At 41.9% G+C, this 144,179-nt stretch overlaps 2 protein-coding genes across 6 annotated transcripts; both read right to left on the reverse strand.

Annotated features, from left to right (window-relative positions):
• Positions 1-2,602: 2,602 nt before the first annotated feature.
• Positions 2,603-45,875, reverse strand: ints8 (integrator complex subunit 8). Of its 4 annotated transcripts, none has more exons than XM_061930918.1 (28): positions 45,779-45,875; positions 39,126-39,267; positions 38,884-39,058; positions 38,677-38,817; positions 38,536-38,607; positions 38,410-38,461; positions 35,741-35,923; positions 35,565-35,672; positions 29,793-29,945; positions 29,637-29,737; positions 29,438-29,579; positions 23,634-23,704; positions 23,393-23,568; positions 23,191-23,321; positions 22,980-23,090; positions 20,701-20,905; positions 20,500-20,621; positions 16,590-16,774; positions 16,480-16,513; positions 16,354-16,413; positions 16,217-16,278; positions 16,026-16,144; positions 10,271-10,374; positions 10,019-10,069; positions 6,866-6,939; positions 6,735-6,799; positions 6,617-6,660; positions 2,603-2,797 (listed from the first exon to the last, which is right to left on the reverse strand). In XM_061930918.1, exons 1-28 carry the CDS (start codon positions 45,800-45,802, stop codon positions 2,681-2,683), a joined length of 3,024 nt encoding a protein of 1,007 aa, XP_061786902.1. In that variant the 5' UTR covers positions 45,803-45,875; the 3' UTR covers positions 2,603-2,680. The 4 variants fall into 4 exon arrangements, with proteins under 4 accessions (XP_061786902.1, XP_061786903.1, XP_061786904.1 ...); XM_061930919.1 differs by having other exon boundaries at positions 39,126-39,264; positions 45,779-45,834; XM_061930920.1 differs by having other exon boundaries at positions 39,126-39,264; positions 45,678-45,818.
• A 2,316-nt stretch (positions 45,876-48,191) lies between these two features.
• On the reverse strand, positions 48,192-80,385 carry dpy19l3 (dpy-19 like C-mannosyltransferase 3). 2 transcript variants are annotated; one of them, XM_061931125.1, is made up of 20 exons: positions 79,981-80,383; positions 73,503-73,616; positions 67,867-67,974; positions 67,424-67,548; positions 67,280-67,370; positions 67,093-67,214; positions 62,784-62,929; positions 62,585-62,708; positions 62,388-62,522; positions 62,192-62,323; positions 58,112-58,213; positions 57,970-58,043; positions 57,744-57,902; positions 52,720-52,839; positions 52,526-52,646; positions 52,401-52,457; positions 52,245-52,327; positions 52,044-52,176; positions 49,022-49,180; positions 48,192-48,951 (listed from the first exon to the last, which is right to left on the reverse strand). In XM_061931125.1, exons 1-20 carry the CDS (start codon positions 80,054-80,056, stop codon positions 48,787-48,789), a joined length of 2,346 nt encoding a protein of 781 aa, XP_061787109.1. In that variant the 5' UTR covers positions 80,057-80,383; the 3' UTR covers positions 48,192-48,786. The 2 variants fall into 2 exon arrangements, with proteins under 2 accessions (XP_061787109.1, XP_061787110.1); XM_061931126.1 differs by lacking the exon at positions 73,503-73,616 and having other exon boundaries at positions 79,981-80,385.
• Between the last annotated feature and the right edge of the window lie 63,794 nt (positions 80,386-144,179).

Consider the following 144,179-nt stretch of genomic DNA (forward strand, 5'->3'; position numbering starts at 1 on the left):
GCAGCACCGCGGATGGACACGTGCCCTTTGACCTTAGTAGAAGACTGCTTTTAAAGGATTATGTGACCGAAATGCAAACACATGCTACTTCCAATCATATAAGAAAATTGTACCTGATAAAATTAACCACACTGTCATTGCAATTGATGACGCACGGGGGCACTACTGACTCCCATTGTCAAAGGTTTGTTTGATATAGTTTGAATTTCTTTTTTAAAATGTGTTATTTTCTTCAAACAAGGCATTTACTCTAATTTGAATCTATATATGCGGGCCTGAGAAAAAGTAGACATTTAAATGATCAGTATTGGGAATTGAGTACATAAAAAAGTAGTTTAAAAACGAAAAAAATATGTATTTCACCTTCAAGGCTGCTGATCACATCGTTACGGTTTCTGTACGGTTTCAAAATAAATGCTGTATTCTTAAGCAACGTTTCTTTTGTTTTGTACGTAGTCTTGTGTATGATATTGTCATTAAAATAAAGATTATAAAAAAGAAAACCACGCTAACAGTGACGGCGAGCATGAAAATAACTGCCTATGAGTTCAGTTTGTGAGTAAAATTGGTATTTTTTTGTTCACCACCTGCATTTGGGTCCAGGCCAATAAAATAAACAAAAAATGAGGAATGATGTTCCTTTTTTTAAATTATTTTCCTTCCTTCGTTTTATTTCTTTACACTTCTTCCTTCATTTAGGTTTGTAAGATTTAAAATACAGCCAAAATATAAGTAAAAAAAAAAGTATAACGTCCATTGTGTATTGTACACAAATAAAATAGGTTCAGTGTTAATGTACTCACACAATAAACTACAAATGTTTACACATATAGAAATTACACAACATTCACATATTGTATGTGACTTATCACTATTAGCGTTGTCGCCCTCTAGCGGTCAAATTTAGCACTGCATGTATTAAACAAGGTTTGATCGCTTCTCTAAGACAAAAAAACAACAGGACCACGTATACAAAATACATCACGAAGTCAGCAATTTTAATACAAAACAAACTTAATATATTTATGCACAAATTACAGTTAATTACAAATGTTTGACCATGAAGTTTACACGCTGGGATTTCTACCATTGTTGCTGCTTGTCTGTATCAATGTGTCCGTCGCTTAAAAGGTCCGCCAGGAAACAATGACCAGAACACTTCCTCGTAGCAGAACATCCGTACTTTATTGTCCAGTCGTTTTAAAAAAGTCCGATTTTTGCAATTTATTCGGATATTTTTTTCCCCCAGGGTCTTTTACTCACCCCACTGCCAATTTCACTGTGACACATAAGCCTCGCTGTTGCCCCCTGTGGGGTGGCGGGAGTACTGCATACATGATCAACCCTAGTTTGAATGGAACTGTACCCAAATATGGTTGATGAAACCATTCAAACTAGGGTTGATTATGTATGTAGTACTACCACCACCCCGCAAGGGGGCAACCGCGAGGCTTATGTGTCACAGTGAAATTGGCAATGGGGTGAGTAAAAGATCCTGGGAAAAAAAATATCCGAATAAATTGCAAAAATCGGACTTTTTAAAAAGACTGGACAATAAAGTACGAATGTTCTGCTACGAGGAAGTGCTCTCGTCATTGTTTCTTGGCGGACCTTTTAAGCGACGGACACATTGATACAGACAAGCAGCAACAATGGTAGAAATCCCAGCGTGTAAACTTCATGGTCAAACATTTGTAATTAACTGTAATTTGTGCATAAATATATTTAGTTTGTTTTGTATTGAAATTGCTGACTTTGTGATATATTTTGTATTGTTTGGACGAATGTTCTGCTACGAGGAAGTGCTCTCGTCATTGTTTCCTGGCGGACCTTTTAAGCGACGGACACATTGATACAGACAAGCAGCAACAATGGTAGAAATCCTAGCGTGTAAACTTCATGGTCAAACATTTGTAATTAACTGTAATTTGTGCATAAATATATTTAGTTTGTTTTGTATTGAAATTGCTGACTTTGTGATATATTTTGTATTGTTTGGACGAATGTTCTGCTACGAGGAAGTGCTCTCGTCATTGTTTCCTGGCGGACTTTTTAAGCGACGGACACATTGATACAGACAAGCAGCAACAATGGTAGAAATCCCAGCGTGTAAACTTCATGGTCAAACATTTGTAATTAACTGTAATTTGTGCATACATTTATTTAGTTTGTTTTGTATTGAAATTGCTGACTTTGTGATATATTTTGTATTGTTTGGACGAATGTTCTGCTACGAGGAAGTGCTCTTGTCATTGTTTCCTGGCGGAGTTTTTAAGCGACGGACACATTGATCAGATGAGAGCTTTGGCGGGCCGGAAGTGGCCTCATCACCATGACAACCACAACACTCGCCCAACCAACACAGCCGATAATAACAGCATACAAATAAGAAACTATATAAGCATATACACTAAATGTCACACCTGAACATATCCCAGCTTTCTGTATATATATATATTTTTTATTTTTAAATAATTACCGAACGGCTGCATTACCTTAAATATTTTCCGCTGTACATTAATGAAATTACCTCAAAAAAATAATTACTGTCATTTTTTTTCTTTTTCCCAAACAAACTTCTGTGTGAAAGAAGCCCCATGTGTACAAAAAGTTAATTTATTTCATGTATTTCCTACCACAAAATAAAAATGCACATTCCGGTGTTGTGATCCAGTGCCGCTTAGAAGTAAAGTTTGGCCATGGCCTGTAAGAACCTCTTTTTCCGTTTCTGCGCCGCCAGCTGCAGAACTTCCTCCGGGTTGCTGGTGTTCAACTCCGTCTGGCCGATGGCTTTTATCTGTGGACGCGGGAAAGGCGTTCTTAAAAGGGTACTGCACTTCTTTTCTTTTTTTTGCCCATCATTCACAATCCCTATGTAAGACAAAAACATGTGTTTTTCCTTTTTCTGCATTCTAAGTCGTAAATAAACACTGGCAAAAGTCAGCTAACAATGGAGGTAATAAGAATAGCCATTTTCTGCCCATAGAGTTTTAAAAAAAAATCCAAAAACCTTCAGTAACATTTTATATACACGCCAAGTATATAGATAATGTAGTATGCGTCACATTCAAAATAACATGTAACGATTACCTATTTGCTCATTTTTAAGCAGACAGCGGCGCATTCATTTCACAGACGTATTACAACGCTCGCTTTTCCTTCAACAACAACAACAACAACACTACTAATCACGAGAGGCAACAAAGACTACTTTGGGACCAATGATGATCCTTAAATGTGTATTTTTTTGCTCCCTGGGATGCCGACTGATGGGATGTTTATATCTTCCCGTTTAGATGAAGAATTTATCATAAAAATAAAAAAAAAGGTGGCCAGAAACTAGTGTTTCTCGCAATTTCCGGCTCTAAGTTGGATGTAAAAGTTGACCAATTTCTCTGTTTACGTACACAGCCTTCTACTATCCAGGTGAGAGGCATGATTTATAATCTAGGATTAACTCTCACCAACTCAGAGGCGATGCAGCAGCTCAACGTCTCAAGTGTTTTTCTTTTTTATGCATTCTAAGTCGTAAAATATGGCAAGCAAGGTTCCCTCTAATTGTTCATGTGTGTGAGCAAAGGCAAAAACTCCCTGAGCATTCAGTGGAGCCCATGTGAGCAAGATCAGACGTGCACACTGTGACTACACCAGCAGCACACCTGTCCCAAACCTGACTAAATAACAAGTTCAATCTCCATCCATCCATCCATTTTCTACCGCTTGTCCCTTTCGGGGTCGCGGGGGGTGCTGGAGCCTATCTCAGCTGCATTCGGGCGGAAGGCGGGGTACACCCTGGACAAGTCCCCACCTCATCGCAGGGCCAACACAGATAGACAGACAACATTCTCTTATTATTATAATCAAATGACAGCAGTCATTTCCATTTCTAATATAAGTGTTTAGGCCCACTTACAATGAGAATAACAACAAATATTGTTTGTCATGAACTGTGTACTTGTATTGTTTGTCTGGGTGGAGGTCCTGCTTTGGAAATAATTTGTACCCCTTTCAGACATTGCATTTAGTTCCCATTAAAACATTCACATGTTGCAGGGGATCATGTGTACATTCCTGCAACTAAAAATATATTTTTATTAGTATGTATTTAATATATTAACAGCATTTCATGATTAATATTTATAATTTAAGATTCCTAATAAATGACACTAGAATAAGCACACATTTGATTGGTAAATCATAGTGTAACCACCTGGAATGACATTTTATGTGTGGTGTTGGAGTTGTCCGACTTTTTGTGTGGCTGTAAACGCATCACTGGCTAAGTGCCATATGTGCATGTGTTGGCGCAAGTGAGAAAGAGCGAGCGGCTGCTGTTGATATAACAAAGTTGCTTTTGGTTTGGTTTGTACTGCAGAAAATGACCACTTTTGCTAGATATAATTTTTTTTACTAATGTTTTGGTCATGTGTTTATGGCCGACAATAAAGAGTTTTGCTCAGTAAAGTGATGGATGGAATTCATGTCCTCAAAGCGTCTCGACAGACGTTACAATATTTGAACAATGATGACCAAAACGGTTTTCTCTGTCGTGTCCGTGTCGTGTCGAAAATTGTTATGCGCTTATTTTTTTTATTTGATTTTGTGCGTGGCATAGATTTGTTGTGCGCAGAGGACGCTTGAGCAGTGTGCAATTGCACAGGCGCGCACCTTAGAGGGAACATTGATGGCAAGTACGAGGTGGCTAACAATGCAGATTAGGGATGTCCCGATCCAGGTTTTTGCACTTCCGATCCGATACCGATATTGTTTTTGCATTTCCGATCCGATACCGATACTGACCGATACCGATACTGACCGATACTGGCCTATCCGAGCATGTATTAAAGTTTAAAGTTATTTAGCCTACTTAGTTGTCAGAATCATGTTGAAAAGGGTTTAGTACCGGTACTCTTGATAACAACTAGCCAGCTGAATTAGGGGAGTTTGAATAATACACAATGGTTGGTAACAAGAAACTGACCTGTTTATTCAAGGATAAACACAAAATAGACAAAATTATACATGACAAACAGAAATGGCATCATTGAACTAGGGCTGGGCGATATGGCCTTTTTTTAATATTGCGATATTTTAAGGCCATATTGCGATACACAATATATATCTCGATATTTTGCCTTAGCCTTGAATGAACACTTGATGCATATAATCACAGCAGTATGCTGATTCTATGTGTTTTGATTGATTGATTGAGACTTTTATTATTAGGTTGCACAGTGAAGTACATATTCCGTACAATTGACCACTAAATGGTAACACCCCAATAAGTTTTTCAACTTGTTTAAGTCGGGGTCCACTTAAATTGATTCATGATACAGATATATACTATCAGATATATACTATCATCATAATACAGTCATCACACAAGATAATCACATTGAATTATTTACATTATTTATAATCCAGGGTGTGGAGGGGGGCGCCGGATGTAAGTGTCAGAGTTTGATATGAGAATAAATCTAAAGTTAAAATATAGGGTAAAATGCACCCATTTGCAGGAAATGTAGTCTTGATTTTCAACATTTTCTTTCAAGGCTTGCATGTCTACATTACAACATTCTTCTTCATACTGCATTAATATATGCTACTTTTAAATTGTCATGCAGAGAAGGAAATCACAACTAAAAAAATCACACGTTTTTTCATACGGTGTTGATGTGGAAATTTTTGCCTCAGCATTTTGATGGTGTGGACGTTTGGCACCGAATAGAGATAAGCGTCTCGACAGATGTCACAATATTTGAACAATGATGACGAAAACTGTTTTCTCTGTCGTGTCCGTGTGTCGAAAATTGTTATGCGCTTATTTTTTTATTAGATTTTGTGCGTGGCATAGATTTGCTATGCGCAGAGGACGTTTAAACAGTGCGCAATTGCACAGGCGCGCACCTTAGAGGGAGCGTTGCTCGCACGGCTGCGCTTGCATCACAGCTAACGTTAGCCATGCTGCTACCTCTCTGCTCGGGGAGGACGTATACGTATGTGACGTATGAGGTGACAGTATGTGACGTATGACGTGACAGTATGTGACGTGTGTAAGAAGGTGCACTTGCTGTCTGTGAGAGGGAGACACAGGAAAGAGTGAGAAGAGCCTGTCGTGTAATGCCAGCAGCTAAAAGCAACTGCGTGAGAATTCACAGACCTGTGGATGTGTTGAAGGTGTTCTGGAAAATGCGGAACGGAAATTACGGAGCAGCAGAAAAGTGGAATGTATTATTTAAATAAGTGCGTTGGAAAACACGGACCGGAGTTTTTTTTTAAACTGGATCTGGATCGGCATTTTCCCATGCCTTGCCGATACGCAATTTTTGGCAAATATCGGCAGCCGATCCGATCCAAATATCGGATCGGGACATCCCTAATGCAGATAAAGGAAATACACTAAAACCCTCTAAAAATGTTTTTTTTAAAAACCCGTCAACAATACTTTATTTACGTCCCTTGACCGGAAGTAAAACCTGTGTCTTACACAAGGATTGAGTGTAGTTCCCCTTTAAAGAACCTTGCAGCACAAAATGAGGCACAGCTGCATAATGCCTTTAGAAAGAAGATGATGCTCAGTGCACCAAATATTACAGTCAAATGAGTCGCGACTCACCGCTATTTGTCGCTTTTCCGCTTCGCCGCGCTTATGGTGAATATCTGCAGGCGATCGCATTAAGGTGATTACAAGAAAGTGTCGGCGAGCTGTCTGTTGGAGCGAGGGGGAAGGATACGCGTGAGGTACTCCAGGATGGTGACGTCCCAGATGTAGTCATAGAAGGAGTCCATGGCGTCGTGGCTGCGTTGAAGTCACACACACGTTAATAAAGGGAACGGTTTATCTGGCGTAGTCTGGCGGACGCACCTGTTCTGCTCCTGTAGCGCCTTGAACGCCGTCATGTAGTCGACTTCTCTCAGGAACTGGCAAAGAACGGCGACCTATCAGGAGAAAGAATACTGGCGTTAATGGGGAACTGCATTTTCCCTATCATTCACAGTCCTCACGTAAGACAAGAACACATTTTAATATTGGTATGCATTCTAATTTGTATTAGCAGTCATTATGTCTATTTTGCCCATTAAGCCCTCTGAAAAACATCCCAAAACCATCAACAATTAGAGATACTTGGTCAACGGCCATACAGGTCACACTGAGGGTGGCCATATAAACAACTTTAACACTGTTACAAATATGCGCCACACTGTGAACCCACTCCAAACAAGAATGACAAACACATTTCAGGAGAACATCCGCACCGTAACACAACATAAACACAACAGAACAAATACCCAGAATCCCTTGCAGCACTAACTCTTCCGGGACGCTACAATATACACACCCCGTTACTCCCTACCGCTCACCTCAACCTCCTCATGCTCTCTCAGGAAGAGCATGTCCCAAATTCCAAGCTGCTTAAAAAAAATAATGCACTTTGTGACTTCAATAATAAATATGGCAGTGCCATGTTGGCATTTTTTTCCATAACTTGAGTTGATTTATGTTGGAAAATCTTGTTACATTGTTTAATGCATCCAGCGGGGCATCACAACAAAATTAGGCATAATAATGTGTTAATTCCACCACTGTACATATCGGTATCGGTAATTAAGAGTTGGACAATATCGGAATATCGGCAAAAAAGCCATTATCGGACATCTCTAATTTGTATGCATTCTAATTTGTATTAGCAGTCATGTCTATTTTGCCCATTAAGCCCTCTGAAAAACATCCCAAAACCATCAACAATACCCAATTCACATGTCGTGACCCGAATATAAGCCAAATATTAGCGATTTTCTTATTATAAGCGCTAACGCAGAATAACTACTTTTAACGGCGCTGTGATCACAGAGAGTTAACTAGCTTATGGTGCTGCATTGACACACGGAGACGTTGAGCTGCTGCATCGCCTCTGAGTCGGTGAAAGCTAATCGTAGATTATGAATCATGCCTCTCACCTGCAGATAGTAGAAAGTTGTGTACTTTGACATCCAACTTAGACCCGGAAATGGTGAGGAAAAACACGAAAAGACACTAGTTTCTGCCCACCTTTATGATCAATTCTTCATCTAAACGGGAAGATATAAACATCCCATCAGTCGGCATCCCAGGGAGCAGACATTGTACAGTAAGTGATTGTTTTATTATGTTCGTAGTTTTTATTTCTTGATTCGCAATGCTGCTAATTGCTGCATCTGTTTATCACTCAGCTTCTAAAACGTCCTCCTTATATTCAGGCTAAAAGAAACATACATTTAAGGATCCTTACTGGTGGGGTAGCGGGGGGTGTATATTGTAGCGTCCTGGAAGATTTAGTACTGCAAGGGCTTCTGGGTATTTGTTCTGTTGTGTTACGGTGCGGATGTTCTCCCGAAATGTGTTTGTCATTCTTGTTTGGTGTGGGTTCACAGTGTGGCGCATAATTGTAACAGTGTTAAAGTTGTTTATACGGCCACCCTCAGTGTGACCTGTATGGCTGTTGACCAAGTATGCTTTGCATTCACTTGCGTGTGTGAAAAGCCGTAGATATTATGTGACTGGGCCGGCACGCAAAGGCAGTGCCTTTAAGGTTTATTGGCGCTCTGTACTTCTCCCTACGTCCGTGTACACAGCGGCGTTTTAAAAAGTCATACATTTTACTTTTTGAAACCGATACCGATAATTTCCGATATTAGATTTTAAAGCATTTATCGGCCGATAATATCGGACTGCCGATATTATCAGACATCTCTAATTAGGAGTGTTGTTGTTGTTGAAGGAAAAGTGAACGTTGTGGTGCACCACAATCTGCTTAAAAATGAGCAAAATAGGTAAATGTTACATGTTATTTTGAATGTAACGGATACTACATTACATATATATTTGTATGTAAAAGGTTAATGAAGGTTTCTGGATGTTTGTTTTTTTTTAACTCTAGAGGGGACAGAGCCTTTTCCGTTGCCGCCCCCTAAGCTCTGGAACAGCCTTCCCCTCCACATTAAGTCAGCCCAGAGTCTGGGGGTCTTCAAAACCCTTCTTAAGACCTACCTCTTCTCGCTGGCCTTTGACCTGAGCTGAGTCCGCCCACTCGGCCACCATTTCTAAACCCCCCCCGCCCACCTTCGCTTTAGTTTTATTTTTTAATTTGTCGCACTTTTATTATTATTTTACAAATTTTTACTTTTTATTCTAGCCTTTTCACCGTATTGCTTCTGCACTATCTTGTTCAGCTCATGACTAAAGTATTGGGACACTTAGGACTACAACTTGACATAAGTATTGGGCCACTTGGGACTAAAACTGGACAAAAGTATTGGGACACTTAGGACTACAACTTGACAAAAGTATTGGGCCACTTGGGACTAAAACTTGACAAAAGTATTGGGACACTTGACTACAACTTGACATAAGTATTGGGACACTTCGGATTACCACTGGACAAAAGTATTGGGACACTTAGGACTAAAACTGGACAAAAGTATTGGGACACTTACGACGAATACTGGACAAAAGTATTAGGACACTTCGCACTAAAAGTAGACTAAAGTATTGGGACACTTAGGACTACCACTGGACACAAGTATTGGGACACTTACACTGGACAAAAGTATTGGGACACTTGGGACTAAAACTTGACAAAAGTATTGGGACACTTAGGACTAGCACCTGCCAAATATGCGGGCCCGACCAATGCTGCTTGCAGCTTTAATTGTTTATGTTCTTTGTTTGTTTTTTGTTTTGTTTTTTGCTCTATGCTTTTTTCAACCTGTAAAGCACTTTGGTTCAATTTAAAAGTTGTTGTAAACGTGCGATATAAACAAAGTTGACTTGACTTGACTATGGGCAGAAAAGAGCGATTCCTATTACCTCCATTTTTAGCTGACTTTTGCCAGTGTTTACTTACGAGTTAGCGTGCATAAAAAAGAACCACGTATGTGTTCTTGTCTCACATAAGGATTGTGAATGGTGGGATAAATTCCAATAAAGTGCAGGTCCTCTTAAAGGACCAGAACGGGAGCGACGGCGAGCGCTTCGAACCTGCGTGTGGCAGTTCATCATGGAGCAGCACTTGATCATCCTCTTCAGCACCTGTTCGACACACACACACACACACACACACACACACACACACACACACACACACACACACACACACACACACACACACACACACACACACACACACACACACACACACACACACACACACACACACACACACACACACACACACACGTTGCACAATGAGGACCGGCTAAAAAGCAGGACACGGCAAACCGAACCACCCACCTGGTCCGAGTAGACGTCAGGCGGGACGGCTTTAGTGAAGAAGTCCGAGGCCACAGCGCCGGCCTGAAGGTATAAGTTGAGTGCCGCAGAGTACTGGTTGGTCGCTGCAGGGAAGAAAAACACATTTTGATTTGCAAAAATCACATTATTTTATTTTATAGGTGGTGGGTCACATTAAATGAAGGGCCAGGCCACCTTAAATTAAGCGATGGGCCGAAACCAATTCAGTTACCTGGTCACATCAAATGAAGTGGTTGGTCACCTTAAATGAGGCAGGCATGCCACCTTAAATGAGGCAGGCATGCCACCTTACAGTAAATGAAACGGCGGGCCATTTCAAATTTAGTTGCCTGGTAACATCGAATAAAGCGTCTGGTCACATCAAATGATGCGGGAATGCCACCTTACAGTAAATGAAGCAGCGGGCCATTACAATTAAGTGGCGGGCCATTATAAATGAAGCATCGGGCGCTGGCCAAATCAAATTAAGAGGCTGATCACATCAAAAGAAGCGTGTGGGCCACTATAAATGAGGCGGGCGTGCCACCTTACAGTAAATGAAGCGGCGGGCCATTTCAAATTTAGTTGCCTGGTAACATCGAATTAAGCGTCTGGTCACATCAAATGATGCGGGAATGCCACCTTACAGTAAATGAAGCAGCGGTCCATTACAATTAAGTGGCGGGCCATTATAAATGAAGCATCGGGCGCTGGCCAAATCAAATTAAGAGGCTGATCACATCAAAAGAAGCGTGTGGGCCACTATAAATGAGGCGGGCGTGCCACCTTACAGTAAATGAAGTAGCGGGCCAATACAATTAAGTGGCGGGCCTTAATAAATGAAGCGTTGAGCCACATCATCAAGTGGCTGGCCAATTTAAAAGAAGTGGTGGTTAAATGAGGCGTACGGGCCGGGCCACCTTACAATAAATTAAGCGGTGGGCCACATCAGATTTAGTTGCCTGATCACATCAAATGATGCGGGCAGGCCACTTTAACTGAGAGGGGTGGGCCACTTTACAGTAAATTAAGCAGCGGGTCATTGAAATGAAGTTGCGGGTCACAATAAATGAGGCGTCGAGCCACATCATTTGATGTGGGTGGTCACATAAAATCAAGTGGCTGGCCATTTTTCAAAGAAGTGGTGGGCCATATTAAATGAGGCGGGCGGGCCACCTTACAGTAAATGTAGCGGTGGGCCACATCAGATTTAGTTGCCTGATCACATCAAATGATGCGGGCAGGCCACATTAAATGAGGGGGAGGGCCACTTTACAGTAAATGAAGCAGCGGGTCATTAAAGTGAAGTGGTGGGCCACATCATTTGATGTGAGTGGTCACTACAAATTAAGTGGCTGTCCACTGTAAACGACGTGGCTGGTCACATCAAATGAAGCGGCTGGCCACTTTAAAAGAAGTGGTGGGCCATTTTTAAAGGGTAACTGCCTGTTTTTGGAATTTTGGCTATCATTCACAATCCTTATGTGAGACAAGAACACATACTGTATGTAGTTCTTTTTTTAAAGAATTCTAATTCATAATTAAAGAGTCAGCCAATAATGCAAGTCGATGTAATGCGCCTATAAACGCTCTAAAAGCCTCCATTAAGGTTTTATACACACGTTGCAAGTAGATATGTAATGTATTAAGGGTGTAACGGTACACACAAATTTCGGTTCGGTACGTACCTCGGTTTAGAGGTCACGATTCGGTTCATTTTCGGTACAGTAAGAAAACAACAAAATATACATTTTGGGTTATTTATTCACCAAATTTGCAAAATCTTCCACCAAAAATATTTTTCTTAGTGGAATATTTGATGTGAAGTAATGGGAACCTTGAATAGGTCAATAATTCATAATAACATTGATTTTGATTCAATATTATGTTTTAAGCAATGACAGTTTGAAAGAAAAAAAAACAGCTTTGTTTTATTAGTCAACATTGCAACTTTTTCTAAATTACATTTCACCTTTAAGCTTTTTTATTTCACTTTTGTTATGTTTTTGTTTATTTTAATAGTATTTTTAGAATGTGCCGTGGGCCTTTAAAACATTATCTATGGGTTGCAAATGGCCTCCGGGGCACACTTTTGACACCCCTGCTATAGATAATAAAAAATTAAATCTGATAAATCTATTTATTTATTTAATCTATTTATCCGTAATTTTCGGAGTATAAGTCGCTCCGAAGTATAAGTCGCACCGGCCGAAAATACATAATAAAGAAGGAAAAAAACATATATAAGTCGCATTGGAGTATAAGTCGCATTTTTTGGGGAAATGTATTTGATAAAAGCCAACACCAAGAATAGACATTTGAAAGGCAATTTAAAATAAAGAAAGAATACTGACCAACAGGCTGAATAAGTGTACGTTATATGAGGCATAAATAACAAACTGAGAAGGTGCCTGTTATGTTAACGCAGTGTTTTTCAACCACTGTGTGCCGTGAGATACAGTCTGGTGTGCCGTGGGAGATGATCTAATTTCACATATTTGGCTTAAAAACATTTTTTGCAAACCAGTAATTATAGTCTGCAAATGATGTGTTGTTGTTGAGTGTCTAGAGCTCGGCAGAGTAACCGTGTAATACTCTTCCATATCAGTAGGTGGCAGCCGGTAGCTAATTGCTTTGTAGATGCAAGTAAAAAGGTGTCTTATGCTTAAACCAAAAATAAACAAAAGGTGAGTGCCCTTAAGAAAAGGCATTGAAGCTTAGGGAAGGCTATGCAGAACGAAAGTAAAACTGAACTGGCTACAAAGTAAACAAAAAGAGAATGCTGGACGACAGCAAAGACTTACTGTGGAGCAAAGACGGCGTCCACAATGTACATCCGAACATGACATGACAATCAACAATGTCCCCACAAAGAAGGATGAAAACAACTGAAATAGTCTTCATTGCTAAAACAAAGTAGATGCGGGAAATATAAGACATGAAACTGCTAAAGGAAAATATAAAAAAAAAGAGAAAAAGCCACCAAAATAGGAGCGCAAGACAATAACTAAAACACTACACAGAGGAAAACAGCAAACAAGTCCAAATAAGTCACAGGGTGATGTGACAGGTCGTGACATTACACCTACTTTGAGACAAGAGCTATATTGATGCATGCTTGGTTATGCTTTAAATTCATATCCAACAATTGCGACAACGACTTTTTACTGTCAACTGAGTTTATGATTTCTGCTGGTGGTGTGCCTCCGGATTTTTTCAACGCAAAAAATGTGCCTTGGCTCAAAAAAGGTTTAAAAACACTGTGTTAACGTAACCTATTATGGTAAGAGTCATTCAAATAACTATAACATATAGAACATGCTATACGTTTACCAAACAATCTGTCACTCCTAATCGCTAAATCCCATGAAATCTTATACGTCTAGTCTCTTACGTGAATGAGCTAAATAATATTATTTGATATTTTACGCTAATGTGTTAATAATTTCACACATAAGTCACTCCCGAGTATAAGTCGCAACCCCGGCCAAACTATGAAAAAAACTGCGACTTATAGTCGGAAAAATACGGTAGTTACATGCTTACTCACAATAACAAAGCTGGTCTACTTTCTGATGAGATGACCTATCGTAAATTAAGAAATCGTGTAACTAAAATAAATAGAAGTAATAAAAAGGTATATTATCAGACAAAGATCTATGACTTTAGACATGATGGAAAACAATTGTGGAAAATTTTAAATCAAATAATGGGAAGATCAGCATCATGTAAAACAAATTCGTATATAGAAGTTGATGGAGCTTACCTGACTAAGCCAATGGAAATTGCCACATATTTTAATAATTACTTTACGAACAAGATGGAAAATCTGAGAGTGAATATGACGCCTTCTGATGGCTCCTCCTCATGCACATTAATTGAAAATCATATAATGAAGGGTAAAAACTGCAGGTTCGATTTTGTACCAGTTAGTAGTTCTGATATTGAGAAATTGTTTTTATCACTGCCATCTGATAAACCTGCTGGGACGACATGCTAGATGGCAAATTGTTAAGAATTGCGGCATGCCATGTATCAACTCCGATTTGTCATATATTTAATAAATCATTATGATATGGAGTCTGTCCTGGGGTTTGGAAGGAGGCTAAGGTCATCCCTCTACCCAAGGACAAAAATAAAGATTTTACTGGTAAAAACAGTAGACCAATAAGCATACTTCCTGTTCTTAGTAAATTGATGGAAAAAGTTGTTTTCAAACAAATTCAAGATTACTTTACCTACAACAAACTGATGTCAGTTTCCCAGCATGCTTATAGGCAAGGTCACTCAACATCAAACTGCTCTAGCTCAGCTGACTGATGACTGGCTGTCACAAATGGATGTCAAGAAGATGGTTGGTACTGTCCTGATTGACTTTAGTGCGGCATTCGATGTCATAGATCACAACATAATGATCTCCAAACAGAGAAAATATGGTTTTAATAGTTTGTCACTTTCTTGGATGTTGAGCTATCTATCAGGAAGATCACAGAGAGTGTGTTTTAATGGTAGCCTATCCGAACGCAAGTACAATAACTGCGGCGTGCCTCAAGGAAGCTGCTTAGGTCCTTTACTTTTTATTATTTTTACTAATGATCTTCCCTGTGTTACAACAAACACCAATATGGTTATGTATGCAGATGACACAACTCTATACAGTACTGCCTCTACCTTAAATGACCTACAAAATAACTTAAATCAGGACCTGGAGAGAGTGTCACGCTGGGTAAATGATAGTAAAATTGTTGTGAATATTGACAAAACAAAAAGCATTCTTTTGGGATCCAGGCATATGCTTATTGATGACCCACAGCTTCATATTTTAATGTCAGACATACGTATTGAGCAGGTCAAAAAAGCAAAATTGCTTGGTGTGCTATTAGACAGTCAACTGTCATGGTCCGATCATATCGATGGTATTTCAATGAAAATGGGAAGAGGTTCAGCCATGGTCAGGAAGTGCTCCACTTCTTGACGTCCTCAACAATGGCTCAAGTCATACAGTCCTTGGTTTTCTGTCATCTTCATTACTGTCCTATAATATGGTCCGCTACGACTAAGTCTGACCTGAACAAACTGCAACTTGTTCAGAACAGAGCGGCTAGACTGGTACTTAAATGTTCTTTGCGCACTAATATTTCATTTATGCATTCACGCCTGTCCTCGTTGTCTGTTGAACCAAAGATGCATTGTAGTCTCATTATGTTCTTTAGAACTATCATTTTAGATCAATCACCAGATTACTTTAACAAACAGTTTTTAAAATCAACTAACACACATATTCATGACACTAGGAATGCCAGCAATGGCTACTTGGCACTTCCTGCTCCCAGGACCAATCTCCTCAAACATACAGTCATGTATAGATGTACATCATTCTGGAATCGGTTGCCATCTCACATTAATCTCTCACAAAGTAAATTGTCATAAAACAGCTTTGAAGATACACCTATTGCAGCTGCCCACATGACGTGAATTTTTAACACTGGTTTTAACTAGCTTTTTATCTTATGTTGTATTTTTCCATTGTATAATGTCTGGTAATGCATGTATTCTTTGTATTTTAATTTTGTATGCTCCTATATGGACCCCAGGAAGACTAGCAGTCGCCTTGGCGTCAGCTAATGGGGATCCATTCAATAAACAATAAACAATAAACAAAGCTGCTACTGCTAAAATGTTTTAGTTGAGCTAACATTTAGTTTCCACGTGCCAAAAAGGCGAAGAAAAAAGTGCAGCTGCGTTGCTTCCATACCAAAGTAGATGTCGGCCTGCGTGATGAGCCACGACTGGTTGTTGGGGTTGAGCGTGAGGGCGTAGGTCACCAGCTCTTTAACCGTCACCGCCACGGCCTCCACGTCCACCGCCTGTATGCTGCACACGTACACGCCTTTTTAGCGGGGGGGGGGGAGAAGGGGGAGGAGGAGGAGGTCAGAGCCCACTAACTTGGGGAGAGACGACGGCCAGATGGAGAGATGCTCGGCGGTCACTTCGTTGACGATGTCATCCTGGGAGGGAGGGCGCAGGGAGGGTTAGCAACGTGTCACTTGTGCGAGGAGAGCGGCGGGAAGTGGACGACGTACCCTCACGATGGAGTGCAGCCTCACAAAAAGCGAGATGAGGGTCGTCAGCACCAACGGCTCCTGGGACCAAAACACGATAACGGCGTCACAATGGGTCGCGCGATTGCGCTCGTATGGTGTACTCACTCTGATCTTGGTGACAAATGTCATCAATTTACTCCTGGGTGGACGAGAAGGGATCAGAGTAATTAGAAGGTTCTCCGATACAAGACCGGCTTGCGGAGCGTGAAGAGCACCTGTGCAGGATGCCCATGGAGGACTCCCGGTGCTTGATCAGGCCCACTCGGCCGTCGTTGCTGCGCTTGTGCTGGATGGAGACGCTGCAGATCTGCACCACCACGTCCCAAAGCTCCTTGGCAGTGCGCCGGCTCTCTTTGGGACCGGGGAGCTCTTTGCACGTGGACGCCAGGAGCTGGCCCAGCTGAAGGTTAAAAAAAATGGAATATGATATTCACGGGAAACACTATTACCTTTCATCATACTTGCCAACCCTCCCGGATTTTCCGGGAGACTCCCGAAATTCAGCGCCTCTCCCGAAAACCTCCCGGGACAAATTTTCTCCCGAAAATCTCCCGAAATTCAGGCGGAGCTGGAAGCCACGCCCCCTCCAGCTCCATGCGGACCTGAGTGACGTGTCAACAGCCTGTATTCACGTCCGCTTTCCCACAATATAAACAGCATGCCTGCCCAAACACGTTATAACTGTAGAATGATCGAGGGCGAGTTCTTGGTTTCTTATGTGGGTTTATTGTTAGGCAGTTTCATAAACGTCCTCCCAGCGCGGTAACAACACACAATAACAGCAGTCATCTTTTATTCTAACGTAAAGCAGTTTGTCTGCCGTAAACAGCAATGTTGTTGTAATATATTGAGTTGGAGGCAATAACCAGGCGAGGTGATGAAGCACGTCTCTTTACTGTCAACTTCAGAACAGACTCACACACTTGATGTCAGGTGCGCAACACCACGTAACTCGTTGGCCAACCAAAAAGTAACCCCAGTACGCTATAGCCAACATTCACCAGGAGATGGCAACAGACAAACATAGATCACTCTATTACATTCCTCCCCTTTTATTAATGTAGAAGTTACTCAAAATAAATAAACAACCCAACCAAAAAATGCAGCAGCTCAATTAAAAAACTGTACTTAAGCCACATTCTTTTTTTTTTTTTTTAGTACTGAACTCTTAACCCTCATTTGTAAACAATAACATGCTTATTATACAAACAGTATTTGTACACCTTTAACACAGATTTTAATACTGTTTTCAGAGATTCAGGTTTTTTGGTGGTACTCGAAACCTTTCTGGGTACCGTACCTGCGAAAGGGTGTTCAGCATGGTTAGAAAAATAGTGACAGAGAATAGAACAAGGATGGACAATTCAACCCTTAACTCAACAATGAGTAGATGAGTGTTATGTGTGTGTATATGTGTAAATAAATGAACACTGAAATTCAAGTATTTCTTTTATTTATATATATATTATATATATATATATAATAAAATATATATATATATATATATATATATATATATATATATATATATATATATATATATATATATATATATATATATCTAGAATTCACTGAAAGTCAAGTATTTCTTATATATATATATATATATATATATATATATATATATATCTAGAATTCACTGAAAGTCAAGTATTTCTTATATATATATATATATATATATATATATATATATATATATATATATATATATGAAATACTTGACTTGGTGAATTCTAGCTGTAAATATACTCCTCCCCTCAAGGTTGCCAAGTATGCCTTTCATATTGTTGTTACTCAGCCAGTGTTTGTGGGTCTGATGGACCCGTTGCATTTTGTGGCTTTTAATGCCTCACAATCAAACACTTTTATGTTAAAATACTAAGGGTGTAACGGTACGTGTATTTGTATTGAACCGTTTCGGTACGGGGGTTTCGGTTCGGAGGTGTACCGAACGAGTTTCCACACGGACATATTAATTAAGTAGCGCACCGCACGTTGTGTAAACAATGCACACCGAGGCACAACACACTGCATGCTAGCAGCGACCGGGCTACAACAACATGCAAAAGCCAGAGCTGGAAGACCCTCCTGCCTCGTTGAGATCTCCCGATTGGGAACACTTCGGCTTCGTGGTGCGATACAACAATGGAGGACGGAGGTTGTTCAGCAGCGGCAGGGTATGCTTCTGCCAACACGTCAAACATGCTAACCCATTTGAAGCGTCACCACCCTCAAGTGAACATCGCTTCAACGAAGGTAAAGACGAGCGTGGTGCAAACACCGCGTTCAAGTAGCCTCTCCTCGGCAAGTCAGGCAGGGCTAAAGCAATAACAAATGCCGTTGGTGTTTTTATAGCAGCAGATTTAAGACCATATTGCATTAAAAACTAGTATAATACTATGAAGTAAAAGGAAACTTGACATAGTTATTTAAAAAAAAAAAATTATTTTTGGATTTATTTATTATGTTATTAAAATGTTTACATTTATTTGTATATTTGTTTTTAATTGTAGGAGCTTCAGATAAAATGATGTTCAACTTTCACTTTTGCATCTCATAGCACATGGGAGGAACTTTGATTAAAGTTTGAAAGAGAGGAATTATTAGTTTTTAAAGACAGGAGGATTAACACTTAGTAGATGCACTAATCCAGTGGTTCTTAACCTGGGTTCGATCGAACCCTAGGGGTTCGGCGGAGGTCAAGACACACCCGACTCATCGTGTAAATAAAAACTTCTCCCTATCTCCGTATTACGGATACGGCAACAGCAGAAGTCTGACTGATTTGCAGGTGTGTAATTTGTTGTGAGTTTATGCACTGTGTTGGTTTTGTTGTTTGAACAAGGTGATGTTCATGCACGGTTCATTTTGTGCAGCAGTAAAAAAACATGGTAACACTTTAGTATGGGGAACATATTCACCATTAATTAGTTGCCTATTAACATGCAAATTAGTAACATATCGGCTCTTAACTAGTCATTATTAAGTACTTATTAATGCCTTATTCGGCATGAACTTATTATAACTCTAACCCTAACCGTAACCCTAACCAAATAACTCAAAATTATGTCTTTGTTACTTAGAATATGTTGCCCTAGTGTCCAAAAAACTCTAAATTAAGTCTTTGTTACTTAGAATATGTTCCCCATACTAAAGTGTTACCAAAAACACATAACTTTGTCTTGAATTTAAAAAAAAAAGGAGGGTTCGGTGAATGCGCATATGAAACTGGTGGGATTCGGTGCCTCCAACAAGGTTAAGAACCACTGCACTAATCCATCCATCCATTTTCTACCGCTTGTCCCTTTCGGGGTCGCGCGGGGGGGGGGGTGCTGGAGCCTATCTCAGCTGCATTCGGGCGGAATGCGGGGTACACCCTGGACAAGTCGCCACCTTATCGCAGGGCAAACACAAATAGACAGACAACATTCACACACTAAATGCAGTAATTATAAAAATAATAATCATAATTATGATTAGTCATTAAATGATCATCCTACATGAGTCAGCTCATCTCTAACTTACAAAATGAAGTAAAAGGAAACTTGACATATATAGTCATATTTAGGTAAAGTTAAAGTACCAATGATTGTCACACTAACCAGGTGTGATGAAATTTGTCCTCTGCATTTGACCCATCACCTTGTTCACCCCGTGGGAGGTGAGAGGAGCAGTGAGCAGCAGCGGTGGCCGCGCCCGGGAATAATTTTTGGTGATTTAACCCCCAATTCCAACCCTTGATGCAGAGTGCCAAGCAGGGAGGTTATGGGTACCATTTTTATAGTCTTTGGTATGACTCGGCCGGGGTTTGAACTCACGACCTACCGATCTCAGGGCGGACACTAACCACTAGGCCACATGATTATGAGTGTGATTCTTAAAACGCACATTCTGGCTACTGTGCATTACATGTATTTATTTATTTAAACAGACCTTAAAAAACACTTATTTAGGGGGGTTTTAAGGATATTCTAATGAGTTCCTTAGCACAAGTAAATTTAGTGAGTGTGTGTGGGGTGGTGATCTTAGGTTTAAAGTGGGGGCTCTTCAGGAGTCTAGTAATAAATAAATAATATCAAAGACCAAACTGGGGTCACACAAAGCCACATCTCCATGTGTGGTTACCTTGATGTACGGGTTGTTCATGACGGCAGTGGACGGCACCTGCAGAGTCAGGTAGTCGTTCTCCCTCCAGTTCAACATGAAGGCCACGCACTCCTCCCCGACCACCTGACGCAGAGGAAGATCTGCGCACAGGAACATGGTCACCAGTCTGAAGGCGGCGTGTGTGACGGTGTGGACTAATTTGTCCGTGATAGAACTCGCCATGTATCCTCATCTCCAGGTAGCCCCTCACTCTGCTGACCAGGTCGGGGGGCGGCCGCTCCTTGCTGCCTTCGGCCGCCACCGTCTCGTGGGCGCGTACCTCCAGCAGCAGCATCTCGTTCAGCATCACCTGCCTCAGACGCGGCGAGAACTCGGTCACCAGCTCCAAGCAGGCAGAGAAGAGCTGCCGCGCGTGCAGGAAGTCCTACAACACCCAAAAATAAACAAAAACGTAAACCTAGGGATGCACAACTTTTTTTAAGTTGATTTGGATAATTTCCTGTTGTCATTACAGCTAACTTATTTATATCATTTTTTTTCTTTTAATATAGATTTAACTAGTTTGTGCTTCTTCAGCATGACGCTGGCGTTTTCAGGTGGCTAATAATGTTTGATGTGTTGATGCGCAATGTTTTTTCGCCCTCCTCTCTGAATGTTTGCACAACATTTGAAACAAATAACACGAAAAATGGAAAATAAATGAAAAAAGACCCACACTATCGACGCCATATTTGTTGACAATGAGCTCTGGGGAAGGTTACCACAGACATTACAGCACGGAGAAGAGCAGCGCTTGATTTGCTCACCCTGACCTAACAGCAACAGTACAACACGGGTAATCTCACATCCATCTATCCATCCATCTATTTTCTACCGCTTTTCCCTTTCGGTATCAGAGCATTTTTTTTGTTGGAGTTATGTTTCAATGATATCGTATTTATTAGTACGATTTAGGGTTGTCCCGATACCAATAATTTATTACAGGTACCAATCGATACTTTTCCAAATAGACTACGAAAAATGTCAATATTGGTTTTATTTTGACAGAAAATCTTACACTACATTAAACACTCAGTGAAGGAACAATTTTACAAGGTTAAAATATAAATTAAAAGGCATTGACATGGCATCGACCCTGAAGGGAACGTCTTCCCTGTGCTCCTCGACTACAGTCTGTACCAGACCGAACAGCAGGACAGGTGTAACAACTACATTATTACCTGTCAGTTCTTATAACGCCTCGTGCAAATCTGAATGCTTATTATTTAAATATTTACCTAAATTTGAAGCAAAGGTGGTAATACTAATCGCCACTTTTGGCAAAGCATGTTTTAAAGCGGCTGTTGTGTGTGTGTGTGTGTGTGTGTGTGTGTGTGTGTGTGTGCTCCTTTAAGAATGGCAGTGTGTGGGGTGAGTGACGTGAGTAAGCCAGTGGTCAGGAGAGGTAGCGCTAGGTGGCTATTTTGAAGAAACAAGAATATAAAACATGTTTTCAGTTATTTCACCTTTTTTTGTGAAGTACATAACTCCACGTGTTCATTAATAGTTTTGATGCCTTCAGTGACAATCTATAATGTAAATAGTCATGAAAATAAAGAAAACACATTAAATGAGAAGGTGTGTCCAAACTTTTGGTCTAGAGAGAAATAGATAGATAGATAGATAGATAGATAGATAGATAGATAGATAGATAGATACATATATATATCACCACTTCAAGATGGCGGCCCAATTTCTCGCGTCGGGGGTAACAGCCTTCACTTTACCCGACAATGGGTCTGCTAAGCTCCGCTTTAGGGTAAGAATTGTTAAATTATGATCTCTATCACACACGGACTACATAATTTATTATTTAGACCAACCTGGGCCGTAATTTATTGTACAACTTCGGCGGACACGTTCACAACAAGCTCTACTCCATTTCCGGTGCATCACTGAATAATGTCCCTGTTGCAACAGAAACAATAGTTAGGTCGCTTTATTCTCATTTCTGCAGGACACATTCGCCAGTCGCCACTACTTTTTTAAATTTTATATATATATATATATATATATATATATATATATATATATATATATATATATATACACACACAAGATTCAAGATTGTTTATTGTCATATGCACAATTTAACAGACAGTTTGCCGTACAATGAAAATCTTACTTTGCTAGTAATATATATATATATATATATATATATATATATATATATATATATATATACATATATATATAGCCGTACAATGAAAATCTTACTTTGCTAGTAATATATATATACATATATATATACATATATATAGGCACGCACGCACACGCACACACACACACACACACACACACACACACACACACACACACACACACACACACACACACACACACACACACACACACACACACACACACACACACACGGCTGTCAGCCCCTGGCCAAATTTTATTCAAGCCCAATGCGGTCCCACAGTCAAAAAGTTTTGACACCCGTGGCGTAGTCTAACCTTTATGGATATGCAGTGAAGGCCTTTGGCCATGAAGATGTAGACCAGGTCCTTGGTCAGGTTGTCTTTGATAGCCAGGACCACACTGCGGTAGTCTGCAGGGACTTCCCACTAAAAGGAGCGCAGAGTTTTCAGAAAAACAAGCAGTCATGTTTTTTTTGACGTCGAATGGCGCGTTCGGCTGGGCTTCTTTGATCTCCTAGTTTCAAACCTTGCTGTTGACCCTCCAGAAGCGCCGATCTGCGGCGCCGTGGAGCTCGGTGAGGATCTGCCTGATCCTGCGCGGGTCCAAGGAGAGGATGAGCTGCTGCTCCAGCTGCCCGACACTCACGCTCGCCGACGCTGCCGAGGAGCAACGGTGTCAGTGTGCGTGGACGCGAGAAAGCGCTGCCCGGAAAAACCCCTGCGGTTACCTGGGATGTCGTAGAAGGACGGAAGGGGCTTTGCGCTGAGGTTGACCGTGGCCGACCTCTTCCGCATCTGCTCCACCAGCAACTTCCTCTCCTCCTCCTTCAGCAGCTCCGTGAAGAGTTTGTGAGAGGACACCACGAACACCAGAGACCGATCCTCCAGGCTTTCACAGAGAGTGCTGCCAGACCAGGACGGACTTGTGTTGGACCGCGAAACAGAAAAAAACTAATTCTTCTCACTCACCGCATAAAAGTAGCCATGTTTCTTCTGGATGTTTCTGATGAACGCTCCTTCTCCAATGACCGCGTGCTCACCTGCAGGAAGGATTTGAGGAATGTGCAGTGAATTGGGGCTGCACGAATAATCGACATTGATTGACACCGAGGTTTTAATTAGTGCGATAACCAATGTTCCCTCTAATTGTTCATGTTCATTTTAATGTCAAAAGGGAAAGAACAAATATATTTAGTAAGAAAAGATAAAGCATTTTATTCACGCAAATTATTTCCAGGCTTTCGCGGGCCACATAAAATAATGTGGCGGGCCAGATTTGGCCCCCTTGAGTTTGACACCTGTGCTTTAGACTGTCAATCAACATATTCTTGTCTCAAGGTACCACTCATTAGAACAATGTGAAAAAATGTACTTTCAAAAATATTTGGCTTCATACAAACAGTGCCCCTAACCCAGGGGTCGGCAACCTTTACCGCCCCCCCCAAACCCCCGCACCCCACACCTCCTCCGTGCGTCGGTTGATGTGTGGGGGGTTCGGTGGGGCCGGTTTGGTGGTATCGGTGGTGTATAATGTAGCCCGGAAGAGTTAGGGATGCATGGGATTCTGGGTATTTGTTCTGTTGTGTTTATGTTGTGTTACTGTGCGGATGTTCTGCCGAAACGTGTTTGTCATTCTTGTTTGGTGTGGGTTCACAGTGTGGCGCATATTTGTAACAGTGTTAAAGTTGTTTATACGGTCAACCTCAGTGTGACCTGTATGGCTGTTGACCAAGTATGCCTTGCAGTCAGTCACGTGTGTATGCAGAAGCCGCATACAAAATGTGACTGGGCCAGCACACAAAAACTCCCTGAGCATTGAGTGGAGCACATGTGAGCAACATCACACGTGGCAATACCAGCAGCACACCTGTTTCAAACCAATCTTTTATAATAACACTCAAATGAGGAGTCATTTTCATGAGATTATTTTGTAATATTAGTGATTTGGCCCACTTGTAATGAAAATAAAATAAATCTTGTTTTTCATAAGCTATTGGTTAGTATTGTACAATATGTCTGGGTGGGGGTCCTGCTTTGGAAATCATTTGTACCCCTTTCAGAGATCACATTTACCGTATTTTTCGGAGTATAAGTCGCACCGGAGTATAAGTCGCACCTGCCGAAAATGCATAATAAAAAAGGAAAAAAACATATATAAGTCGCACTGGAGCCCGGCCAAACTATGAAAAAAAACTGCGTCTTACAGTCCGAAAAATACGGTAGATGCCCTTAAACATCCTCATGTTGCACAATGAAATGTAAGCATAGGATGAAGTGTGCATTCCTGTAACTTTCTCTAGTAACATCATTCCATGATTAATATCAATAAATTAACATTAATAATAAATGACAGTAGAATAAGCACACGTATGACTGAGGAGTCATAGTGTAACTTTGTGTGGTGTTTAAGTTGTCCGACTTTTTGTGTGGCCATAAACGCACCAGTGGCTTAGTGGTATGCGTGTTGGTGACAGATGACAAGTTGCTTTTGGCCTGGTTTGTACGGCAGAAAATGACTAGTTTTTCGAGACAGAAGTTTTTTACTCATGTTTTTGGTGTGGTTATGGCCGAATATAAACAGTTTTGCTCAATAAAGTGATCGATATAATTCCTGTCCTCGAAGCATCTCGATAGACGTTACAATAATTGAACGGTGTTCAACTGAACGGTGTTGACGAACACCGTTAGGGCCGCTTGTTGTCACTGTCACTCAGAGTTGCATTGCAAAATTACACACAATGAATGTGTTTATTTTGTTTAGAATTCAGATGGGTTTGATTTGGTGCGTGGCATATATTTGCTGTGCGCAGAGGACGCTTGAGCAGTGCGCAATTGCGCAGGCGCGCACCTTAGAGGGAACGTTGGCGATAACCAAACCGCAAGAAACCAAATTTTTTTTCTTCCACAATCACCGGTGATTTGGGTGACAGACATGTTTCCAATAAGAATTGTTGAGCGGAGAAAGAGGTCTCACTCTGTGCATCGCTCTCAGCACCTGAGCTTACACACACAGGATTTACAGACATAGCGTCCCTCATCGACTCGCCGGTGAGAAGTTCCGCAAAGTAACAAAAATTTACTAATAATAAATAATTTTGATTAAAAAAAACGTCCCAATTCCAACATGTTTTACCTCCCGTGCAAACACTTTCCTCTCGCTTCCCCAGACACACAACACCACTTCCTCATTCTCCGCCAATCACCTGTCAGGCACGGACGGTGTTGTTTGCAACACCCGGAAATACTGTAAAACATTCAATCAATCAATGTTTACTTATATAGCCTGTTGCGTTTGGACCAGTTGTTCCTCCCAGGGAATACAAGTTTCTGGTCGCTCCCAAGCTCTTTACGACACTTAAAGCTGAGTAGAAGAACCACCAGAGACAGAATAGGTATTTTGTAATATATTTGCAAAGCTTTGTAAATATAATGAGACCAGTCCAGCATAGAACATTCAATCGCGCAGCTAAGATGGTCTGCCCTAAAATATGGAAACCTTCTATTCTGTAAAGTCTCTCTCCCTCCCACCCTCGCTGTCTTGTCTTTCCAGCTCAAACACATGCCCATTGTCCTCCGCATCTGGACACAAGAAGAGATAAGGAGAAGGATTATCTCTCCTCCTTACATTCCATATTCAAGGTTAGCACACAGTATTTGCAGACAACCAAAAGACCACAATTGGAAGAAAAACACTGGCTGTTTTGTAATATGATTATGAAAATAAAGAAGTAACACTTAAATACGGATACCGTATATGAAAATATCTGCCTCCGACAAGCCCTAAATCACAAGTGTCTCAAAGGTCTGCACAAGCCACAACGAATCAGGGCAAGGAAAAACTCAACCGAATGGGACAATGAGAAACCCCCGGGCTTTAACATTAGCTGGTCGTTACAGTATGAATTGATATATATAACCTATTATTTGTGCACTATTGACAATTGATGTACCGAAAACTTGACCACTAAAAAAATACTTTGATTACTGTAATTTTAATTTATCCCAGATATACCCGTGGACAGCCATCTAGAACCTTTATTTAACCAGATAAGAAACCCATTGAGATCAAGGGTGACCTGGCCAAGAGGTCAACAGCACATGTCACAGTGCAGTTTCAAAAAAGTAATACGTTGAGACATACATTTTAAAAATACATAAAAGAGAACTGTAAAACAATAAAGATTTACACCTTTTAAAAACCAGGCACTGTGCAAACGTCTCTCGCGGTCTGTCCCTCAGGACAGAACGGAAGGCTCCAAATGGAAGTAGTTCAGTGAGTTTCTGTTTCGTCTGCAATGCATTCCATGCCATAGGGGCAGCAATGCCAAAAGCTCTTTTGCCAAATTCAGTCCGTACATGGGGAACAGTTAAAACATACAAATTGTTAGAGCGTAATGCATAAGAGCTGCTTTTTCTTTGTAACAAAGTACACAAGTATGGAGGCATTAAACCTGAAAGAGCCTTATAAATGATAGTCAGCCAATGTGTGTATCGGCGTGCACTCAATGAAGATAAGTCTGATTTCATATACAGTTGAAAATGGTGGGTGAGACTACGTCACCAATTTCTTTCTGACTTTAAGAGAGAAGCAGTTTTTATTTCTAAAAAAGAAACCAAGCTTTACCCTAAGCTTAGAGAGCAAGTTGTTAAATGAAAGCTCAGATCAAGAGTAAATCCCAAGTACTTGTCTACATCTACAAAACGTTCAAATATTAAGAGGACAGTGGCGGCTTTCAAGGAAGGAAAGTCCAACTGGAGCAGCAGCGCGAAGCAAGTGTAACGTCATGCTCGCTGCAGCTCACCTCTTTCGTCTGGGACATCGAAGTAGAAAAAGATGCTAGATTTGTTGCCGGTTGTTTTTAGTAGAAAACTCATTAAAAGTCTCTCAACTCTTTAAAAAAATGTCAACAAAGTACGTTTTCCAAAAAGCAGCAACAATTAAAAATATGACAAATATATGTTAATACTAATTAATAATAACATATCTGCTTTTAAATGTATGTTTTATTTTTTTCAGCATTTTTAAAGAAAAATATCTTTATGGCAAATTACTTGAGGTCACGCTCATAACCACGCCCCTGACCACACCCCCACAGGTATCTTGGCAGTCTTGGGGAAACACTGCTCTTTATAGTTTTTAATTGGTTATTTCTTCAGGTTAGGGCAGGGGTCGGCAACCCGCGGCTCTTTGATCACTCGGATGCGGCTCAGCTGCATACTTGCCGACCCTCCCGATTTTTCCGGGAGACTTCCGAATTCCAGTGCCCCTCCCGAAAATCTCCCGGGGCAACCTTTCTCCGATTTTCACTCGGACAACAATATTGAGGGCGTGCCGTGATGGCACTGCCTTTAGCGTCCTCTACAACCTGTCGTCGCATCTGCTGTTTCACCATACTATCTGCGTGCTGGCCCAGTCGCATTTTGTATGCGGCTTCTGCATACACACGTGACTGACTGCAAGGCATACTTGGTCAACAGCCATACAGGTCACACTGAGGGTGACCGTATAAACAACTTTAACACTGTTACAAATATGCGCCACACTGTGAACCCACACCAAACAAGAATGACAAACACATTTCGGGAGAACATCCGCACCGGAACACAACATAAACACAACAGAACAAATACCCAGAATCCCATGCATCCCTAACTCTTCCGGGCTACATTATACACCACCGCTACCACCAAACCGGCCCCACCCAACCCCCTACACATCAACCGACGCACGGAGGGGGTGGGGGGTGCGGGGAGTAAAGGTTGCCGATCCCTGGGTTAGGGGCACTGTTTGCATAAAGCCAAATATTTTTGAAAGTACATTTTTGCACATTGTTCTAATGAGTGGTACCTTGAGACAAGAATATGTTGATTGACAGTCTAAAGCACAGGTGTCAAACTCAAGGGGGCCAAATCTGGCCCGCCACATTATTTTATGTGGCCCGCGAAAGCCTGGAAATAATTTGCGTGAATAAAATGCTTAATCTTTTCTTACCAAATATATTTGTTCTTTCCCTTTTGACATTAAAAATGATGTACTGCATGCAGTTGCATATCTTTTCAAATTCAATATTATCAAAATCAAAATATTATATTATCATGTATCCCAAAAATAGTTGTTGTTTGAATAAAGATAAATACTGTACTTAAATATCTGCTTGACTTATGATTTAAAAAATAAAATATCAAATTGTAGACTGTAAAATTGACAATAGATTTTACGGTTAAATTCAGTTTTTTACCATAAAATTAACTTTGGTGCTTTTGGTTTGTTTCCATATACAGTAAGACACTAAAACATTAAAAAACTAACAAAAAAACACATTAAAATAACAACATTTTACAGTAAAAAAACAAACAAACTGGCAGCTCCGTTGCTTGAATTTTACCGGTAAAAAAAGTGGTATTGTTTTTCCATTCCATTCCATTTATTCAATTGTTTTATATGCTGTAAAAAAAAGTATATTTAAAGATTTTTTTTGCAGCTTATGTAAAAAAATATATTGTTAATGTATTGTATATATATACACATTTATAGTCATATATTACTCATTGTTAAAAGCGCCCTCTGAGGGCAACCATAACTGCAATGTGGCCCTCAATGAAAACCAGTTTGACACCCCTAGTCTAAAGTAACATGTCTTCGCTTGTTATTTTCGCAGTTTAATGCATTTTTAATGTACAAAATATAAAAATTGCAAATCGATTCGCACTTCCGGGGGGAAATAATCGCAATTAAGTTTTTTCTCAAAATCGTGCAGTCCGACATGGATTACCTCTAAAATGAAGTCTACCAGGCGTTTACTGGGCTTCAGGAGCAGCTGCTGGAAGCGCAGGCCCAGCACTTCGCCTTCCAGAGCGTCACGCACGGCGTTGCAGACACACAACTTGTGACAAACCTCGTCCAGGCCCGCTTCCCTGCATAAAGACGACCATCAATAATAATAATAATACTAACATGAAGACGTGTCTCACCCTTGCTGGGCCTTGTGCAAGAGCTCCCTGAGTACAGAGCACCTGAAGTGCTTCGGCAAGCTTCGGCCCACGTTGTCCTTGACGAAAGCTTCCACTACCGCCTGCAGATGTGAGAAAAATCTAAAAAGTTCCACAAAAGCACGCTGCGACGCCCACCTGGTAGCTGCGAGCGCTGATCATCATGTTGATCTGGTCGTAGTGAGTTGTCTGCGAGTCGCATGAGTCGCAGTCGCCGGTCAGGGCTTTGCAGGCGTTCCAGTACCCCGCGAGACGCTTCTCATCCAGGTGGACGTGGATTGCGGAGTCCAGCTGAGGGACAAAGGCAGAGGTGCATCTCATCTCATAACAGCCAATATAAGAAGCAAGGTTTCCCATTCACCTTAAGACCCATCGAGTCTCGCTTTAAGAAGACAGAAAGCCCCTTCACTATCATGATTGTAATATTCCGAGCAAGTATAATATTTCAGATTTGGACAACTATCGGACATTTTTGGATGTATGTTTTGTTTTTAGGGTTTTGAATGACCTTGCCCCTCCAATACAAGTTTTAATTAAAGCTGCAAGCAGCGATGGACGGGACCGACTTTGACGGCACATAAAATCCAAACCGGAGCAGTAATTAAAACTCTTTGGTCAACTTTTAAATAAATGATAAATGGGTTGTACTTGTATAGCGCTTTTCTACCTTCAAGGTACTCAAAGCGCTTTGACACTACTTCCACATTTACCCATTCACACACACATTCACACACACTGATGGAGGGAGCTGCCATGCAAGGCGCTAACCAGCACCCATCAGGAGCAAGGGTGAAGTGTCTTGCTCAGGACACAACGGACATGACGAGGTTGGTACTAGGTGGGGATTGAACAAGGAACCCTCGGGTCGCGCACGGCCACTCTTCCACTGCGCCACGCCATCCCTAATCAGAAGGGTTCAATCTCTCTCCTGTGCTAGTTTGATGCCGACACGACAAACGCGCTCAGAGGAGATAATGTTTGAAAAAAGGTGACCGGTTTTTACAAAACTTTTGTTTTGAAGGGGGAATTGCAAACTTACTGTTGATTTTTGCTGGGGGTTGTTAATATATGAAATGTAGGTCTAAGTGAGACCTACATAGAGGTTTTTGTTTCATGTCTCTAAGACATTCCTACTGGAAGTTACAGGCAGTTTTGTCTGAGTTTTCTTCCGAGGAGCAGTTGTGTCTGTGTTTTCTTCCTAGGGGGCGCTAGAGCGCAATTTTGAGTTTTGGGGTTGGGTTTTTTATTAGATTGCAATTTTTGCGAGTCCTAATGTGTGTGTTCAGTTTGGTGAGTTTTGAAGCATGTTAAGGGGGTCAAATTACAACTCAAAGAGGCAAAAGTGACTGTTTTTAGTAAACTTTTGTTTTGAAGGGGGAATTGCTAACTTCCTGTAGATTTTTGCTGAAGGATGTCAATGTATGAAATCTAGGTCTAAATCAGACCTACATATAGGTTTTTGTTTCATGTCTCTACGACATTCCTACCGGAAGTTACAAGCAGTCTTGTCTGTTTTTTCCTAGGGGGCGCTAGAGCGCACTTTTGAGTTTTGGGGTTTGTTTTTTTGATAAGTTCGCAATTTTCGCCAGTCCTGATGTGTGTGTCAAATATGGTGAGTTTTGAAGCATGTTAAGGGGGTCAAATTACAGCTCAAAGAGGCGGTGGAATAATAATAATAAAACCTTACAATAACAATAGGGTCCTCTGTCCCAAAAGGACATTGCGGTCCCTAATAAAGAAAAAACCTGTAATCGAGTCAATACGAGGGCGCTAACCAGGGGAAGTGGCATTCCGTGCATTTCCCACTTAAGCCTTCAGTTAAAATTAAAGTACCAATGATTGTCACACACACACTGATTGTCACACACACACTAGGTGTGGCAAAATTTTTCTCTGCATTTGACACATCCCCCTTGATCACCCCCTGGGAGGTGAGGGGAGCAGTGAGCAGCAGCGGTAGCCGCGCCTGGGAATCATTTTTGGTGATTTAACCCCCAATTCCAACCCTTGATGCTGAGTGCCAAGCAGGGAGGTAATGGCTCCCATTTTTATAGTCTTTGGTATGACTCGATTTGAACTCACAACCCACCGATCTCAGGGCGGACACTCTAACCATAGACTTATGGATGACTCTTACCACAAATCTTGATTCAATTCGATTCCCAGTTCTGGGGTTTGTTTAATGATTTGATCTAAAATAGGCTGACAATATTCTGAAATCCCAAAAAGAGGACACATATGTATATGCGTGCCAAGGCGGGCAGCACGCCAAGGCCGGGACTAGGTGAAAATTTGCCAATGATACTCGAACTTGCTTTATAAAGATGTAAGCACAAGTTAACACTTGCAGGGCATTACTGCCTGCCGCACCTCCGACAGTGCCATGTGGTGCTGGTCATCAGCCGGGAGCCACCTTTCATGGATGTTTCGCTCCTTTAATCCCGGAACATCTCTGGGTGGTGGAGCAGCGACAAGGACGTCTCCCTTCCGCCCCCTGCTGCCAGCTGAAGGATCCATACTGTACCCACATTCTAACCCCGGTGTTATTGCTGTTGTGTACCGGTATATGGAATGAGTCCCAAGGGACTATGCATGGCAGGGACGTCCATCTCCCTGAGTCAAGCGTGGGCCTGACCGCATACCATAACATGGCAGCAGGGAAGCCTCCCTACTGCCCCCTGTCTACGCGCCTTGCTTTCCCCACGCCTTGTCATTTCTTCTGAGCCACAACCAGAAGCTCCCTTGTTCTGCCTCCTCTGTCAGGGCTTTGAGGGCCTTCTTTAGATTGGAGCCTTTGATCCAGAGGGACTTTAGGAGCCGCTGGGTGGACGCTCCAGTGTAGCCTCTACAGCCAACTTCTACTGGATAGGTGAAGGGCCTCCATCCTGCTTGTGCACACTCGCTTGCCAGCTCTGAGTATTTGTCCCTCTTTCTTTCAAAGGCAGCCTCCATTCCCTCTTCCCATGGTACCGTTAATTCTACCATGATGACAGTTTTAGTAGAGGTGGACCACAGGACAATGTCTGGGCGTAACGAGGTTGTTGTGATCTCTTGAGGGAACTTTATGGCGTCACATTAGTGCCAAAAATCCGAGCGCATAAAAACTGTTATCGTGCGCTGATTGTCCACTTCGTGCGCGCGCGACACCCTTTTGCGCGCGCGCGGTGCCTTTCTGCGCGCGCGCGGTGCCTTTCTGCGCGCGCGCCGTCTCGGTCTGTGCACGCTCTGTGTACTCCTGGCATCTCTCCTCGCGCTGTCATGTTTCTTTTTGGCACTTTGGGGGCGGGTATGCTTAGACGGCCCCTCCTTTCTGATTAGCTCTGACCATTTTTCAAATGACCAATCATTCTCCAGCGTAGCAACGTTGTAGCCATCTTACCTCGGACAGCTAGCCTCAATCATTACATTGATGTCAATGGTACATGTACTAATTAAATTACCATAACTTGCTCGATTTTCAACCAATTTACAAACAGTTTTATGGCGTCACATTAGTGCCATACGGTTTGCCTTGTTACAAATCTTATTCCATGTAGATATGACATAGGATACTGTACCTGTTGAAATTACCTCTTTCGCTTTAAAAAAAAAAAAAAGACTTCATTGTGCAACATAGTTGTGTAGGGTCAGTGTTAGTCAGTTCTCTGATTATTTTAAACTGTTTCAGAATACATTTTCAAAAGCTATTTTTAACATTTTAAAAACAAAATTCAAAGATTATTTCATTAATTTTATGGCTGAATCAAAAGAAATTCCATAAATTAGAAAACAAATGTTCAAGAAGAAGTGAAAATATAAAATAATGTTATGGTTGGATGTTATTGCTGGTGGACCAGTTCTGGCTGAAAGATGTGATTATGGTGTTTGTTTGGCCCTAATGTGACGCCATACATTTTGTATTACCCTGTATTGTGTTTATGTGGTATGAAATAACCTTCATCAGCGCGCAACATTTTTTTATCCACTTCTTCCTCCGTAAATCTTGATACATATTGACGATGACCCGCCCTGCTATACTTCTGATTGGCTCTGAGCATTTTTCAGCATTTTTCGCCTGACCAATCAGAAAGAAGGGGCCGTCTAAGCAAACCGGGTGTCTTGTCTGTCTCTCCACTCCCTCGCTCTCTCACTCTCTCTGTCTCCCCTCACGAATGCTGCTGCGTGCGCACACCTTCACAATTTGTTTTGGTTTTAAAGGGGAACATTATCACAATTTCAGAAGGGTTAAAACCATTAAAAATCAGTTCCCAGTGGCTTATTTTATTTTTCAAAGTTTTTTTCAAAATCTTACCCATCACGCAATATCCCTAAAAAACGCTTCAAAGTGCCTGATTTTAACCACTGTTATATACACCCGTCCATTTTCCTGTGACGTCACATAGTGAAGCCAACACAAACAAACATGGCGGATAGAACAGCAAGCTATAGCAACATTAGCTCGGATTCAGACTCGGATTTCAGCGGCTTAAGCGATTCAACAGATTACGCATGTATTGAAACGGATGGTTGTAGCGTGGAGGCAGGTAGCGAAAACGAAATTGAAGAAGAAACTGAAGCTATTGAGCCATATCGGTTTGAACCGTATGCAAGCGAAACCGACGAAAACGACACGACAGCCAGGGACACGGGAGAAAGCGAGGACGAATTTGGCGATCGCCTTCTAACCAACGATTGGTATGTGTTTGTTTGGCATTAAAGGAAACTAACAACTATGAACTAGGTTTACAGCATATGAAATACATTTGGCAACAACATGCACTTTGAGAGTGCAGACAGCCCAATTTTCATCAATTAATATATTCTGTAGACATACCCTCATCCGCGCTCTTTTCCTGAAAGCTGATCTGTCCAGTTTTGGAGTTGATGTCAGCAGGCCAGGGAAGCTAGTGTCGATATTCTTCTCTTGATCATCTTCGGTGGCATAAGGGACGGTGTGAGCCAAGACATCCAGGAGGTTTAGCTCGCTCGTCTGCGGGAACAAACTGCCGCCATTGCTTGCCGTGCTACCGAGGTCCTTTGTCCCTGAATTGCTCACACACTCCGGCAGATTCAATGGGGGTCTGGCGGCAGATTTCTTTGACTTTATCGTTGGAAATGCATCTGCTTTGAGTGTCGCAGGATATCCACACATTCTTGCCATCTCTGTCGTAGCATAGCTTTCGTCGGTAAAGTGTGCGGAACAAACGTCCAATTTCTTGCCACTTTCGCATCTTTGGGCCACTGGTGCAACTTGAATCCGTCCCTGTTCGTGTTGTTACACCCTCCGACTAGGCATGATGTCTCCAAGGTATGGCAAACAGTCGAAAAAACGCAAAATAACAGAGCTGATTTGACTCTGTGTTTGAGAAAATGGCGGATTGCTTCCCGATGTGGCGTCACGTTGTGACGTCATCGCTCCGAGAGCGAATACTAGAAAGGCGTTTAATTCGCCAAAATTCACCCATTTAGAGTTCGGAAATCGGTTAAAAAAATATATGGTCTTTTTTTCTGCAACATCAAGGTATATATTGACGCTTACATAGGTCTGATGATAATGTTCCCCTTTAACCCTGAACGTACATTGAAAATACACGCAACCCTAAATCAAAATGACGGACATTTGAGGCATTTAAGAAACTCCGCCCGGACAGCCCCGCAAAAGAGGACATGTCCGGGGAAAAGAGGACGTATGGTCAGTCTATCTAGAATCAATATGATTCTTGCAATGTTTTATTTTGTACAAAAGTTAATACACTCTTAAAGCAGATTACAAAAGCTCCTCTTGGCTGCGACACAAAGATGGCCTAAAAAACATATTTAAAAAAAAATCTATTCTTGAATATTTTGAATCGATTCAGAATTGTGTGATTTAAATGTGATTTCTTTTTTTCCCAGCGCTCATATCGCGTACTGGTGACAGTGAGTGTGTACCTTCTTCAGGAGCTCTTTAGTCTGCCTGAAGTGATCTCGGGCCTTCTCAAACGCCGGCTGGTCCGTGCAGCCTTGCTGGAAGAAAATGGCCCCCAAGTCGTAGTGAACCTTGAAAAAAAAATATATATATATAAATAAATCAAAAATGAACGCTCAGCTCAACTTGCAGGACAGACCTGGCAGTGTAGCTCGTCGGCGCTGATGCGGAGCCCCGCCGTGGAGGATTCGGTCTCGCCGTTGGCGGCGGCGGCGTCCGCGGCCAGCAAGTCCAAGGTCCTCATGGTGTGCACATAGAAGTCCTTCTTCAGCCGTAGAGCTCCCGCCAGGACACTGATGGAGTCGCTAGCCTGCTCTTTCAACTGGACACAAGAATGGCAGACGTTGTCCAATCAGAACACTGTATTTTTTTTTATATATTGTTGTGGTTATTGACCAGAGACGAGTATCTCAATAACCCGTATGTCCAAAGTACAGCTCGGGGGTCAGTTGCATTCTAAAAATACTTTTACAAAAATAACAAAAGAAAGTGGAATAAAAGAGCAAACAGGTGAAATGTAACGAGAGAAAATTGCAACGTTGACTCGAACAACACCAAGCTGCCATGCAGGCATTTTTTTTCTTTACAGCTTTCATTGCTCCAAAAATAATCAATCAAAATAAAAATATAAATAAATATAAATTATTGACATATTGAAGGCTCCAATTACTTCACATCAAGTTTTACACTTTAAAATATTTTTGGGAGAAAATATTGCATATTTTGCGTAAAAGTTTATTTATTTTTTAATAAATAAGGGCGTAAAATAAACAAAAAATACATTTCAAAATTATTAAAAAATAACAATTGATGGATAGATCTGAAGTTGATCTAGAGCAGTGGTTCTCAAAAAGTTTTCAGCAAGTACCACCCCAGAAAAAAACTTGGCTCTACAAGTTAAAGTTAAAGTACCGGTACCAATGATTGTCACACACACACACACTAGGTGTGGCGAAATTATTCTCTGCATTTGACCCATCACCCTTGATCACCCCCTGGAAGGTGAGGGGAGAAGTGAGCAGCAGCGGTGGCCGCGCCCGGGAATCATTTTTGATGATTTAAACCACCAATTCCAACCCTTGATGCTGAGTGCCAAGCAGGGAGGTAATGGGTCCCATTTTTATAGTCTATGGTATGACGCGGCCGGGGTTTGAACTCACGACCTACCGATCTCAGAGCGGACACTCTAAAGTACCACCCCAGAAAAAAAACTTGGCTCTCCAAGTGCCACCATAACGACCAACGTTAAAATACAGTAGCATGGTAGGGCTAAGTATTCATTAAAAACAAGGCAGAGGTTTTATTTAACAAGCATATTTTATATTTTTGGCCACTGTAACATTACACACAGTTTGAACAGTAGCAGTGTGTTTGAATATAGGAAAATATTCCTTGGCGTACCACTAGATGGAGCCTGCGTACCACAAGTGGTACACATACCACAGTTTGAGAATTATAGATCTAGAGCAGGGGTGTCAAAGTCAAGGCCCGAATGAATGATCTATGGCCCCCGGGATGATATTTGATTAGTATTAGAACCGGCCCGCAGGCCACAGCCGCCGGCTGCTGTTTTGCACGCACCAATACTCCATCAGTGTTGGCACTAGGAATTTTCAAAATGGGGTCCGAGGGACTCCATCAAGTCATAAAAATGGGGTCCAACAGTAAATTTTTGGGGTCCCACTTTTTTGTAAGCGTTATGAAAACAAATGATAAATGTATGCATTATCCTGTTATATCTCACATTCTATAATGTGTTTTGGAAAAAGGGTGTCTTAAACGTTACTTAATTCATTTTAATAAATATGAATGTAATATTTTCAGAATGGGTTTGTTCTATTTTTGACCAAAGTAAGACAAAGAAAACAATCTGAAGTTGTCTTTCTTTTTTATTTTTAATGCCATGATTTTAATTTTCCTCCATGCGGCCCCTGAGCTAAAACAAGTTTGACACCCCTGATCTAGACAGTAAAAACAAGTATTTAAATTTTTTTTTACAAAAAAATATTTTGTCTGACTTGTTTTTAACACTTACGAGTTGAGCCCTTTTTGGTATGCAAGATTTTTTTTTTAAACTGTCATTGCTCAAAACATAATGAATCAAAAATCAATGTTAAATTGTACTTTGAATTCTTTCTTTTTTTGGGCGGAGGGGTGAATATGTTGCATATTTAGCATTTTTGCCATAAAAACACAGGGTTTTGTTTTTTTTAACAAAAAGGGCATACAATATTAAAACAATAACAAAGTAAAAGGTTATGTCAATAGATAGACCTGAAGTTCATCGAGAGATATTAAGTTAAAGTACCAATGATTGTCACACACACACACACACACACACTAGGTGTGGTGAAATTATTCTCTGCATTTGACTCATCACCCTTGATCACCCCCTGGGAGGTGAGGGGAGCAGTGAGCAGCAGCGGTGGTCGCGCCCGGGAATCATTTTTGGTGATTTAACCCCCAATTCCAACCCTTGATGCTGAGTGCCAAGCAGGGAGGTAATGGCTCCCATTTTTTTTATAGTCTTTGGTATGACTCGGCCGGGGTTTGAACTCACAACCTACTGATCTCAGGGCATAAGTGTAGAATTTTTTTTTTATATAACTTATTTTTAACATTGGGACCAAGCTTTAGGGGAGCCCTGAAGTAAAAAAAATAAATAAATACAATAAAAATAAATCTATATATTGTATTTAAAAAATAAAAATTGCCAAAATGGCCCCCACATGCTAGGATTTTTCAGTGGAAAAAGTTTGGACACCCCCTGCCGTAAACAAAGGTTTACTAATTTCGATGTTTGCTTACGACACTGAGGATGTTTTCCGTCATCTCTTTCTCCTGCTGCACCACATTCAACCTGCAGGGAAGCAGAATAATCAACCTTTGTGCCAAGAATGGCTCCAATCGGCTGGTTTATGAGGGACAACTTGCATGTTCATTTGATGCGGCCCCGGTTTGGTTTGCTTCTCGGGGAAGCTGCTCAGCACGATGGTCCTGATGGCCCTTTAGGAAAGCGTGACAGCGGCGTCAGCGTTTCATCCCTGCCTTATTGCGGCTGCCGTCGGGACTCACCAGCGGTTGTAGATGAGGACCGCCATGGCCGTGGTCGGGGGCAGGGTGGACAGGTCCAGGTCCACGTGTTTCACCCCCGGTGGCACTTTGCTCACGCACAGGAGCTCGTTGAGTAGCATGTTCAAGACGGGGATGGTCAAGCTAGTGGGGGTAAGCGCACGTGACTGATCGGGACACCTTTTACGCATGCGGTACGGCCAAACGCACCCTTTTTCCAGCACATCCAGGTCCCACTTCATGTACGCCGCCACCTTCAGGGCCAGCAGCTTCAAGGTGCGGTTCCGCCGGTTGTCCGCCGGAGGCTGCACTTGATTCTGCTCGTTCACGGACGGCTTGGACGCCTGCTCCAGGAACTGGACGATGAGCTGCACGGCGGTCGGGTCTGAGGGCGACACACAGGTCAGAATAATAATAATACATTCCTGAGCATGCTTTGGGCTTGTGCCGACCTGCGTTGCACATCTGCAGGTGTTTCTCCAACAAGGCGGGGTCCAGGAGGAACTCAAACCAGGAAGTCTGAAGAGGCGTGCTGGGCCGGCTGCTCGTCACAGCGGCGACCCGATCCGCCGCCTCCGCACTCATCCTGCCCTGCTGAGCACAAATCAGTCTTTTACTTTATTTGCACAGTAGAACCTCGATTTACCAACCCTTGAACAGGGTTCGAAAATCGAAATGTTTGTATAGCAAAGCAAATTTCTATACTAAAAACATAAATAATGGGGTCAGCCTGGACAAAAGTCCTTATTTTAGTTGAGGTTGATACAGTTTGAACACATTATTTATAGTTCAACACGTGCACACACAGAGAAGTCCCTTTGGTGCCCTCACAAACAATCAGAAATCACAAGAATCCTTAACGCTAAAGGAGAACTGCAGTTTTGGGGGGGGATTTAGCCTATTGTTTGCAATCATTATGAGAGACAATATTACAGATGTGTTTTTTTTTTTGTTTTTTTTTTGGGGTGGGGGTGGTTTAAAGATGATTAAAAAACGGGAGTCACCGTTGTAGCCTTCAAAACCCTTGATCAACTTTTATATACACACATACATAACAGGTGGCGATGGATCTACTTTCTATTTAATAATAAGCCAAAACCAAAACAACAACAAGCTAAACTGTCCTCTGTATGCTCTGCTCTGCCAGCACATGCACACAAAGAGAAGTCGCTTTGGTGCCCTCACAAACAATCAGAAATCCTTAACGCTAAAGGAGAACTGCCGTTTTGGGGGGGAATTTAGCCTATTGTTCAAAATCATTATGAGACAAGAACACAGATGTGTTTTGGGGTGGGGGTTATAGATGATTAAAAAACGGGAGTCACCGTTGTAGCCTTCAAAACCCTTGATCAACTTTTATATACACACATACATAACAGGTGGCGATGGATCTACTTTCTATTTAATAATAAGCCAAAACCAAAACAACAACAAGCTAAACTGTCCGCCGCATGCTCTGCTCTGCCAACACGTGCACACACATAGAAGTCCCTTTGGTGCCCTCACAAACAATCAGAAATCCTTAACGCTAAAGGAGAACTGCAGTTTTGTGGGGAATTTAGCCTATTGTTCACAATCATTATGAGAGACAAGAATACAGACGTGTTTTTTGGGAGAGGGGTGCGGGGGTGGTTTTAAGGATGATTAAAAAACGGGAGTGACCGTTGTAGCCTTCAAAACCTTTTATCAACTTTTATATACACACATACATAACAGGTGGCGATGGATCTACTTTCTGTTTAATAATAAGCCAAAACCAAAACAACAACAAGCTAAACTGTCCGCCGCATGCTCTGCTCTGCCAACACGTGCACACACATAGAAGTCCCTTTGGTGCCCTCACAAACAATCAGAAATCCTTAACGCTAAAGGAGAACTGCAGTTTTAGGGGGGAATTTAGCCTATTGTTCACAATCATCATGAGAGACAAGAATACAGATGTTTTTTTGGAGAGGTGGGGGGTTTAAAAATGATTAAAAAACAGGAGTGACCGTTGTAGCCTTCAAAACCCTCTATCAATTTTTATATACTCACATACATAACAGGTGGCGATGGATCTATTTTCTATTTAATAATAAGCCAAAACAAAAACAACAAGCTAAACTGTCCTCCGTATGCTCTGCTCTGCCAACCCGTGCACACACAGAGACGTCCCTTTGGTGCCCTCACAAACAATCAGAAATCCTTAACGCTAAAGGAGAACTGCAGTTTTGTGGGGAATTTAGCCTATTGTTCACAATCATTATGAGAGACAAGAATACAGACGTGTTTTTTGGGGGGGAGGGGGGCTGGAGGGTTTAAAGATGATTGAAAAACGGGAGTGACCGTTGTAGCCTTCAAAACCCTCCATCAACTTTTATATACACACATACATAACAGGTGGCGATGGATCTACTTTCTATTTAATAATAAGCCAAAACAAAAACAACAACAAGCTAAACTGTCCGCCGCATGCTCTGCTCTGCCAACACGTGCACACACAGAGAAGTCCCTTAGGTGCCCTCACAAACAATCAGAAATCCTTAACGCTAAAGGAGAACTGCCGTTTTAGGGGGGAATTTAGCCTATTGTTCACAATCATCATGAGAGACAAGAATACGGATGTTTTTTTATTTTTTTGGGGGGGTGGGGGGTTTAAAGATGATTAAAAAACAGGAGTGACCGTTGTAGACTTCAAAACCCTTGATCAACTTTTATATACACACATACAAAACAGGTGGCGATGGATCTACTTTCTATTTAATAATAAGCCAAAACCAAAACAACCACAAGCTAAACTGTCCTCTGTATGCTCTGCTCTGCCAGCACGTGCACACACATAGAAGTCCCTTTGGTGCCCTCACAAACAATCAGAAATCCTTAACGCTAAATGAGAACTGCAGTTTTGTGGGGAATTTAGCCTATTGTTCACAATCATCATGAGAGACAAGAATACAGATGTTTTTTTGTTTTTTTGGGGGGGTGGGGGGTTTAAAAATGATTAAAAAACAGGAGTGACCGTTGTAGCCTTCAAAACCCTCTATCAACTTTTATATACACACATACATAACAAGTGGCGATGGATCTATTTTCTATTTAATAATAAGCCAAAACAAAAACAACAACAAGCTAAACTGTCCTCTGTATGCTCTGCCAACCCGTGCACACACAGAGATGTCCCTTTGGTGCCCTCACAAACAATCAGAAATCACAAGAATCTTTAACGCTAAAGGGGAACTGCAGTTTTTTGGGGGAATTTAGCCTGGTGTTCACAATCATTATGAGAGACAAGAACACAGATGTGATTTGGGCGGGGGGTTTAAAGATGATTAAAAAAACGTCCTCCGTATGCTCTGCTCTGCCAACACGTGCACACAAAGAGAAGTCGCTTTGGTGCCCTCACAAACAATCAGAAATCACAAGAATCCTTAACGCCAAAGGAGAACTGCACTTTTTGGGGGGAATTTAGCCTATTGTTCACAATCATGACAGACAAGAACACATGTTTTCGATAATTGATTTTTAGATGCATCGCAATTTGGACATATATGATTATAAAATCGCTTGGTAAACGTCGATAATCGTTTTATTTATTGTAAATAAAATAATGCAGACAGTTCTAAAATGTAGCTGACTACAGGGAGCCACTTCACCGAGAAATCCCACCAGCTCTTTTATTTTAGACACTTATGTTCCCGTTTTATACACATTTCCATTCATTTGATAAATGTGATAAAAAGTTGCCAGTGATAAACGCTTATTTAGAGAAATAAAACAAAAATGTAAAACTGCATCAATATACATAAATTAAAGATGCATCAATAATTGATTTTTAATCGAATCGTAGCTCCTGAATCGTAATAGTGATCGAATCGTGAGGTGCTCAAAGATTCCCACCTGTAACTGAAAGTCTATATATAATGTAGTAACAGACAAGTTCACAACAATATGTAATATGTACAATATTTACAGTATTTTGGTCATTTTAAGCATTGCCAGTGTTCCTACTTCCACAAGTGTTTTCTAATCATGGCAGACTTGGTAACAGACAACAGAGATGACTCATATTTGACAAATGAGGATTCACAACCTTATCTTTTTGAAGCTAAATATACAGAGGATGAACTACTGCCTCTGAAAGCGAGCACAGAGGAAGGTTGAAACGTAGGAGCAGACAGAGTGACCGGACGCTGTAAATGGGGAACTTGAAGCCAAGCTATGCCGACATAAATGGCATGCTTACCCAAAATAAACAGGAAAAAACTTCCCCTGCCAGCTGGACCAAAGAGATAACTAATGAATCACTGTAATATTGATCACGATTCACGCGGCACATCATGCATGTTATTACAACTACAGTACATATGCTGTCAAGCTAGCTGTGTACAAACAAAACATGAAATTTACAGATACTGTAACATGATTGTACATGTTTTTTTCAGTCAGTACAGATTGGTGTCATATCGCATTGTGTTTGGCATTACAAATTCATACGTGATTTGGGTGCTGATGCAAAAACGAACTTGTCCCTTGCCGTAGCTAGCACGCCAATGGGTGAGTTGTTAGAATAATTATGTATATATTATCACACAACTCTTATGCTTGAGGGCCGTTGCTATAGTTATTATCAATTGTGCTGAAGTTGTACTTTTTCTATCTGTGCAAAGACAGTCTCGTATCAGTGTTTGTCTCCAGAATCCGCCTGCCAAGGCCGAACATCGAGTGCCGTGACCCAGACAAAGCAAAGACACGGCGATATCACGAGAGTCAACACATTTGCATTTCATTAATAGTCATATATTGTCGAGATTACCCCTTCCCTCAGCGACAGCTTCAGTGATGTAACCAGGAACCTCCCAAATAAATAGAGGAAGCACATGGGCTGGACTTTAGAGCGTAGTTTGGATCTGTATCTAGAGTACAGCCCAAAAAATCCTCCTCAGTTGAGCAAAATTTAACTCTGTCTCGGCATGATTCCTTGCTTCTTGTCTGTTTAATAGATGTCATCAGTGTTTGAACCTGACAGAGTACGCTAGAAAAAAGTTCCTCAGTATTTGCTCTTACAATAACAATGTCGCTACAGCTTGGTTATTATACAGGTTACGTTAAATAGGCTAAACACAGGTACAGTTGTATTCTTTGCTTGTTGGTATCAAATTGGTACTGAAGTATCTGTACTTATATATATATATATATATATATATATATATATATATATACTATATAGGTACGAGAGTCCCTCTGACCTCAGAGGCCCAGGTGTCTTTCGGAAAGCAAACATAAGAACATGCTTAAAAAGTAGATGTTTTTCTGTCAGGGGGGTTCATCTGTGGAACAGTTTGGATTAGAGATGTCCGATAATAAATGCGTTAAAATGTAATATCGAAAATTATCGGTATGTTTTTTTTTTTTATCGGTATTGTTTTTTTAAATTTATTATATCAATATAAAAAACACAAGATACACTTACAATTAGTGCACCAACCCAAAAAACCTCCCTCACCCAAAAGGGTTGTTTCTTTCTGTTATTAATATTCTGGTTCCTACATTATATATCAATATATATCAATACAGTCAGCAAGGGATACAGTCCGTAAGCACACATGATTGTGCGTGCTGCTGATCCACTAATAGTACTAACCTTTAACAGTTAATTTTACTCATTTTCATTAATTACTAGTTTCTATGTAACTGTTTTTATATTGTTTTACTTTCCTTTTTATTCAAGAAAATGTTTTAAATTAATTTATCTTATTTTATTTTATTAATTTTTTTTTTAAAGTACCTTATCTTCACCATACCTGGTTGTCCAAATTAGGCATAATAATGTGTTAATTCCACGACTGTATATATCGGTTGATATCGGTATCGGTAATTAAAGAGTCTGACAATATCGGAATATCGGATAGCGGCAAAAAGCCATTATCGGACATCCCTAGTTTGGATGATTCCTTAAAATGTTCCAGTTCCATTCACACATTTAAAAAACACTTTAAGACCAATGTCTTGGAAAAATATATCACTCTTGAATCAACACAGTAGTTAAAACTATGATTATTGTTAATTACAAACTAAATGTGGGATATAAATAATAATGGAAGTATAATTCTTTGTATATAGTATATAATTGGTACAAAAGTTTAACAAACACGTGTACAAAAATATTTCACATGTCTTTACTGTGTATATACAGTAATTGAACAGTGTTTATGTTGTGTATTATTTATAATATGTTGCACGAAGGAAATTTAATATTTTTTGGAAGCTCATCTTGTATTTGACATTGTTTATAGGGGTTAGGCGCAATAAGTGTTCAACTTCAGCCTAAACCGGTCTGCAACATTTTCAATTTATGAATGTACAACTGTTTGTTTATTTTGTTGACCACTGACCGAAGAAATAATAAACTAAACAACTTTTGACAACCCTAGTACTGCTTTTCATTAGTAATAGAAGGCAACATCAAGTCCTTTAAAGCGTTGTAAAAATAATAATATCAATAATCGACATAGTTCAGCGATAAACACATAGTTTGAACAATTATTTATAAAAAAAAAGGTGCTGCAAAGCATGCTGGGAAGCTGACATCACTCCTAGTAACGCTATAATATGCTATGTGCTAAGTTATGGAATAAATGACTACGCAAACGTGTGTAATATCTAATAACGTACCTCATTGATAATTAATAATACATTTTTATTTTTAAACAATCTGCCGACTGCAAACGGCCCCGAGCTGCTCTTTGGACACCATTGATTTATAAGGTGAGGGCGTACATTAAAAAAGATGCAATTTATCTCAAAACCAATGTAGAATTTGGCGCAAGTACGGTTGTTTAAGTGTCCTCTGTGGCCCAACTGGGCGGGGCTTTGTTTATGTGGTCAATGGAGGTGCGTGCACAGCATTGCTAAACAGTACACAGCAAACGATATTTTAAAATCAAGCGCACCTCTCTACCTCTGGCGTGTTTTCTTCACACTTTAATTTTCTAGCTAGCTCACAAACTATGGACGAATTGGCTTACCTTAGTGGATAAACAGTGATCTAGCAAAATAAAAGATTGTATAAATATATAAAAATTGACCCTAGGAAGCAGGGAGAGCCACACGGACTCCTGTTTCTCACATAATTCATTCTGCGCTTCGCCATCCTCTTCGCTCACTTCCGGTTGTGGTTCGTCATCAGGAAGTTACAAACTGCGTTGCGTTTGCGCATATTTATACGGTAGCGAAAGTGCACCACGATTTTAAATTTTTTTAGTATTTTATATATACATGTCGTGTATTAAAACAGTTGTTTTATGTGTCTCCATAAAATTTAATTTTTTTTGGACAAGTGAAAACATTCGTAGTTGTGTTGTATGGAGTTCAATTTGTGTCTTTAATATGAAAGCTTTTTTGACACTGAATGTTTTCGCATTTGAATTTTGTAAACATACCTTCATAAATGTGAGCATGATTACCGTTTAACAATTCAGTTAAAATACAGTGTTTTAAAATTCGGTGCAGAAATAGTCATTTAGTGGTCAATTGTATGGAATATGTACTGTACTGTGCAATCTACTAATAAAAGCTTCAATCAATCAATCAATCAATCAATCAAACAAGACCGACTTCCGGTAAATTAAGACGGAAGCAAGTGTTCCTGTCTCGGAACCAGCCAATGAGGTGTTAAGTGTGCAGTCACGTGACACAAATATTATGACAATTATTTCTGCATTTAATTTCTTACTGAAACAAATTTGACTTCAATTGTCAGCATAACTTGATGTCAAAATAATTATTTTCACAAAATCCAAACGCAAAAATTTCAGTGAACAAAAAAAGACAACTTAAAGGCCTACTGAAATGCCCATCCATCCATCCATTTTTTCTACCGCTTATCCCTTTCAGGGTCGCGGGGGGCGCTGGAGCCTATCTCAGCTGTATTCGGGCGGAAGGCGGGGTACACCCTGGACAAGTCGCCCCCTCATCGCAGGGCCAACACAGATAGACGGACAATTGACACACTAGGGCCAATTTAGTGTTGCCAATCAACCTATCCCCAGGTGCATGTTTTTGGAGGTGGGAGCTAGGAAGCCGGAGTACCCGGAAGGAACCCACGCAGTCACGGGGAGAACATGCAAACTCCACACAATTTTCTTATTTAAACGGGGATAGCAGGTCCATTCTATGTGTCATACTTGATCATTTCGCAATATTGCCATATTTTTGCTGAAAGGATTTAATAGAGAACATTGACGATAAAGTTCGCAACTTTTGTTCACCGATAAAAAAGCCTTGCCTGTACCGAAAGTAGAAGACGAGTAGCGTGACGTCACAGGTTGTGGAACTCCTCACATTGTTTACAATCATGGCCACCAGCAGCGAGAGCGATTCGGACCGAGAAAGCGACGATTCCCCCATTAATTTGAGCGAGGATGAAAGATTCGTGGATGAGGAAAGTGAGAGTGAAGGACTAGAGAGCAGTGGGAGCGATTCAGATAGGGAAGATGCTGTGAGAGGCAGGTGGGACCTGATATTCAGCTGGGAATGACTAAAACAGTAAATAAACACAAGACATATATATACTCTATTAGCCACAACACAACCAGGCTTATATTTAATATGCCACAAATTAATCCCGCATAACAAACACCTTCCCCCTCCCATCCATATAACCCGCCAATACAACTCAAACACCTGCACAACACACTCAATCCCACAGCCCAAAGTACCGTTCACCTCCCCAAAGTTCATACAGCACATATATTTCCCCAAAGTCCCCAAAGTTACGTATGTGACATGCACATAGCGGCACGCACGTACGGTCAAGCGATCAAATGTTTGGGAGCCGCAGCTGCATGCGTACTCACGGTACCGCGTCTGCGTATCCAACTCAAAGTCCTCCTGGTAAGAGTCTCTGTTGTCCCAGTTCTCCACAGGCCAATGGTAAAGCTTGACTGTCATCTTTCGGGAATGTAAACAATGAAACACCGGCTATGTTATCCGGCACAACAGTCAGGGGGTGCATTCTACGGCGGGGGTGTGTTATCCAGCACAACACCTGCCGCAATACACCGCTTCCTTCTTTGCTGTCTCCATTGTTCATTGAACAAATTACAAAAGATTCACCAACACAGATGTCCAGAATACTGTGGAATTTTGCGATGAAAACAGACGACCTAATAGCTGGCCACCATGCTGTCCCAAAATGTCCTCTACAATCCGTGACGTCACGCACAGTCGTCATCATACCGAGACGTTTTCAACAGGATATTTCGCGCAAAATTTAAAATTGCACTTTAGTAAGCTAAACTGGCCGTATTGGCATGTGTTGCAATGTTAAGATTTCATCATTGATATATAAACTATCAGACTGCGTGGTCGGTAGTAGTCGGTTTCAGTAGGCCTTTAACCTCCATATGCTGCAAGTCGTAAATATCCAGCTTTTAATAAAAAAAATAAATGATAGCTAGCTTGCTACAACACAACTTAATGTGGGGTCCGTCACAAAGAAACATGTTGTCTCACACACAGACGCAGACAAATATTTGGGCTCAGTGGTCAGAAAGTCAGTTTATAACACAAACAAAACAACACAATTAGAACATAAGGCAAACGGACCGAGAGGCGCTACTTTGAAGGCAAAATGTCAGCAACAGCCTCAAACGGAACCCTGCTTTATTGAGGCACGGCTCAGACAACCAAGGAATTGAATAGTTCAGCTGGCTGAAAAGTCAACAAAAGCGAGTACTAAGCTTGTTGGTGTTGTTGTACTAACTGAAGAGCACATACAGTAGGATGCAAAGGCTTAAACTACGGTAATCAAATATGCTTAGAAGTTATATAGAAAAAAACATGTTAGCGTAAAGATTTAATTCCCCCCCCTCATATTAAGGTTTTTTTTTAATGATAATGGTAATGGCATTATTGACACACCCGCTTTAGGGATAGATGGAAACAATACTTCATTGTCGCCCAACTGGCCACTGCCTTATTGTGACATCATGAACACATGGGTAATTGTAACAGGTACTGCATTTAGAAGTACAGTAAGTCCATGTTTGGGCAGAAATGACATACAGTACAGTGATTATTACAGCATATGCGTGAAGGTCCACACAAAGTCACGGTGAACAGCAAACCCTCCTGTCAGGACTGGAAGGAGATGACCGTGTTGACTTTGTAGACGTGGTAGGAGCGGTTCCAGAAGACGCGCGTGAAGTAGTTGGTGTAGGGCGAGTTGTTCATCTTGATCTCTTGGCAGAAGCGTCTGTGCTTAGAGAAGGCGTACGTCTCCCCTTTGTCGTATATCACCTGCGAGGAGGGACACGCAAAGCACATTTTGAGACGCGAATGGACTCGTGTGTTATAAAAATGGACTCACGTGGCCATTGGCGACGTCCAGCAGGTCTTTGATGCGACAGCCCTTGTTTGAACTGAGCTCGTTACAAATGGACTCCTCCACGATCACGTAGTTTGTCTTGTGCGAGGTCAGGATCTTGTAGACGTCCTCGGCGGATCTCATGGCGTACACCTGGTAGGTCTGCAGGGACACAAAGTCCAGGATGACGCAACCTCTTTATCAACGTGCACTCATAACTTTGTGTGGCCTCAAACTATTTTTTGTGGCCCCATTTTGGTCTTTAATATTACTTATTGTTTTTATAATTGGATCAAACCTAAACCTAACATTTTACACACACTCTGTATATGCTTACACCAGGGGTGTCCAAATGTTTGAAAAATAAAAGCATGCGAGGGCCATTTTGATATTATTAATTTTCAAAACCATTAGTGCTGCCCTGAAGTTCGGTGTATGTTAAAGGTCCCGGAGACCCAAAAGTGTTAAAAACACAGGTTGTGTAGGTGTGTGTGTGTATACACATTTTTTCACAGGTGTGCTTGAAGCTCATCGAGAGAATGCCAAGAGTGTGCAAAGCAGTAATCAAAGCAAAGGGTGGCTATTTTGAAGAAACTAGAATATAAAACATGTTTTCAGTTATTTCACCTTTTTTTGTTAAGTGTGTTCATTCATAGTTTTGATGTGACAGTCTACAATGGACAGTAAAAAGTCATGAAAATAAAGAAAACGCATTGAATGAGAAGGTGTGTCCAAACTTTTGGCCTGTACTGTGTGTGTGTAAATAAATGTGTGTATATATATATATATATATATATATATATATACCGTATTTTTCGGACTATAAGTCGCAGTTTTTTCCATAGTTTGGCCGAGGGTGCGACTTATACTCAGGAGCGACTTATGTGTGAAATGATTCACACATTAGCGTAAAATATCAAATAATATTATTTATCTCATTCACGTAAAAGACTAGACGTATAAGATTTCATGGGATTTAGCGATTAGGAGTGACAGATTGTTTAGTAAATGTATAGCATGTTCTATATGTTATAGTTATTTGAATGACTCTTACCATAATATGTTACGTTAACATACCAGGCACGTTCTCAGTTGGTTATTTATGCCTCATATAACGTACACTTATTCAGCCTGCTGTTCACTATTCTTTATTTATTTTAAATTGCCTTTCAAATGTCTATTCTTGGTGTTGGCTTTTATCAAATAAATTTCCCCCAAAAATGCGACTTATACTCCAGTGCGACTTATATATGTTTTTTTCCTTCTTTATTATGCATTTTCGGCAGGTGCGACTTATACTCCGAAAAATACGGTAAATGTTTGTGTGTGTGTACATACTATATTTATATGATGGATATATAATTAATATAACTGAATATTAAGAGTACCGGTATGTGAAAGTTTGACTCCTAACTTGTTTAGTTCTGTGAGGACCTTCTTAAAGTTTTGTAATCAATCAGAAATATCAAGCAGCTAAAATGCGCCAAACACTTAAAAGTGTGGAGAAAGTGTTTTACATTTTTCCCTTCATGCACTCTAATGGATTTAAATGTGTGTAATTTAGAAACAAATGTATGGTGTTTGGACATTTTCAGTGAGCGTGTTGTGTTATGTGTGATTGTGTGTTGACCTTTATGTTAGTTGCATTTTTTTTGCGCCATTTACTAGGGAAGGTTGTTTGAATTATGTCATATAATTAAATGCTATGCTAAAAGTACAAAATACTTTCAAGGGTCTTTGATCTGATTCACTCAAATTGTCCACAAGATGGCAGTTAATTTGTAACATTCAGAGACCGCCTGGTATTTAAGATTATTTTGAAAGCACTCCGCACTCCGTAGTGGGATGCTTTGTTGAACTCATCACGTCTCGCAGACGCTGGTGGGCCGCATTAGACATTAGACCCGCGGGCCTTAGTTTGGGCACCCCAGACTTAAAAGAAAACTGGTTTTGTTTAGTAAAATTCTACCTAAACATTTACTGAAGTGGATGGACAGGACAGATTTTGGAAAACTACAAAAAAAAAAAAACGTATTTTATACAGATGTCCGATAATGGCTTTTTTGCCAATATCCGATATTCCGATATTGTCCAACTCTTAATTACCAATTCCGATATCAACCGATACCGATATATACAGTCGTGGAATTAACACATTATTATGTCTAATTTTGTTGTGATGCCCCGCTGGATGCATTAAAAAATGTAACAAGGTTTTCCAAAATAAATCAACTCAAGTTATGGAAAAAAATGCCAACATGGCACTGCCATATTTATTATTGAAGTCACAAAGTACATTTTCTTTTTTTAACATGCCTCAAAACAGCAGCTTGGAATTTGGGACATGCTCTCCTTGAGAGAGCCTGAGGAGGTTGAGGTGGGTGGGGTTGGGGGGGGGCCGGGTTGAGGTGGGTAGCGGGTAGCGTGGGTGTATATTGTAGCGTCCTGGAAGAGTTAGTGCTGCAAGGGGTTCTGAGTATTTGTTCTGTTGTGTTTATGTTGTGTTACGGTGCGGATGTTCTCCCAAAATGTGTTTGTCATTCTTGTTTGGTGTGGGTTCACAGTGTGGCGCATATTTGTAACAGTGTTAAAGTTGTTTATACGGCCACCCTCAGTGTGACCTGTATGGCTGTTGACCAAGTATGCTTGCATTCACTTGTGTGTGTGAAAAGCAGTAGGTATTATGCGATTGGGCCGGCACGCAAAGGAAGTGCCTTTAAGGTTTATTGGCGCTCCGTACTTCTCCCTACGTCCGTGTACCATTCATGTACAGCGGCGTTTTAAAAAGTCATACATTTTACTTTTTGAAACCAATACCGATAATTTCCGATATTACATTTTAAAGCATTTATCGGCCGATAACATCGGCAGCCCGACATTATCGGACATCTCTAGTATTTTATTATTATATTATATATATTTTTTATCGATTAAGAATGGTTATGAATAAAAATCGCAAAACATTCAGAAATGTATTTTTTTGACACCCCTAGTGTTTATACAACGGGCCAGGCCCCGCACTCACGTCCTCGCTCCTCCTCAGCAAGTCCATGTCCGAGTGAAGCGGTAAGCTGGTTACGGCCGAACCAGAACCCAGCTTGACCGCTCCCAGCAGCTGAGGGCTGCCTGCAAACACAGCAGCCGCCGGAACTTGAGTCCTGAAGACAAATGGGAGATGTTTGTGGCCGCCATTAAGACTATCATACACACATGTGAGATGACTTGCCTGATCCAGCGGATCATCTCTGCGGTATCTGGATCATAGAACTCCGGCAGGTCGGATAACTCGGCCAGGACGCGGGGGCAGTACTGCAGCACGGAAAAAAGGACGCAGGTGTTAAAAATGTATCGGAAGGGAATGGAAGACGCACCGGAGTCTCACCTCTCTCCACAGACTGAAGCCGATGATGGTCGGAACGGCCGTGCTCAGGATTAACGACTGCAAGCAAGCAGAGCAAAATGCAAACACGGCGCCGCGCTGTCAAGAAAGTGACTGCGCTCGCTCACCAGCACGACAGGGTGGATGGACTTGACCTTAAGCCACCTGAAGACGGTCATCCAGAGGCCAGGAGAGCACACGCCGAACGCAGTGAACATGCAGACGTACGGCGTCCACACGTACTTCATCCTGCGTGAGAAGTGAGGGAACACTTGAAGCAAGGAGGGCGTGGGGGGATATCCGAGGAACATTTATCACTCACCCGTCGAAGAGCATCGTCAGGCCTCCGAAAAGGACCGTGTGGAAAACATGATAGACCACCTCGGGACGCTCTCCGACACGCATGTCTTCCAGCTTTAGGTTGCTTTGCATCGTCTGACCACTGCGTCGAGGAGGAGAAGTCTGTCACACCATCACTTATAAAAATATATTCCTTCCTTCTCTTTCTCCCCCTCCATTTTTCTGCATTCTTTCGTATGTCAAGTTATCATTACGTATATGTATTGTTGCACTTGAACAACTGTATTGTTGATAATAAAGGTAAAGTATTGGTAGTGTTCTTTATCAATAGCGCTATTTCTATTGGTATTTGTATTGATCCATTTGTAGTGTAATAATGCTCATTGTCATTTCTGTATTATTTTTCGCCCGTATTTTCCGCACTATAAGGCGCACCGGATTATTAGCCGCACCTTCTATGAATTACATATTTCATAATTTTGTCCACCAATAAGCCGCCCCGGACTAAAAGCCGCGCCTACGCTGCGCTAAAGTGAATGTCAAAAAAACGCTGCGCTAAAGTGAATGTCAAAAAAACAGTCAGATAGTTCAGTCAAACTTTAATAATATATTGAAAACCAGCGTTCTAACAACTCTGTCCCAAAATGTACAAATGTGCAATCACAAACATAGTAAAATTCAAAATGGTGTAGAGCAATAGCAACATACCGGTAATGTTGCTCGAACGTTAATGTCACAACACACAACACACAAAATAAACATAGCGCTCACTTTCTGAAGTTATTCTTCATTCGTACCGGTAAATCCTTCGAATTCTTCGTCTTCGGTGTCCGAATTGAAAAGTTGCGCTAGCGTGGCTTCCAAAATGGCGGGCTCCGTCTCTTCGAAATCATCGGATTCAGTGTCGCTGTTGTTGTGCAGCAGTTCTGTGAATCCTGCCTTCCGGAAAGCTCGGACCACAGTTGTGACAGAAATATCTGCCCAGGCATTTACAATCCACTGGCAGATGTTGGCGTATGTTGTCCGGCGTTGTCTGCCCGTCTTAGTGAAGGTGTGTTCGCCTTCGGTCATCCATTTTTCCCACGCAGTTCGCAGTCGTGATTTGAATGCCCTGTTGACACCAATATCCAGCGGTTGGAGTTCTTTGGTTAATCCACCCGGAATGACGGCGAGTGTTGTATTTGTGTGCTTCACTTGTTTTTTGACACCATCTGTGATGTGGGCGCGCATAGAGTCATATATCAACATGGACGGAGCAGCGTGAAAAAAGCCACCCGGCCGCTTCGCGTAAACTTCCCTTAACCACTCGCTCATCTTTTCTTCATCCATCCATCCCTTCGAGTTAGCTTTTATGATGACGCCGGCTGGAAAGGTCTCTTTTGGCAAGGTCTTCCTTTTGAATATCACCATGAGTGGAAGTTAGCATGGCAAGCTAGAACCACAGTGAAGGATGACTTCTCATTCCCTGTGGAGCGAATATTCACCGTACGTGCTCCCGTTCCACAGTGCGGTTCAGTTGCTGTGAAATACGGTAGTAATCCGTGTGCGGATGGAGAGATTGCGTCTTTTTATGACCCGGATCGTTTAGTAGGAGCCATTTTGTGGTCTTTACAGATGTAAACAGGAAATGAAACGTACGGTGATATCCGCGCGTTTTTTCTTCTTCTTCCGGGGGCGGGTGAAGCGCTTCCTGTTCTATGGGGGCGGGTGAAGCGCTTCCTGTTCTATGGGGGCGGGTGCTTTCCTTGGCGGTTGCTTGCGTAGAAGAAGAAGCGCTTCCTGTTCTACCGGGAAAAAAGATGGCGGCTGTTTACCGAAGTTGCGAGACCGAAACTTTATGAAAATTAATCGTAATAAAGCGCACCGGGTTATTAGGCGCACTGTCAGCTTTTGAGAAAAATTGTGGTTTTTAGGTGCGCCTTATAGTGCGGAAAATACGGTACTTTTACCATCATATTAGTACATGTCGTATTTGCTGATGTTGCTCTATTGTTGTTGTTGTTGTTGTTTTTGTCTCTCTGTCTAATCCCCCTCTTGTCCCCACAATTTCCCCCTCTGTCTTCTTTTTTTTCTCTTTCTCTCCCCTCCTGCTCCGGCCCGGCTGCACTAAATGATAATATAAATACATTTAATAAAGTCAAATACAAATAAGGCAACAAGAGAAGTATCCTACACTTCTCTTTTGTAAAGTAAATCTGAACAGCCGACATGGGCATCTACATCAACTATATGATTTGCCTGAGAAGCTGGACAGGACATAAAAAAAAAAATAAAAAAAAATATTCCTGCGGGTCACTACGCCGTCTTCGTCCTTTTATGATCCCAGAAAGTTCCCTCAATGAGCCACAACAGTCCCTCGTTTATCACAGCTGACCAAGCTTGTCCGTGATTAACAAACTTTCATGAAGTAAGATTATTATTAATAAAACAAATATTGTCATAGTTCGAGCATAAAAAAAGTCAATGTTATGAACTTTATTAGAGTCCTCTAAACATGAAATAACACCCATATAGTAGGGCTCGGGCAGTTATGGAAAAAATAATAATCATGATTATTTTTGATTGATATTGTAATCACGATTAATAACACAAATTTTTATTTATTTTTTTAAACATGAGTACCACCTAAACCCAACCTTAAAGGCCTACTGAAACCCACTACTACCGACCACGCAGTCTGATAGTTTATATATCAATGATGAAATCTTAACATTGCAACACATGCCAATACGGCCGGGTTAGCTTACTAAAGTGCAATTTTAAATTTTGCACGGAATATCCTGCTGAAAACGTCTCGGTATGATGACGCCTGCGCGTGACGTCACAGATTGTAGAGGACATTTTGGGACAGCATGGTGGCCAGCTGTTAAGTCGTCTGTTTTCATCGCAAAATTCCACAGTATTCTGGACATCTGTGTTGGTGAATCTTTTGCAATTTGTTCAATGAACAATAGAGACAGCAAAGAAGAAAGCTGTAGGTGGGAAGCGGTGTATTGCGGCAGGTGTTGTGCCGGATAACGCACCCCCACTGTAGAATGTACCCCCTGACTGTTGTGCCGGATAACACAGCCGGTGTTTCATTGTTTACATTCCCGAAAGATGACAGTCAAGCTTTACCATTGGCCTGTGGAGAACTGGGACAACAGAGACTTTTACCAGGATAACTTTGAGTTGGATACGCAGACGCGGTACCATGAGTACGCATGCAGCTGCGGCTTCCAAACATTTGATCGCTTGCCCGTACGTGCGTGCCGCTATGTGCATGTCACGTACGTAACTTTGGGGAAATATATGTGCTGTATGAACTTTGGGGAGGTGAACGATACTTTGGGCTGTGGGATTGAGTGTGTTGTGCAGGTGATTGAGTTGTATTGGCGGGTTATATGGACGGGAGGGGGGAGGTGTTTGTTATGCGGGATTAATTTGTGGCATATTAAATATAAGCCTGGTTGTGTTGTGGCTAATAGAGTATATATATGTCTTGTGTTTATTTACTGTATTAGTCAATCCCAGCTGAATATCAGGTCCCACCCGCCTCTCACTGCATCTTCCCTATCTGAATCGCTCCCACTACCCTCTAGTCCTTCACTCTCACTTTCCTCATCCACGAATCTTTCATCCTCACTCAAATTAATGGGGAAATCGTTGCTCTCTCGGTCCGAATCGCTCTCGCTGCTGGTGGCCATGATTGTAAACAATGTGCAGATGTGAGGAGGTCCACAACCTGTGATGTCACGCTACTCGTCTGCTACTTCCGGTACTGGCAAGGCTTTTTTATCAGCGACCAAAAGTTGCGAACTTTATCGTCGATGTTCTCTACTAAATCCTTTCAGCAAAAATATGGCAATATCGCGAAATGATCAAGTATGACACATAGAATGGACCTGCTATCCCCGTTTAAATAAGAAAATCGCATTTCAGTAGGCCTTTAAATATATATATTTTTTAAACGGATATCAATTAGTAACAAAAAAGAAACAACAATGTTGCTGAAGTGATCGCCAAGTGCCGATTGATTTATTAATTGATTTAATTGATTATTTGTTGCGACTATAAAACATCCCGTCCCTTGTGAACACGGGAAATTAAAGAGAGATGGCGAATGCTATAGGAGAGGAACTATTTGATGTGTTACAACTGTCACTTTAATGTAAATTTTGACCTGAAATCAGAGAAGGCTTTTGTGAAGGTGGGCTGATGAGACATATTGTAAATTCTAAACCGCTACTACGCTTTGAACCCTGCGGCTTATAAAACGGTGCAGCTAATTCATGGATTTTTCTTCGCTGACGGCCATAATGCTAATAGTTAAAAAAATAAAAAAAGGAAGCAAAGATACTGCAAATGTTTTTTATTTGTGCTATTGTGCCATCTTTTGGATGAGTTTGCTCACTACAGACGGTGCGGTGCCCTTCTTTTTAGAGCTTTAAACCGGAAGTAAAAGTGCCGTCCCATTCTTCATTGATCACTCCAAGCAAACGTTTGTTCGTTTTACAATATAACAAACTATTTATACATACTAAACCGTCCCATGGGTGAATATCTGTAGGAGTGTTTTCATGCATATTGGTACGTGCTGTCGTAATGTAATGAAGCTAGCGTTGTTAGCATTTACAAGTGTCTGTGTTAAGTATTACTAACTTGCAAAGGCATTCTTTTCGTACAGTTTCAGTTTCGTAAATTCCCCAAAACGTCACCGTGGAGTTAAGTCTGTCTAGCTAAATTTCTAATGAAATTTCGTTCTTATCTGTGCTGTAAAGTTCAAATTTGAATGACAATAAAAAGGAAGTCTCTAAGTCTAAATGAAGAGCCAACTTCCGCAGCTAGTGGGTCCATGACGGTGACCTCTGTTTTGTTTGATCAGCCAATTTACTGCTGCATTTAAGGCCCCGTTTGGAAACAATTCATGTATGTAAATAAACATTTATAAAATCTTTGTGTGTAAAAGTACACATCACGCTATGCAGGAGGGTTCAGAAAGGGAAAAGCAAGACGGCGTAGTGAAGGTTGGTGCCTTAGGAACAGTCAAAAGTGCATTAGACTGACCTGAGTCTTCTATAAATGGTCTCCACTGTGGACAGCAGGCACACGGTCAGGACCAGCAGATAGAAAGGAAGGACAGAGGCCTGCGTGAGGCGCAGGAACAACTCCTGGCCAGGAAATTGCAGGCTTTCTTGGCATAGGAGGAGGTTTGTCACAAAGTCGCTGGCAGAGAAGCACAGCAGAACATCAGAACACGTCACCATCCCCAAAAACACATTCTGTCATTTACGTTGTTGTGTTGAGCCCAAATTTTACTTCCAGGAACTTCAAGATGAATTCACCATCACTTCCAGGTAGCACTTTCTGCAAATAAAAAAAACACAGATTGCAATCAAGTCATTGGAATCCCACAGCCTATCTTGAAGTTCTACCTTGATCAGATAATTGAAGGTGATGCTGGTGGAGAAGACCAGGTGGAAGTGAAGGAAGAGCTTCATTACTCTGGCCAAAAGAGGGCCCTTCTTCATTTTTTGCTGCACAATCACAGGAGAGAAAGCACTTGGAATGCTGTACCTCACATTGACACCGCTCGGGGGCGCAAAACACACCAAGGGAGAACTACAAAGTTATAGGGCAGATTGTTTATACCGGGGGTGTCCAAACTTCTTCCAGTGGGTGTGAGAGAAGAAAACATCTTCACTATGTGTTATAGGTGACAAAAAAACAGTCAATGCTCAAAAATAATTATGAATCAAACTCAACGTGGTTATGAATTATTGACCTATTTAAAGGCCTGCTGAAATGCGATTTTCTTATTTAAACGGTGATAGCAGGTCCATTCTATGTGTCATACTTGATCATTTCGCGATATTGCCATATTTTTGCTGAAAGGATTTAGTAGAGAACATCGACGATAAAGTTCGCAACTTCTGGTCGCTGATAAAAAAGCCTTGCCTGTACCGGAAGTAGCAGACGATATGCGCGTGACGTCACAGGTTGTGGAGCTCCTCACATCTGCACATTGTTTACAATCATGGCCACCAGCAGCGAGAGCGATTCGGACCGAGAAAGCGACGATTTCCCCATTAATTTGAGCGAGGATGAAAGATTCGTGGATGAGGAAAGTGAGAGTGAAGGACTAGAGGGCAGTGGGAGCGATTCAGATAGGGAAGATGCTGTGAGAGGCGGATGGGACCTGATATTCAGCTGGGAATGACTAAAACAGTAAATAAACACAAGACATATATATATACTCTATTAGCCACAACACAACCAGGCTTATATTTAATATGCCACAAATTAATCCCGCATAACAAACACCTCCCCCCTCCCGTCCATATAACCCGCCAATACAACTCAAACACCTGCACAACACACTCAATCCCACAGCCCAAAGTACCGTTCACCTCCCGAAAGTTCATACAGCACATATATTTCCCCAAAGTTACGTACGTGACATGCACATAGCGGCACGCACGTACGGGCAAGCGATCAAATGTTTGGAAGCCGCAGCTGCATGCGTACTCATGGTACCGCGTCTGCGTATCCAACTCAAAGTTATCCTGGTAAAAGTCTCTGTTGTCCCAGTTCTCCACAGGCCAATGGTAAAGCTTGACTGTCATCTTTCGGGAATGTAAACAATGAAACACCGGCTGTGTTATCCGGCACAACAGTCAGGGGGTACATTCTACGGTGGGGGTGCGTTATCCGGCACAACACCTGCCGCAATACACCGCTTCCCACCTACAGCTTTCTTCTTTGCTGTCTCTATTGTTCATTGAACAAATTGCAAAAGATTCACCAACACAGATGTCCAGAATACTGTGGAATTTTGCGATGAAAACAGACGACTTAACAGCTGGCCACCATGCTGTCCCAAAATGTCCTCTACAATCTGTGACGTCACGCGCAGGCGTCATCATACCGAGACGTTTTCAGCAGGATATTCCGTGCAAAATTTAAAATTGCACTTTAGTAAGCTAACCTGGCCGTATTGGCATGTGTTGCAATGTTAAGATTTCATCATTGATATATAAACTATCAGACTGCGTGGTCGGTAGTAGTGGGTTTCAGTAGGCCTTTAAGGCTCCAATCACTTCAATTATTTGACATTTGAATTTTTATGGGGAAAATATTGCATAGTTTGTGTTTTTGCCAAAGATGACAATGGTGTTTCTTTAACAAAAAGGGTATAAAACATACAAAAACAAATAGATGATAAAAACTTAATACCAACGGATAATGAAGTTGATCTAGAAATGTAAGTGTTGAAAGTATAAATTAATATAGGACTTAATATTACACATTTATGAGTAGGACCCTCAAGGGACAAGGGAACTACTATGTGGATTTGTAATAAAACTAATCAATGCTCAAAAAATAATTTAGAATCAAAAGCAATGTTGTTATGAATTATTGACCTATTTAAGGCTCCAATCACTTCACATGAAATATTTGACGTGGACATTTTTTCATGGGAAAATATTGCATAGTTTGTGCCCTTTTTTAACTTTGACAAAAAGGGCATAAAACACAGGTGTCGAATTTAAGGCCCAGGGGCCATATCTTGCGCGCCACATAATTTTATGTAGCCTGCAAAAGATTGGAAATAATATGCGTCAAAAGTATTTTATCTTTAATGACTAAATGTATTTGTTATTTCCCTTTTGACAGGCAGAAAAGACATGTACTACATGCAACTGCTTATCTTCTCAACTGCAATATTATCTAAAAATACAACAATTATTATATAGTATTATCATACATTCTAAAAATAATTCATTAAGAATAAATACCTAAATATCTGCTTAGCTTATCAGTTCAAAACAAGCTATTATTCAAATTGTACACTGTAGAAATGACAAAGGATGTATATTGTTAAGATTTTATCATTGCGATACCCTTATCGATATTCCTTAATGATTGTGGAAATAAATATGTGAAAAAATGCATTTTAACTAAAATTTATATTAACATCTGAGGGCCGGGAAGTCTTTTATCAACACCTGTTTTTTAAGTCTTAAAGAAGTCAACTATGTGTGCAGTGTAAGGTGAAATGCAGTTATGTCATCTTCTTGTAAAGACCACACAGATCCATCACTGTGTTTCTAATCATTACAATTACACTCAGCTGTAAATAATATTTCAACATGGCATGTAGGTGTAGAGCACATTTTTTACATGATATATCATACCAACTATGTCATGCAAATCAATACAATCAATTAACATGTTATGTGGGTGTGCATTTTGTAACATAGGAATTATTTGTGTTTATGATGCACACAGACGTATTTGAGTGATGGACCGGAAGCCATATTGAGTGTTGACAGTTACCAATGTATGTGTGTGTGTATTATATAAATAAAAAGACTCAGTGAGCAAATGTAATGCTGTTGTCAAGAGACAAAACAAACTGAAAAACATTGAAGCCAGATGTGTTTTGATGACACGCAAACACGGCGCAATGAAGTGATGTCATTCAGCAACCAGAGACCTGTCAGTCACAGTGGATGCTATCTTGCTTTAATACAACGTTATGAATTATTATATTACGGTACCTCAATTGTATACTTTTTTGAGTGGATTCATATTGGCCTGTGAATTAATGAGTCGGTAGGAAAGGTTAATAAAACACGGTGGTGACTCCTGCTGAGTAAAGTGCGTTCACTTCAAACTGACACAGCAAGCGTGACTTTGAGCAACTTTTGAGAAGGAAATATTGCTTTTACAAAACTTTTTTATGGTGTTGCTTCCTTATTTGTCATTATTCCAATCTGATTTCAATGTGTAGCAGTGGCAGCTGAACTGTGACAGCGTGTCATAATTACATCGGTCAGCTGGAACAAAAAATACGGATACTCTGTATACATCCCTAGAAATCACAGTAGATTTTACCAAAAAAACAGTAAAAAAAAACAGTTGTTTACCACTTTTGCCATATTTAAAATGTTTCCATTTAATTTACTTTTCTATAAAACCCCCGTAAATTTTACGGTGAAATTCTGGCGACTAAGCTGCCAGTTTCTTTACAGTAAAATCCAAAAGGTTTTTTTTACGATGTATGTAAAAAATATATGTAAATGCATAGACAATTGGGTAATTATATCTTGATCAATCCTTTATAGTCATATTATTTAATGTTACAAGCGGTTTCCTGTGGGCAGCCATTACTGCGATGTGGCCCTCAGTGAAAACGAGTTTGACACCCCTAGCATTAAAGAAAAAAACAAAAAACATAAAAAAACTTTACATGGGTAGATGGATCTGAAAAATTGAAAGTTAAAAAAATTAATATATGACTTACTTTTCAGACTTTTATGGCTGAAACCCTTTTGGGTCCCCGGGCCTATAACATTAGCCACATTTGGGGAATCCCCAAGGGTTAATAAAGAAGTATTATATTTTAAGAATATGCAGAGGGCCAATAAAAAACAATGAAAACACCCGTGGATTATGCTTTTCTGGATAAAAGGCGATAAAGGTGAGCTGATGGGGGCCAGCTACACTACCTGGAGGTACCTCACAAGCACGGAGCCAATCAGGAGGCTGAGCAGAGGCGAGGCGAGCAACGTCGTGTTGTGAAAGCGAAATAAGTAGGCCAGCAGCAAGGAGCTGATGTAGACTTTGTGAATGTCGGACATCTGCCAAAGAAGGGAGAGAAGGTGAATGGTGCACCATGGGAAAAAATTTAAAATGCATGCTCACCTTACGAGGCGGCACTAGGTCGAATGAGTCGAGTAGAAAGAGCGAGACGGCTTGGACGAAGAGCACGTAGTGGCTGTGTTCCCACAGCAGCAGGAAGGAGAAGGTGGTGGCGCTCATGGTCAGATAGCACCACATCTGGAAGGAAGACGTCTGTCAGCCGTCACTTAAGTCCGAAGGTGCATTTCTCAAAGTCCCACCTCAGCGGTTGAGCGGGTGTTGTGGCACAGGAAGCCGGTCAGCGCTGCCACCTGACAGGAGTAGAACGGCAGAGCCCAGTGTTCCCGCAGAGGAACTGCCTGGTCCACTCTGGTGACGTCGGTTCTAAGCGGCACGGACACACGCTCCCGTCACAGTTCATGTATCAAACCTCCACATCTTACCATGAACAGGACTGACCTGCTGATGACATACCAGGCCACCGCCAGCACGCCGGCCACCCAGGTGCCGCTCATTACCCAGCTGCACACGAAGAGCGCCGTGGCGTACACCGCCTGGAGGGCGAACAGCAAGGCCACGTAGAATAAGATGGGTTCCATCGAATCCTGCATGAACAGAGGAACATCCAAGTCTAAGTCAGGGCGTAGCACTCTAAGATAGAAGTGTTATTGTAGCAAAAGTATTTGCAAACATGTATCTCAATCAGTGCGTGTGTAATTCAATGTGTTTCAATCTGAGTATTCAGATCCGTGTACGAAAGGCACCACACAATTAAAACCAATCAGAAACAACATACAGCTTATGCGTGAGAAAGAAAAACGCCAAGACCTGCCCTACGTTGTTTCTGATTAGTTTAAACTGTGTAGCGTCTTCTGTGGTTAGTTAAATGTAGGCACAGTGGATTGATGGCTTGGTCTGGGATTGGTTATTTCGACCTCTCTGTACAGCGATTTGAACTGGTAAAAAGAAATGTCTGTTTGCAACATTACCGCCGCAGAAAACATTATGTTGCTACTAGAGATGTCTGATAATGTCGGACTGCCGATATTATCGGCCGATAAATGCTTTAAAATGTAATATCGGGAATTATCGGTATCAGTTTCAAAAATTTAATTTGATGACTTTTTGAAACGCCGCTGTACGGAGTGGTACACGGACGTAGGGAGAAGTACAGGGCGCCAATAAACCTTAAAGGCACTGCCTTTGCGTGCCGGCCCAATCACATAATATCTACTGCTTTTCACACACGCAAGTGAATGCAAGGCATATTTGGTCAACAGCCATACAGGTCACACTGAGGGTGGCCGTATAAACAACTTTAACACTGTTACAAATATGGGCCACACTGTGAACCCACACCAAACAAGAATGACAAACACATTTCGGTAGAACATCCGCACCGTAACACAACATAAACACAACAGAACAAATACCCAGAACCCCTTGCAGCACTAACTCTTCCGGGACGCTACAATATACACCCCCCGCTACCCCCCTCCCCCAACCCCGCCCACCTCAACCTCCTTATGCTCTCTCAGGGAGAGCATGTCCCAAATTCCAAGCTGCTGTTTTGAGGCATGTTAAAAAACAATAATGCACTTTGTGACTTCAATAATAAATATAGCAGTGCCATGTTGGCATTTTTTTTCCATAACTTGAGTTGATTTCTTTTGGAAAACCTTGTTACATTGTTTAATGCATCCAGCGGGGCATCACAACAAAATTAGGCATAATAATGTGTTAATTCCACGACTGTATATATCGGTATCGGTTGGTATCGGAATCGGTAATTAAGATTTGGACAATATCGGAATACCGGATATCGGCAAAAAAGCCATTATTGGACATCTCTAGTTGCTACTGGTCGGTAAAAATAGTTGTTTGTCTGCAACATTACCACCGCAGAAAACATTGTGTCGCTACTGGTCACAAGTTTTCTAAAATAAAAAAAACCTCAACAACTTAAAGCCTTGTCCAGCCGTTTACTGACTTAAAATATTCATGTTGAAAAAACTTTTACTGCAAATGACTATAGGCTCAAATATCAGTTATCGGCCTCATCGACTACTAACAATTGGTATTGGCCCTGAAAAAAACATATCAGTTGATCTCTATCATGAATTATGTGATCAAGGTTGTCATTAAGAACTTACAGTAACTTACAGTCACGCTATGACCCAGTGACGTTGCACGTGTGCATTGCATGCCCTTCTCATCTACCGTATTTTCCGCACGATAAGGCGCACCTTCAATGAATGGCCTATTTTAAAACTTTGTTCATATATAAGGCGCACCGCATTATAAGGCGCATAGAATAGACGCTACAGTAGAGGCTGGGGTTACGTTATGCATCCATTAGATGGAGCAGCGCTAAAGGGAATGTCAACAAAACAAATAGTGATTGTACTGACACTTCTACTTGCTGCTCTCTGTTCAACAACCCACTGTTCGAGTTTGTCCTCCAACTGTAGCCATCTCGCTTTGTTACCTCGGAAACTCTGTTTAGTCTTCTTTACTTGGCGCAGGTCATCATGTTGCTTCCTCCACTTCCGCACCTTTGATTTGTTAATGTTAAATTCTCTCGCTGCTGCTCTATTCCCGTGTTCTACTGCGTGACTGGTCGCCTTGAGTTTAAACTCTGCGTCGTAAGCGTGTCTCTTAATAGGAGCCATTTTTGAGTCTTTACTAGGGATGTCCGATAATGGCTTTTTGCCGATATCCGATATTGTCCAACTCTTTAATTACCGATACCGATATCAACCGATACCGATATATACAGTCGTGGAATTAACACATTATTATGCCTAATTTGGACTACCAGGTATGGTGAAGATAAGGTCCTTTTTAAAAAAATTAATAAAATAAAATAAGATAAATAAATTAAAAACTTTTTCTTGAATAAAAAAGAAAGTAAAAAAAATATAAAAACAGTTACATAGAAACTAGTAATTAATGAAAATGAGTAAAATTAACTGTTAAAGGTGAGTACTATTAGTGGACCAGCAGCACGCACAATCATGTGTGCTTACGGACTGTATCCCTTGCAGACTGTATTGATATATATTGATATATAATGTAGGAACCAGAATATTAATAACAGAAATAAACAACCTTTTTGTGTGAATGAGTGTGAATGAGTGTAAATGGGGGAGGGAGGTTTTTTGGGTTGGTGCACTAATTGTAAGTGTATCTTGTGTTTTTTATGTTGATTTAATTAAAAAATAAAAAATAAATAATAAAATAAAAACCGATACCGATAATAAAAAAAACGATACCGATAAATTCCGATATTACATTTTAAAGCATTTATCGGCTGATATTATCGGACATCTCTAGTCTTTACATAAAGTTTAGGTCTGCAGCCACCGACTTCATTTTCTCCGTAGAAGAAGAACTTCTTCTTCTACGGTAAGCAGACGGCGACTTCATTTTCCCCCGTAGAAGAAGAACTTCTTCTACGGAATTATTAAAGGTGAGTACTATTAGTGGACCAGCAGCACGCACAATCATGTGTGCTTACGGACTGTATGCCTTGCAGACTGTATTGATATATATTGATATATAATGTAGGAACCAGAAAATAACAACAGAAAGAAACAACCCTTTTGTGTGAATGAATGTGAATGAGTGTAAATGGAGAGGGAGGTTTTTTGGGTTGGTGCACTAATTGTAAGTGTATCTTGTGTTTTTTATGTTGATTTAATTAAAAAATAAAAAATAAATAATAAAATAAAAACCGATACCGATAATAAAAAAACGATACCGATAAATTCCGATATTACATTTTAAAGCATTTATCGGCCAATATTATCGGACATCTCTAGTCTTTACATAAAGTTTAGGTCTGCAGCCACCGACTTCATTTTCCCCCGTAGAAGAAGAAGTTCTTCTTCTACGGTAAGCAGACGGCGACTTCATTTTCCCCCGTAGAAGAAGTTCTTCTTCTACGGAATTATTAAAGGTGAGTACTATTAGTGGACCAGCAGCACGCACAATCATGTGTGCTTACGGACTGTATGCCTTGCAGACTGTATTGATATATATTGATATATAATGTAGGAACCAGAAAATAACAACAGAAAGAAACAACCCTTTTGTGTGAATGAATGTGAATGAGTGTAAATGGGGAAGGAGGTTTTTTGGTTTGGTGCACTAATTGTAAGTGTATCTTGTGTTTTTTATGTTGATTTAATTAAAAAATAAAAAATAAATAATAAAATAAAAACCGATACCGATAATAAAAAAAAACGATACCGATAAATTCCGATATTACATTTTAAAGCATTTATCGGCCAATATTATCGGACATCTCTAGTCTTTACATAAAGTTTAGGTCTGCAGCCACCGACTTCATTTTCCCCCGTAGAAGAAGAAGTTCTTCTTCTACGGTAAGCAGCCGCCGACTTCATTTTCCCCCGTAGAAGAAGTTCTTCTTCTACAGTAAGCAGCCGTAGAAGGGGGAAAATGAAGTCGGCGTAGTTACCGTAGTTGCAAGACCTGTTGTGGCTCAATATTGGTTCATATATAAGGCGCACCGGATAATAAGGCGCACTGTCAGCTTTTGAGGAAATTGGAGGTTTTTAGGTGCGCCTTATAGGGCGGAAAATACGGTAATTTTGCCAGAGGAGAAAAAGTGTGACATGCTTTGACGTGGATCAGTTCCGTGCTTTCTGTATTAAGTGGGCCACGGTCCGATTGACCTCGCACAAGTACGCCCTGAGTCGACAAAGCATCAGTCAACGTTCTGAACAATCTCCATGATACTGACCTGGCTGCCTACAAGTCTGAAAAGGTAGCTTGTGATCATTTCGGGGTACAGAGACAGACGCTCCACAGCGTTGATGGTTTGTCCGGCAAGCGTGCCGTCGTCAGTCATCAGCTCGTAGAAGCCTGTTCCGCACAAAACAACACCATCAGGTCTGTTGACCTCCTCGTTTTGGAAGAAAAAGGATGACCTTTTTCGAAAGACGTTGCCGCCAGCATGTGCTTGTAGTAGTAATAGTAAACGCCGCTGCCTCCTTGGAAGGTAATTTCCCGCTCCAGCTCCTGAGAGACAACACGTGAGGACGTGGCATGGGAAGAGACCGGCTGTCACTCACCTGTCTCGTGGAAAACCAGAACTTCCTCTCGTGGAAGGCTGAGAGGTAGATGGCGTACAGCATGCCGCACGCCACCGCCGCCAGGCATCCAAAGAAGTTCCTCAGTACACGCTGGAATACACTCACTGGAGACAGTAAATAAAAAGTTAAATTAATCAAAAAAAATTTGCAGTTCGGTTTTGGATCTCCGTTGCAATGATTCGCTATGTGGAGTTTACATGGCCTGCCAATGCTCATCTGGCTCAATGAGTATGATTGAAAATGTATAAATCCTATATGAATTATTAGTTTCCATGGCTGTTGTAAGGTTAAGGACAAAGTGTATCTACAGTTAGTATGCATTCACTCCAATCGAAGATATGAGTTTTGATACTTAAGTACTGGCTCATATCATGTTGATGTTGAATATGGAGGTGTTGTAAACGACTGACGTGCAAACGTACTAGCAGAAGTCTTTCGTTTCCTCACAGTTGACACAGGCTTGGTCGAAGCCTCCGTTTTTTTTTCGTCGTCGTCATCTTTCAACTCTTCCTCTTCTTCTCCTTTATCATCTAAATGGATTGGATGGGTGTGAAAGACAGAGAGAGAGGGAGTAAAGAGTTTAACAAGTTTCCCGAATCCCGACTCATTGGATGGATTAGAGAAGGGGTGTCCAAACTGAAAAATCAATGCATGCGGGGGACATTTTTAAATTTTTAATTTTCAGAACCAATACAATAAGTACATTTTTTTAAATTCAATGCTTGAATTGCTCTTTATCTATAAAAAGTTATTTGTGTCGCCTTTTCTGTCAAAACCCTGTTTTTTTTGGCAAAAATACAAAATATGCAGTATTTTTCACAACAAAATGTTCAAAATGGAATAATTGGAGCCTTAAATAGGTCAATAATTCATGGAAAAAATTATTTTAATTATTTTTTGAGCGATAGATTAAAAAAAATCCCACTAAATTTCTTGGGGATCCACAAAGGCTCCACTCATAAAAGTGTTATAATTGTAGTGCACAAAAAATACATTCACATCTGAATCGAGATTGTTGTTCATCTAAATTATAGATCGATTTATACGTTTCAAAAAGCGACAAAAAAAGAAATGAAATAAAACATTTCTCTTTTTTTTTTAAGAATCGATTTTCCGGTAGAAAATGGGTGGATGGGTGGAATTTTTAAATAGACATTTTTAGGCTGTGTCCATGCAACCAGAAGGATCTTTTCTAACCTGTAACATGTTTTGAAACATTTTCATTTAAACTATTACTACAATACTATACTAACTACGATACCAAATAATAATAATAATAATGTACATTTAATATATATATATACATATATATCAGAGGTGTGGACTCGAGTCACATGACTTGGACTCGAGTCAGACTCGAGTCATGAATTTGATGACTTTAGACTCGACTTGACAAAATGTAAAAAGACTTGCAACTCGACTTAGACTTTAACATCAATGACTTGTGACTTCACTTGGACTTGAGCCTTTTGAATTGACATGACTTGACATGACTTGCTACTTTCCCCAAAACCCAAAGATGAAAAAGTTATTCGGGAGCGCTCCGTATTTTTCATTGTGTATACTTGTCTAGCTATCAGCGTTGCGTGTGTCAGCTGGTGTGGTCTCAGTACAACAGCCAATCAAATTAGATCTACTTTGTTTTCATCACACAGCATTCATCCAATCAAATTGCAGGACAACCAACGAAGAAGGCATGTCCAAACCACACGCCAGTGAACAAAAAATGATACCTAAAATAATTTTGTTTGGGTATAAAAATTACGAGGTGGTCAACACAAAACGGTTTGCAGTATGCAACACATGCGGTTCGAAAATTACTGATGGAGAGGCAACAACTTCCAACTTCGTCCGGCATTTGAAGTTGCACAAAGAACGGTAAGTTTTGAATGTAAGATAACGTTTATTGGCTAAGTAACGTGACTTTTATTTGCTGTGTAGTTAAATCAGTGAGGCTGTAAACTCACTGCTAACGTTATAACGTTATTGCAAACACGGGAATCTGTTGCAGTTCACTACCTTATTCATACTTTTTGTTCAGTGATTTTTTTTAAGCAGGGTTACGTTAGTCAATATATCACACGTAACGTTAGACGGCGGTCAGCAGCACCGCGTATTTTAGCCACCTAAAAAAAGACAAAAATAGTAAAATAAAGGTCAGTTAAAATGTATACTATATTATGAATATGTGTACCGTTTTAGCTAGCTTTCTGACATACTGTTGGTTGTTTACCTCAGTGGTCCCCAACCACCGGGCCGCGGCCCGGTACTGGTCCGTGGATCGATTGGTATCGGGCCGTACAAGAAATATTTTTTTCTTTTTTCTTTTTTTAATTAAATCAACATAAAAAACACAAGATACACTCACAAGTAGTGCACCAACCCAAAACAACTCTCTCCCCCCTTTTGTTCTGGGCATTGAACATGAAGACTCTTCCTTCACTGTTCCGAGTGGCCATGAGAGTCTTGGCAGTGCCTGCCTCCAGTGCTCCAGTGGAGCGAGTTTTCAGCCATGGTGGCATCATACTACGCCCCCATCGTGCACAAATGACTGACAGACTCTTGGCTAATTTGGTCTTTTGCAAATGCAATGCAGCATAGGGCCCTGTCATATAAAAAGTACAACTTTTTTGTTATGTTCACGTATATGTCATGTTTTTTCAATGTTAACACTTTTGTACAAATAAGTACATTTGCACTTTATTTTTCAATGTGTTTGTTCTGTAAAGGAATGAGTTAATGTTTAAAATGACTGGTTAATAGTGCTATTATAAAGTGCAATGTCAGCACAATTTTCTTTCCTGCAATTTAAAATGCACTTGTTTTAATAAATAAATACAGCGTTTGAAAAGCATACACAATCTGTGTTAATATATTAGTCTGTGGTTAAAAGGACTTGAAAGGACTCGAAACTCAAAATGCAGGACTTAGGACTTGACTTGAGACTTTCCAGTCTTGACTTTGGACTTGACTCGGGGCTTGCCTGTCTTGACTCGGGACTTGACTCGGACTTGAGGGCAAAGACTTGAGACTTACTTGTGACTTGCAAAACAATGACTTGGTCCCACCTCTGATATATATATATATATATATATATATATATATATATATATATATATATATATATATATATATGTCTTAATAAGGTTATCCAAAAAATAGTGCTCGATACCGTAGTAGAGCGCAATATATGTATGTGTGGGGAAAAGAAGGAAAAATCTCCTGACGATTGAGGGTACCCCCCTCATGAAACAGGCCTGTAGGGATGAAATAGTCTTGTGATTTTTTTTCCCCACACATACATATATATATATATATATATACTGTATATATAATACTATTTTTTCATGTTTCTTTTATGCACTTTTTGTCAAAGAAAACATTTTTATATGGAAAGCACACAAAATATGCAATATTCTGCCCACAAAAATATTTCAAAGTGGTATTTTGGATGTGAAGTAATTGGAGCCTTAATTAGGTCAATAATTCATGACAGCATTGATTTGGATTCATTATGTTTTTGAGCACTGACTACTAGGGATGTGACGGTAAACGGTATAATGATAAACCGTGGTAGAATTCCAGACGGTTAATTATACTAATAATGAAATAATTAAATTTTTAATTACCGAAAAAACGTCATTTATTAATGCATTTTAGGCAACACTGCTTACTTCCTGGAAACTGAAATGTTGCAGCGCCAGCGCATGAGCACTAGTGCCGTTAGGCTCAAGAAAACATGCCGGCAACTACACAGACTTTTTTCTGGAGATGTTCCGTCCGAGTAAACGGAGCCGATTGCTTCGTTTCACTCGCTTCGACTTTCACAGAGTCTTGGCGTGCGTTTAAGAGCGCTCTGCTGTTATTAGATGACGACAGGTGTGAACAATATTGGAGACCATCGCATTTGTCCCACACTAAAAGTATACTTTGGAGGAGAAAAATATTTGATGAACGCAGGCTGTGTTGTCAATGAGGCACAAATATTGTGTATTAGAAGTGGGAGGTATCGCTCCTGTTTATTTTTGTTGACCAAACTGTTGCACTGAACCACATGGTTTTGTTGGACAAGAACAAAGCTTGTTTATTAGACTTCATCTTCATTAGCCAAACTGCTTTGTGTTTTATATGGATATCACATTACTTGTGTTTTTTTTTTTTATTTCAAAGTTATTACTTTAAAAACGATTCATGTGACATAGCATTTTGTTAATGTTTAATGGTGTATAATTAATACCAATACAACAGATTTCTGCTCAAACTCTTAATGTATCTGTCCCGATACAGCATACACATGTACATACATTAGTGCAGTGGTTCTCAAATGGGGGTACGCGTATCCTGGGGGTACTTGAAGGTATGCCAAGGGGTACGTGAGATTTTTTTAAATTGTCTGTCAAAAAGAACTGTGAAAAGAAATGCAACAATGCAATATTCAGTGTTGACAACTAGATTTTTTGTGGACATGTTCCATAAATATTGATGTTAAAGATTTCTTTTTTTGTGAAGAAATGTTTAGAATTAAGTTCATGAATCCAGATGGATCTCTATTACAATCCCCTAAGAGGGCACTTTAAGTTGATGATTACTTCTGTGTAGAAATCTTTATTAGGGCCCGCATGGCCCATTGTAATTTATAATTGAATCACTTGTTTATTTTTCAACAAGTTTTTAGTTATTTTTATATTTTTTTTTCCAAATAGTTCAAGAAAGACCACTACAAATGAGCAATATTTTGCACTGTTATACAATGTAATAAATCAGAAACTGATGACATAGTGCTGTATTTTACTTCTTTATCTCTTTTTTTCAACCAAAAATGCTTTGCTCTGATTAGGGGGTACTTGAATTAAAAAAATGTTCACACGGGGTACATCACTGAAAAAAGGTTGAGAACCACTGCATTAGCGCATGTTAATGTATATAACTTTAAAAAAAATATCGCTCTCTATGAAAATGTAAAAATAGAGATAAAGGAATCGTGTAATGAGAAAAAGCTGCCAGGTTGATTACTATTAATGAACAAAAACACAAATATTTGTCTTTATATATATATGGATAACGTTTAACTATAGCTTTTTTTAATAGATATTACAAATTACATGATGGCATTGCGTTCACACCCAACCCAAACACTTTTACCTAACATAAGTAATAATCAGGATTAATAATCGTGATTTCAATATTGATAAAAAATTATCTTAATTAATATTTTGGCTATAAATAGATCTCATATATGAACAAACAATCTGGCTATAAAGGAAGATAAATGTGTGCTCATCGCTCGTGATGTTACCCAGTCTGGGTAGGTAACATCATAAAAGTCTGCTCTTTTTCCTAATATTAATAAACAACTATGTAAGACTAATAAACACATTCAATCACATTATTCCAATACATTATAAAGCCTTTATCATCGACAAGTAAAACAACATCATTCAACGCACATTCCATGTTACAAAATGATCAGAGCAAACTTTATAGTGTCATTTTGCTGGAGCAGGTGTAAATCCAGCTTGATTGATTCTAGCCAGCCACAGGTTGCGCCTTGCTGTCGACAGCCGCTTGGTTTCTTTTGCCTGCTTTACAATGACCTTAGGAATACCGTAGTACTTTGTGGTTCCTTGTCCTGAATTTGCGCGGTTTCTAGAACCCCACACGACGCACGTCTGACCAATTTTGCACAAAGATAACAACAGATAGGTTTCCAGTTATGTCATCCGATGACGTCCGCTATTTAGTGTGTCAAAACTAAGCAAAGCGTGTATGCAAACACAAAGCCTCACAGTTCGGTTTTGGATCTCTGTTGAATGATTCGCTATGTGGGGTTTAGTTGTCCTGCCAATGCTCGTCTGGCTCAATGAGTATGATTGAAAATGTATAAATAATCAATGAATTATTAGTTTCCATGGCTGTTTTAAGGTTAAGGACAAAGTATATCTACAGTTAGTATGCATTCACTCCAAGTTAAGATAAGACTTTTGATACTTAAGTACTGGCTCATATCACGTTGATGTTGAATATGGAGGTGTTGCAAATGACTGACATGCAAACGTACTAGCAGAAGTCTTTGGTTTCCTCACAGTTGACACAGGCTTGGTCGAATCCTCTGGTTTTTTTTCGTCATCGTCGTCGTCATCTTTCAACTCTTCCTCTTCTTCTCCTTCAACATCTAAATGGATTGGATTGGATGTGAAAGAAAGAGAGAGAGGGAGCGAAGAGTTTAACAACTTTCCGGAATCCCAACTCGTTGGATGGACTAGAGAAGGGGTGTCCAAACTGAAAAATCAATGCATGCGGGGGATAATTTGAAAGGTTTCATTTTCAGAACCAATACAATATATAAATTTTTTTATTCCATGCTTGAATGTCTATCTATCTATAAAGTTATTGTTTTGCCCTTTTTGTCAAAACCCTATTTTGTATGGCAAAAACACAAAATATGCAATATTTTCCACATAAAAATGTTCAAAGTGGAATATTTGATGTGAAATAATTGGAGCCTTAAATAGGTCAATAATTCATGGAAAAATTATTTTAATTCATTACTATTTTTTGAGCAATGGCAGATTAAAAAAAGAATCCCACTAAAATTATTGGGGATCCAAAAAGGCCCCACTCATAAAAGTGTTTAAAAAAAGGTCATCTAATTGGGGAGCACAAGAAAAAAGATTCACATCTGAATCGAGATTGTTGTTCATCCAAATTCTAGATCGATTCATAATTTTCAAAAAGCAACAAAAAAATAAAAATAAATTTAAGAATCAATTTTGCGGTAGAAAATGGGTGGATAAATGGATGGAATTTATAAAAAGACAATTTTAGACTGTGTCCATGCAACCAGAAGGAGCTTTTCTACCCTGTAACATGTTTTGAAACATTTTCATTCAAATGTTTATACGGAGTTTGCATGTTCTCCCCGTGACTGCGTGGGTTCCCTCCGGGTACTCCGGCTTCCTCCCACCTCCAAAGACATGCACCTGGGGATAGGTTGATCGGCAACACTAAATTGGCCCTCTGTGTGAATGTGAGTGTGAATGTTGTCTGTCTATCTGTGTTGGCCCTGCGATGAGGTGGCGACTTGTCCAGGGTGTACCCCGCCTTCCGCCCGATTGTAGCTGAGATAGGCTCCAGCGCCCCCCGCGACCCCGAAGGGAATAAGCGGTAGAAAATGGATGGATGGGATGGATGTTTATACCAAAAATAATAATAATAATAATAAATATATATATATATATATATATATATATATATATATATATACACACACACACACACACACATATACATATACATATATATATTACAATTTTTTCATGTTTGTTTTATGCACTTTTTGTCCAAGAAAACATATTTTTTATATGGAAAGCACACTAAATATGCAATATTCTGCCCCCAAAAATATTTCAAAGTGGAATTTTGGATGTGAAGTAATCGGAACTTTAATTAGTTCAATAATTCATGACAACATTGATTTGGATTCATTGTTAGTTTTTGAGCACTGAATACTAGGGATGTAACGGTAAACGGTATAATGATAAACCATGGTAGAATTCCAGACGGTTAGTAATACGGTTTACATTTTTAATTACCGAAAAAAACTTCATTTATTAATGCATTTTAGGCAACACTGCTTACTTCCTGGAAACGGAAGTGTTGCAGCGCATAAGCAGTAGTGCCGTTTAGCTCAAGAAAACATGCCGGCAACGACACAGACTTATTTCTGGAGATGTTCCCTCCAAGTAAACGGAGCCGATAGCTTCCTTTCACTCCCTTCGACTTCCATGGAGTCTCGGCGTGCGTTTAAGAGCACACTGCTGTTATTAGATGACGACAGGTGTGAACAATATTGGAGACCATCGCATTTGTCCCACACTAAAAGTATACCTTGGAGGAGAAAAATATTTGATGAACGCAGGCTGTGTTGTCAGTGAGGCAGAAAGATTGTGTATTAGAAGTGAGAGGTATCGCTCCTGTTTATTTTTGTTGGCCAAACTGTTGCACTGAACCACATGGTGTTGTTGGAGAAGAACAAAGCTTGTTTATTAGACTTTATCTTCATTAGCCAATCTGCTTTGTGTTTTATATTGATATCAAAAAGTAAACACTATGTTGTGTTACATTACTTGTTTTTTTCATTTCAAAGTTATTACTTTAAAAAACCATTCACGTGACATAGCATTTTGTTAATGTTTAATGGTATATAATTAATACCTATACAACAGATTTCTGCTATAAATATTTATTATTATAATATATTTCTGAGATAAAGGAATCGTGTAATGAGAAAAAGCTGACAGGTTGATACTATTAATGAACAAAAACAAATATTTGTCTTTAAACATATGGAAAACGTTTAACTATAGGTTTTTTAATAGATATTACAAAGTACATGATGACATCGCGTTCACACCCACCCAAACACTATTTTACCTAACATAAGTAATAATCGGGATTAATAATCAGGATTTCAATATTGATAAAAAATCATCTTAATTAATATTTTGGCCATAACCTATGTTAAAACTAGATCTCATATATGAACAAAATGTGCAGTTACGTCTTATGTCCATAAGTTGCCATCTTGCACAACTTTCACATTTATTTGTATTTATTTATAGTATTATTTTGTTTCTGCCATATTACTTTGTTTATAATGCTTGTGTTGCTTTCATGTGCACATTCGATTTTCTACTTAAGGTGCATACATACATTTTGAATGTGTTGTGTTTTTAAAAAAAAGATTTCAGTATAAGTAGTTATTGAAACATTTGAGCACATTTAAAAATACTGCGATAATAATGATAACAGTGATCATTTTGCTAACAATAACCATGGTAAGAAACGTCCATACCTCGACATCCCTACTGACTGCTATAGATAGGTTTCCGATGACGTCATCCGATGACGTCCGCCATCTTGTATGTCAAAACCTAGCGAAGCGTGTATGCAAACACTTTTAACCAAGCACGGCTCGCTATAGATGGGTTTTTGTTAGCGAAGGATTATGGGTAATCTTGCGGCAGCCGGCACCTTGTGTGTCATAACTTTGTTTATCCCCCTGCGGCAGTTTTCTAAATATTTTTCGTACTTTCACGAGCGATGAGCACACATTTTTCTTCCTCTGCAACCAGATTAATTTCCTGTACCCATCCACACACAAAGTAATTGTATGCTTCGAGCGACTTGTAGCCCTTGAGCTTATCCAGAGTATAGGCACTTACATTGTTCACCAAATAGTTGACGATAGGGTAAGACTCCAAATCAGTAGTCCATTCGCCTTTTCCCATCTCATACGGATCTTTATCGCCAATATCCTTCAATTTCTGTAAATACCTGGCTTTGCAAACCCCATCTAACGTCTGTCTGTAAGGAAACTTTCACGTCCTCTTTCAAATTTCCCGAAGTTGACGCCATTGTCGAAGCAAAAGTACGAAATATATTTAGAAAACTGCTGCAGGTGAAGCACGGTGAAACAGGGGTTAGTGCATGTGCTTCACAATACGAGGGACCTTTCGGGATCTTTCTGTGTGGAGTTAACATGTTCTCCCCGTGAATGTGTGGGTTCCCTCCGGGTACTCCGGCTTCCTCCCACTTCCAAAGACATGCACCTGGGGATAGGTTGATTGGCGACACTAAATGGTCCCGAGTGTGTGAATGCGAGTGTGAATGTTGTCTATCTGAGTAGGCCCTACTTTGAGGTGGCGACTTGTCCAGAGTGTATCCCGCCTACCGCCCAAATGCAGCTGAGATAGGCTCCAGCACCCCCCGCTACCCCAAAAGGGACAAGCGGTAGAAAATGGATGGATGCCGTAGGTGAATAAGCTGCCGAAGGCGAATAAACAAGGTTATGACACCCAAATTACCCATTATCCTTTGCTAACGGAATCCAATGTATTAAGAAAAAAATATTATCAGTATTGTTACATTTGACCTGTTTGACATTTTATTTCACTTGTTTTGTTTTTTCTTACTAGTATTTTATAATGTGCAGGGCCGTTAAAAATGAGCTGCAGGCTACAAATGGCCCGCAAGCCACACTTTGGACACCCCTGGACTATCTATAACAGTGTTTTTCAACCTTTTTTGAGCCAAGGCACACCAACAGCAGAAATCATTAAAAAACGAAACTCAGTCGACAGTAAAAAGTCGTCGTCGCAATTGTTGGACATGACTTCAAACCAGGGGTCCCCAAACTTTTTGACTCGTGGGCCGCATTGGGTTAAAAAAATTTGGCCGGGGGCCGGGCTGTATATTATATATATATATATATATATATATATATATATATATATATATATATATATATATATACAAACATTGTCTTTTTAATCCGTTTTGACATTTAACATTGTCACGTTATCGATGGGAAAATTCATTTTTAGACAATATGATTTGCCTGAGCGGCTAGAAGACACCGAGAGTAACAAGCGGTAGAAAATGGATTAGAAAGGAAAGATTAAAAAAAAAATAAAAAAATAAAATAAAATAAAAAAAATAACACTTTTTTTTTTTTAACTTAGGACTTCCCGTGGGCCGGATTTTGGATGCTGGGGGGCCGGATCCGGCCCGTGGGCCGTAGTTTGGGGACCCCTGCTTTAAACCATAACCAAACATGCATCAATATATATCTCTTTTCTCAAAGTAGGTGTACTGTCACCACCTGTCACATCACGCCCTGACCTTTTTGGACTTTTTTGCTGTTTTCCTGTGTGTAGTGTTTTACTTCTTGTCTTGCATTCCTTTAGTGGCTTTTTCCTGTTTTGTTGGTATTTTCCTGTCTTCCTTTGAGCGATATTTCCCGCATCTGCTAATCAAGAATATTTCAGTTAAAGTACCAATGATTGTCACACACACACTAGGTGTGGTGAAATTTGTCCTCTGCATTTGACCCATCCCCTTGATCACCCCCTGGAAGGTGAGGGGAGCAGTGGGCAGCAGCGGTGCCGCGCCCGGGAATCATTTTTGGTGATTTAACCCCCAATTCCAACTCTTGATGCTGAGTGCCAAGCAGGGAGGCAACGGGTCCCATTTTTATAGTCTTTGGTATGACTCGGCCGGGGTTTGAACTCACAACCTACCGATCTCAGGGCGGACACTCTAACCCAGGGGTCACCAACGTGGTGCCCGCGGGAGCCAGATGAGTAGCCTGCTGGCCTGTTCTAAAAATAGCTCAAATAGCAGCACTTACCAGTGAGCTGCCTCTATTTTTTAAATTGTATTTATTTACTAGCAAGCTGGTCTCGCTTTGCTCGACATTTTTAATTCTAAGAGAGACAAAACTCAAATAGAATTTGAAAATCCAAGTAAATATTTTAAAGACTTGGTCTTCACTAACTGACAAAGAAACAGATAACAGATTTGGTGTCCAGTTCAAAGTGTGACATGATTTATTTAAAAATTTGAGAGTTGACTTTTGTATTTTACATGAGTTATTATTTGTACAAACATGGTGCAAAGTAATTCATGATTTGTTAAAAAAAACGTTAGGGTCTAGCTAGTTAAAATGGGATATTGTGATTCCACAAGACTGTCTTAGAAGTGATCATTTGAAAATGTTCAATTCGAAAAGTGTGCACTTAGAGAAAATATAAAAATAAAGTGTTGCATATTGATATTTATCTGTTTCTATATATATTTATTGTGAGAAATCATTAAGATGATCAGTGTTTCCACAAAGATAAATATCATTAATTATTAATAATAACATAGAGTCAAAGGTAAATTGAGCAAATTGGCTATTTCTGGCAATTTATTTAAGTGTGTATCAAACCCCTGCGATGAGGTGACGACTTGTCCAGGGTGTACGCCGCCTTCCGCCCGATTGTAGCTGAGATAGGCTCCAGCGCCCCCCGCGACCCCAAAGGGAATAAGTGGTAGAAAATGGATGGATGGAAACTGGTAGCCCTTCACATTAATCAGTACCCAAGAAGTAGCTCTTGGTTTCAAAAAGGTTGGTGACCCCTGCTCTAACCACTAGGCCACTGAGTAGGCTCGACTGACTTAGTTGTGTTGAGTTTTAATTGTTTTTATCCTTCTTTGTGGGGACATTGTTGATTGTCACGTCATGTTCGGATGTACATTGTGGACGCCGTCTTTGCTCCACAATAAGTCTTTGCTGTCGTCCAGCATTCTGTTTTTGTCTACTTTGCAGCCAGTTCAGTTTGAGTTTCGTTCTGCATAGTCTTCCCTAAGCTTCAATGCCTTTTCTTAGGGGCACTCACCTTTTGTTTATTTTTGGTTTAAGCATTAGACACCTTTTTACCTGCACTCTGCCTCCCGCTGTTTCCGACATCTACAAAGCAATTAGCTACAGGCTGCCACCTACTGATATGGAAGAGTATTACACTGTTACTCTGCCGAGCTCTAGACAGCACATCATTAGCAGACTATAATTACTGGTTTGTAAAAAATATTTTTAACCCAAATAGGTGAAATTAGATCATCTCCCACGGCACACTAGTTGAAAAACACTGATCTATAAGATAACAGAGGCTAACAGTAAACAACTCTTGTTAGCTAAAAGCCATACTTACCGTCGGTTTGTGTGGGCTCGTTCTCCTCTTTGCCCTCCCCAGAAGTGTCGACTTTACGACATCGTAACCCGGCCATGGTGCTTTAAAATAAATCTTAAAACAAAGTAGTGAATGTTATTATCTGACGTTGTTGGAAAGGCAACATGCTAGCTAGCAGGAGGCTAGCTAACGCCGGTCAGTCAACACTTCCCTGTTAGCCGATTTAAGTGCCAAACACTACAACACCCTTCGTATTTTGAGTGAATTCACCATATTTCAACATTTATATTTATCGTGCGCCAACTATGATTGAGACTCTTGTACAGTGGTTGCAGTAATGCAAGCGAGTGGCAACAACCCGGAAGTTGTGCACGCTTGGGAGGAGGAGCTACGCCGTCGCCATAACTTGCTAAATAAAGTCAAAAAATATTTTTTTATTTTTTTTCATTCGACGAATATACAGAACATTCACCATTCTGTACACGTGGTGTTTTTAAAATAACGCCACTAATTTTCTTTCCGATCCGATACGGAGTAAAATTCCTGCTGGTTTGGGCGATGTGTCCCACTGCGCTTGCGCATTACTTACTGATTTTTTTTTTTTTTATTATAATTTTTTTTTAATTGAACAAACATATATCCACAATGTACATAAAAGTCAAGGCACTTGCAACATATTCAACAATTTTACACATCCATCAGGTTGAGCAAATGAGGAAATTAACAAAACATGTCAAGAAAAGAAATAAGAGTATTAAACAATAAGCATTACTTACTTATGTGGGCGGAAGAAAAAGTAGTTCCCACCAATCGCGATTCATTTAGACAAGATCACAATGATTTTGTTACCTTAACTGTGCTCCTATTAATGATATACTTTATCTGAAATCACCAAAATATCAAATGCATCGATATTTTGAGTTGAGAATCGATACTAGAGCATACTTGCCAACCCTCCCGAATTTTCCGGGAGACTCCCGAAATTCAGCGCCTCTCCCGAAAACCTCCCGGGACAAATATTCTCCCGAAAATCTCCCGATTTTCAGCCGGAGCTGGAGGCCACGCCCCCTCCAGCTCAATGCGGACCTGAGTGAGGACAGCCTTTTTTCATGACGGGAGGACAACTGGGTGACAAGAAATAAATCATCCAGACTAGAGATAAATTGTATTATTATGTTTATCTTACCTACAAATAAATATATTTATTAATTAAAAAAAAAAAAAAAACTAAATACATTTTTACTATATTTTGCTAAAAACATCAAAATTAATTGTATTTTTATTTTTATTTTTTCTGACTCCTTATGACATCCAGGCATTAGAATTATACATTAAAATAAACATATTTGAAATCATTAATTTTAAATTATCATAATAATTCATTTAAAATGACCATATATAATTATTAAAATAATTGCTTGTTTATCAACAACTTTAGCATTTTATTCATTACATTTTGAAGCTCTCAGAAGCCAAGTTATGTTATATTCCTTAATATTTATTTATGCAAGTTTGAAGTATCAATTATCTAAACACAGTTTTGTTTGCATATTTTCAGGATGTAGATGTATATATATATATATGCATGAAATACTTGACTTGGTGAATTCCAGCTGTCAATATACTCCTCCCCTCTTAAACACGCCCTCAACCACGCCCTGCCCCACCCCCGACCACGCCCCCACCCCCCACCTCCCGAAATCGGAGGTCTCAAGCTTGGCAAGTATGTACTAGAGCAGGGGTCCTCAAGTACAAATCTTGAAGGTCCACAAATGTTTTTTTTTAAACAGGCTGGGTCCGTTTATTATCGGTCAAGCTTATATAGTAGCAGGAGGTAGGTAGTTTAACATTTTCTTAAAATTAACAAAAATAAAATAAATATCCAATAAAATACATGAAATATTTTCTTTGAAACAAAAATAAATAAGAACTTTAAAAAAATGTGTCCTCTGCATTCGACCCATCCCTTGATCACCCCCTGGGAGGTGAGGGGAGCAGTGGGCAGCAGTGGCGCTGCGCCCGGGAATCATTTTTGGTGATTTAACCCCCAATTCCAAGCCTTGATGCTGAGTGCCAAGCAGGGAAGAATGCTGGTATGAGCTTTTAAACATAACCCGTTAACTGCTGCCAATCAAATGGTGAATAAGATACTCTTTAGGGTTCATATGTTTGTAAATCTGACTGTGATGAAGTCAGTGCCTCACCAGCCATCAACCTCACTGCACGTTACTGCTCTGTTGCTATTTGTTGTTGTGTCATAGATTTAACAAAAATCTTGCTTGATGTTTCATATGACTTTTTCAGCCTCGTGATTTCTTTTTTTTCTTAGCTCTGAATCATGAGGAAATGTCTCTTCAAATTCGCGGTGCTCTTTCAGATAGTGACGTTTCAGATTTTCACTTTTCACCAGAGCAACAGTACTGTTGCATAATAGACACATTGATCTGGTACTTGCAGTAGGTAGGATGAAACATATTGCTCTGTCCATTCTTCCTTGAAACGTCGGTTTTCCCTGTCCACCTTTCTTTTACCAGCCTGAGCCAACTTGGAGCATGCCATTGTGATTTGATTCACATTCAGTGACTGACGAGTGAACAGTTAGCGAAGTAGCGATACGAGACAACTGTGTGCCTGCAGCGAAAGGTTCCATGCACTGTGCACTGCACATGTGTATGACCCAGGTGGTAACAGCCTATCAGCGTGTCGTTGTGATAGAGATGACAACCCATACCCCGGAATTAGCCAATCAGAGTGGCATTCTCTCGCTCTCACTCCGTCTCTCTCTCTGAGAGAGAGAGAGAGAGAGAGAGAGAGAGAGAGAGAGAGAGAGAGAGAGAGAGAGAGAGAGAGAGAGAGACGGAGTGAGTGAGACACAAGAAGTGTAAACGAAACGTGGAGATATTTGATTAAAAACAACGAAGAACGTTGACTTGCGCTAGCGATAACTCACAGATGAATACAATTATTATATTTTTTTATAATAATTATAATTATAATAATTATAATCTGTGGTGGGCTCTCCTATTTCTGGGGCTGAGGTTGCCGAGGTAGTTAAAAAGCTCCTCGGTGGCAAGGCCCCGGGGGGTGGATGAGATCCGCCCGGAGTTCCTTAAGGCTCTGGATGTTGTGGGGCTGTCTTGGTTGACAAGACTCTGCAACATCGCATGGACATCGGGGGCGGTACCTCTGGATTGGCAGACCGGGGTGGTGGTTCCTCTCTTTAAGAAGGGGAACCGGAGGGTGTGTTCCAACTATCGTGGGATCACACTCCTCAGCCTTCCCGGTAAGGTCTATTCAGGTGTACTGGAGAGGAGGCTACGCCGGATAGTTGAACCTCGGATTCAGGAGGAACAGTGTGGTTTTTGTCCTGGTCGTGGAACTGTGGACCAGCTCTATACTCTCGGCAGGGTCCTTGAGGGTGCATGGGAGTTTGCCCAACCAGTCTACATGTGCTTTGTGGACTTGGAGAAGGCATTCGACCGTGTACCCCGGGAAATCCTGTGGGGAGTGCTCAGAGAGTATGGGGTAACGGACTGTCTTATTGTGGCGGTTCGCTCCCTGTATAATCAGTGTCAGAGCTTGGTCCGCATTGCCGGCAGTAAGTCGGACACGTTTCCAGTGAGGGTTGGACTCCGCCAAGGCTGCCCTTTGTCCCCGATTCTGTTCATAACCTTTATGGACAGAATTTCTAGGCGCAGTCAGGGCGTTGAGGGTATCTGGTTTGGTGGCTGCAGGATTAGGTCTCTGCTATTTGCAGATGATGTGGTCCTGATGGCTTCCTCCGGCCAAGATCTTCAGCTCTCACTGGATCGGTTCGCAGCCGAGTGTGAAGCGACTGGGATGGGAATCAGCACCTCCAAGTCCGAGTCCATGGTTCTCTCCCGGAAAAGGGTGGAGTGCCATCTCCGGGTTGGGGAGGAGATCTTGCCCCAAGTGGAGGAGTTCAAGTACCTCGGAGTCTTGTTCACGAGTGGGGGAAGAGTGGATCGTGAGATCGACAGGGGGATCTGTGCGGCGTCATCAGTAATGCGGACGCTGTATCGATCCGTTGTGGTGAAGAAGGAGCTGAGCCGGAAGGCAAAGCTCTCGATTTACCGGTCGATCTACGTTCCCATCCTCACCTATGGTCATGAGCTTTGGGTCATGACCGAAAGGACAAGATCACGGGTACAAGCGGCCGAAATGAGTTTCCTCCGCCGAGTGGCGGGGCTCTCCCTTAGAGATAGGGTGAGAAGCTCTGTCATTCGAGGGGAGCTCAAAGTAAAGCCGCTGCTCCTCCACATCGAGAGGAGCCAGATGAGGTGGTTCGGGTATCTGGTCAGGATGCCACCCGAACGCCTCCCTAGGAAGGTGTTTCGGGCACGTCCGACCGGTAGGAGGCCACGGGGAAGACCCAGGACACGCTGGGAAGACTGTGTCTCCCGGCTGGCTTGGGAACGCGTCGGGATCCCCCGGGAGGAGCTGGACGAAGTGGCTGGGGAGAGGGAAGTCTGGGCTTCCCTGCTTAAGCTGCTGCCCCCGCGACCCGACCTCGGATAAGCGGAAGTTGATGGATGGATGGATGGATAATTATAATAATTAAAAAAAAAAAAAAAAAAAAAAAAAAAAAAAAAAAATTATTTTTTATTTTTTACTATAATTCGTGCTGGTTCCGGACATGGACCGCGGTCCGCCTGTTGAGGATCACTGTACTAGAGCATCAAGATCTGGGCAGGTGTTGTACCGAAATCTGTTACCCATCGGAATTTGTAACTGCAGGGGGCGATGTTCCCATGATGTTTGTTTGATGGTTAAACGGAAAGCCCAAAGAGGAGGAGAAGAAGAACGCTTGCGTAAATGGCGTAAACTATCCTGCTGAAACGTCAGTTGTCAGAATTTCAGCATTAATAATAACAATGGACTCATACATATGAAACCGCTTTTATCAAGACATGATCTTGAGAAATTAATCCACGCTTTTATCTCGACTCGTCTTGATTACTGTAATGCCCTGTATGTTGGCATTAGCCAGGCCTCCCTCGCCCGCCTGCAGCTCGTACAGAACTCTGCTGCTCGTCTGCTAACACAGACCCGCAGACGTGAGCACATCACCCCTATTTTAGCGTCCCTTCACTGGCTCCCTGTGCGTTACCGAATACATTTTAAACTCCTTTTATTTGTTTTTAAATGTCTAAACAACCTCGCGCCAACCTATCTCTCCGACCTCCTTCAGCCTTACTGCCCCACCCGATCCTTAAGATCAGCCGATCAGCTGCTGTTGACGGTCCCTGACACAAGGCTGAAGCTTAGAGGTGACAGAGCTTTCGCCGTTGCTGCTCCCAAGCTCTGGAACGACCTACCCCTGAGTGTTAGACAAGCCTCCTCTCTTCCTGTTTTTAAATCTCTCTTAAAAACATACTTTTATTCCATGGCTTTTAACACTGAGTGATATCCATCCTGCAATGGCGCCCCATAATACACCTGCTGTGATCCTGTTTTTATGTTTTTATGTTTTTATTAATTCTATTTTAATTATTTATTTTTTATCATGTTCTGTTTGTGTTGTGTTGTGTTTGCTCGGTACTCGTTTTATCTTTTAACCTGCTCATTGTACAGCACTTTGGCTACCCCTGTGGTAAATTTTAAATGTGCTTTATAAATAAAGTTGATTTGATTTGATTTGATACTATAATGAAAGTAAATCGTTGATTTCCAGAATATGTGTAATTTATTGATGCTGAAATTCTGACAACTGACGTTTCAGCATTAAGGATAGTTTACGCCATTTACGCAAGCGTTCTTCTTCTCCTCCTCTTTGGGCTTGCTGTTTAACCATCAAACAAACGCCATGGGAACATCGACCCCTGGAGTTATAAATTCCGATGGGTAACATATTTCGGTACAACACCGGCGGTATTTATCAAGCGTCTTAGAGTGCCATTTTACACTTAAGTCCTGAGAATTTGCGAAATTTAGTCCTACTCTCAAACTTAAGAATAAAAGCTATTTATCAACTTTCTTAAGTCTAAGAATCACTCCTACTCTCCACAATATTTAATTGGTATCAGACAAGGACAAGTCACAGGTGTAGAAAATCCTCAGTGCTGAACTCTAGAACTTGGCAGGGAATTCATTTTTGGCACAACTTTGGCTCCTCCCCGACTTGGAGCAAGCCTCGACACACGCCTGGAAGCACATCTCATCACATCAGCAGAATCTGTGAGTTCATTTCTCCATATAAGTCCTGTATAACATAGGAGTGATATTACGCCTATTTGATTAGTAAATGTTCGGGTTTTGTGTGAGAAAACCGAATGAAAAGCAACAGTATATTAGAAGATGTCGTCTTACAACAGTATGCATATTAATATATACACAACTTGATATTTGATGTATTTAGGTTCATCGAGAGAATAGTGCGTCACAGATGTACTGTCTACAATATAAAAAAACAGAAAAAAAGTTTTTTATTCTAAGCCGTCTGTTTCCAGTTACCTGGCGAGCAGGACACCACACTTTCACTTTCATTTCTGAGGAAATCAGACCAGTGACGTGCGGTGAGGTTGATGGCTGGTGAGCAGAGGTGGGTAGTAACGCGCTACATTTACTCCGTTACATCTACTTGAGTAACTTTTGGGATAAATTGTACTTCTAAGAGTAGTTTTAATGCAACATACTTTTACTTTTACTTGAGTATATTTATAGAGAAGAAACGCTACTTTTACTCCGCTACTTTTATCTACATTCAGCTCGCTACTCGCTACTAATTTTTATCGATCTGTTAATGCACGCTTTGTTTGTTTTGGTCTGTCAGACAGACCTTCATAGTGTCTGCGTTTCAACAAATACAGTCACTGGTGACGTTTACTCCGTTCCACCAATCAGATGCTGTCACTGGTGACGTTGGACCAATCAAACAGAGCCAGGCGGTCACATGACCTGACTTAAACAAGTTGAAAAACTTATTGGGGTGTTACCATTTAGTGGTTAATTGTACGGAATATGTACTGTACTGTGCAATCTACTAATAAACATTTCAATCAATCAATCAAAACTGTGAAGGAAAAAAGACAATTTTCCCCGTCAAAACCCTAAAGACTGACTGCACAGTTCCTGTCTTCACAATAAAAGTGCCGCTCCATCGCGCATGCGCTTTCAAAATAAGAGTCTCCGAAAGCCAGCGCAAACAAGCTAGCAAGCTACGGAGTTTGCCGCCAATGTATTTCTTGTAAAGTGTATAAAAACGAATATGGAAGCTGGACAAATTAGATGCCAAAAACCAACCACTTTCATGTGGTATTAGACAGAAAGGAGTAACTTTTTTTCTCCTCCATTTGAAAACGTGGCCGTTATCAGCACTACTGTCTAATTCCAATCAATGCAAGTCATCAGAATCAGGTAATACACCAACTTATATTCTTGTCTTCATGAAAGAAAGGAATCTATATGTGTTAAACATGCATGTATATTCATTAAAACACCTTTAACATGTAAACAAAAACGGCAAAATAAATAAATATAAATTATATACTGTATATATATATATGTGTATATATATATATATATATATAAATATATAAATGTGTGTGTATATACATATATATATATATATATATGTGTGTGTATGTATATTAGGGCTGCAGCTAACGATTATTTTTCTATCGATTAATCTATAGATTATTTTTTCGATTAATCGGTTAATCTATAGATTATTTTTCGATTAATCTATAGATTATTTTTTTCGATTAATCTATAGATTATTTTTCCTTTTACCGATTTTTTTTTAAAATTTAAAATTAAGATGAAAAAAATAAATTTAGGCCAGTTTTTTCAAAAGGCATGGCTTTTATTTACAAAAAAAAAAAGTATGGCCACTCAGTCAACATTGAAAACATGGCAAAACATTCTGTAACACTGTAAACATTTGTGCCAATCTAAATATTCTGGAGCACTGTAAACATTAAGTATTGCTTTTAAAATGTGCAAAATAAACATCCAGTCCAACACAGTACACTATAACCAATTCTACTCATTCCAGTGAGTGACTAACAGTTGTAATGAAGAAAGGTTAGCATGTCTACATGCTCTGGGGTGAGGCTGGTTCTTTTCTTGTTTACAATATTCCCAGCAGCTGAAAATAGGCGCTCAGAAGGGGTCGATGTGGCTGGAACTGAGAAGTAAGACCGAGCCAGCATTGCCAGATTTGGAAACCTTGCCTGATGTTCTTTCCACCATTTTAATGGGTTTTCATCCTTGGAAATGGGCGATTCTCCAAAATAAGACACTAACTCGTTTCTAACCATTTCAGCATCATTACTGTCATTGTTGTCTTCCTCATTGTTGCGGAGTTCATCTGAATCTGAGCCAAGAAGTGTGTCTAGTAAAGATACAGGCCGCCTGTCAGCATCTGGTCTTTCCACTTGCATTGCTGTGCCCTGTTGAGCGTGTGTCTCCTTTTCCCTTCTTTTCTCCTCCAGAACTATTGCATGCAGCTTGTATTGAACTTTTAAACACTCATCTGCAGTCAGGAATTTCAGCTTCCTGAATCGTGGGTCAAGTGCAGCTGCTAATATGCACACATTTGGTCCATCATCTTTGAATGTGGTCTCGGCTTCCCACCTGGATGTTATCTCACGTGCAGCAGTGACCTGGAAACACTTGATTGATGCATTTTCAAAAGCAGTTTGTGTAGCCTTCCGAAGCCCTTTGACCAGCAGAGGGACAGTGGAAACTGTTACATAAGATTCTCCACTCAGGTACACAGTTGCACATTCAAAAGGTTTCAGAACTTGTTCAAGTTCTTCAAGCAAGCTCCACTGGTCAGCCTTAAGATCCAGAAAATGCTTCCCTCTTTGAGTGACCTCCGGATCTGACAGAGTTGCTGTTATTGGCCACCTCTGCTCAAGCAGGCGACTAATCATGTAAAAGGAACTGTTCCATCTCACAGACACATCTTGTATGAGGCTGTGGTCTGGAGAACCCATTTGTTTTTGCTTAACCTTTAGTTTTGTACTGGATAGCTCACTTTTTCTGAAGTGCTCGACCAAACTTCTTGCTGCTCCTAAAGCTCTGCTGATGTGGTTGTCCTTTAGAGCATGGTTAACTACAAGCTGTAGAGTATGGCCAACACATCTGAGGGATGAAACACCATGTCTTTCCTCAAGAACTCTTAAAGCTGCAACAACATTTGCAGCATTGTCATGTACAATGACTTGTACTAGTTTTATGTTTATTTCAAACTTATTGACAACATCCTCAATCCAAGAGGCAATGTTTTCTGCACTGTGCTTTTCATTGAGGGGCATTGTTGTCAAGTTAATTGAGGCAAGCTCCCACTCATCATCAAGTGAATGGTGACACCAAGGTAAGCTTCAGTGGCCATACTTGTCCATGCATCAGTTGTGAGTGTCAGTTTTCCTTTCACATTTTTCAGGATTGCTTTGACTTCATTCATTTTCTTTGTGTATTTTTGCTCCATAAGCTTAGTGAAGTGGGTTCTTGATGGTAGTGTGTAGCCAGAGTGAAACCGTTTGATCATTTTTTGAAACCCTTCCCCTTCTACCATATTTAATGGCCTCATGTCTATGACCATCATTTCCAGGACACCATCAGTCAGGTCAGCGGCCACTTGGGGTGTGCATTCAGTCCCATGCCTCTTTGGAAAAAAATCCTGGACACTGCTTTGTCGTTTGCTGCAACATAAGAGACAACAATTAATTTTCATTTTAAATATACCCAAATACAGCTTACTTTAATACAAAAGGTTAATTAAACTACACACATTATCTTGTTAAATTGGGTTAATAACACAACGATAGTATGATTAAAGTGAAGTTAATTGTTCGTTTGTACATAGTATATGTAACTGTTAATGTTGTAAAAGGTATTTGCACAACTTATTAACGTTAGCGTTAAAGATAGTATATGTAACTGTTAATGTTGTAAAAGGTATTTGCACAACTTATTAACGTTTGCGTTAAAGATAGTATATGTAACTGTTAATGTTGTAAAAGGTATTTGTACAACTTATTAACGTTAGCGTTAAAGAGGAGCGCGTCTTTGTAAACACTGAACAGGCACGCCAAACGCGCCTCTCAGAGCAAAACGGTGCTTTAGTTTATGAATTTACAACGCAGATACAAATAACACATTCATGTTTTTGTGTAATAATGACAACGTATACTCACGCGGATGATTGACTCGTTGATGGTGATGGGAAGAACGCTGTCGGATGTTTTCTTTTTAGATGCTCGTTCATAGCCGTTGTGCTGCTGTGATACGCCATTTCCGCTCGACACAGTGTGCATAAAACAACATTATTAGGCCGTTTATTAAAATACTCCCACACTTTTGACGACTTTTGGCGTGTTTTTTTCCCCTCGCTCGCATCGTTTGCTCTGCGCTCCGCCATGACAGTTGTGTGACGTAAATATGCGACGCGCCGACGCACAAAAATGACGTCGACGTATTTACGTAACCGATGACGTCGACTACGTCGACGCGTCGTTTCAGCCTTAATGTATATATATATATATACCGTATTTTCCGCACTATAAGGCGCACCTAAAAACCACAATTTTTCTCAAAAGCTGACAGTGCGCCTAATAACCCGGTGCGCTTTATTACGATTCATTTTCATAAAGTTTCGGTCTCGCAACTTCGGTAAACAGCCGCCATCTTTTTTCCCGGTAGAACAGGAAGCGCTTCTTCTTCTACGCAAGCAACCGCCAAGGAAAGCACCCGCCCCCATAGAACAGGAAGCGCTTCACCCGCCCCCATAGAACAGGAAGCGCTTCACCCGCCCCCGGAAGAAGAAGAAAAAACGCGCGGATATCACCGTACGTTTCATTTCCTGTTTACATCTGTAAAGACCACAAAATGGCTCCTACAAAGGACAAGGATCCGGTTCATAAAAAGACGCAATCTCTCCATCCGCACACGGATTACTACCGTATTTCACAGCAACTGATATTCCTGTGAACTGCACTGTGGAACGGGAGCACGTACGGTGAATATTCGCTCCACAGGGAATGAGAAGTCATCCTTCACTGTGGTTCTAGCTTGCCATGCTAACTTCCACTCATGGTGATATTCAAAAGGAAGACCTTGCCAAAAGAGACCTTTCCAGCCGGCGTCATCATAAAAGCTAACTCGAAGGGATGGATGGATGAAGAAAAGATGAGCGAGTGGTTAAGGGAAGTTTACGCGAAGAGGCCGGGTGGCTTTTTTCACACAGCTACGAAGGCGAACACACCTTCACTAAGACGGGCAGATAGCGCCGGTCGACATACGCCAACATCTGCCAGTGGATCGTAAATGCCTGGGCAGATAGTTTCGGTCACAACTGTGGTCCGAGCTTTCCGGAAGGCAGGATTCACAGAACTGCTGCACAACAACAGCGACACTGAATCCGATGATTTCGACGAGGCGGAGCCGGCCATTTTTGGATCCCACGCTTGCGCAACTTTTCAATTCGGACACCGAAGACGAAGAATTCGAAGGATTTACGAATGAAGAATAACTTCAGAAGGTGAGCGCTATGTTTATTTTGTGTGTTGTGACATTAACGTTCGAGCAACATTATGTTGCTATTTATTGCTCTACACCATTTTGAATTTTACTATGTTTGTGATTGCACATTTGCGTACATTTTGGGACAGAGTTGTTAGAACGCTGGTTTTCAATATATTATTAAAGTTTGACTGAACTATCTGACTGTTTTTTTGACATTCACTTTAGCGCAGCGTTTTTTTGACATTCACTTTAGCGCAGCGTAGGCGCGGCTTTTAGTCCGGGGCGGCTTATTGGTGGACAAAATTATGAAATATGTAATTCATAGAAGGTGCGGCTAATAATCCGGTGCGCCTTATAGTGCGGAAAATACGGTATATATATATATATATATATATATATATATATATATGTGTGTGTGTGTGTGTGTGTGTGTGTGTGTGTGTGTGTGTGTGTGTGTGTATATATATATATATATATATATATATATATATATATATATATATATATATATATATATATGATATGTGTGTGTATGTTACTCATCAGTTACTCAGTACTTGAGTAGTTTTTTCACAACATACTTTTTACTTTTACTCAAGTAAATATTTGGGTGACTACTCCTTACTTTTACTTGAGTAATAAATCTCTAAAGTAACAGTACTCTTACTTGAGTACAATTTCTGGCTACTCTACCCACCTCTGCTGGTGAGGCACTGACTTCATCACAGTCAGATTTACAAACATATGAACCCTAAAGAGTATCTTATTCACCATTTGATTGGCAGCAGTTAACGGGTTATGTTTAAAAGCTCATACCAGCATTCTTCCCTGCTTGGCACTCAGCATCAAGGGTTGGAATTGGGGGTTAAATCACCAAAAATGATTCCCAGGCGCGGCGCCGCTGCTGCCCACTGCTCCCCTCACCTCCCAGGGGGTGATCAAGGGGATGGGTCAAATGCAGACGACAAATTTCATTACACCTAGTGTGTGTGTGACAATCATTGCTATTTTAACTTAACTTTAACTTTACACATACAAACTGTAGCACACAAAAAAGCACATTTAATAAAAAAAACGTTATTATGGTCTTACCTTTACTTAGAAATTAAGTCCATGCGCCGCAACTAAAGCCCTCACTTAAACTTTCCACGTGCAAGATTGAATCTATTTAAAAAAGTGTAACCGAGGGTTTATAAATGTCGCTTATACTGTATGAAACTACAAAATAACAAACACGGAGGCTCCAGTTTACACGAAGACCACTTTATTTACCTTCTTTCAAAAACCTCCGCAACGTGACATCACTTCCGCTTTTAGCGCCTTCAAAATAAGAGCTCAAGGCATATACTGTATAACAGCGCATAACAGGAACTTAACATCACAAAGAGGAAAGCCCATAAAAATAGGTTACAAAAGTGATTTAATAAGAAGCCAAAAAGTGCAAAAACAATAATGTTCGTGTTGGAGGAGTTGTGAATTAGATACACCTGCAGTCTGCAGGTGTACCTAATGTTGTGTCCCTGCAGTCATTCACAACTTCTCCAACACAAACATTATTGTTTTTGCACTTTTTGGCTTCTTATGAAATAATTTTTTAAAATAGATTCAATCTTGCACGTGGAAAGTTTAAGTGTGGGCTTTAGTTGATATAACAATTCTACGGCGGGGGTGCAGGAGGCGAGCCTCAGCCAGTGCGTCTTTTGCAGCCATTTTATGATCGCTCAGCACAAGAAATACGTTACACACATACAGTTGTTGACAAAATACACTGTACATTATATACCTCAGCTATCTAAACTATGGAAATGTATAATATAGTTCATATAGCAATACAGTCTCACTGCACAGCAGGCCAGCAGTTAGCCGAGTCCGGAATCCATGGTGAGGCACCGAGTGACGTGCCTCAACTGGCTGCTGTTCACCGCACCGTCTCTTCTCAGTATTTGAACGGAAAATGTGAAAATTCAGCGATTTTGAAAAAAAAAAATCTAAAACTGGTGAAGTTAAATGGAAAATAACTTTATAGTATAATCACTGGATACATTTAACAATTTAATTATTTTTTTTTCTTTTTACATTTTTTTTCTTTCCATGACTGCACGTCACTGAATCACACTATACATTTAACATGGACAAGCACACCATTTCGTTGTGTGAGGTAATTGTCTAAAACTGGTCTTGTATGTTTACTTACAGGAAGAGGAACATGGCACCAAATGGAAACGTATATGTAAGACAAGTATATCATTGTAATAAATTCACAATTCAAACCGTGTTTTCTTGTCTTTTCCATCCAATTCTCAAGGACATAAAGAAACCAAAGCCCGGGGACTTGATAGAAATCTATCGCCCTTACAACCACCACTGGAGCTTGTACGTGGGCAAGGGCTCGGTTGTTTATCTGTCTTCAACCTGTGAGTTCTTCTGTTCTACTAGAGCTGACCTGGGCAAAATACGGCCCGTGGGCCACATGTGGCCCATTAAGATTTTCAATCCGGCCCGCCGGACGTTCTACATAATTTTTTTAGACCTTTAACATCAAAACTGTTGCCGCCATTATGATGTGCAGTGCTGTTTTTAAATAACCGTAAATCTTGAACTATAGAAAGTATTTCAATGGTTGGAATCTGCGCTTTTGGGTGTTATAGGAGTTATTACGGTAGTCTACGTCACAGCAGCTCAGACCAGGAACAAAGCAGAGTGGGTGGGGTTTGTTTTCAGAGCAGCAGATGCGGAAGTAAATTTTTACAGCAAATGTCTGCATGAAAGTAATTATATATCATATTGTACAAACCCCGTTTCCATATGAGTTGGGAAATTGTGTTAGATGTAAATATAAACAGAATACAATGATTTGCAAATCCTTTTCAACCCATATTCAGTTGAATATGCTACAAAGACAACATATTTGATGTTCAAACTGATTAACTTTTTTTTTTTTTTGCAAATAATCATTAACTTTAGAATTTGATGCCAGCAACACGTGACAAAGAAGTTGGGAAAGGTGGCAATAAATACTGATACAGTTGAGGAATGATCATCAAACACTTATTTGGAACATCCCACAGGTGTGCAGGCTAATTGGAAACAGGTGGGTGCCATGATTGGGTATAAAAACAGCTTCCCAAAAAATGCTTTCACAAGAAAGGATGGGGCGAGGTACACTCCTTTGTCCACAACTGCGTGAGCAAATAGTCAAACAGTTTAAGAACAACGTTTCTCAAAGTGCAATTGCAAGGAATTTAGGGATTTCAACATCTACGGTCCATAATATCATCAAAAGGTTCAGAGAATCGGGAGAAATCACTCCACGTAAGCGGCATTGAATGACCGTGACCTTCGATCCCTCAGACGGCACTGTATCAAAAACCGACATCAATCTCTAAAGGATATCACCACATGGGCTCAGGAACACTTCAGAAAACCACTGTCACTAAATACAGTTGGTCGCTACATCTGTAAGTGCAAGTTAAAGCTCTACTATGCAAAGCGAAAGCCATTTATCAACAACACCCAGAAACGCCGCCGGCTTCTCTGGGCCCGAGATCATCTAAGATGGACTCATGCAAAGTGGAAAAGTGTTCTGTGGTCTGACGAGTCCACATTTCAAATTGTTTTTGGAAATATTCGACATTGTGTCATCCGGACCAAAGGGGAAGCGAACCATCCAGACTGTTATCGACGCAAAGTTGAAAAGCCAGCATCTGTGATGGTATGTGGGTGTATTAGAGCCCAAGGCATGGGTAACTTACACATCTGTGAAGGCACCATTAAGGCTGAGAGGTACATACAGGTTTTGGAACAACATATGCTGCCATCTAAGCGCCGTCTTTTTCATGGACGCCCCTGCTTATTTCAGCAAGACAATGCTAAGCCACATTCAGCACGTGTTACAACAGCGTGGCTTTGTAAAAAAAGAGTACGGGTACTTTCCTGGCCCGTCTGCAGTCCAGACCTGTCTCCCATCGAAAATGTGTGGCGTATTATGAAGCGTAAAATACGACAGCGGAGACCCCGGACTGTTGAACGACTGAAGCTCTACATAAAACAAGAATGGGAAAGAATTCCACTTTCAAAGCTTCAACAATTAGTTTCCTCAGATCCCAATCGTTTATTGAGTGTTGTTAAAAGAAAAGGTGATGTAACACAGTGGTGAACATGCCCTTTCCCAACTACTTTGGCACATGTTGCAGCCATGAAATTGTAAGTTAATTTTTATTTGCAAAAAATAAATGAAGTTTATGAGTTTGAACATCAAATATCTTGTCTTTGTAGTGCATTCAATTGAATATGGGTTGAAAATGATTTGCAAATCATTGTATTCTGTTTATATTTACATCCAACACAATTTCCCAACTCATATGGAAACGGGGTTTGTAGGTATTTATCACACTTTGCATTCATATTTTGCTGTTTGTTAGATTTTTTTTGTGTTTTGCTTGATTGTAAAAGAAACACAACTATCGAGGAGCTGGTCTGAAAACACAAATAAGCCACGTGAGCTCTGGAAAATCCTCAACAACCAGCTTCCTGGCTGCAGCCAGAAACTTAAAACCAGACTCACCAACATCAACATCAAGGAGGGCGACTCCCTCATTACAGACAAAACGGAGGTAGCAAGCAGACTTAACACCTTTTTCATCAGCATTGCCACAACTCTTGTCAACAAGCTGTCCTACCACTCTGGTTGCTTTGGTGTAGAACACATTAAAGCCTACTACAGGAAGCTAGTGTCGTTTAAATGTACTTTCAATATGTCTTTGGTCGCAGGGTCTGAATGGGAGGGACTCAAAGAGGAAGTGAGGATGGAGAAGCTGAGGGATGTGGCACGCAACCATTTGTACGTTGTCAACAACTATCTGGACAACGCATACAAGCCCCACCCAGTTGATGTAATCTTGAACAACGCCCGGGCGCTGGTGGGCGACTTACTGTCCCCAATGTTCTCTCCTACAAAGTGCAAGGACTTTGTTACCGATTTGCGTTACGGCAAGCCAAAGAGCCGGCAGGTAGGTGTTTTTTTCATTTTTATATTTTGAAGAATTTTACTTTTATGCGCCACCTCAATGGAGTTGAAACAAAACATGTGGCCTGATAAAGCACCAACATGCAGGAAAGTCAGAAGTGTTATGTCCATCAGGCTGGATGGTAAATGACACACTATATTGCCAAAAGTATTTAGCCACCCATCCAAATGATGAGAATCAGGTGTCCTAATCACTTGGCCCGGTGTATAAAATCAAGCACTTAGGCATGGAGACTGTTTCTACAAACATTTGTGAAAGAATGGGCCGCTCTGTCATAGGATGCCACCTGTGCAACAAATCCAGTCGTGAAATTCCCTCGCTACTAAATATTCCAAAGTCAACTGTCGGCTTTATTATAAGAAAACGGAAGAGTTTGAGAACAACAGCAACTCAGCCACCAAGTAGTAGGCCACGTAAACTGACAGAGAGGGGGTCAGCGGATGCTGAAGTGCATAGTGCAAAGACTTTCTGCACAGTCAGTTGCTACAGAGCTCCAAACTTCATGTGACCTTCCAATTAGCCCACGTACAGTACGCAGAGAGCTTCATGGAATGGATTTCCATGGCCGAGCAGCTGCATTTAAGCCATACATCACCAAGTCCAATGCAAAGCGTGGGATGCAGTGGTCCCCAACCACCTGGCCGCGGCCCGGTATCGGTCCGTGGATCGATTGGTACCGAGCCGCACAAGAAATAAAAAAAAATTTAAATTTTTTTTTCACTTTTATTTTTATTAAATCAACATAAAAACACAAGATACACCTACAATTAGTGCACCAACCCAAAAAACCTCCTTTCCCACTTATTCGCACAAAAGGGTTGTTTCTTTCTGTTATTAATAGTCTGGTTCCTACATTATATACCAATACAGTCTGCAAGGGATACAGTCCGTGAGCACACATGATTGTATTTTTTTATGACAAAAAAATAAAAAATAAAATAAAATACCATAACCACCCCGTTCCGTGGGACAAAATTTCAAGCGTTGACCGGTCCGCAGATACAAAATGGTTGGGGACCACTGGTGTAAAGCACATCGCTGCTGGATTGAGCAGAGCAGATGCATTTTTTGGACTGATGAATCACACTTTTCCATCTGGCAATCTGATGGACGAGTCTGGGTTTGGAGGTTGCCAGGAGAACGGTACATTTCGGACTGCATTGTGCCGAGTGTGAAACTTGGTGGAGGAGGAATTATGGTGTGGGGTTGTTTTTCAGGAGTTGGGCTTGGCCCCTTAGTTCCAGTAAACGGAACTTTGAATGCTCCAGGATACCAAAACATTTTGGACAATTCCATGCTCCCAACCTTGTGGGAACAGTTTGTGTTAATAATAATAATAATAATAATTTTCTCAGTTGGAACATTAAGTATCTTGTCTTTGCAGTCTATTCAATTGAATATAAGTTAAAAAGGATTTGCAAATCATTGTGTTCTGTTTGTATTTACAATTTACACAACGTGCCAACTTCACTGCTTTTGGATTTTGTACTTCTAGCTAGTGTGCTATTCCGTGCTTAACTGTTGTGTAGCTGTTTACCTTTCATAGATTTGGCCTGACCGACAGGTTTCAAAAACAAAACAAAGTTGAATAACAGACAGCGAGCTCGACGAGTGCGGAGAGAAACAACGGAACAGACAAACGAGGACTGAGCCACCTGAATAGGTTAATTGTCTGTGAAGCCAAGCGAGTGGTTAGCGAAGGGAAGCATCAACAAACAACTGGCGCAGAGTGATCTGGCAGGAAGGCTTAAGGAGGGCAAATTGCATATGGACTGCAGGTGTGTATGAGTGGCTTCGGGACCCAAAAACCAGGCCCTAGACCAGAAAACAGAAAGGCGGCAGTTAACTGGCTGTGCACAAGTAAACACTCTGCTTGTATCAGGTATTTTACAGCCCATACTTGGTTGTTTTTGCTGATATCAGATCAATATTCAATATCAATATTGGATCAGGACACGCCCATGCTCATTATTCAAGACCAAGTCCACTAAATGAGAAAATCCTGCAGATAGAGGTCTTTGCGCTTTGACCATCAATATCTGTGCGCGGCATATAAAGGCAACATGTCTTAATCTAGACCAGGGGTCGGCAACCCGCGGCTCCGGAGCCGCATGCGGCTCTTTGATCACTCTGATGCGGCTCAGCAGCTTACTTGCTGAACCCCCCAATTTTCCCGTGAAACTTCCGGATTTCAGTGCCTCTCGCAGAAAACTGCCGGGATTAATCTTCACCGATTTTCACCCTTACGGCTGTAATAAGGGCATGCCATAATGGTACAACATTTGGCGCCCTCTACAATCTGTACTAACAGAGTGCCAGCCCAACACTTGTTAAACAATATACATCTTTTGCTTGCACACGTATGTGACAGCAAGGCATACTTGGTCAACAGCCACACAGGTTACACTGACGGTATTCATATAAATCAACTTTAACACTCTTACTAATAATGCGCCACACTTTGAACCAAAACCAAACAAGAATGACAAACACATTTCAGGAGAACATCTGCACCTTAACACAACATAAACACAACAGAACAAACACTCAGAATCCCATGCAGCCCTGACTCTTCCGGGCTACATTATACACCCCTACTACCACCAAACCCCGCCCCCACCCCAACCCTGCTCCCTCACACATCAACCCCCCCCCCCCTCTGTGCGTCGGTTGAGGTGGGCGGGGTTTGGTAGCGGGGGGTGTATAATGTATCCCGGAAGAGTTAGGGCTGCATGGGATTCTGGGTATTTGTCCTGTTGTGTTTATGTTGTGTTACGGTGCAGATGTTCTCCCGAAATGTGTTTGTCATTCTTGTTTGGTGTGGGTTCACAGTGTGGTGCATTATTAGTAAGAGTGTTAAAGTTTTTATTTTTTATACCGCCACCGTCAGTGTGAGCTGTGTGGTTGTTGACCAAGTATGCCATGCTGTTACCTACGTGAGTAAAGCGAAAGTACCATACAACGTGTGGCTGATCAGGCATGCTGACTGTAGTGGGTGCTATATGCTGTACCATCACGGCACGCATGACGCTGACAAGCGCCATTAAATAAAAACCCGCGTGCCGCACCAGCTTTCAAATGCCACATAAAGGTGTGGGCAGCGTGTCTGAGACCCCTGGTTATACATAGCACAAAGCAAAAAAAACAAACTTCGTATGCAGTGTTATTTCATTTAAAATTTCAAAATTTTTTTGCGGCTCCCATTAGTTTTCTATAATTTGTGAAACTGGTCAAAATGGCTCTTTGACTGGTAAAGGTTGCCGACCCCTGATCTAGACTTAGACTTAGACAAACTTTCTTGATCCACAATCCACAAAATATGCACAAAATTGTTCCAAGTTTTTTTCTATATAAAATTCTATATAAAATACTTTTGTTTTGTGTTACGGTAGCGAGGCATTGTGATGCCGGAGGTCGTCTTTTCAAGATGCAGAGGGATGTCAGGAAGCGGCTTGCAGGTGAGAATAAATGATTTATTCTGAATGCAGAACAAAATGCTGCGCGGTGCACCACGGCACGGAAAACAAGAGGGTAGCAAAGATGCTAATATCAAAATGTAAACTATGAGCGAAACTAGGAGCGTAACTTGTTGCGTAGGAGCAAACAAAACCAACAGACCGAATGAGGCCAGCGCGTAAACTAAATAGCCCTCTGATTAGTGCCCCGGCAACAGGTGCGCGTCCGGAACACTAACCAGAGGCAGGTGACGATAATCTGCCGTCATGGCAACAGAAACAAACTCAAGAGGTGATGAAAACACAAGTGACTTGAAAACAATAACAAAAATATGATCCGGGCAGCGGATCATAACAGTACCCCCCCCTTAAGGGACAGATTCCAGATGTCCCCTGGCAAAACTAAAACCCCCCCGACTACAACAAAGTTCAAGAGTCAAGGGAGGGTGGAGGGAGGATTTGGCGGAGGGTCGCCAGGCCACGTGTCCCCGAATCCACCGGGGACGAGTCAGGTGGCGGCGGCGAATGGAACGCCGCTGCCGGAGGCGAGGCGGGCGACCACGGAAAGGCCACATTCGTGGCTGCCGAGAAGGTGGGCGTGAGTGGCGCCAGAAGTTCAGCAGCCGGAGAGTTCTGAGACTACGTCTCGGGTGTCGCTGCTGTTTGCGCCACTGGCGTCCATACACAAACCTCCGAGAGCGCCGCTTGCACAGCCAGACCACTCGAGGTCGCTGAGACGACGATGAGGGCGAGAGAGCAGACGTCGCCGTGGAAGCAGGAGGAGTCGTCGTCGCCGTGGAAACAGGAAGCGTTGTCGTCGCCGTGGAAACAGGAAGCGTCGTCGTCGCCGTGGAAACAGGAAGCGTCGTCGTCGCCGTGGAAACAGGAAGCGTCGTCGCCGCCGTGGAAACAGGAAGCGTCGTCGTCGCCGTGGAAACAGGAAGCGTCGTCGCCGTGGAAGCAGGAAGCGTCGTCGCCGTGGAAACAGGAAGCGTCGTCGCCGTGGAAACAGGAAGCGTCGTCGCCGTGGAAACAGGAAGCGTCGTCGCCATGGAAACAGGAAGCGTCGTCGCTGTCGGCGTGGGCGGAGCAGGCGGCTCGTCTGTCGGCGTGGGCGGAGCCAGAGGCGGAGCAGGCGGCTCGTCTGTCGGCGTGGGCGGAGCCAGAGGCGGAGCAGGCGGCTCTTCTGCCGGCGTGGGCGGAGCAGGCGTCCGGGCTGTCGACGTGGGCGGAGCAGGCGTCCGGGCTGTCGACGTGGGCGGAGCAGGCGGCTCGTCTGCCGGCGTGGGCGGAGCAGGTGCTGGTGTGGGAACCAGACTTGGAGCAGGTGCTGGTGTGGGAACCAGACTTGGAGCAGGTGCTGGTGTGGGAACCAGACTTGGAGCAGGTGCTGGTGTGGGAACCAGACTTGGAGCAGGTGCTGGTGTGGGAACCAGACTTGGAGCAGGTGCTGGTGTGAGAACCAGACTTGGAGCAGTTGCTGGTGTGGGAACCAGACTTGGAGCAGTTGCTGGTGTGGGAACCAGACTTGGAGCAGTTGCTGGTGTGGGAACCAGACTTGGAGCAGTTGCTGGTCGTGACTTTGGCGGAGGTGGCCTGGCCGGGGGTTGCGGCTTAGCACGCCGAAGGACTGGTGGTGGTGGCCGGGCAGGAGGTTGCGGCTTAGCATGCCGAAAAACCGGTGGTGGCGGCCGGGCAGGGGGTTGCGGCTTAGCATGCCGGAGGACTGGTGGCGGCGGCCGGGCAGGAGGTTGCGGCTTAGCATGCCGAAAAACCGGTGGTGGCGGCCGGGCAGGGGGTTGCGGCTTAGCATGCCGGAGGACTGGTGGCGGAGGCCGGCATGGAGGTTTGGGTTTGGCGCAGCTGTGCCTGCCCACTAGCAAAGCACCCAGTACTAGCCCCCCCCTCAAGAAGCGGATCCCAGACGCGTCTTGTGTAGTCTGGAACAGTCTTTAGGGGTGGGAGGGAGGAGGTGAGGAGGGGGGTAGGCTCCTCCCCTTTTGATTGTCCAAAGCCTCTATTCTGCTCTTCAATAGCATGCAGAGTGTCCTTTGCCGCTTGGGATTGTTCCTCAAGTTTTAGTTCAATCAGTACCTTCCGGTACCACTCATCCACCCAAGCAGGACTGTACTTCTCGAGGGGTGTCTCGGAAGATGACTGGGCTGGAACAGGAAGTGGAGAAGGCAGAGCAGCATGTGGCACAGCAGACAGAGGAGTGGGTGGAGCTTGAGCCTTAGAGGGTGGGGCCAAAGTAATTGGGGGCTGAGCTTGAAAGTCAGAAGGTGAGTGGGACTGACTAGACCTAGAATTAACAAAAATGTCCTGATAGTGTTTAATTGTTGAATTAAAGTCATTTGGAGGCGGCTGACAAAAAGAATTGATTGAATTTAAAAAAATGTCTTCGTCTATGACGTCATCACCAGTGGACGGGATGACGTCATCCGCGCGGGTCTCCAGCTGACTGACAGCCCAATCAGTGAACTGTTTGGCAAAGTGAGTGATGGGATTACCAAACATCGGAGGAGGGGAATCCTGGGCTGCTTGACTGTGTTCCGGAGGGAAGAATTGTGGGATAGGTGCGTCTTTGCCGCGAGCCGAAGTCTTCTTGGTTGACTTCCGCTTTCGCTGACGCGTACGGGCTGGCTGTGAGCGGACATCCCCGGGCCAGATGGAGTCGATATGGACCAATGAACCGTCAGGCCCCCACAAAAGGTCTTCGCGCTCCAAAGGGGAATACTGGAGAGTCTCTCTCTCCATCGCCTTTAAGACCAGCCACGTCCCGTAGCCGGAATCCTCCACGCCCTCTTCGAAGAGACTGTCTGCTGTTGGTTTTCTGTTGCGGTAGCGAGGCATTGTGATGCCGGAGGTCGTCTTTTCAAGATGCAGAGGGATGTCAGGAAGCGGCTTGCAGGTGAGAATAAATGATTTATTCTGAATGCAGAACAAAATGCTGCGCGGTGCACCACGGCACGGAAAACAAGAGGGTAGCAAAGATGCTAATATCAAAATGTAAACTATGAGCGAAACTAGGAGCGTAACTTGTTGCGTAGGAGCAAACAAAACCAACAGACCGAATGAGGCCAGCGCGTAAACTAAATAGCCCTCTGATTAGTGCCCCGGCAACAGGTGCGCGTCCGGAACACTAACCAGAGGCAGGTGACGATAATCTGCCGTCATGGCAACAGAAACAAACTCAAGAGGTGATGAAAACACAAGTGACTTGAAAACAATAACAAAAATATGATCCGGGCAGCGGATCATAACAGTTTTGTTTCTAAAAAGAGACATGCTAGTGTGATTTCTCATTGCAGGTGTGTCAAGCAAATCGATGTGTCCTGTTCTTGGCTCTTGTGGGCGGCATGGCTCTAATTTTGGGATACTTTTGGATTTTGGACTTCTTCTTGCCAAGCAGAGGTGGGGGAAAGTAGTCAAAAATTGCACTCAAGTAAAAGCACCGCGACTTTGGAGTTTAGAGCAGTGTGAAGTGAAGTGAATTACATTTATATAGCGCTTTTTCTCAAGTGACTCAAAGCGCTTTACATAGTGAAACCCAATATCTAAATTACAGTTAAACCAGTGTGGGTGGCACTGGGAGCAGGTGGGTAAAGTGTCTTGCCCAAGGACACAACGGCAGTGACTAGGATGGCGGAAGCGGGGATCGAACCTGCAACCCTCAAGTTGCTGGCACGGCCGCTCTACCAACCGAGCTATACTGCCCAGTGGTTCTTAACCTTGTTGGAGGTACCGAACCCCACCAGTTTTATATACGCATTCACCGAACCCTTCTTTAGTGAAAAATAAAATGTTTTTTTTTTCAAATTCAAGACAAAGTTATGTGTTTTTGGTGACACTTTAGTATTGGGAACATATTCTAAGTAACAAATACTTAATTTAGAGTTATTTGGTTAGGGTTAGGGTTAGGGTTAGAGCAGTGGTTCTCAAATGGGGGTACGCGTACCCCTGGGGGTACTTGAAGGTATGCTAAGGGGTACGTGAGATTATTTTTTTAATGTCTGTCAAAAAGAACTGTGAAAAGAAATGCAACAATGCAATATTCAGTGTTGACAGCTAGATTTTTTGTGGACATGTTCCATAAATATTGATGTTAAAGATTTATTTTTTTGTAAAGAAATGTTTAGAATTAAGTTCATGAATCCAGATGGATCTCTATTACAATCCCCAAAGAGGGCACTTTAAGTTGATGATTACTTATATGTGTAAAAATCTTTATTTATAATTGAATCATTATTTGGGCTTCACGGTGGCAGAGGGGTTAGTGCATCTGCCTCACAATACGAAGGTCCTGAGTAGTCTTGGGTTCAATCCCGGGCTCGGGATCTTTCTGTGTGGAGTTTGCATGTCCTCCCCGTGATTGCGTGGGTTCCCTCCGGGTACTCCGGCTTCCTCCCACCTCCAAAGACATGCACCTGGGGATAAGTTGATTGGCAACACTAAATTGGCCCTAGTGTGTGGATGTGAGTGTGAATGTTGTCTGTCTATCTGTGTTGGCCCTGCGATGAGGTGGCGACTTGTCCAGGGTGTACCCCGCCTTCCGCCCGATTGTAGCTGAGATAGGCTCCAGCGCCCCCCGCGACCCCAAAGGGAATAAGCGGTAGAAAATGGATAGAAAAATGGGCACTTGTTTATTTTTCAACAAGTTTTTAGTTATTTTTATATCTTTTTTTCCAAATAGTTCAAGAAAGACCACAACAAATGAGCAATATTTTGCACTGTTATACAATTTAATAAATCAGAAACTGATGACATAGTGCTGTATTTTACTTCTTTATCTCTTTTTTTCAACCAAAAATGCTTTGCTCTGATTAGGGGGTACTTGAATGAAAAAAAAAATTCACAGGGGATACATCACTGAAAAAAGGTTGAGAACCACTGGGTTAGAGGGTTAGAGTTATAATAAGGCCATGCCGAATAAGGCATTAATAAGTATTTAATAATAACTAGTTAAGAGCCAATATGTTACTAATTTGCATGTTAATAAGCAACTAATTAATGGTGAATATGTTCCCCATACTAAAGTGTTAACATGTTTTTTTACTGCTGCACAAAATGAACCGTGCATGAACATCACCTTGTTCAAACAACAAAACCAACACAGTGCATAAACTCACAACAAATTACACACTTGCAAATCAGTCTGACTTCTGCTGTTGCCGTATCCGTAATACGCAGATAGGGAGAAGTTTTTATTTACACGATGAGTCGGGTGTGTCTTGACCTCCGCCGAAGCCCTAGGGTTCCATCGAACACAGGTTAAGAACCACTGGTTTAGAGTAGTGTGACTCGAGTAAAAGTAAAAAGTAGTCGTCATAATCATTACTTGAGAGTAACTTGTAATTTCTTAGTAGCTATTTTCAATGGTTCTTGGACTACGGTGTGTGTGTGTGTGTGTGTGTGTGTGTGTGTGTGTGTGTGTGTGTGTGTGTGTGTGTGTGTGTGTGTGTGTGTGTGTGTGTGTGTGTGTGTGTGCTTGAAATACAAAAATCATCTCCACTTTACTCCAAGGTGTTTTCTCTATTTGGAAGTGGATTTATTATAAAATGAAATGTGAGCATTTCTACTGACACAAATGATAAATGTTATTGTAAGTATGCATCGAAGAGTCTGTTATGATGTTGCTCTCGATTAAATGTCGCTAAGCCATACTTGCCAACCTTGAGACCTCCGATTTCGGGAGGTGGGGGGTGGGGGGTGGGGGGCGTGGTCGGGGGTGGGGCGGGGGGCGTGGTTAAGATATATATGTAAGAAATACTGGACTTTCAGTGAATTCTAGCTATATATATATTTTTATTTATTACATATATATATATATATATATATATATATATATATATATATATATATATATATATAAATAAAAGTAATACTTGAATTTCAGTGTTCATTTATTTACACATATACACACACATAACACTCATCTACTCATTGTTGAGTTAAGGGTTGAATTGTCCATCCTTGTTCTATTCTCTGTCACTATTTCAGAACACACACATTATACAAATATACATTATAAAATCAATAAGAAAACGGGAGCTCTAATTTGGGAGTCTGAATTAGGATCAGAAGTTCCTATACAAACATTGCGCACTCACGTCGCCTTTTTGTATTGATTACTGCAGCTGTGCACTGGATTAATTCACAAATACAAACTACAACTCACAAACACTTTAGAGTTAGGCTCCACCATCAGAATGTGTACTTAAACTTATAAAGATCACATGGATATTATTCAGCGAGTTGATTCACCAAAACTAACCTGTTATACAAGAGGAAAAAGCACACAGGACGTTTCAATTGTTCACAGACTGGTCGCGCTCATCAGAATGACAAGACACTTCCGGTCTGCAGGTGATAGCATTCAATTGGGAAGAAACGCCCTACTGCCCCCTACTGACCAATGTGAATACTGATAAATGTGTAATGACAGCTCCAAAAACGAATTCAAACCACAAAATAAAATAAATAAATCAACACAAAAATGTGACACATTATGGGTGGGTCACATATGCATGTACAGTAGATGGCAGTATTGTCCTGTTTAAAAGTGTCACAACATTGCTGTTTACGGCAGACAAACTGCTTTACGGTAGACGAAAACTTGACTGCTGTTGTTGTGTGTTGTTACCACGCTGGGAGGACGTTAATGAAACTGCCTAACAATAAACCCACATAAGAAACCAAGAACTCGCCCTCGATCATTAGCTGTTTAAATTGTGGGAAAGCGGACGTGTGAACAGGCTGTCAACACGTCACTCAGGTCCGCATGGAGCTGGAGGGGGCGTGGCCTCCAGCTCGGCCTGAATTTCGGGAGAAAATTTGTCCCGGGAGGTTTTCGGGAGAGGCGCTGAATTTCGGGAGTCTCCCGGAAAATCCGGGAGGGTTGGCAAGTATGCGCTAAGCTATCCCCAGAGAATTGTAGCTGGCTACATGGCAAAAGTAGCTTGCTATATCAAAGCTACACTTAATGGCGTTCATATCTATGGGCCCACATGTATAATATCAATGTTAATGTAACTGGGGGCTAAGCCTCCCCTGTCCTTAAAAGCTAGTGACGCCCCTGCTAGCTACATAGGTCTAAAAGTAGTGAAGTGAATTAATTCACTCATATTGTGTTTTGCCTTGGAGAAAGCGAACCACCAAGTTTAAGTAAATAGTGATATTTCAGTTTGAGCACATAATAAGATAAGGCCCCTTAGTTTGACATTCGCAGGTGGATTGGATCACTTCTCGTAGGAAAGAGGCCCTACTTGGGACTTCGGAATGCAAAAGTGATAGCCCTATCCTTGAGAAGAGACTACATGTTTAGCTCAACGCCAACATTTAAGTTATGACTTAAAGCAGTTACTTACCAGACACTTACACGGGAACATCTCCTTTTACGGTCAGGGTGTGCTGTGTTGACTTAGCACACACCCAGAGACAAAAAGGAGGAATATAAAAACTGATGGTTTGGCTTCTCCAAGTTAGGAGAGACACATTTTTTGACTTGACCTCCTCCAGGTACTGCAGTCCTGTATAATGACGCTCGCTTGTAATAAATACAATTTTTGTTCTGCAAAGCGTCTCCGACGTCTCTTTTGATCCAACCTCACTGCCGTTTCGCCCTCTAAGCTACCGCCAGGCTACTCCAAAATGCAGATGTTTGGACCCCCTCCTGGGAGACCTCCTGAAATGGATGTCGAATCGATACAATTATTGAATTGTTACATTAAACGACAATGTGACAGTCCACTCTAATATTTCACTCTGTATTCTATTAATTACCAAACCAGAAGTACGTTTGTATTTGAAAAGTCCTGTAATTCCTCTGAGGTCAATTGTAACGTGTACATTTTTCTTATACAATTGTAAACTAGCATGCATTTGTATTTGGGCACATAATATTTTAGTTTCAAAGAGCTATGTTGATGCATGGCTGGTTATGGTTTGAATTCATATCCAACAATTGCAACGACTTTTTATTGTCCACTGAGTTTGATTTCTTAATGATTTCTGCTGGTGGTGTGCCTCCGGCTTTTATAAATGAAAAAAATGCGCCTTGGCTCAAAAAAGGTTAAAAAAAAACACTGGGCTAAGGAACCAGAGCAGGCATGGAAACCAGCAACTTGACACAATTCAGTGACCAGAGGAGCAACAGAACGTGGCTTTGCCCCAGGAAACACCAAATATGGGCTCTGCAGCAGAAGACATGTGAGGAGCAGGTCTGGTATGGCATGTAGAATACAGAAGCATGACAATTGCGGGGTTTTCTTTTTAAATAAAAAGACCGATAATGGAGAATTTTTTATATTTTTTTATTATTTAAATCAAATTGCTAGCCCATCGTTTCTATGGGCTAGATATTCTATAAAAGTGATTCTTATATTTCTTATATTCATATTTGTGAAATGAAATATAAAGAGAAAAAGTTAAACTACCTTTTTTATTTTATTAATAATTAAATAACATTTTTATATTTGTAACAAAGTGTCCTCTGCATCCTTCGGCCCTCAGTGGGAAAAATGTGGACACTTCTGCAAAACACAAACCAAGTGGCTGCTTCGGGCCACATGACCACTAGGGGGCATTATTTCTTCACCGAAGAAGCCATCATTTTGTTCCCTAACTTTACTGAAATACACAGACGGCAATGCTAGCGTTATTGCGTCAGTAACAATGAGTCCATTCAGGACTTCTTGTTTTTTATTTTTTATTTGACATGATCAGAGATCATTGTCCAATTACTGCAATGTTTTAATTATAACTAATAATATTAAAAAATAACCTGATTGTCCGCTGTCTGCTCTGTCGGCCACAAGTTGCAGACATTCTCCGTGTATGTTTTACACTTGAAGTAAGTTTATGTTCCAACACATTTACCCCGCACGTTGAGAGCTAATTTTTGTTGGTACATGAGAGGCGATGAGAGATTATCATCACACTTCAACATCTCTAACATGTATGTTAGAGCCATTTACTCTTTCTATCCGTCAAAGTCATGACTTCACTAAAGGGGTTGGCTCAAGGCCAAGTGCCAGTCTACTTAGGGAGGGGCTGGGATCTTGCTCAGGTGTTGCTGAGTAGAGGTGCAACAGTTTTTGACTGTGCCAGGCTATGATTTGTTTGCTCCCGTTTATTTACCGTTTTTGTTACAAAGTGAGTTTGATTTATGTGGCTGTATGTTAATAAATATTTTTGTTAAACATGGACACAATTCTGGACATCAATTATTAGCCAGCTGCACACGTCTAAACTAGCTTCAGTTATATTTGGCAACCAGTAGCAGTAATAGTTTAGGACTTTACTGCTACACTTAGTCAAAAACTGCCTCATCGGAACGCGAGTTGTTTATTGGGAAGCATCAAGCTACGAGGCTGGTTTTGGAAGAGGAACGCACGGGCCGCTGTCAGCGTCTGTTTGGCGACCGGCGGCGGAGGAAACGGATCGGCGAAGCGGTGGAGACCTTCTGCAATCAAGCTCTGCATCGACAGCTACGAGTCCCACTGGAGAGCTACAGGGTCGCTCATTGGGGACAGCAGCCAGCAGCAGCAGATCATCCCACATTAGCCAAGCCTCGCGCATGCGTGCTGTGTGTGGAGGAGGACGCAGAGCAGCGTTGAGCCCGTCCTACACCTGTGTGGTATGTTTTAGCGGCGCGCCGACATAAACAAAAGTAAAACGGCCATTGTTAAAATGTGTGCACACAAATATTGAAAAAATCCAATGCATTGGTGACTATTTGACTTGACTTGCGCGAGGGTTGAAAAACTTTGACTTTTTCCAAATGGAGGAGGAGGGAGCACAAATGTGCGCTGATGAACATAAACAGCCACAGGAGGACAATGTGGCTGAACGGGACAATGTTGGGCAAGGGGTTGAAGGGAAAAAAACGTGTGGTAAAAATGACACCCAATGCTCTAGGTCACAAAATTGAAAGTTTGAAAGGGGAAAGAAAATTAAAGTTGCAAAGACTCTCAATGCTGAAAGAGGGGGTCATTGCCGTGTTAAATGACGAAACACGTTCACATGAGCTAAATGAGGAATTTAGCAGGTTAATGGGTTTTTATCATGAAACCAGAAAAGTGCACAAAACGTTGTTGTCTCTGTTGCCAGATGATGAGTGTACTAAACATGAGACACGGTACAAAGCAAAAATGTTGAATTTTGATGGTTTTATTGACAAGGTTGACAGGTTGATGTATTCTCAAAATGATGAAGTTGAAAATGATGGTTCTGCTGTTGATGGTTTTGAAAATGAAAGTGTACAACCCCATGACAGCATTTCAAATGTTCAATCTAATGTCTTATCAAAGCTCAATAATTCCACAGCCTCAAACAAAAGCAAAATGTCTTCCACTTCTTCTGCTCGCATAATAGCAGAGGCAGATAAGGCAGCACTTATTGCCCGTGCTATTGCTTTAAAAGACATTCATGCATTGGGGGCGCAGGCTGCAGCTCTAAAGAGGAGACAAGATGAGCAGGCAGCAGCTCTAAAGAGGGAACAGGAGGAACAAACAGAGGCCTTAAGGAGGAAAAGGGAGCAAATGTAGTTGGATGCTGAAATAGCAGTCCACAATGCTAAATTGTCTGTCCTCCATGAAGCCAGTGTTTCTGGCAGGAGCAAAAAGTCTGATGAAATGGAGTCCTATTATAGGCAAGGGACAAAATTGAGAAAAGTGCCTGTACAACAACTTCATCAGTCTGTTAAAGCTGCTCCTTCAGAGCTTCACACAGCCAAGAATGCCCCAAACAAGGTTCATTCACACCCTCAACCAAACAAACCACTTCGCTCATCAACTTTGGATCCTGTGGAAAACCAATCAAGGCAACATTTACCTCAAGCAGCTCAATCATTTCAAGGCAATAACACAATACCAGGTGAATTCCACACTATATTACAAAGGCAAAATGAAATGATGGCACTCCTGGTTCAAGCACAAACCTCCCAATTACTTCCACACAGACACATTCCTGTTTTTGAAGGTGACCCATTGCAGTTTCAGGCTTTCATAAAAGCATTTGAGCATTGTGTAGAGGCAAAAACCAATGATTGTGGTGACTGCTTATATTATCTGGAGCAGTTTACCAAAGGACAGCCGAGAGATTTGGTGCGCAGTTGCCTCTATATGCCTACAGAGAGAGGCTATGCTACAGCAAAACGCCTACTAAGGGAACACTTCGGAAATCCTTCAAAAATAACAGCAGCCTACCTGGACAAAATCATGGTTTGGCCAAACATCAAATCTGAGGATGTAAAAAATCTCCAAGCTTATGCACTCTACTTGCGAGAATGCTCCAATGCGATGGAAGAGCTGCAATACTTGGATGAGCTCAATATGCCAGCTAGCATGAAGATGCTCATACAAAAGCTTCCTTAATTAAGGGACCAGTGGAGAGGAAAAGCAGCTGACATTGTTGACCAACAAAAGCGACGTGCTTGTTTCACAGACATTGTGAAATTTATTGAACATCAGGTCAGAATTGTTTCAGATCCTGTCTTTGGCGACATTCAGGACATTCCTCTGAATAAAACAATAACCAAACCCAAGCCTATACATCAAAGCAAATCACAGTTCAGAAGGAACAGTTTCGCAACTCATGTGGCAGTTGCCACTGAACCAAAACCGGATCCACACCTGAATGAGTTTATGAACATCTCCAAGACAAACTCTATTTCCTGTCTTTACTGTAAAAGTGAACATGCATTGGAGCACTGTCAGATATTGGGAAAGAAGGCGCACGGGGAAAAGCTTGACTTTTTAAAAGAAAAAGGCCTGTGTTTTGGTTGCCTGTGCACAGGGCACCTTAGCAAGAGTTGCAACAGGTGCATCACTTGCTCTTTCTGCAACAAGACTCATCCCGAAGTGCTACATATTGACAGGAGGCATCTGGAAAATGGAGAAAATAGCCAACTACCAAAGGTAAAAGCAGAGATTTGCACTACATCATCAACTTGTGGCCATACAGGGGCTGGCAAATATGGAATTTTACCTATCCTGCCTGTTCAAGTGAAGTGCTCAAAGGGCAGCACGATAGTCCAGACATATGCTTTCCTAGATCCAGGAAGCACAGGGACATTCTGTTCTGAACAGCTAGTGAACAGGCTGAACACAGAAGGCCAAAGAACAAAAATCCACTTGCGCACCATGGGGCACAGTAAGACGGTCCCGAGCAGCATTGTAAATGGCCTGGAAATCTCTGAGCTTACAGGTAGTACGTTTTTTGAGCTTCCTGGTGTGTTCACTCAAAAACAGATGCCTGTGTACACTAACAATCTGATTAGTGAAGCAGAACTCGATAAGTGGCATTATCTCCAAGGCATCAAAATTCCTTGAATAATTGCCAACGTGGACCTGTTAATTGGTACCAACGCCTCCAAGTTAATGGAACCATGAGAGGTGATTAACAGCCATGGAGACGGACCCTATGCTGTCAGAACCCTACTGGGGTGGGTAATTAATGGGCCAATACAAGGCAACAGCCAGCATAATGAGAGCCCCACAGTTACTGTTAACCACACCATCGTTAACAGGTTGGAGGAACCGCTTATCAACCAGAGCATTGGCGGAACACAATCAGCCCAAAAGTCCTATGAGTGGACTCAAAGCTTCCGCATTGAAAAAGAGGAGCAAGAAAAGCTTTGCAGTGGGAGAAAAAACTTGCTTTGGAAAAGGAGAGGCAGGAGAGAACATGGTTTGGCCAAAAAGCAGGAAGAGCGAGAGCAAGCTCTGGCCAGAGAGAGAGCTCTAGAGCTAGAAAGACAAAGAGGCTTGGAGCAAACACTTCTCCAGCAGCAACACGAGGAGAAGGAAAAGAGAGAAATGGAAAAGGCAAGACTCAAAGTTTGGAAGCAGAAAGAAAAAAAGGATCTGTACTCAAAGAGAAGATGGAGGCAGAGTCTAAATCGCTGACCTTTTTTGGAAAAGGTGGATTCGCGAGTATTTACCGTTGCTACAAGAGCGACAAACGTGGACAAATGAAAAAGGATGCTTCAGCACCAAGAGGAAGTTGGATACTTAGAAGAATACTGGTAACCTTTCCTGATAGGAAAGGCCTTGTACGTTCAGTTCGTCTGCAAACCAAAACGAGCATAATCGAAAGACCCGTAACAAAGATATGCCTTCTATGTGAAGGTATGGAGTAAAATAACTGCATTATTGCAAAAGGGAACCTGAAAACCTAAGAAAGAGGGTTTGTTTTGGTATTATGGCTCTATTTTTATTTTATTTATTTGTAATTAAATTGCTCTGTTCGTCACGCCAGTAGCAATTAGGGGCTGGTGTGTTAGAGCCATTTACTCTTTCTATCCGTCAAAGTCATGACGTCACTAAAGGGGTTGGCTGAAGGCCAAGTGCCAGTCTACTTAGGGAGGGGCTGGGATCTTGCTCAGGTGTTGCTGAGTAGAGGTGCAACAGTTTTTGACTGTGCCAGGCTATGATTTGTTTGCTCCCGTTTATTTACCGTTTTTGTTACAAAGTGAGTTTGATTTATGTGGCTGTATGTTAATAAATATTTTTGTTAAACATGGACACAATTCTGGACATCAATTATTAGCCAGCTGCACACGTCTAAACTAGCTTCAGTTATATTCGGCAACCAGTAGCAGTAATAGTTTAGGACTTTACCGCTACAATGCTGCGTTTATGCAAGGTCAGCATTACAAATTGAAATGTGTTTTCAATTGTCTTACCCTGGTTAGGTAAATATTAAATAAATACAAAAAAACATGTCAACTGGGAAGTGAATGTTTGTATACTGCATTATTCAGAAGGCTAAGCGCCGTGGACAGGAACAGGAAGTAAGTCTGAGCTATGCAGTAGGACGACAATCGTGTGAGCAACAAGAGTTGATATGTAGTTAAACGTTGTTCTCCCTGCTTCGTCTACACAAGAAACATACGTTTCGGGAACATTCTGCATCGATGTTTGGGGCATCAGCATCCAGGTGGCCGTGGTCTAGTGACGACCTGGTGCAGACGTGGTGGGAGGTGGGTCATCGGGGTATTGTTTTTAAGTCTGCAAAGCACTTTGTGTGAAATGAAATGCCACACGTAAACTAAAACTATTTCCCAAATGTCTCATTTTGTGCCTCTCTGCCATGGTTGTTAACCAGTTTTGCTCACATTTTACGCTCCCGTGTTTGCCAGGGAACAAAAGGTGTGTACTGAGTTAACGCCTAAAAACAAACACTAACATAATAGCAAAGGCAATCCAGTCTGTTTGCATGTTTTGCCAAATGTTTTGAGTGCAGTGGTTTAGGAGTAGGAGAGTTACACAACGGCGTGTACGTGTTTGACACAACCAACAGCAAAGAAACATGTGTTGTGTCTCTGGTCTGTATCGGGGCATAAAACATGCAACAGACACTACACATGTACTGTAAACATTTTTGACTGCAACATTGGTTGTCTTTTATCCATCAATCAAGTCCCGCCCCCTCCTCTAAATGGACACACTCACTTCCTGGTCTGGTTGCCACCTTCCCCAGTGTGATCTTAACGCTAACAAAGGATTCTGTCTGGCCAAACTAGTTTTATTAAGGAAACCATTAGCAAACCAACTAATACACGACAGGGTGTGTCATTATGTTAAAGAGGCACATTAAAGGTCAGCAATGAGCTAAGGCGTGACACTGTTTTTGCCTTTTCTCATACACGCCTCACACAGTTGTACATTTCCATGTCTCCTGAAGACACCAGACCAATTTTTATATTCTTAAAAACATAGCCAGAGTTTGCTGTATTCTCTCTCATAACAACAAAAAGACGTGAATGCATGCTTTTATTACGAGCCGTATTGACTATTGTAATGCCTCATTTCTGGTCTTTTTAAATCTTTACAATTAGTACAAAATTCAGCTGGACATGTGCTAATGAAGACCAGAAAGCGGGCCTACATTACACCAGTTTTAAAATCACTAGATTGGCTCTCTTTGTGTTTCAAGATCAATTTTAAAGGGGAACATTATCACAATTTCAGAATGGTAAAAACCATTAAAAATCAGTTCCCAGTGGCTTATTATATTTTTCGAAGTTTTTTTCAAAATTTTACCCATCACGCAATATCCCTAAAAAAAGCTTCAAAGTGCCTGATTTTAACCATCGTTATAAACACCTGTCCATTTTCCTGTGACGTCACATAGTGAAGCCAACACAAACAAACATGGCGGAAAGAACAGCAAGCTATAGCGACATTAGCTCGGATTCAGACTCGGATTTCAGCGGCTTAAGCGATTCAACAGATTACGAATGTATTGAAACGGATGGTTGTAATGTGGAGGCAGGTAGCAAAAACGAAATTGAAGAAGAAACTGAAGCTATTGAGCCATATCGGTTTGAACCGTATGCAAGCGAAACCGACGAAAACGACACGACCGCCAGCGACACGGGAGAAAGCGAGGACGAATTCGGCGATTGCCTTCTAACCAACGATTGGTATGTGTTTGTTTGGCATTAAAGGAAACTAACAACTATGAACTAGGTTTACAGCATATGAAATACATTTGGCAACAACATGCACTTTGAGAGTGCAGACAGCCCAATTTTCATCAATTAATATATTCTGTAGACATACCCTCATGTCAGCAGGCCAGGGAAGCTAGGGTCGATATTCTTCTCTTGATCATCTTCGGGACGGTGTGAGCCAAGACATCCAGGGGGGTTTAGCTCGCTCGTCTGCGGGAACAAACTGCCGCCATTGCTTGCCGTGCTACCGAGTACCTTTGTCCCTGAATTGCTCACACACTCCGGCAGATTCAATGGGGGTCTGGCGGCAGATTTCTTTGACTTTATCGTTGGAAATGCATCTGCTTTGAGTGTCGCAGGATATCCACACATTCTTGCCATCTCTGTCGTAGCATAGCTTTCGTCGGTAAAGTGTGCGGAACAAACGTCCAATTTCTTGCCACTTTCGCATCTTTGGGCCACTGGTGCAACTTGAATCCGTCCCTGTTCGTGTTGTTACACCCTCCGACAACACACCGACGAGGCATGATGTCTCCAAGGTACGGAAAACAGTCGAAAAAACGGAAAATAACAGAGCTGATTTGACTCGGTGTTTGAGAAAATGGCGGATTGCTTCCCGATGTGACGTCACGTTGTGACGTCATCGCTCCGAGAGCGAATATTAGAAAGGCGTTTAATTCACCAAAATTCACCAATTTAGAGTTCGGAAATCGGTTGAAAAAATATATGGTCTTTTTTCTGCAACATCAAGGTATATATTGACGCTTACATAGGTCTGGTGATAATGTTCCCCTTTAAAGTTCTTCTTCCTTTGTTTTATAAATGTTTTATGGTATTGCGCCTTCTTATCTTTCAGATTTGCTTTAATCCCACACAACCTTGCAGATCCTGAGATCCTCCAGAACTCGTCTCCTAATTATTATTTCTATTTTAATGATGTCAGATCACTAAGTCAGAGGATGGCATCTTTTCACTATTATGACCCCCGTCTATGGATCAGCTTCATGTTTTTAAGAGCAGATTAAAAATCCTTCTTTTTGATTTGGCTTTTATTTAACATGTATTAATTTTATTGAAGTCATTACGTTCTGCCCTCACTATATGTATTGAGGTTTTACAGCTTGGCAGACCTCTAACAATCCAAGACGTTCCAATAAAGTTCCAAAGCAGATGAATCCATTTAGGCTCTTTATTGTTGTTGATCTTGCACACTACTTTAGTCTTGTACTTATCTTTACTTTTGTCTTGCACTTTACTTGTAAAACTGAAATGCACAAAATGACAAATGTATAAGCTACGTGTTTCAAATAACAAACTGAAATGTGGTACACAATATGTAAGTATTAGCTTTACACAAATATACAATACTATAATCAAACAATACCTCTGAGTGTTGAAAATATTTCACTAGTGGAAATATATGACTGGCAGCCATTCTATGTCCTCAAAACATCCATTAAAATAGTTTTTCCATCAACATCTTACGATCACATTTAACCGATTCCACCTTAATATTGAAGTATATAAACAAGTTAAACAGTTTACTTACAGACTTATCTTTTCCAAGGCTTGTAAGGGCTAACACAACTTGTCTGCTTCTCATTTGTCTCATAAATGAGAAGCAGACAAGTTGTCAAATGTCAAAAAATTAGTGATTAAATATATAGTGTTGTGTGTATGTGGACCGACTATATCAGATGATGATACAGCTGGTAAGGAGCCAGACCTTGTCAGCTAGCCACCGCAAGGTGTCACCAGCGAAGGTTGGTAATAAACCACAGTACCTTCAAACCCGACAGCTAAGCAGCAAGCCTTTTCGCCCCTACATGGCTCACACCTACACCAGTCCTACACGCTCTCCAGAGGAACCTACCTACATGGCACGCTATCCACCGCAACAGTTGCCACACCACTTCCAGCGTGCTGTTCAGCCCCCACACCAGAGACCTGCGTACCACACCACTACATCAACAATGCGGCAGCACCAACCACCGGCTCAGGCTCCTCCCACCAGGGCTATGCCCCACGTTGCAGACTAAGCACCACAGCAGCTGCTGAATCAGTACCAGCCACACTACGCACAAGTACAGTATCTCCCTTGTGTAACTCCATCCTATGCAACCACTTATACGTCTAGCCAGCCTGGGTACATGCCAGTGTCCACACAAGCAGCCCCGTGGATGCAGAGACAGGGCCAGCAAACCCCTCCTCCACCACGCTATGAATCAGCAGCTGCAGCTGCTGAACAGACCTACAGAGGCCCACGCCCGACCATACCAAACTTCAGTCACTACGACCCATGTGAGTTTGCCCGTTTGAAAATAGCTCTGGAGAACCTCCTGCCTACACAAGGGACTGAAATGTTCAAGTACCAGATTCTGGTAGACCATCTGAGGCTTGAAGAGGCAAAATTGATAGCAGATTCCTATCTCAACTCCCCCACGCCCTACACTGACACCATGTCAGCCCTCAATGAGAAATTTGGCCAGCCCCACCAGATAGCCCTCAGGAAGATAGCCAGTGTGCTAGACTCACCTGATGTTCGCCGTGGAGACACCGGAGCCTTTGGGCAGTTTGCCCTCCATGTTCAGTCCTTGGTTGGCCTACTTAAGTCTTTGGGCACTGACGGTGAAGTGGAGCTTTGCTGTGGATCTCACGTGGTGAGACTGTTAAGCAAACTACCCACAGAGCAACGGGCAGACTTCCGTCGAACCACCTTTAAGAACCCCGGGACTGTTCCCACCCTATGCGATCTAGCCCAGTGGCTCCAGCACGAATCCTGGTTTCAGGATTTTGACGGACAGACACCCATAAGAGCAAAGGAAAACCAAGTGTCCCGGTACGAGGGTCGCCAGGGCCGGCGACCTGTTACCGTCCTCCATGGATCAGAGGACTCGGAAGAAAATTATGGACCTACTAGAGCCTCAGAGGGAAAGAAGGGGAGAGCTAAGCCCTATTGCCCTTTCTGCGAGAGCGATGAACACTTCCTCAGCCAGTGTACGGAAGTCACAAAGCTAAACAAAAAAACTCTCACTGAGTGGATAAAGGCCAACAAAATGTGCTGGCGCTGTGCACGGCCTCACCAAGCCGCTCAGTGTGACTTAAAGAAGCCATGTGGCCTATGCCAAGGGAAACATCTGCAGGTCCTTCACGACGTGAATGATCGACCGCCAAGACCGACAAGCAAGGAGGAGAGCTGCCTGGTGAGCTCCGCCACTGAGGTTCTGTATGTCGACCGTCCTTCAGTCCACAATATAGGGTCTTACTGAAGGTCGTCAGAGTGCTTCTTCGTCACGGAAATCGCACTATAACCACCTATGCCATCTTGGATGACGGGTACGAAAGAACCATGCTCCTGCCAGCAGCTGCCCGAGAACTTGGCCTACAAGGCACACCTGAGGACCTGCCCCTGAGAACCATCAGACAGGAGGTGCAGACCCTCCGTGGCGCTGCGGTATCCTTCCACATCTCTTCTACTGCTGAGCCAAAGACCAGCTTCCTAGTCTCCAGAGCCTTCACCTCAGGTCGCCTCGGCCTAGGCGAACAGTCATACCCGATGGACCGACTCCAGAAGAGGTACACCCACCTGGTCGGTTTACCAATTAAGCCCTTCTACAGTGCCAGACCCCTAGTACTCATCGGCTCCGACCACCCACACCTGATCACCGCTATCGAGCCAATCCGACTGGACCTGCCAGGTGGGCCTGCTGCCGTCCGGACCAGGCTAGGCTGGAATCTTCAGGGCCCAGCAAGATTCTCCCAGCAGCCCCTACACTCACAGCAGTGCCTAGTGACATCAGTTCACCCTCCAGCTTCAGAACTATTCAAGCACGTCGAAAGGCTTTGGCAGCTCAACACTCTTTCATATAAAAGTGAGAAGATTGTAACCAGGTCGAGACAAGACCAAGCAGCAGTAGCCCTGCTAGAAGAGAAGACCACCCGCGTGGAGGTAGCAGGAGTCTTACGCTATGCCACCCCCCTGCTGCGCAAGCGAGACATGCCTCTCCTTCATGCCCCCAAAGAAGCCGTCATGAGCACAGAACGGCGGCTAGCTAAAGACTCAGAACGTGCCAAGGCTTACAGCGCAGAGATCCAGAAGCTGGTGGATGCAGGCTCTGTCACTAAGTTAACCCCCGAAGAAGTCAACCAAGACAGAAAAGAGTGGTACAAAACAGAAAAACAGAGACTGGGATGATCCTCTCCTGCCCCAAGACCTCTTACAAGCGTGGAAGGCCTGGGAGGCAGAACTACAATTTCTATCTCAAGTCACCTTGCCACGAGCGTATATACCAGTCGAAGCGGATGGGTCAAGCGTCATCCGTCAAGTCTATGTGTTCTGTGATGCATCGGAACAGGCTTATGGCTCGGTGGCGTATCTGAGAACGCTGGACTGCCGAGGTCAAGTCCATCTGTCCTTCCTACTCGCCAGGTCCAGAGTTGCTCCCAAGCGACTACTCTCCATACCCAGACTGGAGCTGTGTAGAGCGGTCACAGGAGCTCAACTGGCTAAACTCCTAGAGAAAGAGCCCACGCTGAAGATCGATCAGACTATCCTGTGGACAGACTCTACAACAGTGCTGGCGTGGCTGCAGTCAGAGTCCTGTCGCTTCAAGATTTTTGTTGGTACCAGGGTGGCCGAAATACAGGACCTCACGAGTTCCACCGCCTGGCGATACATAGATTCAGCGAGGAACCCAGCTGACGACATCACCAGGGGAAGGACTCTACAGGACCTGACCAAGCCGAACAGGTGGAGCCATGGCCCCCCCTTCCTCCTTCAGCCTCCGGCTCAGTGGCCTGTCAAGCCCAACGTCGAACAGGAAGGCGATGCCTCCGAGCTACGACAGTCTACTTTCTGCGTTGTCACCTTAACAACACCTAGTCCGCCAGACGCATAGGTGAAGCAGTATGATACCTGGAAAGAGCTGCTAGTAGCTACAGTGCAGGAGTTACATGGGGAGGCAGGTAGCTACACTGCCGAAGACTATCGCAATGCTGAGACCCTCATATTAAAGCAAGCGCAGTGCGAGAGCTTCCCAGAGGAGTTGCGGCTCTTGAAAGCAGGAAAGCCCGTACCATCCGGCAGCAGACTGCTCATCCTGTCACCGGAGATGAATGAGGAGGAAGGACTAATCCGTGTCGGTGGCAGACTACGACGTGCTGTAGACATCGAGCAGACAACACTGCACCCTATTGTGTTAGACCCTGGGCACCCCTCCACCAAACTCCTCATCCAAGATTTCGACAGTCGCTTGCACCGTCCCGGGCCAGAGAGGGTGTTTGCTGAGATGCGGCGCTCATTCTGGATCCTGCGCGGCCGTGAAGCAATTCGCCGTTACCAACACACCTGCACAGACTGTCGACGTTGGAAAGCCAGACCTTCTGTTCCAAAGATGGCAGATCTACCGCCCGCCCGCCTGCAGTTCTTCAAGCCCGCCTTCTTCTCGACGGGGATGGACTGTTTCGGGCCATTTTAAGTCAAAGTAAGAAGGCGTACTGAGAAGAGGTGGGGTATGATTTTCAAGTGTCTCACCACCAGGGGTGTGCACTTAGACCTTCTGACCACCATCGATGCAGACTCCTTCTTGATAGCTCTCAGGCAATTTATCGCTCGTCGAGGAACACCAGCCGAGCTGCTCTGCGACTATGGGACCAACTTCAAAGGAGGAGAAAGAGAACTGAGGGAGGCATTCTCTGCCCTGTCACCAGACCTGCAACAGCAACTCGCCAAGCAGAAAATTGACTTCCACTTCAACCCCCCTGCAGCACCTCACTTTGGAGGAGCATGGGAAAGGGAAATCCGCTCCGTAAAGACCGCCTTGTACACCACAGTAGGAACTCAGTCAGTCTCAGAAGAAGTGCTGCGGATTCTTAACTCAAAGCCATTGGGGTACGTCTCCTCCAGCATCACAGATCTCGATCCTGTGACCCCCAATAGTTTGTTGATGGGGCGGCCAGACGGGTCCTTGCCCCAGATCGTATACCCAGAGACTGAGTTACTGAGCCGTCGTCGATGGAGGCATTCACGGGTGCTGGCAGATCGCTTCTGGTCCAGTTTCTTGAGAAATTATCTGCCAAGCCTCCAGACTCGTCAGAAATGGCACTCTACGCCAGTTGACCTCGCAGAAGGCTCAGCAGTGATGTTGGTGGATCCCCAGCTTCCACGGGCCTTGTGGCCCATCGGTCATGTCACTAAGGTCCAACCTAGTAACGACGGCCACATCCGTTCAGCGGACGTGAGGATCAGAGACCGTGTACACCAAACCAGTTGCCAGGCTGGTTGTCCTGCCAGCTCTTCCACCCGGCGAGGAAGAGGACAGCTCTACTGCCGCCATCGCCCCTTCGTGAGACACTAATAACTTTGTCACCTTTCTATGGAGCGAATGTACACTGTACATTCGGAGGCGGCTGTTTGAAAGGTTCCCAAACTCTGTGCTACCTTAAGAGACTGTTATGAGCCGTCCACCTTAAGAGCGCAAGGCATTGTGGGGCGCGCTCATTCATTCTACCCACAACAGAGCACAGAGCGGTGAATGCCCGTCATTTACATTTGCTGTCTGTATATATATAAAACTTGTAATATTGAACAGCACTGCGGTGCCGGGTGCGTCACTGACGAACGTGTTCTTATCTGTTTACTGCAGAACCACCAATACTTGCCAGTGTTGTACCATTCAGCTAATTCAATATAACCTGCCATGCCGGTCAACCTACCTATTAAACAAGTAAACTGCCCTATGCCAAACGAACTGTCCTGTCCATTGTGTTCTGACCGACGCCCCGGGGGTGAATGAGACTACCTTTATAGAACCATACAGTCCTTTATAACTCTCCACAACAGTGTACATGTTATTGACTAAATATGCGCTACAACGCGCTCTTTTGTTCAGAATCAGCTTCTTATCACTGGTAACGACACGGCTTTCCTCTCTCTCATTCCCGCAGCTTCACGGTGCTTTAAACAGTGTAGACGCTGGCCGTCCACAGAGTTCATACACTGCAGCGAAACAAGACGAGTCATTGGATGAATGCTGGGCTTTGTCTCGCCCATCGGACGCTCAGCGTCTCTGGGGGTCTACGGGGCAGTGGGCTGGCCTCGGCCGGCCCGGACGCTCAACTTCTGCATGATGATCGGATGATCTGTCTAAGGCTGATTGCCTTTTTGATTGACAGCGAAATGAGGGAATCAGGGATCTTGTGTTGTAAACTTCTGTGGGAGCATTTTTCAACATTCATTCTGTTGTTCTGAGTTGAACCGGAGACTTTCCAGATCCTCTTAGCGACATTTTCTTTGTTAGAAACGACTAGCGACAAATAGAGCTTCTATTTCTGGTGTTTTTTGTGTTTGGAGACTGACTTCTTTCACTCTACAGTTTCTGTCCCTACCGAGCAGCGGGTGCTGCTGAGTCCCTCCACCGTCTTTAAGCGCTCACAGGTGGACACACTTTGGACTAGACTCGTGCCAGTCCCAGCTAGTGAGCGTGTTTGTCTACCATTGCACAGATGGCATTTTCTCTTCAAGTAGTCCATACAGTAGTACTCTGTGATACAAAACACTACACATGCCACACATTTTAAGATTTTTCGAAAAAAGTAGCTTGAAAGTTACCTTTCCTGGTAGAAATTCAATTGCTTTTTTGGGAAAGCAACTAATAACAATACTCCATTACTTATTTTTTCCAAAACTTCCTCCTAACCATACCGAACCTGTATTTACAATAATTAGAGCATAATCATTAAGTAAAAACAACTTGGGAGGTGTCAGTGCCACACCCCACCGCAAGTCGCCGATTTATCCTCAACTTAACAATTTAGGCTTTCATTTTAACTGTCTTAACTTTAATAGTTTAACTTAATAAGCTAATTAAGTCCGACCTTTCACGTTTGTTTTGTTGGGGATACTCGTCACACAAATAACATACCAGACTTTCCAGGGCGGTGTCAAGCTAGCATATAAAAGGATGGCTCGTGGTTGTCCTCAGTATCAAACATCTTCACTGCAAAGGTAAGACGACACAACTTGACTTACTTTGACATTTTTAATACAACAGTGTTTGTCTATCATTGCACAGATGGCTTTTTCTCTTCGCGTCTTCTTCCTCGTGTGTGGGATCAGTGGAGTGTTTGGTTGGTAGCTAATACACTTAGACACTTTTTTTTTTACATATTTCCTGTTTGTTTTTTAAAGAACAATTGTGTTGCAGTTAGCTGTACAAATGGCTGGACACTCTGTAACACTGAATATTACATCTTCAAAGACAATCAAGTGTCTCATCAAGATGCAAAGGTATGGATGGATTTCACGTTGTAAACTGTGCAAATAAGAGGATTCAACTGAGTGATCCTGTTTTGTACTTTGTCTCATCAGGGCAACTGCACGACCCTTGGTGCTCAACTGGTGACCATCAGTAGTATAGAGCAACATAATTGCGTTCTTGATGTGATCAGAGCCGCTAATGCCGAAGCCATCGTAGACACCTGGATAGAACTCACCAACCAGGTGTGACCAGTAGCAAAGTCAACTGAAGGGGAAGGGTGGGTGGCGGTCTGAGGTCAAGCTGCTGTGTGGTGGGCTTTCAGTTGTGACTCTGTGAGTACTTGTGGCTATCTGGTCTGGCTAGACTGCTTTCACCAACACTCTGGGCTTTGAGCTGCCCTGCTAGGGACGGTCTTCTGGGTTTGTCTTGCCTCGTCCCTACATCGGTCTTTTGCGGGCCAACAGGTTGTGGTTCTGTCTGTCTTTGGGGTGTGTGCACAAAGTGGCGACCACTGTCCACACATTCCCATGTTCTAGCACTGCATCACTGCTGCCAACACAACACATGCACTCTTTTATGGGTGCAGATTCCAAGAAAGCTAGTGTCTCTTTTTTTTAAAGTGACTAAATGTAACGTGATTGTCTCGCAGGTCTGTGGAGGTTCAGAAGCGTGTCAGTACATTGATGACCCTGGTATGTAGAACATCAACTTGTACAATGGATCTGATTGGTAGAAAATTTCACAAATTGTTTTGTTTTCTCACAGCTGGAGCGTGCAACACTGCCAAATGCGATGTCAACAAGCCATATGTTTGCGTCAAGAGCGGCCCTTAATCATACAAGGCATGAGCAAACTGACTCTGCATGCCATAAATTGGCCAATAAGCTTTTTAACCTGTCCCAAATTTTGTTCTTTATTGCTATTGAATAAATTATTTCTGAAGCTAGAGAGTGGAGGGTGGGGTCTGTAGACCAGCGGTAAGACAGAGAAACAAGATTCCTACGACTAAGTTCTGTAAAAAAACTACTTTTTATAGGACATTTGTGTGTTTGTTTTCTTGTTTGGCTGTGTTGTTTGTCACATTTTTGCTCGATGATAAACAAGTCAAGGAGGTTGTCGTTGGTGCGTTCACATACTCTTGATGTTCAATGTTTGATTGTTCATCTACACTCTGGGTGTTTTAATCAATAAAACTCTGCAAATTACTTTTTTGTCTGTCATGATTTCCTGGTGAATTTTTCTCTCCAGTCACATTTAAAACCTTCTTTATGAGTCGTTCTGAAAATCATATCAGAATTGATCTGCAGCAGAATTAATCAGTATCAGAATTTACTTTCCAAAAACGCACACTGTGTATCTTGAAGGCGATGACATTGTTATTGAACTCGCATGGAAACAGTCGCAAAGCCGGTTCAGTGTCATGCAGCGATACTTTGTTAGGACACTGCAGTTACCTTAGACCGAGACAATTAATAAACAACTAAATATGTTTGCAAATCATTACAAAACAACCCTAAAAGGCTGCTTCTATGAGGTGAAATTAATATAACAGTAAGTAAAGGAAATGTGCCTGTAAAATGACCACAATCGCCCCCTAGTGTACAAAAGGCGCACTGCAAATAGCCAACAGTCACATTAGAGATAGAGCTTGGAAACTAGAACTTTCCATGTGAAAATAGAAGAAACCTTGTTATTTGAGAAATCCGACTATATCAGTGCATGGAAACGTACTAATTGACTATCTCTGGCGCCCCCTTGGGGGAAGATCATGTGGTGCGTGCTACTCAAGATTGCCAGTGGCGAGAGGGAGTTTGGTGAGACCAGGACAGGACAGGACAGGACAGGACAGGACAGGACAGGACACCCTTGTCAGGAGTCATGACATCATCAGCAGCTCACAGGCGAACAATATGAGGAGAAATTATTAAAATAATAGATAATAAAAACAACATTGTTACAAAAGAAATACATCCTTCCATCCATTTTCTACCGCTTGTCCCTTTCGGGGTCGCGGGGGGTGCTGGAGCCTATCTCAGCTGCATTGGGGCGGTAGGCGGGGTACACCCTGGACAAGTCGCCACCTCAACAAATGAAATACATAAAACATTATTCCAAATACTAACTATAATAAAATATAATAATGTTGGTGTGTGAGCGGGAATTCACAGGTTGTTTTCCTCTTTGAAGTACTTCCTGCTAAATACATGTTTATCACACACACTTTTCTCTTTAATTTGTTGTCAATTTTATTTAAAAATATTGTGTTTTATAAAAATAAAAGACCAATAATTGAGATGGTGTTTATATTTTTAATTTGAAAAACATTGAAAGTTTCAAGTTAGTGAAATCAAACATTTAAAAATGTTATTTTCATCATTCCTATTGGATAAAAAACATTTAGATTTTCTATAGCAGTGATGGACTAATGACAAAAACTTTTTATATTTTATTAATTATTTGCTTTTTGAAATGAACATTTTTACAATGTTTAAAAATATCAAGAATAAAGTGTCCTCCGCACCCTTCGGCCCTCAGTGGGAGAAATGTGGACACTTCTGCAAAACACAAACCAAGTGGCTGCTTTGGGCCACATGACCACTAGGGGGCATTATTTCTACACTAATATGCCATCATTTTCCCCCCTAACTTTATTGACAAACACAGACAGCAGTGCTAGCGTTATTAATGTTAATATAATATAATATAAATGTTAAATACATATAAAAATACATGTCAACTAGGAAGTGAATGTTTGTATACTACATTACCCAGAAGGCTTAGCGCCGATGTTTCTGAGTGTTGTTCTCCACACCTACTCTTGATTAGTGATCAGGGGACTCACGTGCCACTCAACATATTTTTGTCCAAGTAGTTTCTCTGTCACATAACGTCAATTGTTTTTGCTTTTTCTCATGCACGCCTCACACAGCTGTACATTTCCCTGACTTAAGAGCAATTTTTATCATCTTAAGAATATAGCCAGAGTTTGCCGTATTCTCTCTCAGGGCAACAAAGAGACGTGAAAGCATGCTTTTATTACGAGCCGTATAGTCTATTGTATTTCCTGCCTTCTGGTCTTTCGAAGAAGGTTCTTGGTTCTTTACAATTACTCAGAATTTCAGCTGCACAAAGACTAGAAGGCAGGCCCACATTGCATCAGTTTTAAAATCACTAGATCGAGTCCCAGTGTGTTTCAGAATCCATTTTAAGGTCCTTTGCATGGTTTATAAATGTTTTTATGGTATTGGGCCCTAAAAATGATAAACAACAATAAACTGCTTTTTTTTTTTTAAAGACTACAGCTGTGTGGAAAAAAACAAAAAACATTGCAAGATCGTTCTTCTTTCTCTCTGTTGTCAAGTTTGTTCAAAAAGGAAGTTTTAGGAACGCCACCAACTGTGTTCAAGCAATCAGCGTTGGAAAGCCCAGCCTGCACCTGATAAGGTTCCAGGAACCTTCCAAAAGTCCTACCAAGCAGGCAGGAACTGTGAAAAGTTCCTGAAGAACTAAGGCCCAGTCCCAATACACCCCCCTCGCCCTACTTTTTAGTCCTATCTCTACAATTACTCTTTGCATGTAAGGGTCGTGGGCATAACGAGGGGTAGGGGGTATGAATCTAGTCCTGTGAGGGATTTCAGATGTTGACTCGCCCAAATAGGGCCAGAGAAAATCCCCCAATTTCTGCATAAGTTAAATAATACAAATTAGTTTGTAACGCTAGCTAACGTAAGGCTAATCATTAACATAACACACCTTCTAAAGATTCAAAAGAGACAACAGTCGTCGATGGCGGCTTCTTCTCCGTGTTGTTTATTTGTTTATTCGTCGACCAAAGCATGATGAACGATGAAAAAAACAACTCAATTGCTGCCGGGTTTGTTGTGTAATGGTGGGACCAGGGTTGTACGGTACTGCTACTAACAAGGTCCTGCGGTACTAATGTATTTGTGGCTCCGAAATGACAACACAGGCACGGCTTCTTAAAGACGGGCTCTTTACATGGGTTTATGCCGTGAAAACTACAGGACAAGACATGAAATACAATGCTTTAGACTAAGGCTGAAACGACGCGTCGACGTCATTGATTACGTAAATACGTCGACACCGTTTTTGTGCGTCGACGCGTCGCATACTGTATTTCCTTGAATAGCCGCCAGGGCGCTAATTAATTTAAAACCTCTTCTCACTCCTGCGCTTACCAAAAGGCGTGGGGTAAATTTAGGTCTGCGCTTATAAATTTGAGGATACCATCATGAAAAGCACATTTAATTAAAAAAAAACGTTATTATGGTCTTACCTTTACTTATGAGTCCATGCGCAGCTGCTTCTGATCAAAATAACTTGTTTATAGAAGTCTTCCTTATCTTTCTTCAGTTTTAAAAGTCTTTCTGTCTCGATGGAGATATTCCTTTAAGTATTACCTCCTGCTTCAATTGAAAGTCCAGTTTAGAAAACTGTTTTATTTTAGATATGTAATCCTCCATGTTAAAAGTGCAAGCAAACGATCACTGCTCACTCTTGTGGCTTGTTGTCTTCTTCTGCAGTACCGGTAGTCGCAAGAAGGACCACTAGCGCCCTCTACCACCAGGAGGCGGGAGTCATTTAATGACTCATATTTGACACACGCAGCTACGGTATATTAATAAAACATAGCTGCTTACTGTTCTTTTTAGCATATTCAATAGCTTGGACCTTAAATCCTACTGAATAGCTCTTAATCTTCTTCCCTTTATGCGATTTCAAATTATTGAAATCAGCCTCCTCTATTTTGAAAATGATGACAGGTGAAGTGTCACTCATGACGTGACGAGTTTGACCGAACGAAAATTCCTGACATGCGCTAATAAAATTAATATTTTGCGAAACCAGTTTGATCCGGCGTTAATCCTGAGCTGGCGGTAAAGCCAAGCATGCGCTAATTATTTTGTGAAACGAGTTTGACCCGGCAGTAATTCGAGGCATGCGAATGCTATATACCTGGCGCCAATTCAAGGAAATACGCACTTTTTTGTATTGGATGTTTATCTTTATTTTTGCACATTTTAAAGCAAAATAAGCAATACTTTTACTTTTGAAATGCTTAAACTATAGCAGAATATTAACATTTGCACTGTATGTTTATTTTATATTTGCACATTAAAAAGCAAATAAGCTACTTTTAATTTTGTTAAATGTTAAAAGGTTTAAATGTTTACATTGTTACAGAATATTTTGTCATGTTGTTGTCAATGTTGACTGAGTGGCCATACTTTTTTTTTTTTTGTAAATAAAAGCCATGCCTTTTGATAAAACTGCCCTACATTTATTTTTTCATCTTCATTTTAAATAAAAAAATAATCGGTAAAAAGAAAAATAATCTGTAGATTAATCGAAAAAAAGAATCTATAGATTAACCGATTAATCGAAAAAAAGAATCTATAGATTAATCGATAGAAAAATAATCGTAGCTGCAGCCTTACTTTAGACATAGTTCAGTCACAGGCAAATAAAGTGCTAAACAAAATAGCTACCTCGTGGCCGCCTGCCACTTCGGAGGTTCTTGGGCAGCAAATATTTCAGTCTTGTGCATACTAAATGAGCGTACAATAATTAAGCCAGTGTACTTTATAAATATACAGAACAATTCGACACAATATGACAAAATACCTTGTTCAGCTAGCTAAATGTTCTTGCTGCTGCTGATGGCTCGCTCAAAGTCCTTTGCATGTCTGGGCGAATGCAGGTCTCGCAACCTCCAATACTAAACCAAAACCTCGCGAGAAAAGCGGTGTAACAAAGTAAATAAATTGCCCTTTTTATAGTAAACAAAATGTGTCTTATTTACAAAAAATGTAACATGAATTCACAACCATAATAATTTTCAACAAAAAATATTAACCCTTAAAACAAAAATATTAAGTGTAAGTTTGAAAGACACTTACACTCCCACCAAAATCACTCATTGTCTCTCAATGTGATTTTCTAAGAAGTATCCTGGTTAGAGTCTGTTTTACTCTGTAAGTCAGTCTCAAGTAGGGTCACGACTTTGTGAATAGGTATTTCAGTCTCGTCAGTGGTTTCCTTTTGTCAAAAGTGGTTTCACTGGTCTTCAACTTCACCTTTCGAACTTTGCCGTCTGGACTTTCCAAAGTTTCTATCACTCGAGCTAGTTTCCATTTACATCTTGGAGCGTTGTCATCCTGTATGATCACAATATCATTTACTTGCAGGTTTCTTGAAACTTTCTGCCATTTCTGTCGCTGTTGGAGATTCAACAAATATTCTCGCCTCCATCTTTGCCAAAATTCATTTGCTAGAAATTACACCTTTTTCCATCTTTTTTTCAAGTACAAATCATCCTTGCAAAATTGTCCTGGAGGGGGAAGAATAACTGAAGATTTCATCGTTAATATGTGATTGGGAGTTAGTGGTTCTGGACCCGTGGGATCATTTAGATATTCAACACTTAAGGGTCTACTGTTGATGATTGCCATTGTCTCGTAAAGTAGTGTTCTTAAACTAGTTGTATCGAGTCTGTTTGAGGACTTGTATGCTTTGCACTGTTCGAATTTGGCGTTTCCAGACACCTCCCATGTGGCTTGCTGATGGAACGTTCATCACAAATTCGCAACCAATGACTCTTTGTGGTTCTTGATCCATGTCTTTCATTACTCCGAAAACTCTCTCCTAGCACCCATAAAGTTTGTCCCTTGGTCACACTTTAATTGTCGGACAGGACCTCTTATGGCGACCAGAGTTCGAAGGGCATTCATGAAAGCATCTGTCGATAAGTCGTTGAGTGTTTCAATGTGCACAGCTCGCGAACATAAGCATGTGAACAATAATCCATATCTTTTGACTTCTTTTCTTCCATCCTTTACTATGAATGGGCCGAAACAGTTGATGCCACAGTAGCATAGGTGGATTAATGAACGGGCCTACCGGGCCCAGGCCCAGGGGGCCAGAGGCCCCAAGGGGCCAGGCCAACTTGGCCCCGCGGCCGCGACGCATGCAAAACTACTTTTGCAAAAATAATAATCTTAGGCCCCAAGGGGCCAGGCCAACTTGGCCCCGCGGCCATGATCCATAGAGGGTCAGAGGCCCCAAGGGGCCAGGTCAACTTGGCCCCGCGGCCGCGACCCACAGAGGGCCAGAGGCCTCAAGGGGCCAGGCCAACATGGCCCCGCGGCCATGATCCATAGACGGTCAGAGGCCCCAAGGGGCCAGGTCAACTTGGCCCCGCGGCCACGACCCACAGAGGGTCATAGGCCCCAAAGGGCCAGGCCAACTTGGCCCCGCGGCTGCGACCCACAGAAGGCCAGAGGCCCCAAGGGGCCAGGTCAACTTGGCCCCGCGGCCACGATCCATAGAGGGTAAGAGGCCCCAACGGGCCAGGTCAACTTGGCCCCGCGGCCGCGACCCACAGAGGGCCTGAGGCCCCAAGGGGTCAGGCCAACTTGGCCCCGCGGCCACGATCCATAGAGGGCCAGAGGCCCCGAGGGGTCATGCCAACTTGGCCCCGATCCATAGAGGGTCAGAGGCCCCAAGGGGCCAGGCCAACTTGGCCCCGCGGCCACGATCCACAGAGGGCCAGAGGCTCTCAATCATTATTATCAAAGCTAATTCTCAAATTGGATCACACAACCTCACTCACATATTCTTTATCAATTATTAAAGGTTGTTTCTGAATTTTGATCACAGAACTTAATGCAAATATTCTTGATTGATTGGCAAAGCTCATTCTCAAATTTTGATTACACAACCTTACTCTGACAAATTATCATTATCAAAAAGCTCTATCTCGAATTTGGATCACAGAATCTCACTCAAGTATTCTTAGCTGTGCCCCTCCCCCATCGAGTCTTTCATAAACCGGTCTGTTCTTTTAGAATCTCCTCATTTGGTACTTTGAACTCGTGAGTGACTGCTCAAAATTTGGTTTCCTTTCCCTCAGTTCAGACTCAGAGATAATTTGAAATCATTCCACAAGAAGTTTAACGCGCACACACACATGACACACACACACTTGAGTTGAGCATTACTTGGAAATTCTTATATTTTCCATTTTGCTGTTATTATCAGCATCTTCCCATTTTGTCCTTTTCTTTCAAAAAAGTTTTTCAGTCTGACATTTGTCACTGCTGTCAGTTAATAACTTTTTGGTCTTTGACCCATTTTGTCATTTTCTCGATTCGATCGTCACTGACCACTCTCTCCTGTCTGGCAGACATCGTTGCTGCCATCATAGCCAGCAAGCTGCCTGCAGATAGCAACATTTTGGTGTCCTTTGTGAAAATATTTAGAAAGTAGACAAAAGTACACAAAGTTGTACAACTATTGTCTTTATGATCTTTTTTTTTGTTTATTTGTTTCTCTGTTACTGTGTGTGGCCAATTAAGCGACTTTTGGCCATACCTGGCTGGTGACATTTAGCGACTTTCTGGTTGTTGTTAAAATTAATAATAGCAACAGTTCTCTTCATCTTAATGCAATTTATTGTGTCTGTCTCTCCACATTTTGCCATTAGGTACTTTGAGCTCTTGTTGGTCAGTCACTCTAAGGTACATTGTTGCTGCCATCATAGCTAGCAAGCTGCCTGCAGATAGCGACATTTTGGTGTCCTTTGAGAAATATTAAGAAAGAAGACAAAAGTACAAGAAAAAAAAAAAGTACGATTACTATCTTTTTTTAAATTATTTGTTTCACTGTCAGTGTGATTGAGCGACTTTACCGCTAGATTTCGCGTCTTTTGGCCATACCTGGCTAGCGACTGAAAACATCATTTAGCGACTTTTTGGTTGTGAAGATAAGTGGTAAAAGCAGATCTGCTTGTTGGTCTTCCCACATTTTGCCATTTGGTACTTTGCACTCTTGTTGGTCACTCCAAGGCATTTGTCCCTGCCTTCAGCTAGTCACTTGGCTCTTTTGGAATTTATTTCACTGTAATTGGCTCTCTCTTTCTCCTCAGTACAAATCAGTCTGTTCCCTTGCCATTCATCACTGACCACTCCGCTCTCCTGTCTGTCAGACATTGTTGCTGCATGCAGATAGCTTGGGGTCCTTAGTGAAAATATCAGAAGAGAAAAGTACACAATTATCTTAATCATCTTTTTTTATTCACTGTCAGTCCTTCAGTGAGTCCCAGTGTGTTGGCGATTAAGCAACGTTGGCATTCGATTTAGAGACTTTTGGCCATACATGACTGGCGACTCAAAACGTCATCTAGTGACTTTCGCTGTCTGAGTTTAGCATTGATTGGAAATCTGTTATCAGTTCTTATAGAAATCAGCTGATTTCTGCTTTTGACTGTTAATACTAGATTGCTAGTTTTGAAAATTGCATCACTCTCACACACACACACACACACACACACACACACACACACACACACACACACACACACACACACACACACACACACACACGCACACACACACACACACACACACACACACACACACACACACACACATAGTTGGTTAAGCTGTTGTGATAGGCAAAGAGCCAATGTGCACAGAAAGAAGGGAAATATGGATCATAAACGTCTAAGCTAGTGGAGGAGCTAGAAAAAAAATTCAGCAAGAAAAGAAAAAAAAGGAATCAGTTTTACTTGAGAGTGTTCCAAATATCTCCAGCTTCTTCAGTACAAAGACATCTGCTGAAAGCAATTCTATAAATGCTACTGCAAATTCAGCTAAGGTTAGCAATGCACCTGAGCTAGCATGTAGCTCCCAAGATCCTGAGACCACTACAAGTGTACGCACTGAACCAAATGCTTCGGATGCTAATGATTCAACCAACTCAGCAGTAGCCAGTTGCTCGGATGAATGTGAGGTCACTGCACCTCTTGACAGCATAGAAAATGAGTTGAATCTTTCTTCAACACCATCTACAGTGACAACTCTACCTAGTGATCCCGCTAAATGGGCTGATACCCTCACTGAGTCAATGAAGGAAGTTCTTATTCAAAGAGGTGCAAAATCATTTCACAACCGTCACAGCCATTATCCAGCTTCTGTGAGGAACAGTGGGCTAGGAGGCAAAACCCGATGCCTAAACAATGAACATTTTACTTCACACCTGCCCAATGGACAACGAGTACAAAGAGAGTGGATGATGTACTCTCCCTCTACTGGTAATGTTTACTGCTTTGCATGCAAACTGTTTTCCCCAAAAACGCATTCTTTTGTGACAGGCTATTGTGACTGGAAACACTCAGAAAGATTTGGTGAACATGAGCGAAGTGCTGAGCACATAACCTGCATGCAAGCAGTCTTGAACCGCGCCACAGGTGCCACAGTTGATGCAGACCTGTTCAAACAGTTTCAGGCAGAGAGCAGCTATTGGAGGCAGGTGTTACAAAGAGTTGTTGCAGTCATTAAATTCCTTGCAGAAAGGGGCCTTGCATTTAGGGGTAAAAATGAATCGTTAGGGTCTCCTCTCAATGGGAACTACCTTGGTATTCTGGAGGTCCTGGCTGAATTTGATCCCTTTCTAAAGGATCACATCAGAAAGTTTGGGCAGATGGGTCGAGGTAATACCTCATATCTGTCTTCCACCATTTGTGAGGAATTCATTGAATTGATGGGTGCAAAAACCAAACAGGCTATAGCAGATGAACTGCAAGCAAGCAAATACTACTCTATCATTGTGGATTCAACCCCAGATTTATCTCATGTGGACCAATTGACATTCATATTCCGTTTTGTTAGCAAAGAGGGCAGTGTTGTTGAACGCTTTGTGGGTTTTGAGCCCATTACTAGCCATACAGGTGAAAGTTTGGCTAACTGTGTCATGTCTGTGTTGGAAAATCTAGGGTTAGAGCTGTCAAATTGCAGGGGGCAGGCTTATGATAATGCCAGCAACATGTCAGGGAGGTATAATGGGGTTGCAGGCTCACTTAAAGAAAAGCAACCCATTAATACACTATATTCCATGTGCAGCTCACTCTTTGAATTTGGTGGGAGTCAACAGCATTGACAGATGTGGAAATGAAGTCTCTAAGTATTTTGACTTGATTCAGTCTATTTACAACTTCACAACTGCATCCACACACCGATGGGACAGGGTATTTGGCAATTCCAACATAGATCTCACACTTAAAGCTTTATCCAACACGCGTTGGAGTTGCCGTGCAGAATCTACCAAAGCACTGTGGCAGAACTACAGTAAAATAAGACCAGCACTACAGGGTATTTCCGCTGATGACACAGAGAAACGAGACACACAAACTGAAGCTGACAATCTAGTGCGGAAGATGGATTCACTTGAGATGGCCTTCATGGCAGGCTTTTGGGACACTGTTCTGTCCAGATTTCAGGCCACAAGTCTGCAACTTCAAAAAGCAGACATGGACCTTGGTACAGCAGTTAGATTGCTGGAATCTCTGCGCACCTTTGTTCTCTCCCAAAGAGATCTATTTGATCATTTTGAGCAGAAAGCCTTAAACATGTTGGGTGGCACCCCATCTTACAGGGCTGAACGGACGAAGAAACGTAAAAAGTTTGCTGATGAATCAGCATCCCCAGATGTTGTGCTTGAGGGAAGGCAACTGTTTCAAATAGAGACATTTATTGCCTCTATTGATCAACTGAGTTCAAGCCTTAATCACCGTCTGGAGGCCTACAAACATCTGAACAATTTGTTCAGTGTCCTTTTCTCTTTGGATACAGAGTCCAATGCTTCAGTCCTTCACAAGGCCAAGATTCTCACTGAATCATACTCATCTGACCTCAATGAAAGTCTTGGACAGGAGCTTATACAGTTCAAATCTTTTATACAGCTCAACAACACTGATGAGGAGAGGACCCCTTCAGGACTGCTCAAAACAATAATACATTTTGGACTACAGCCTACGTTTCCTAATACATACATTGCACTACAGATTTTTCTCACTCTACCGGTCAGTAACTGTGAGGGAGAACGCTCATTCTCTCTTTTGTCAAGAGTCAAAAATGAGCTGCGCACAAGAATGACTCAGAAAAGATTAAATGCGTTATCTCTAATGGCAATTGAGAGTGAGCTGACAAGAGAGTTGGACTTCAATGATGTGGTGGACGATTTTGCGAAATTGAAAGCACGAAAGAAACCCCTTGCTTAAAGGTGCACTGTGTAAGATTTTTAGGTTGTTATTTCCAGAATTCACCCATTCACTAATGTTAGGCTACCTGTTTTCATGAATACTTACCACCACCATAAAATTCTAAGTATCCATTATGACTGGGAGAATTGCACTTTCCCCATTTCTGGGAACTGTCTGTCACCTGGATTCTGAAGATAGGATTGACTTTAGGCAGAAGCTTGGTGCTTTCTCTGGCAAACTGAACCTCAAGCTTCATTCTCTGCAGCTTTGCATTCTTGTTCAGACTTTCATCGACAAGGAACTTTTCAACTTCCCCACTATCGTGAAGGGGCCACCAAAAGATTTCAGTGTGTCCAGCATGTCTAGTCTCTTCTTCTCCTGTCTTTGAGCCATCTCTTGTTTCTCGTCAGCCCAACTCTCGAATTTTGCCTTCATGAGTTTACTCCAGTTGAGTTCAACCTCTCTTTTTGCTTGTGCTGCTGCCTTGAAACCTCTGAAGCTCCTGGCTCTTCTGTAAAATTATTGACCTATTGACTGCGTTCAGTGTGCCCAACTTCTTCAGTCTGTAGTCCACCTTGCCACATTGTCTCTCCATCCCAATGTTGTGCACAGGGGTGCCATCAATGTTACTAGCCTGTTCACTGACAGGGTCCATTGGGAAGGTCTCCTCATCCATCCCATAGTCCATCCTCTGCCTGGCCAGGACAGTCTTCAGATGGGGCAGCATGAGATCTGTCAGCTGCTTCACTTCATCCAAGTATTCGGCAGCCACGTCTGACACTGAGTTCAGGACATGTCCAGTGCCTGTCCAGCCACTATAGCATTCTTGCTGTCTACATCCAGATCCACCATGAAACTCTGTAGCACTTGCTCCATCTTCATATCGGCCTCCGCCAACCGCATCACTTTATTCATGGCACTGCTGAAGCCCAGTGTAGTGTGGGTGCCACAAAAGATCTGCCCTGCTGGTTTTTCCAAGTTGTTCATCTCTGCCAACAGCTTTGAAAAGCCTTTGTTGTGCTCTGTGCTGTCAGTCATATGTGCATCTACAAGTTTATAAACATCCTCCACATTGACTCCTCTGACCGACGCCAGTATTTCGAACCCCATATCCACTTGCATTTCTATGTCCTCAGTGGTCTCTCGGTGAATGGGTAAGACAGGCAGAGGAAATGGGCTATCTTGACCTGCATGCAGCCCTTGTACCATGAACTGGCCTACACCTTTCTTTGTGGTGCTCTCCGATGCATGTGTTATCATTTTACCTTTCTCCTTCTCCTCCTCAAGCTTTCCCACAAAATAGATACAGACTTTGAGCCTCAATTTGCTGCACAGCTGCCGTTATGCCAAAGTGTTTTCCTAAGATATTATTTTTATTTTAATGATAGAAGGGAGGAAAAGGGGGCAAAAATCATGTCCAATTTAGTTTTTTGGGTGGGGTGGGGGGTTTATTTCATGATAGGTACCAACTTCCAATACATAATATCTCTCAAATGACCCAATGCACCATCACTGAAGTGGGCGTAAGCATTTTCCAAAATTTTTATTTTTAGGCCATTTATCCCCTCCTCCTACCCGTGTCTGTGTGAAACCTGTGCTTGTCTGTGTGGTATACCTAATAGTGTGTGTGCAGTATGTGCACTCTTCTGTACAGTACAGTGTGCATGTCTGTTCACAGTATACAGTATTTCTTGCATAGTGCGTGCGTGTGTGTGCGCGTGCACGCGCGGGGTTGAGGGGCCAAGACCATGTCAGGCCCAGGGGGCCAAAATTTCTTAATCCGCCCCTGGTAGCAGTAATAGTTTAGGACTTTACCGCTACACTTAGTCAAAAACTGCCTCATCGGAACGCGAGTTGTTTATTGGGAAGCAACAAGCTACGAGGCTGGTTTTGGAAGAGGAACGCACGGGCCGCTGTCAGCGTCTGTTTGGCGACCGGCGGCGGAGGAAACGGATCGGCGAAGCAGTGGAGACCTTCTGCAATCAAGCTCTGCATCGACAGCTACGAGTCCCACTGGAGAGCTACAGGGTCGCTCATTGGGGACAGCAGCCAGCAGCAGCAGCAGCAGCAGCAGATCATCCCACCGAGCCAAGCCTCGCGCATGCGTGCTGTGCGTGGAGGAGGACGCGGAGCAGCGTTTAGCCCGTCCTACACCTGTGTGGTATGTTTTAGCGGCGCGCCGACATAAACAAAAGCAAAACGGCCATTGTTAAAATGTGTGCACACAAATATTGAAAAAATCCAATGCATTGGTGACTATTTGACTTGACTTGCGCGCGGGTTGAAAAACTTTGACTTTTTCCAAATGGAGGAGGAGGGAGCACAAATGTGCGCTGATGAACATAAACAGCCACAGGAGGACAATGTGGCTGAACGGGACAATGTTGGGCAAGGGGTTGAAGGGAAAAAACGTGTGGTAAAAATGACACCCAATGCTCTAGGTCACAAAATTGAAAGTTTGAAAGGGGAAAGAAAATTAAAGTTGCAAAGACTCTCAATGCTGAAAGAGGGGGTCATTGCCGTGTTAAATGACGAAACACGTTCACATGAGCTAAGGGAGGAATTTAGCAGGTTTATGGGTTTTTATCATGAAACCAGAAAAGTGCACAAAACTTTGTTGTCTCTGTTGCCAGATGATGAGTGTACTAAACATGAGACATGGCACAAAGCAAAAATGTTGAATTTTGATGGTTTTATTGACAAGGTTGACAGGTTGATGTATTCTCAAAATGATGAAGTTGAAAATGATGGTTCTGCTGTTGATGGTTTTGAAAATGAAAGTGTACAACCCCATGACAGCATTTCAAATGTTCAATCTAATGTCTTATCAAAGCTCAATAATTCCACAGCCTCAAACAAAAGCAAAATGTCTTCCACTTCTTCAATCAATCAATCAATCAATCAATGTTTATTTATATAGCCCTAAATCACAAGTGTCTCAAAGGGCTGCACAAGCCACAACGACATCCTCGCATAATAGCAGAGGCAGATAAGGCAGCACTTATTGACCGTGCTATTGCTTTAAAAGACATTCATGCATTGGGGGCGCAGGCTGCAGCTCTAAAGAGGAGACAAGATGAGCAGGCAGCAGCTCTAAAGAGGGAACAGGAGGAACAAACAGAGGCCTTAAGGAGGAAAAGGGAGCAAATGGAGTTGGATGCTGAAATAGCAGTCCACAATGCTAAATTGTCTGTCCTCCATGAAGCCAGTGTTTCTGGCAGGAGCAAAAAGTCTGATGAAATGGAGTCCTATTATAGGCAAGGGACAAAATCGAGAAAAGTGCCTGTACAACAACTTCATCAGTCTGTTAAAGCTGCTCCTTCAGAGCTTCACACAGCCAAGAATGCCCCAAACAAGGTTCATTCACACCCTCAACCAAACAAACCACTTCGCTCATCAACTTTGGATCCTGTGGAAAACCAATCAAGGCAACATTTACCTCAAGCAGCTCAATCATTTCAAGGCAATAACACAATACCAGGTGAATTCCACACTATATTACAAAGGCAAAATGAAATGATGGCACTCCTGGTTCAAGCACAAACCTCCCAATTACTTCCACACAGACACATTCCTGTTTTTGAAGGTGACCCATTGCAGTTTCAGGCTTTCATAAAAGCATTTGAGCATTGTGTAGAGGCAAAAACCAATGATTGTGGTGACTGCTTATATTATCTGGAGCATTTTATCAAAAGACAGCCGAGAGATTTGGTGCGCAGTTGCCTCTATATGCCTACAGAGAGAGGCTATGCTACAGCAAAACGCCTACTAAGGGAACACTTCGGAAATCCTTCAAAAATAACAGCAGCCTACCTGGACAAAATCATGGTTTGGCCAAACATCAAATCTGAGGATGTAAAAAATCTCCAAGCTTATGCACTCTACTTGCGAGAATGCTCCAATGCGATGAAAGAGCTGCAATACTTGGATGAGCTCAATATGCCAGCTAGCATGAAGATGCTCATACAAAAGCTTCCTTACAAATTAAGGGACCAGTGGAGAGGAAAAGCAGCTGACATTGTTGACCAACAAAAGCGACGTGCTTGTTTCATAGACATTGTGAAATTTATTGAACATCAGGTCAGAATTGTTTCAGATCCTGTCTTTGGCGACATTCAGGACATTCCTCTGAATAAAACAATAACCAAACCCAAGCCTATACATCAAAGCACATCACAGTTCAGAAGGAACAGTTTCGCAACTCATGTGGCAGTTGCCACTGAACCAAAACCGGATCCACACCTGAATGAGTTTATGAACATCTCCAAGACAAACTCTATTTCCTGTCTTTACTGTAAAAGTGAACATGCATTGGAGCACTGTCAGATATTGGGAAAGAAGGCGCACGGGGAAAAGCTTGACTTTTTAAAAGAAAAAGGCCTGTGTTTTGGTTGCCTGTGCACAGGGCACCTTAGCAAGAGTTGCAACAGGCGCATCACTTGCTCTTTCTGCAACAAGACTCATCCCGAAGTGCTACATATTGACAGGAGGCATCTGGAAAATGGAGAAAATAGCCAACTACCAAAGGTAAAAGCAGAGATTTGCACTACATCATCAACTTGTGGCCATACAGGGGCTGGCAAATATGGAATTTTACCTATCCTGCCTGTTCAAGTGAAGTGCTCAAAGGGCAGCAAGATAGTCCAGACAAATGCTTTCCTAGATCCAGGAAGCACAGGGACATTCTGTTCTGAACAGCTAGTGAACAGGCTGAACACAGAAGGCCAAAGAACAAAAATCCACTTGCGCACCATGGAGCACAGTAAGGCGGTCCCGAGCATCATTGTAAATGGCCTGGAAATCTCTGAGCTTACAGGTAGTACGTTTTTTGAGCTTCCTGGTGTGTTCACTCAAAAACAGATGCCTGTGTACACTAACAATCTGATTAGTGAAGCAGAACTCGATAAGTGGCATTATCTCCAAGGCATCAAAATTCCTCGAATAATTGCCAACGTGGACCTGTTAATTGGTACCAACGCCTCCAAGTTAATGGAACCATGGGTGGGTAATTAATGGGCCAATACAAGGCAACAGCCAGCATAATGGGAGCCCCACAGTTACTGTTAACCACACCATCGTTAACAGGTTGGAGGAACCGCTTATCAACCAGAGCATTGGCGGAACACAATCAGCCCAAAAGTTCTATGAGTGGACTCAAAGCTTCCGCATTGAAAAAGAGGAGCAAGAAAAGCTTTGCAGTGGGAGAAAAAACTTGCTTTGGAAAAGGAGAGGCAGGAGAGAACATGGTTTGGCCAAAAAGCAGGAAGAGCGAGAGCAAGCTCTGGCCAGAGAGAGAGCTCTAGAGCTAGAAAGACAAAGAGGCTTGGAGCAAACACTTCTCCAGCAGCAACACGAGGAGAAGGAAAATAGAGAAATGGAAAAGGCAAGACTCAAAGTTTGGAAGCAGAAAGAAAAAAGGATCTGTACTCAAAGAGAAGATGGAGGCAGAGTCTAAATCGCTGACCTTTTTTGGAAAAGGTGGATTCGCGAGTATTTACCGTTGCTACAAGAGCGACAAACGTGGACAAATGAAAAAGGATGCTTCAGCACCAAGAGGAAGTTGGATACTTAGAAGAATACTGGTAACCTTTCCTGATAGGAAAGGCCTTGTACGTTCAGTTCGTCTGCAAACCAAAACGAGCATAATCGAAAGACCCGTAACAAAGATATGCCTTCTATGTGAAGGTATGGAGTAAAATAACTGCATTATTGCAAAAGGGAACCTGAAAACCTAAGAAAGAGGGTTTGTTTTGGTATTATGGCTCTATTTTTATTTTATTTATTTGTAATTAAATTGCTCTGTTCGTCACGCCAGTAGCAATTAGGGGCTGGTGTGTTAGAGCCATTTACTCTTTCTATCCGTCAAAGTCATGACATCACTAAAGGGGTTGGCTCAAGGCCAAGTGCCAGTCTACTTAGGGAGGGGCTGGGATCTTGCTCAGGTGTTGCTGAGTAGAGGTGCAACAGTTTTTGACTGTGCCAGGCTATGATTTGTTTGCTCCCGTTTATTTACCGTTTTTGTTACAAAGTGAGTTTGATTTATGTGGCTGTATGTTAATAAATATTTTTGTTAAACATGGACACAATTCTGGACATCAATTATTAGCCAGCTGCACACGTCTAAACTAGCTTCAGTTATATTCGCCAACCAGTAGCAGTAATAGTTTAGGACTTTACCGCTACAATGTACATGCTGCGTTTATGCAAGGTCAGCATTACAAATTAAAATGTGTTTTCAATTGTCTTACTCTGGTTAGGTAAATATTAAATAAATACAAAAAAACATGTCAACTGGGAAGTGAATGTTTGTATACTGCATTATTCAGAAGGCTAAGCGCCGTGGACAGGAACAGGAAGTAAGTCTGAGCTATGCAGTAGGACGACAATCGTGTGAGCAACAAGAGTTGATATGTAGTTAAACGTTGTTCTCCCTGCTTCGTCTACACAAGAAACATACGTTTCGGGAACATTCTGCATCGATGTTTGTGGCATCAGCATCCAGGTGGCCGTGGTCTAGTGACGACCTGGTGCAGACGTGGTGGGAGGTGGGTCATCGGGGTATTGTTTTTAAGTCTGCAAAGCACTTTGTGTGAAATGAAATGCCACACGTAAACTAAAACTATTTCCCAAATGTCTCATTTTGTGCCTCTCTGCCATGGTTGTTAACCAGTTTTGCTCACATTTTACGCTCCCGTGTTTGCCAGGGAACAAAAGGTGTGTACTGAGTTAACGCCTAAAAACAAACACTAACATAATAGCAAAGGCAATCCAGTCTGTTTGCATGTTTTGCCAAATGTTTTGAGTGCAGTGGTTTAGGAATAGGAGAATTACACAACGGCGTGTACGTGTTTGACCCAACCAACAGCAAAGAAACATGTGTTGTGTCTCTGGTCTGTATCGGGGCATAAAACATGCAACAGACACTACACATGTACTGTAAACATTTTTGACTGCAACATTGGTTGTCTTTTATCCATCAATCAAGTCCCGCCCCCTCCTCTAAATGGACACACTCACTTCCTGGTCTGGTTGCCACCTTCCCCAATGTGATCTTAACGCTAACAAAGGATTCTGTCTGGCCAAACTAGTTTTATTAAGGAAACCAGTAGCAAACCAACTAATACACGACAGGGTGTGTCATTAATTATGTTAAAGAGGCACATTAAAGGTCAGCAATGAGCTAAGGCGTGACACTGTTTTTGCCTTTTCTCATACACGCCTCACACAGTTGTACATTTCCATGTCTCCTGAAGACACCAGACCAATTTTTATCTTCTTAAAAACATAGCCAGAGTTTGCTGTATTCTCTCTCATAACAACAAAAAGACGTGAATGCATGCTTTTATTACGAGCCGTATTGACTATTGTAGAGCCTCATTTCTGGTCTTTTTAAAAGGTTATTGCATCTTTACAATTAGTACAAAATTCAGCTGGACATGTGCTAATGAAGACCAGAAAGCGGGCCCACATTACACCAGTTTTAAAATCACTAGATTGGCTCTCTTTGTGTTTCAGGATCAATTTTAAAGGGGAACATTATCACAATTTCAGAATGGTAAAAACCATTAAAAATCAGTTCCCAGTGGCTTATTATATTTTTCGAAGTTTTTTTCAAAATTTTACCCATCACGCAATATCCCTAAAAAAAGCTTCAAAGTGCCTGATTTTAACCATCGTTATAAACACCCGTCCATTTTCCTGTGACGTCACATAGTGAAGCCAACACAAACAAACATGGCGGAAAGAACAGCAAGCTATAGCGACATTAGCTCGGATTCAAACTCGGATTTCAGCGGCTTAAGCGATTCAACAGATTACGAATGTATTGAAACGGATGGTTGTAGTGTGGAGGCAGGTAGCGAAAACGAAATTGAAGAAGAAACTGAAGCTATTGAGCCATATCGGTTTGAACCGTATGCAAGCAAAACCGACGAAAACGACACGACAGCCAGCGACACGGGAGAAAGCGAGGACGAATTCGGCGATCACCTTCTAACCAACGATTGGTATGTGTTTGTTTGGCATTAAAGGAAACTAACAACTATGAACTAGGTTTACTGCATATGAAATACATTTGGCAACAACATGCACTTTGAGAGTGCAGACAGCCCAATTTTCATCAATTAATATATTCTGTAGACATACCCTCATGTCAGCAGGCCAGGGAAGCTAGGGTCGATATTCTGCTCTTGATCATCTTCGGGACGGTGTGAGCCAAGACATCCAGGGGGGTTTAGCTCGCTCATCTGCGGGAACAAACTGCCGCCATTGCTTGCCGTGCTACCGAGGGCCTTTGTCCCTGAATTGCTCACACACTCCGGCAGATTCAATGGGGGTCTGGCGGCAGATTTCTTTGACTTTATGATTGGAAATGCATCTGCTTTGAGTGTCGCAGGATATCCACACATTCTTGCCATCTCTGTCGTAGCATAGCTTTCGTCGGTAAAGTGTGCGGAACAAACGTCC

The sequence above is a fragment of the Nerophis lumbriciformis genome, linkage group LG37, assembly GCF_033978685.3.
Source record: "Nerophis lumbriciformis linkage group LG37, RoL_Nlum_v2.1, whole genome shotgun sequence".
In the NCBI taxonomy this organism is placed as follows: Eukaryota; Metazoa; Chordata; class Actinopteri; order Syngnathiformes; family Syngnathidae; genus Nerophis; species Nerophis lumbriciformis.

Coding starts and splice junctions, on each gene's coding strand:
- ints8 (XM_061930918.1), bottom strand. CDS start 45,802: ATGGCGAAGCGCAGAATGAATTAT. Junction 23,091..23,190: donor TCTGGAGGGTCAACAGCAAG/GTTTGAAACTAG, acceptor CGCTCCTTTTAG/TGGGAAGTCCCTGCAGACTA. Junction 20,906..22,979: donor TTCACTGCATATCCATAAAG/GTTAGACTACGC, acceptor TGGGTGTTGTAG/GACTTCCTGCACGCGCGGCA.
- dpy19l3 (XM_061931125.1), bottom strand. CDS start 80,056: ATGGCCGGGTTACGATGTCGTAAAGTCGACACTTCTGGGGAGGGCAAA. Junction 58,214..62,191: donor TGCTTGTGAGGTACCTCCAG/GTAGTGTAGCTG, acceptor GTGATTGTGCAG/CAAAAAATGAAGAAGGGCCC. Junction 52,458..52,525: donor CCATCCACCCTGTCGTGCTG/GTGAGCGAGCGC, acceptor GCTTGCTTGCAG/TCGTTAATCCTGAGCACGGC.